Source organism: Chanodichthys erythropterus, chromosome 14 (assembly GCF_024489055.1).
Source record: "Chanodichthys erythropterus isolate Z2021 chromosome 14, ASM2448905v1, whole genome shotgun sequence".
Taxonomy (NCBI): Eukaryota; Metazoa; Chordata; class Actinopteri; order Cypriniformes; family Xenocyprididae; genus Chanodichthys; species Chanodichthys erythropterus.
In genome coordinates this window covers 6,407,215-6,551,393 of record NC_090234.1, presented here as the reverse complement: position 1 = coordinate 6,551,393, position 144,179 = coordinate 6,407,215, and the positions used below count along the sequence as shown (strand labels likewise).

The 144,179-nt window shown below is 37.9% G+C and overlaps 3 protein-coding genes across 13 annotated transcripts; all 3 read left to right on the top strand.

The window, feature by feature from the left end:
* Nucleotides 1–20,211: 20,211 nt before the first annotated feature.
* On the top strand, nt 20,212–25,120 carry si:ch211-222f23.6 (uncharacterized protein LOC100141493 homolog). Its single transcript, XM_067410367.1, has 6 exons — nt 20,212–20,428; nt 20,520–20,861; nt 21,438–21,740; nt 22,059–22,164; nt 24,434–24,573; nt 24,803–25,120. Exons 1-6 carry the CDS (start codon nt 20,350–20,352, stop codon nt 24,922–24,924), a joined length of 1,092 nt encoding a protein of 363 aa, XP_067266468.1. The 5' UTR covers nt 20,212–20,349; the 3' UTR covers nt 24,925–25,120.
* Nucleotides 25,121–36,007: 10,887 nt separating this feature from the next.
* On the top strand, nt 36,008–83,851 carry rbm45 (RNA binding motif protein 45). 2 transcript variants are annotated; one of them, XM_067410111.1, is made up of 10 exons: nt 36,008–36,461; nt 36,536–36,658; nt 40,174–40,300; nt 40,379–40,498; nt 40,620–40,796; nt 43,287–43,416; nt 43,723–43,819; nt 44,089–44,252; nt 45,337–45,553; nt 83,744–83,851. In XM_067410111.1, exons 1-9 carry the CDS (start codon nt 36,192–36,194, stop codon nt 45,527–45,529), a joined length of 1,401 nt encoding a protein of 466 aa, XP_067266212.1. In that variant the 5' UTR covers nt 36,008–36,191; the 3' UTR covers nt 45,530–45,553; nt 83,744–83,851. The 2 variants fall into 2 exon arrangements, with proteins under 2 accessions (XP_067266212.1, XP_067266210.1); XM_067410109.1 differs by lacking the exon at nt 83,744–83,851 and adding an exon at nt 50,572–51,087.
* Nucleotides 53,292–131,428, top strand: osbpl6 (oxysterol binding protein-like 6). 10 transcript variants are annotated; one of them, XM_067410100.1, is made up of 26 exons: nt 53,292–53,529; nt 64,468–64,635; nt 64,839–65,266; nt 83,744–84,023; nt 86,458–86,580; nt 86,932–86,985; nt 88,716–88,829; nt 89,085–89,255; nt 89,521–89,632; nt 91,135–91,238; nt 92,059–92,151; nt 95,719–95,751; nt 101,733–101,901; nt 102,387–102,517; nt 104,184–104,291; nt 106,659–106,796; nt 107,996–108,083; nt 108,496–108,749; nt 113,884–114,021; nt 115,817–115,880; nt 115,959–116,037; nt 116,774–116,918; nt 118,365–118,509; nt 119,344–119,470; nt 122,960–123,082; nt 126,428–131,427. In XM_067410100.1, exons 4-26 carry the CDS (start codon nt 83,877–83,879, stop codon nt 126,534–126,536), a joined length of 2,769 nt encoding a protein of 922 aa, XP_067266201.1. In that variant the 5' UTR covers nt 53,292–53,529; nt 64,468–64,635; nt 64,839–65,266; nt 83,744–83,876; the 3' UTR covers nt 126,537–131,427. The 10 variants fall into 10 exon arrangements, with proteins under 10 accessions (XP_067266201.1, XP_067266202.1, XP_067266205.1 ...); XM_067410101.1 differs by lacking the exon at nt 64,839–65,266; XM_067410104.1 differs by lacking the exons at nt 64,468–64,635; nt 64,839–65,266 and having other exon boundaries at nt 89,524–89,632; nt 126,428–131,428.
* The last annotated feature ends 12,751 nt before the right edge of the window (nt 131,429–144,179 follow it).

The window sequence follows — 144,179 nt, the reverse complement described above, 5'->3', positions numbered from 1 at the left end:
CCTGTTCCTCACTGTTCCTGTTTATTCCTGTTTTGACCCTGCCTGTACGTCCACTATCACTTGTAATAAATGCTGCACTTGGATCTCCTACCTGAGTCTCCAGTCATAAAAGGTAAGAGGTGCTAAGAAAGTTTGACTGATGTCACAAATAGTGTAAACAGCACCGGTTAAGGCTCAGTCTTATAAAACATTTTTTACCTTGGTCTTAGTTCAGAACTTAAAAAAATTACTGCACTCTTGTATGCTGTTCAGTGTCTCAAAAGAAACTGAAAAAACAAACAGACCAACAATTAATCTTTGTGCTCTCAATCAGACCTGTGTTTGTCCAACCTTTCTTTTCATATCCAAATAGATTCTCAGGAGAATGTAATTGATAACATCTTAGAAACATCTTAAAATTGAGCAACTGATTTGACCCAATATTCACAGCATCAAAGTCTATAACTGTTTCCAGTTTAGCCTGTTGCGGTGAACAATGCAATGCCATCACAGCTGTAGCTTCAGGGCCAAATGCCTTCTAAAAGATCAGTGAAGTGATAAGTCACTCTGGGAAAATTACCCAGCCAAGACCCTCTTTATACCAGCAAATAAAATTATTTTTAATTTATACTGTTTTAATATAATATAATTTATATTATGATCACATTATGATATATATATTATGATGGCCAGGGATGGCCTTTAATCTCATGATGATTCAAGCAATGGTTTGGAAGAAGAAAGGATTTTGGAGAGGAGCAGAAGGAATTAGAATATAGTAAGATGGAACCAGAACGTAGACAGAAGTTGGGAGCACTGTTGGTGCTGAAAGAATTATGAGGAATCAATGGAAGGATTCCAATTTGTAATTGTGTTAGACACATTGTTCTCACAGAACACACATTCTAGTTGTTTGTGCTACATGTGCACCTAGACTAGTTGAGTTTATTCTTTAAAACACACGACTGCTTTACTGTAAGTGATGCATGACACACTTAGGTTAAGGTTGTAGATGTTATTCATTCTAGGCCATGTTTCTTCTGTTAATTGGAATAATAAGTGTAGTACTGAAATTGTATAGCAATTTCTAGTTGCATGTGTGACTATGTTGAATTTATTTGCCTCCTAAATGGAAAACTCAGCTATTTTCCATAAAGCTAGAGTAAAACCACATACAGGAGCACAAAATTGCCATGTGGCTACAATGTGATTCACAATTGCATTAACCATGAAAATGCTTTCCTCACAACAGGACTCTGAAACTCTGAACTTTGCACTTTATCATGCTCCTTAACAAAAACATTGGTGTGGAAAAGTTTTGAGCCAGATGACACCTTATACACACATTTTCAAGATGGCTCCCTGTTACAACAGGACCAAATTTGCATCACAATTGTAAAACTCCCTCACCTTTGTTTGGAGCATGATTGAATTTACACATAGAAATCATTCATGAAATGGGGTGTTTTAAACCAACATTTGTTGTTTTGTTATTATGCAATTTATTTGTTTCCAGAAAAATGTAAGAGCTTGTAAGATCTTCTTTTATTCTCGCTTTGACCACTTTATCAAGTACATCGATTTAACACTAGCACTACCGGAATTCTATAACTACTAGAACTGCCAATAGCGGTCCTTTTGACTGTTCATACCAGACAGCAGTGAATGTCATTATATTTACTTCAAAGCTTCTATGGTCATGTTTTATGACAAATGTGGGGTAATTTAAGCATACATAATATAATATGTTCGTGATATTATTGTGTAAGAGCTACTAGACCTCCCACAAAAGTGCATGCCGCAATTTGCTTTCCGCAAGTTTTTCACCGCAGTTAAAATGTTGTTTTTGAAAGTCAAAATGTCAACAAATATAAAATGAAGCAGAATATTTCGTTAGATAAAAACATATTGTGAATTTTGGAAATGATTACATCTGTCTTTATTCAATACATTTTGACTTTTGGAGTTTACAATGCTTTAGCATTATCGGAAATGTTTGGACCACACGAATCGGAAACAATTTTATGCAGCCTCTAATGAAATCTAGAAAATCTTTTTTTACGAACCGGAATTATCTCTGAATCACTCTCAGAATCAGTGTCAGACGAACTGTCGAGACCAAGAGACATCGCTCTCTGCTCCTCCATCAGACTCTGCATCATCAATGTTCTCAAGCAAGGATAAAATCTCAGTGACAGCCATTTTCTTTCTTGTTGCCATTTTGACGGTAAAGCTAAGTTTTAGCTTAGCAAAAGCATACAAAACTGCCAGAGAAAGGTTGCTAGGCAACAGCTACGCACATCTTTAACGGCGGGAAAAAGCGCTGAGGAGATACAACGCCTGTAATATGTGCGGTCAAATTGACTGCTATGGCCATTCAAGGTAGAAATACTCTTTTGTGTTTTGTAATTTTAATAAAATAACAATGTTAAAATAAAATTTACATTAATTTAAGAAAAGTCATGGAACTGTAGTTGTATGGGTTTTATTTCAACAAAGTTATTACATTGCAAATCTTTAAAACGGTCAAAATGATTGCCTTGGTAGTTCTAGTGTTAAGGGCTTATTGCCAGAGACAAATTTATCTGACCACATCAAACCTCTGACCAATGAAAAATGCTATATGTATGCTTTTGCTGTTTGTTGTGCTATATGTTGTTTTAAATCACAGGATCCCTGCTGCCAAAGTTCAAAACCTGTGTCTTGTCTCAAAGGAGGGACAACTGAGTTCCACCATTATCAGTGCCTGATTCTTGTGGAGGTGTGTTTGATGGATGATTTGCATATCTATGAACGGGGCCACACCATTTGATGGACATTCTCATGCAGGACTGAAGGGAGAACAAAGACTGAAGACTGACCAACTGCTATTGCAACAAGTCTGGACAAGAAGTCTGAAGTTGACATCTACACACAACAGAAAGCATTTCTTCATGGACTGTGCCACCTTTTGACACATGAGTGTGGCCAACGGTGCCAAGGAGGGACTGTAAGAACTGAAAATATCTAAAGATATATTAAAATGAACAAAGACATTTGCTTTACTGTTTCAACCCCTCTCTCTTGTTACAAGGGCCATTTGGAAGGCACAAAGGTGCTGATAGTGATCAAGCCCTGTAGGCCAAGATGTATGTACAATTGGGGTCAACAAATGGTCACACCTTTAGTACAGTGGGGGAAGTTTAAATCTTCTGATTGGTCAGTTTGAATGTCTCACGTTTGAGTTTTGGTCACATGGTCAAGGAAGGGATAAAAGAAGATTGTAACGGTTGCTCTGTCTCTTCTTTTATACTCTGCTCTTCTTTCTTGGATTCTTGGCTTTTCTTGGGCACTCTCTGGCCATCTCTCTCTCTTTTTCTCGTTCTCTCTGTCAGGTAACTTTTTCATACATGCTGTGTACGATTAATTGTATATGATTTTATCATCTCATACATCTATTTTGTAATTATTTTAAGTGTAACCATAATCAGATATTGTCATTAAACCCTTTCAATTATAAATGATGTGCTAACTAGTTGAGTTTGCTCGAGGTTGCTCTGATAGTGGCCTTCAGCTCTTCTGCATTGTTGGGTCTGGTATATTGCATCTTCCTCTTCACAATACCCCAAAGATTTTCTATGGGGTTAAAGGAACACTCCACTTTTTTTGAAAATAGGCTCATTTTCCAACTCCCCTAGAGTTAAATAGTTGAGTTTTACCGTTTTCGAATCCATTCAGCCGATCTCCGGTTCTGGCGTACCACTTTTAGCATAGCTTAGCATAGTTCATTGAATCTGATTAGACCGTTAGCATCGCGCTTAAAAATGACCAAAGAGTTTTGATATTTTTCCTATTTAAAACTTGACTTTTCTATAGTTAAATCGTGTACTAAGACCGACAGAAAATGAAAAGTTGCAATTTTCTAGGCTGATATGGCTAGGAACTATACTTTCATTCAGGCGTAATAATCAAGGAACTTTGCTGCCGTATCATGGCTGCAGCAGTGCAATGATATTAGATAGAGAGTATAGTTCCTAGCCATATCAGCCTAGAAAATCGCAACTTTTCATTTTCTGTCGGTCTTAGTACACGATTTAACTACAGAAGAGTCAAGTTTTAAATAGGAAAAATATCAAAACTCTTTGGTCATTTTTAAGCGCGATGCTAACAGTCTAATCAGATTCAATGAACTATGCTAAGCTATGCTAAAAGTGGTACCGCCAGAACCGGAGATCGGCTGAATGGATTCGAAAACGGTAAAACTCAACTGTTTAACTCTAGGGGAGTTGGAAAATGAGCCTATTTTCAAAAAAAGTGGAGTGTTCCTTTAAGGTCAGGCGAGTTTGCTGGCAAATTAAGAACAGGGATACCATGGTCCTTAAACCAGGTACTGGTAGCTTTGGCACTGTGTGCAGGTGCCACGTCCTGTTGGAAAATGAAATCTGCATCTCCATAAAGTTGTTCAGCAGCAGGAAGCATGAAGTGCTCTAAAACTTCCTAAAACTTGTTCAAGAGTGGCTTGACACAAGGAATGCGACAGCTGAAACCCATGTCTTGCATATGTCTGTGCGTAGTGGTTCTTGAAGCACTGACTTCAGCTGCAGTCCACTCTTTGTGAATCTCCCCCACATTTTTGAATGGGTTTTGTTTTACAATCCTCTCCAGTGTGCGGTTATTCCTATTGCTTGTACACTTTTTTCTACCACATCTTTTCCTTCTCTTCGCCTCTCTATGAATGTGCTTGGACACAGAGCTCTGTGAACAGCCAGCCTCTTTTGCAATGACCTTTTGTGTCTTGCCCTCCTTGTGCAAGGTGTCAATGGTCGTCTTTTGAACAACTGTCAAGTCAGCAGTCTTCCCCATGATTGTGTAGCCTACAGAACTAGACTGAGAGACCATTTAAAGGCCTTTGCAGGTGTTTTGAGTTAATTAGCTGATTAGAGTGTGGCACCAGGTGTCTTCAATATTGAACCTTTTCACAATATTCTAATGTTCTGAGATACTGAATTTGGGATTTTCCTTAGTTGTCAGTTATAATCATCAAAATTAAAAGAAATAAACATTTGAAATATATCAGTCTGTGTGCAATGAATGAATATAATATACAAGTTTCACTCTTTAAATGGAATTAGTGAAATAAATCAACTTTAAAAATATGGACGTAGTGTCCGTGACGTCACCCATAGATTTCTGAAGAGCATTTTTGAAGTGAAAATGAGGCCGCTGCCATCGCATGTCACTCCCAGATAACTGAAAATGGGCAAAGAGGCGGGATGTGGTTGGAGCCCATGATGTGACTGGTTACTGAAACCACGCCGCCTAGCTCGACGTAACCATGTTAGCACGTAAAGGAGATACTATCTAAAATATTAATATTCTAATGTAATGATATAACTTATCTTTATTAGTTAATAAAGATAAGTTATAAAGGTTTACTGTCGATCTACGGCGTCTTTTTTATGATATGCTTAATTCAAATTTGTGTCAGGTTTGCACGTCAACACGAAAAATCAAACGGGACTTCATAACTTTATAATGAAATAGTGATTGAGAAATAAATCCAATCTGCTGCACTTGGGTAAAATGTCCATAAGTGTCCATTGAAAAACAAAAAAATCTGTACTTTTTGTCAACAAAAGTGTTAAATCCATGAAATATTGTTTGCACATTTCTTCTGAATGATCTGCTCTCCATCATTGTTCTTCAAGAAATTCTGCAACCTGGGCAGCATTTATGTTGTAAAACTATCATATATCTCACAAAAAAATGAGCCCGCGTCCAAAATGCAGCAGTTTTAGTTATAATATCCAAGCAGTGCTGCCAGAGTTTGTGGTGTCTTGAGAGGGATATTCTCCAGCCATAGTCATAGTAAATCTCACGAACAAAACTTTTAGCCAATGACATGACGATCCTTTCCAACCGCATGCGTGCACATCTACACAGACGCACATCTGTCTCCACCATTAATGCAGCAAACCATATTATTTTATAATTGTATAAAATAATCCCGAAAAAAGTACAAACATGGCAGAGATGCCAAATTCAGCGGCTGGAATTAGCTGAGGTGACGGCTCACAGACAGCAGTGCGATCCACCTGTCACTCAAGTGACCATGCCCTTAATTATGCAGAACTTTAATGCTTAATATAATTTAAACAGTTGTCATGAAGGGCAAAATGATCGGTATAGACCAAAACCACAATTTGAACCAGGCTGTAAACATGTTTTTTTCTGCTGTAAAATTTGCCATTTTAACAAGGGACTCAATGAGATTCTGCTCTTTTTTGGAGCCAGTCCTTAGCGGCCAGTCGATAAATTGCAGTTTAAGTCACTTCCGTATTGGCCTCAAGAGAAACTGGGGGAGGTTGTTGCTTGGACTTAAAATTGAAATAAACATTTTTATATGAGACAATATTTTCATTAAAATATGATTCGTTTTAACAGGTTTTTATATTACAGTAAAAGAGTAGTAAAGTTTATTGGTTGGAGTCAGCCAATGAAATGGGATGTTTTTGTATGCGATAGCGTCACTACATAGAGCAGATTGCGCCGTTCCGATCTTCCGATCACCGTTAAAACCAATGATATTTTAATGAAAATATTGTCTCATACATATGCATAAAAATGGCAGGCGTTGCATTGGTCACATTCAAATCAGCAACCTCTCATCCTTTATTCCCTCTTTACACATGACTGTGTTCCTGCATTTTTGATAACATGTATAAAACTTAGTAAGCTGGTGTTTTCAAGAACAATTTGGCCCTTAATACAGAGAAAACTAAGGAGCTAATCATCAATTTTGAGAGAGCACAGCATTTGGAATATGCTCCAGTATTTACAAAAGGGGACAGAGTGGAGAGGGTGTCCAGTTTCATGTTTTGGGGCATGGACATCTCAGAGGACACTTCTTGGTCCATAAATAGTACTGCATTTGTTAAGAAAGCACAGCAAAGACTGTTTTTTCTTAAGGTCGCTAAGGAAAGCTTGTTTGCCTCAGCAGATGCTGATAATTTTTTTTTTTTTTTTTTATAAGTGAGCATTCTAACATAATGCATTTTTGTATAGTTTTCTAGCTGTACAGTTAATAAGACAGCACTCCAGAGGGTTTTCTGGAGTTGAAATACGAGCATTAGAAGATATAGATCACGCTGTTTGGCACAAGCTGTTATCATCTGTAAGGATACCACACCCATGCCATCATTTTGTTTGAACTATTCCTGTCTGGTATGCATTATATGGTGTTCTTATGCCTATACGTCACATCTGAGGAAGAGCCATTCATTCTTTGAATCAATCTACCGATTTTAAGGGTGTTGTAGTTCTTTTAAAAAGTTTTGTTTTTGGGCACTGATTTATAGTACTGTTTATTAAGTATGTTTTCATTGATTAGAAATATTTAGATTATTTTTATTAATTTTAATAATTAATTGCATCTAGTGTGGAAGTTGCATGTGAAATTTCGTTGGTGGGTACAATGAAAGTTGTACACATACAATGATAAAAAAGAAATTCAATTCAAGAATGCCTTACTACCTTTCACCATGATGGAATTCTCCTTTGAGGTGTGTCACATCTACCAGCGTCATATTGCAGCAACCGAAAACATTTATTATTTAAAAAATCATGTCCCTTTAATTAATGACCATTGTTACGCTATGAAAGCGTAAACCCATTGAGAACAGTACAATAAAGCTTAAACGGCCCAGTTTACCTTAAAGGGATAGTTCACCCAAAAATGAAAATTACCCCAAGATTTACTCACCCTCGAGCCATCCTAGGTGTATATGACATTCTTCTTTCAGATGAACAAAATCAGAGATATATTAAATAATCCTAGTTTTAATTTTTGACCGGTATTTTTTCTTTTGCTCTTTCTTCTGCGCTTCTGTGTTCATCACCGGAGCTCACACTGCTCCTGTGTCTTATGTGTCACAAGACGAAACAACAATGTAATTTAACGATTTGCCATTTAATAATAATAATAATAATAATAATAATAATAATAAGTTTAATTTATATAGTGCCTTTCCCAAGCTCAAGGACACTTTACAGAGACTGTTGATTCACATGAACAAAACAATCATATTACAATAAGGTGGACAGTAGACAGTTGTCCAGTCCTAGGATAGAGCTGAATGCAGTTGCATATCATTGTACATACATAAAACAGAGATATGTGACATAGTAAAAGTGACAACAGAAAAGGATAGTGGTAATGAATGAAAACAAACAATAATGGATTCTTAAATACACAGACAAAAATACTCAGAGAGAATTAAGAGGAGAATGGCTAAAGATCATGTAATGACTGGAAATACTGGGTGAACAAGTAGGTTTTGAGTTGTGATTTAAATACAGAGAATGAAGTCATTGTCCTTAGTGCCAGTGGTATAGAATTTCATAGTTTTGGTGCAATGACGGAAAATGACCTGCCGCCCATTGAAGATAGACGAAACCTAGGTACTGTAAGTACACACCCTGAAAATCGAAGGGATCGAGGTGGAATGTAAGAAGACAGTAGATCAGAGAGGTAAGGAGGATCAAGGTCACAGTGATTTAAAGGTAAGCGGAAGGATTTTGTAAGTAATGCGAGAGGACACAGGGAGCCAATAAGAGGGGTAATGTGAGCAGAACGTTTAGTGTTGGTTAATATTCATGCAGCAGAGTTTTGAATGTATTGTAAACGGGAAATAGAGTGCAATGGTAATCCGGCAAAGAGAGTGTAGCACAGTTAAAGTTTGTGTGTGGGAAGGAAGAGTTCTGGGTCGACGAACAACTGCTGACTGAGCTTTTATTGAGAACAAAGTTCAACAGAAAGACTGTGCAGCGCACAACAACAGCAACATAAATAATCCACAAAGGGCTTCACTCCAGATTCGGTAGACACAATCCACAAGCGCTTCACTCCAAGCAATGTGCTGTGCCTCAGTCAGCAGTTCCCCTCTCTCTCACACGCTTCTCACAGCATCTTATCCTGTCTCCGCACCAATCACTAGAACGAGACACAGGTGTTCGTGATTCGTATTCAACCCACTCACTTACCAAGCGTCTCCCGCTATTCTCTCCGGTTGCAGAATTCTTTCGAAGGGGACCTGCATTAATGGGAGTGGGCGCAATGACGCTTTTGGGGTGGCCAGTGGGTTTACCAACCGACATTCACGACAAGACGCGCACCACCTGCGTACATTCTCGTGAATGCCTGGCCAGAAAAATCAGGTCATGAGACGATTTAGTGTCGATTTAGAATGAGCCGCGTGGAAAAGCATTTCCCTGCGGCTCTTTGGAACTAATAACTGGGTTGTATCCTCTTTTGTCTGAGTGTCTTGGGTCACTCGGTACAACCTATCTTTTATAATCGAGAAATATGGATAAGCAAGCGGACGTCCAGGCTGGAGAGGCTGACCATCAATCACGCAGACCTTTTCAAATGCATGTTTTAGCATCTCATCCTGAGACTGCTCCAGGGGAAAATCATCGCGCTCCAGAAGAATTAGTCTTCAAGCTTCACTCTGTTCCCTGCAGCAGCACTCCCCGGTCCCTGATCAGTCTCTCCTACCTGCACTCGCGCTTGCTTACCCCGCGTTCTCTTTCCCCAAGAGGCATCCGAGCATAAACATCCCAATAATTGACTGAACGCAGGCCAATTTGTTCCCAAAATTATCGGATGCCGGAGGTGTGGGTTAACTGCAACCACCACACTATGCATTTGTCCCCTGAATTTAATTATGACGGGCATTACAGGATATTTTACCACATCCCCGTGCACACACCGAACCCCAACCATGTGGCCTGTATCCAATGCCCCAGATGATATCAGGCTTTGATGGACAGAGGTTTGGTTACAGCCCGAGTCCACCAAGGCCTGATAGGTACCCCCCTTGATACTCACAGGTATTTGGTACCCACCAGCTTGACCAGGGGCAGCTTGTGGATCATCGGGGACCCGGATCATCGTCCCAACTTCCATAACCGGACATTTATCCACAAAATGATCCGGATCCCCACACCGCCAACAAGCCGGCCCAGACCTGCCCGGCGCTCCTGTGGCAGAGAGTGGGCTGAATGGCTGACACGGAGAAAGGGGAGAAGCAGGAGTGGGGTCCGTCCCAGCAGCAGGGAGGCTCTGGGTCCATAGAGCGGTGTCGGGGCCGTTCTGCTCCTCCCCCGGGGCGGAACGCGAGGTGGGCCGGGCGGACGAGACCTGGGAAGAGGGACAGGTCTAGAGAGAGAGGGGGACAAAAGAGAGGGAGAGAGAGCTGGAACGAGTTCGGCGACTCCTTGGCACGCCACCATGTGGTCCTCCGCCCATTGGATGGCTGAGTCCAGCGACGTGGGGCGGTGGCACTGGACCCACTCGGCCGTCTTCTTCGGGAGCCGAGTGATGAACTATTCCAGCACCACGCGATCGATGACCAGGTCCACGTCGCTTCCCTCAGCCAGCAACCATTTGCGGCAGGAGTCCCGGAGCTGTTGGGCCATCACAAAGGGTCGGCCAGATTCACCCAGGTCGAGGGAACGGAAGCGTTGACGATGTTGCTCCGGGGTCCGGCCAACCCGCTGGATGATGGCCAGGCTTAGGTCGTCATAGACCAGGAGGATCTGGACTGGCAGCTGCTGTGCCGCCACCTGGGATTCACCTGAGAGGAGCGGGAGCAGCCTCATAGACCACTGGTCTCACGGCCATTCACTCGCTTCGGCTGACCTCTCAAAGAGCTCGAGAAAAACTTCTGGATCGTCCAGTGGGCCCATCTTATTCATGGGCAGGTGAACAGGCACAGTGGGCTGCCCGCGGGGCTCCCGAGGAACCTTCCGGTCAATCCAGCTCCGGAACGCCTCGCGGTCCTCCTGCTGGGTCTGGAGGATGGCTTGAAAGCACCGCTCCTGGTCTTGGCGCAGATCCAGCAGGGCCTGGTGTTGTTCTTGGCGCAGGACCGCGAGGGACGCGATAATGTCCGCAAATGGGGTGGAGGACGATGACTGCATGGCGGCGTACTCCCGTCTTCCTTCCCGGGTTTCGGCACCAGTGTAGCACAGTTAAAGTTCGTGTGTGGGAAGAAAGAGGTCTGGGTCGACGAACAACTGCTGACTGAGCTTTTATTGAGAACAAAGTTCAACAGAAAGACTGTGCAGTGCACAACAACAGCAACATAAATAATCCACAAAGGGCTTCACTCCAGATTCGGTAGACAAAGCCAGATTGAAATGCATCAAACTGATCTCTTAGAGCTATAAAAGACTGTAGCTGATTGGCAACAACTTTTTCCATAATTTCCAAAACAAATGGTAAATTGGAAATTGGATGGTAGTTGGTGAAATCTGCATTGGTGAAAGTCAGATTAATTAAGGAAGAAAACAAACACCGATGTGAATACTTTTGTCACTGATAAGACACTATTGAAAAATGAAGTAACAAAATAGATAGCTGTTTTAGTAATTGGTTACAGTTACACTGATAGTTATGGCTAAATTGCCGGGTCCAGGATTGTTTTTTTAAGAACAGGAGTAACAGCAGTTTTCAGTGAAGTTGGAACAGTGGCAGAGATAACACAGTTTCACAGATAACACAGATAAAGGACATATTTACAAAGTGTGAGATAAGAGCAGAAATGACAGAAGTACAGAATGTGGGCGCAGGATCTAACTGGCATGAGGAAGAATTAGAGTTCTGTATTATTTCAGCAATTAAGGCAGGATTTGTCAAGGTACAATTATTAAATAGTTGAATAGAATGAGCTTCCTCACAAGTAGAAGTGGTTGTTTCAGTGCCAAGAGACCCACATAGAGCGACCAATTTATTTTGAAAGTGGCGCAAGAAAGAGCCACACAAATTGTCACATTCATATTGACTGGGACTATGGCTAGGTGGCTGGACTCATTTGTTGACCATGCTAAACAGTGTTTTTGGCCTATTGTTTGCTTTACTGATGTTGCCTGAAAAAATAGGAAGAGCGGGCTAGTTTTATAATGCCTAATATGTTCTGAGAACATTTGAAAATGGACAGTCAAGCCAGTTTTCCTAAAGAGGCGTTCAAGCTGTCTGCCTTCTGCCTTCATAGCATGAAGCTCAGCATTATACCAGAGGGAGTTGTGGGACAAAGGAACAGACCAGGTCCTAACTGGAGCATGCTCATCTAAAACATAAGAAATGGCAGAATGATATAGGTCAAATATCACAGATGGACAAGTGAATTTGGAGACATCAGAAAGGGCAGAGGAAGCAACTGATGCAGCAAAAGTATTTACATTGACATCATTGAATTTACGATACGAAATGGTAGTATTAATAGCATATTTAGCAGGAATCATTAACGTAACGTCAAAAGTGATAAGCTTGTGATCGGAGATGGGAATAGCATGACCACTGATGGAGATGTTGTTCACACCAGACGTACAAAAGTTTAGTGTATGACCATGAGTGTAAGTTGGGAAATAAACATTCTGGGTAAGATTAAAGCAGTCCAGGACAGTCTTTAATTCAACATGAATGTTAAATGTACCTGGAAAGATGCAGCACAAGTTAGAGTTAATAGTTCACAGAGTTCCGAGAAAAAAATCAGATTGCTTGGATGGCCTATAAATAAGGATAATTATAATAGGACAGCTTGAGCCAATTTTCAAAACCATGTACTCAAAGGACTTAGTAGTATGGAAATCCAGCTAAGTGATAGATAAAGTAACATGGAACTGTTCAATAAACATAGTTCAAATACCCCCACACAACTTTACATCACTTCCCCTGGTAAACGATGCACACATACATGACTGTCCACGTGATTCAAAAGAAAACAGGACACAGTGGAGCAAGGGCGTAGATTTGGTTTCAACATTGGGGGGGTTGAGTGTTGGTATGCTGCCATTTTTTTTTTTTTTTTTAAATTTTAAAAAAATCTGTTTTATGTGTAGCGTTATTGGATAATTTATTTCTTATCTATCTATCTATCTATCTATCTATCTATCTATCTATCTATCTATCTATCATAACTTTATGGAATTTATGTATAACCATTCATCAAATTCTAACATAACAGTGTGATTCTAAAAAGAAATAAATTATGTTATATATTGAAATCGCCAGTAGGCGGCAGCGATTCGACGTTTTAATGAGTGAGCTACTTTTCATTCAGCCAATTCGTTCAAAAGTCAGATTAATTAAGGAAGAAAACAAACACCGATGTGAATACTTTTGTCACTGATAAGACACTATTGAAAAATGAAGTAACAAAATAGATAGCTGTTTTAGTAATTGGTTACAGTTACACTGATAGTTATGGCTAAACTGCAATGGATTAGCTAGCTAAAATATATGTGGAGTGTACTTAGCTATTACAATGTTTTCATACCTCCTTCTCAGTACATGCTTTATTCTTTTTAACGTCCCTCTTTGAACATAAGTTTAATATAGTCGGCTGGGCAGCGGTTCTCTTCGTCTTTGGTGCTACCCGCTCTCTTTCATTCAAACAGTAGAGCTCCACTCGCGTTGTGTTGGTGAAAGTGCAACGCGCATTGGTTGGGCGTTACCAATCGGTTCAATGGAGGGGGGGTATTTTTTTGACTAATTTATTATGACAAACTCATATTAGATTAGAAACAAAATTATTGTTACAAAATAAATTAATCATACATATGTTAATATAGATCTACTGTGATTTTCATGTTGATATATTGGGGGGGTTGTAACTGATGGATTTGAATATTGGGGGGGTTACCTCCCCCCCATCCCCCCCACAAACTACGCCCCTGCAGTGGAGCAGGCAATCTTCTTCCACTGTTACAAAGTCCAGTTCTTGTGTGTGTTACAAGCCCCGTGCAGAAGGCCGTGTTTGCAGATTAGAAAATACCTGTAAAAACAGGAAAGAATGAGGAGACCAGAGCCACCGTGTGTGTGTCGCCAAAATCCCCAGCAATTGTTTATTCAATGTTTTCACATTGCAAAACCAATAAAGCATTCTTAATAAAATATTTTTTTCCTTATTGATGCACAAATGTCACTTTCTTACTGTCAAACAATGCACATTTCAGATTTACATTTCTCCTTTTTTTTCTCTACACACATCCATTTGAGCTTTTCTCTTTGTTTCTTTAACTCAAAAACTCAACAGTTGTCTTATGCATATAATGCAATATAATACCATCACATGAATGAACATGAAAGAAGATGTATATAAACATTACACATTTAACGAGTAACTGATTCTACAATCAGATCACTTCAGCATAAATCTCCCCTCTGTATTAGCAGGATGTATATTCTCATTAACATTACATCCATTTGCATTGAGATGTCGGTTTACAGAAACTCAGCCGGAGAAGTGCATTGTAATTTGACACACATAAACTCTAGATAACCAAACAAATATAATAAGAATAAACAAATAATGAAAGTAATGAACCTAGTAACTGGAGCCTGAACAAAATCACATAAAATGCATTTTGCGAGCACATGCGAGCATCACAGCATCCACAAAATGGCGGATCACATGCGCATTTTCACTATCTTTATCAACTGGAACATTTGTATACAATTTTTACAAAATAAACATACACATAGTTAACACAAATGATTCGTGTGCATATTGCTTGGATGTTGTAAAAGCATTACCTGTAAACAGGAAAGAATGAGGAGACCAGAGCCACCGTGTGTGTGTCGCCAAAATCCCCAGCAATTGTGAGGGCGCCGGCGCACAATGCTCCTCTTCACGAGTCCACAGTATCAAAATAAGAGTCCCGCTCTCAACCAACAAAAGATGATAACTTATACATCACCATTTTCAACTTATCACATTTTACATGTACTTAAACCGAAATTAATATATTATATACATATATATAGGAAACTTTTTCCTCCAAAATTACAATACACAACATGTGTACATACATTAGTGTGTCACATGTGCCCACTGTAGGCTCTTTCGACGGTGGACAGGGCTCATCATAGGCACTCTGATTGGTCTGCAGCCCCATTCGCAGCAGAATGTGATGCACTGTGTTGTGACACATTCCTCCTAAAACCATTGGTAACATTTTGTGTGACTTGTGCCACAGTAGACCTTCTGTTGACTCGGACCAGATGGGATAGACTTCACTGCCCTCATGCATCAGTGAGTGCCCAACACCCTTTCAGTGAACAGTTCTTAAAACTTTTTTTCCATTGTGTGAAGAAAAGTTTATAACCAATTAAAAGATTCCATTGGTGTTAAAGGCCCAATACAATGTCTGAATCATTCCCTATCCCCTATATGGTGCACTATGTGCCATTCACCATGCAGAAACTAGTAAATGTGTGAGCAAATGACTGATTTTAGCAGCAGCTTTAGTGTCTGTTTTTAGTGTAGGAGGGGGCGGGACTTCAGATTCTAGAGAGCATTTAATTGGACCGAAGATTTGATGACAAATTGAAGTGTGATGTGATGTCATGAAAATCTGTGATCCATTTTAGCAGAAGTGAGAGACTGTAGGTTTTGAATCTCTTAAATGCGAATTTTGTCATTGTTTTGAAACACGCCAGCTTATTCATAACCTTAAAGGTAACATATTCATACTAAAAGCTAAAAAACTTACATTTTGATTTCAGGGGGACTTTAAAGTTTCTTCATGGAACCATCAACGGTAATAAAGAACCTCTATTTTTAAGAGTGAACACACCATATGGGAGTCGAGCAACACGCTCGTGCAGTGGATTGTGCATATGGTATGGCGTTATTTTACTGTCAAATGTCGAGAGCACATTATTGTGTCACGAGAGCACATACATGTAATGTGCGAGCGTGAATTTCTCCGCTCGTGCGTGGATTTCCTTTGTTCTCGTGTAACAGGTATACAAAGTATACTAGTAAATATTGTTATAATTCACACAAAATTGTTCTTTTATATGTTTTATCATGCCTGATCTAAAGGTGCGCTTCTCCTTTAAGTGATGCGTGGTCACAGTTTGACCTAATTTCCTGTCCTGTCTCCTCCTCTTCCCTTTTGAAATGTGATTCAATGGAAGAGGTAGGTTTCTTTTGTCATCCTGTTCATTTTATTTAATCCTTATGTTAATTATATCTTTTACATCTGTATTTCCACCCAAACTTATGTGTAAAGTACTATTTTATCTATCCTTGGGATTATTTTCGTTTTTTTACATTCTTTGAGGAATATTTCTGTCTTTTATGTGAGACCAGCACATGGTAATGGAGGTGCATCATTTGTTTTAGAGTGTTATAAGGGCCACTCAATCTGAGGCTATTTATTTGTCTCTGTTAAACAGGTATGTTTTCTGTATATATATATATTTCTGTATTTTCTTATGTTCCTGTTTTTCTTCCCTATTGAAATGTGATTCAATGGAAGAGAGTGTTATAAGGGCCACTCAGGCTGAGGCTGCTTATTTGTCTCTGTTAAACAGTAAAAAGATCCAGTGAATCTGCTTGTGAATTTCTCAGTCCTCTTTCAGAAATTAATTTGCTTACGGATTAAACGCTGTCAAAAGTTATCAACCAATCAGAAGAGACGACTAATCGATGGAAATGCTATGTGGAATCTTATTGGCTGAGAGTGAACTGTGCCTGGAATTCTTTCGACAAAGTTATATTTATCAAATGTAACCTAGTCTAACTGCATCACATTACAGGTCAAACCCCAATTTATCTAAACAAACAAACAATCAAAAAGTTCTTGAAGTTATTGTGGTCATACGTTTTGTGTACTTGGGTTGAAATTTATATACAAAAATAAACATTTTACAATACAGTTTTGATTTGTTAACATTAGTTAATGTGTTATCTAACATGAACTAACAATGTGCAATACATTACTGTAATTATTAATCTTTGTTAGTGCATTTACTAACTAAGCTATATGTTTTAAACAGCTTTACTTCTGTGTTGCAAACATTACAAAATAATGCAAGTATTGCAATAACAATTTGTAGTCCGAATGTACACTGATTTTAGCATTCAAAATTAGTAAATGACCTTTGAAACTAATGTCATTACACTGTTCTGCCAGTAGGTGGTGACCAGTGACTGTTAAAATGCATTAGATGTATCAGAATCATTCACTGAAAAGATTGGTTTAAAAACACTGGACAAAACATGACTTCATTAATTTCAAAAAACGATTTTGTAATGAATTCATTTAAATTAATCATTTTTAATAGGCTAATTTATAGCATTTTACACATTTCTAAATAGACTGATTTATAACATTAAATTAGTTGTTTAATCTTTTGTTTTAAATTAAAATGTAATGTTTTGGTCCATAATATTGGCTAATATGTTGGTTTTGCATAAATGGTTCAGTGGACTTTGACCTGTAATGGAATGCAGTTAGGTAATCTTATTAATGTAGAAATCATTAATTTCTAAGATAGGCCTACATTTTGATTAATATTATTAAATATTATTCAATTGTAAAGAAATTAAATATTCATTTTTGTTGAAAGAATTCCATGTGCAGTTCACTCTCAGCCAATAAGATTCCACGTAGCATTTTCATGGATCAGTCGTCTCTTCTGATTGGCTGATAACTTTTGACAGTGTTTAATCTGTACACAAATTAATTTGTAGTGCAAGAGCACGGAGAAAGGATACAGTTTGAGCACGCACGCAATATCTGAGCGAGAGTAGAGGCAGTTCATAAGAGAGCACTGTATATTTGAGAGCAAAGAAAATCCGCACGGAGAGATTCACGCTCGCGCATTACATGTATGTGCTCTCTGTCACAATAATGTGCTTTCGACATTTGACAGTAAAATAATGCCATACCATATGACAGTGAATGTGAGAAAGCGTTGAGAGCACCCAAAAGTTGAAAAATACTCATCTTAATGCTGTAAACTTATTTAGTAAACTTTTGTAAATCCAATGTAAACTGGATTAAGCAGTTCTCAAGTGTGACAACCACAGCAAAGAATAAAAAGGGGGAAGGGCAAAATCTCAACTTTCCTGGACACAAATCCCTGCAGAACAATATTACAGATAAATAGGGATGTCCAGATCCGATCACGTGATCGGAAATCGGGCCCGATCATGTGGTTTCAGATTCGATCGGAATCAGACATTACCTTCCGATCAGGACTCGGATATATATGTATTAGGGGTGCAACGGTTCTTGGTAAAAAAAAAATCGAACCATACGGTTCGGTACGCTCTTACACCGTGGTCATATCGAATGACGACGCATCTATTGGTTAATATGGTTTGTTTAAAATAGCAACGTGGAATACAGACAGAGTTCAGATAATGTATGTTTCAGTCGATGCACAAAACGTTACAACAACGATAATCAGAAAGCGTGGACAAAACAGTCACTCTAACTCTTAAAGGTCCCGTTTTTCGTGTTTTTTTTTAAGCTTTGATTGTGTTTATAGTGTGCAATATAACGTGTTCATGTTTCGCATGTAAAAAAACACAGTATTTTTCACATAATTTACTTATCTGTATAAGTAAATTTCCTGTTTCCACTGTCATAAAAACGGGCTGATGACTTCCTTGTTCTATGAAGTCCCTCCTTCAGAAATACGTAACGAGATCTGATTGTGCCAGCGGTTCCTGTGTTGTGATTCGACAGCAGCTTAGCGCTCCTTGCCCGGAAAGGTCACGCCTCTTACCATAACGTGTGCTGCACATAGTTTTACATGTGGATTATTGTGGTGTTGTGCCGAATGAACACAAAAGACAATAATTCCCGAGAGACTGAACTCTTTAATCTCCACAAGCAGCGACAGAAAATGTACAACGTTAGCACTCACTCAGAAGAGTACCTCATACGGAAAACAGCCATACACATAAACATAGTCCCCTCTTGTGGACATTATGTGCACTACAGTCCAACATTAACTATTGCAGTAAGGATACCACAATTATAATTTTCGGGAAACATAAATTGTAACCATTGATCTCTAAGTACAGCGTCCCTGGGAAGGCCAAACAAAGGTGATTGGACTGCGGGATGAAAATAACAGCGTTTCGACGACATGGCGACAAACACACTCTACAAACGCAACTCTTGCTCTTCTCCGTGGGAGCGCAACAAGACCACGCCCCCTTTTTTGTGTATTCCTGTGGGCGGAGGTTAGTCAAAAAACTGTTTTAGTGACGGAAGGAAGTAAGAAGGAAGTAGAGGGATGTAGTCCAAACTGGCCGTTCGATGTAGGCGACTTCTGTTAAACAAAATATCTCGCTTGGCATTGAACTTTGAGCTTTAAAATTTTACAGATTTTATTTTTACTCTAACAACAACATTACACACTAACTAAAGTTTGAAACATGGGATCACGAAGAACGGGACCTTTAACTGCGAGTGCCGTCTGCTGTAATGTCCAGTCATTTACGCCGTTATCATGCGGGTGTTGATAGCGCGCGAGCGCAGGTGAGACCTGAACAGCACACGTTGCTGTCTGTATTTAAACTAAACTCATTTAAGCTTTGCTGATTTAAACCTTCAAGAACAAGACGCGAAAGGGAACTCAGACGCGCTGTGAGAAGATTTGTGTGCGCTCATCCGAAGCGCGCACACGCTTATTCCAGTCAGCGCGCAAATACTGACTTCTCTTTCAAGTCTTGCGCAAGTCTAGCAAACAGTCGGTTATGTCTTAAGTGAACGTATATTAGTCAAGAAAGACAGCGCATGTGGAACAGTATAGGTAGCCTACTGGATCGTGCATGTCTTATAGGGAAAACAACTATTCCTGCTGCCTGTTTTTAATGTTAAATCAAACAAAGAAATCACTCACTGCTCTTGACTGAATAGCTTTTGTAACTTCAATAATGATTAATCTTTATTTATTTTACACAGTAAAGATAATATGCAGTGATATTTTATATTTGATTACTATTTGATTACTGTTAGATAGCTGAAAAACCTGAAAAGCACTGTTCCTGGATCTGTTTTTTCGCTCTTCAATTATTTATTTTTTATGTAGGCTATTATAGAAGTATCGGATCGGGACTCGGTATCGGCAGATCCTCAAAATCAAATGACTCGGACTCGAGGGCAAAAAAACGTGATCGGAACATCCCTACAGATAAATATTAAAAATTACTAATATATCCTACCAGGAGCCAAATAAAGGAAGGTTTTCACATTATCACCATCAGCAGATTCACAAACCCAATGGGTTGGACAAGTCGGCATAAAGCTGAAACTATTTGGGCACTCGGCCCATATGTTAAGAAAGAGGATTGCGTAATATTCTATCGCCATTCAAACAGCAAAGAGCTGGCAACTGGGCAACTCTCTCTCTCTCTCTCTCTCTCTCTCTCTCTCTCTCTCTCTCTCTCTCTCTCTCTCTCTCTCTGTCTGTCTCTTTTGTTTTCCATGTGGGATATTCAGTGACAGTCGGATCACACCGAGAGGCGTGTATGACTCAAGCGAGAGAGGAAAGCTGATTTCTAACAGCTTAACAACATGCATGGGAGAAGAAATCCATTTGATCTATCACTCTATGGACTGTTTTTGATTTATCTCTCATTCTTCAGAATAGCAGGTAAGTGAAATATTTATACTTTTGTTTATGTTAGATATTTTCCAGCAGATATTTATATGTGCACTCACTCGTTTTTCAATTAATTTTGCAGGTGTGAAGATTTTTGGTCATGATACAACAGTTGTGAAAGAAGGGAGCGGCACATTGTTTTGTCATCTGACTGAGACAGAAGAAAATTTAACTCATATCATCTGGCAGAAACAGACAAGAGGAAACCCTGAACAGGAAACCTTCTTTATCATCCACAAGGATGGAGAAACTGAACTCAAAAATGATATACAGGACAAGGTCAAATTTATTGGGAGCATTAAAGAGAAGAATGGATCGATTCAGCTGCTGAGAGCGTCACTCCTGGATGATGGGATCTACACTTGCATCTTCAGCACATTTACTAGTAGACAAATTCAGACAAACATCAATGTCACAGTACTTGGTAAGACTGCGAACTAATGTTTCACTTTAGATTTTGCCCAAAGTTCAATTAAAAATGACAAATCTGTCATTATTTATTAACCCATGTAGTATAACTGTGTAACACTCTTTCTTTCACAAAATACACTATTTCCATGCAGCTTCAATGCAAAGCTTCAAACAAGGACACAGAAGCACCAGTATCATAGCAATGATTTATGCGACTCATGTAATATATTCAGCATTTCTTACAGGAAAAACATGAAGGGGGAGTAACATGATTTTCAGATTTTGGATAACCTATTACAGTAATTTAAATGTTTTGATGAATATATTTCCCCTCACAAACATGGTGTATGCAAAGCAACACTTGTGAAAGTGAATGACATTGAAACTGAAAATTCTGTCATCATGTTGTTCTGTCATTATGTTACTATGAAGTTCCTCATGTAAATCTATCATAAGGTTTCAGAAAATTTGCAATATTGCAAATCGTATAAATCACTGCTACAATATTTTAATGGGGCTTTTGTGTTCCATTGATGTTCACACATTGCTCACATGATTCATGTAATGTCATTTCTCTTTTCAAACGCAGTTCCTCCTGTGGGGAACGTGTCAGGGAGCACACGTGTTTCTGATCATTACGAAGTCACTTTGGCATCATGCGAAGCCTCCAGTGCACGGCCAGCAGCAGAAGTGTTGTGGAGATTAGGAGCACTGAGTGACTCCCTGAGGACTGAAACCAGCATTACACAGCACTCAGATGGAACGTTTACCGTCGTGACTCGCGTACTTGGTGCACCATCTAAACATTTAAACCAGAGGAAGATCCAGTGCGTGGTGAAACACAGCACACTGACAAAGGAGCTTGAACTCGACCATGTGTTAAATGTCCACTGTAAGTAACATATGTGTTTACACTGCATATACAGTAAAGTTCATAAGCTGGCCTACTTAATATAACAGTAATACAACAGTAACCAGTCAGGGGCATCGCTAGGAAGTCTGGGCCCCTGTATATGAAATTTGTGTGGAGGTGGAGGGGGAATGCACAGGAATTCTTTACTCCTATAAAAAGCATTAGTCATGGTTCTTGGCCTAAATAATGTTTTTATTTGGACAGAAGTATAACTTGATCAGGACAAGGCCAGATTTCCCTCATGTAACTGGAAGCCAATATTATTATTATTATTTTCATATTTTTGAATTCTCTTAGATCCTCCAGAACTGGTGGTTATAATACCTGATGATTCAAAAGAGGCTGAAGAATATCATTGTTTAGTGGATTGTAACCCAACACCGACTAGCTACATCTGGATCAAGTAATGAAGCCTTTCATTTCTACACTTTTTTAAGACACATTTAGAGTGGCAAAGAGTTACTTGTTATTTTTCAGGCATACAGTAACTGTTTTGTTGCTATACTTTATTTTTTGCCTAGTTTGGATGATAAATTGCAATCTGATTAAATATATGGGAGTGATGCAGTACTCAAGACTGGATTTCCATCATGGACTTGGAAACAATTGGAATCTGTTTTGACTCAGACTCAAGTGTGGGATTTAGGAACACCCATTGTAATATGATTATGATTGTTTGTTATTCTGCTTTATATTGCCAACTGTTACCATATTTTAATTTATTCTAGTAATCAAAAACACACTGGTTTGTAGGGCATATTTTACCATTTACAGCATTTAGTCACTCTTCCGGTTAGAGCTGCAAATGAATCAGAAGTGCCCACACATTCACAGAAAATAGACAGCTTCTGAATTGAAAAATAAGGTGGATAGCGTGCGTTTGGGACATGAATCCTGTAGCAGAGGATGTTTAGCTGCTGTGGGACCATGGCTGACATGTTACACGTGTAAATCAAGTCATCATCAAGTGAGCATGATGAAAATGAGTCTTGAGAACTACAGCACTCCCATATATTAAAGGGTTAGTTCACCCAAAAATGAAATTTCTGTATGTGTCTTCTGTGAAGTTTCAGCTTAAAATACCTCACAGATCATTTATAAATCCATGTTGTAAATACCCATTTCTGACTACAGTTAAGAACAGACTTTTTTTCGTGCATGTACCTTTAAATGCAAATGAACTGCTGTGCCCCGCCCCCTCTTTACGATCACATTTCCTGATTAACTGGATTCCTGATTTCCTGATTCATCTGCTTAAAGGATTAGTCCACTTTTAAATAAACTTTTCCTGATAATTCACTCACCCCCATGTCATCCAAGATGTTCATGTCTTTCTTTCTTCAGTCGAAAAGAAATGAAGGTTTTTGATGAAAACATTCCAGGATTTTTCTCCATATAATGGACTTCAATGGGCACCAAAAGGTTCATGGTCCAAATGACAGTTTCAGGGCAGCTTCAAAGGACTTTAAATTATACCAGATGATGAATAAGTGTCTTATCTAGCAAAACGTCAAGCATGACCTTTTCAACGCAATTGCGTATTACATGACGTCACAAATGCGCATCGCAGAACAGAGCAAGGCGAGCATTTGTGCTTATAAAACTTAAACTTTGTTTTTTGTTTTTTTTTAAGTGATCGATCGTTTCTCTAGATAAGACTCTTATTACTCGCCTGGTGTCGTTTAAAGCCCTTTGAAGCTGCACTGAAACTGTCATTTGGACCTTGAACCGTTTGGTGCCCATTGAAGTCCATTATATGGAGAAAAATCCTGTAATGTTTTCATCAAAAGATATTTATTAAATGTTATCCACATTATATTTCATCTGCAACAGCATTGTGAACTTTTATAACGATGCGTTTGGCCATTATCTTTTAAATTCTCTGCATGAAAGACCCATGGCTGATCAATGTGCAACAACATTTCTCTCCGAAACTGTAGGAAACTAAATTTAATTGTTTGTGGAGGATTTTAACTGTGACAAGATGATTGATGGCAGTTTAAACTGTCACCGGTTGCGTTACTAAGAGACAGAACGTCCGTTAAAGACGCAATTATGACGAAGTAGTTTGTCCCAAAGCTTGCAAACTCTTCTGCTACACACTCAAAAGTATGTACTTTTTCTTCAAAAAAAAAAAAAAAAAACTTTTTCGGCGTAGTATAAGTATGTGAATTGGGATGTAGCATATGGTAATGCAGGACTGTCAGTCAGCTGTCGTGGGCGGGGCTTGAGCAGTGTGACATCATATTGCTCAGAGAATCAAAACGGCTTGTCTAATGAGACTGCTTTAGTTTAATGGGGATTAAAAAAAAGGAGTGGGTGGATTTTTTTATCATTATAGGGTGGTTGTGTTCACTCTGCCAACACACATTTATGTCCAAACACCATGTAAGTGTGGATTTTGCATAATAGGTGCCCTTTAATCACATAAAGCGGCGAGAATACTTTTTGTGTGCATAAATCAAAACAAAAATCACGACTTTTATTCAAAAATTTCTTCTTTCTTCTCTTTTCATTCTCCTACACTGTTGACGTAAAGGTGTACCATGTAAGTCCTGGGAGGAGGCTACACAAAATTATGTGCAATTAAATTTTCAAGTTTCTAGATTATTGCCTTTTACCATATATAATTTCTTTTAATATCAGTTTCCCTCGTGTGTCTTTATTAACAGAGTGAATGGAAGTACTCCGCATTCTGAAGGCAATAAACTTTTCATCCCAAAATCCTCCTCTAATTTTACTGGTGTGTACATCTGTACAGCATCGAACGAGTATGGAAAAGCGTCAGGTGTCCTCTATGTGGGTAACACTGGTGAGTCCTTTAAAGTCTTTATATTTAAAAAAAATAATGTTCAGGTTTTTTTACTCTTCTGTTCTATTTCATTCTAGTCTATTCTTTACATGTGTGCCTTTAGCAGACGCTTTTATCGAAAGTGACTTACAGTTAAGGAACAGAAGCAAATCAAGACAGAGTGAACAATATTCATAGCACAAGACGGCTCTCCATTCTTTTTCTTGATCTCTTATTCCATGTTTTGTAGGATCCACTGATGTCTGTTGGGATCTCTTTGGTTTTATCTTCAACTGTGCCATGCTGGTGATTACTGTGGTTTGCATTAAAATGCCTCTGAGGTTGTTCTCAGATCTTCTGAGGTTCTACTAAAGTAAAAGTAGGGCACTACAAGACTAAAGGTACACCTTAAGAAAAAATAGCTTTTCATTACACCCATAATGCATGATTGCAGGAAAAAAAATGTATATGTTTGTATTGAACATTTATGGAGCAACAGATTTTGTGTGAAAATAAATCATAAAAGTGGTTCATTTTGTTTAAAAATGTAATAAATGTATGAGGTGGCGAGGGGGGCCAAAGGCACACAGTATTGATACAAATACTTTAGCTAAAATAATGGTTTTAATAATGTCTGAGTTAATGCTTGTTCAAAACAGTCACTTTAGCAAAGTTTGTACTATTTTCTGTTGATTTTGATAAAAGAATTCATTTTTGTGCTATAAATATACTCATTAAATGTGTAACGAAATGTAGCGGTTATTAATCAATTTATGGATGAAATATGAATATAATAATTCATAAGGTTCTGAATAAATTATGATTCATATATCGACCCAACGGGGAATTAAACATATATTGTGAATCAATTACAACGAATTATAATCAATTACATATATGATTAGTTCTGGTTTAATAATTATTTAGAGAAACTGTTCATTTGTCCAGCAAACTAAGTCCCTCACAGAATAATATAAACAGTTATTCTCTGGCCATGAAAATAACTTGCTATTATAACATCAAAGCATAAAGCGATCGAAAAACGTTAAAGTGACTTGGTTTTCAGCTGAAAGAACAAACAGAACAATCGAGCGTGAATAACGTTTTAATATATGCAAACTACGAATACAGAGGTTATACATCTAAATATATATACAAGAAAATACACACCTATGTACAAGAGTGGAAGTAGAGAAGGAAAGAGAGAAGGCAAGTAGCAAACTCACAACCAGTCCCAAGCCAGCACGGAAATCGGTTTCATCATCTAAGATTGAGAAACGGCAGTATACTTGCATTGGTTGCGTGTGTCGAATTTCAGGTTAGCGCTGGTGCAGTTCGTTGGCTTCCTCCGTTCCGCGGGAAGGTTTGAACTGAGGACGAGAGTGAGTTTCGCTGGAAGATGGCGATCCCGAAGCTGAGCGCGATGACAGCGCGTGGTCACCGGAGAGGTCCGGGAAAAACGTGCACAAGATGCTCGTGAGACAATCGGGAGAGAACACACAAGAAATTGTGCGTCTTTGCTTTTATGACAGATAAGCCGACACACCTCCTTGAGGTGGGGTAGCCAATAACATGGGTGCAAAGTTGGCGGGAAAGCTTTCCCTTTGTTTGGCCTCACGACTTAATCCAATGATTTATGACTATTGACTACTGATTTATGCTCCTTTTGAAGTCACCAAAGTGAGGAAGTTGCACCTTTCTGTTTATCCTCGCAGGTCCACAAAAGTGTCAAGTGGGCTCATCTTTGGCAGATCTGTTCAGAGCCGCGATGAGGTTTTACAACCCAGTCCAGCATGCTAAAAGCGATCTGAACATACCAAAGTTTATTGATTATCCTGATACGTGTGCATACGCTACAAATGTGAACATAAAAATTTAAATATAAAAACAGAAACAAAATTATTTTAAAAAGTAAAGATTCTGAAACAATTGAAGATCCCATAATAAGGTAATATAGATTTACAGTAGAAAGTTCACTCAAAATATAAATACAATATACTTAAAATATTTAAGTTTGGTTGCTTTACTTATAAAATATGAGTATATTCTACTAATTTGTGGGTGTATTTGAATGTGTTAATAAATGCACTTAAATTATGAAGTTTTTCTCCTGGCCACGCCTCCTACACACTGGTTTGTGGCAGGTAATGACGCCATTTTGTCCTGGTGTGTGTGAATTCAAGGAGCTGTTGATGAACAGTTGGAACATTTGTTTTGGCTGTTCTACAGACATTTTTTCCAAACATTTACCTTTTTATACTGTAGTTTTTCACCAAATGAGAAACTCTCAATTTTTAAGTTACCATCATTGAGATCAGGGTTTGTTTTAGTTGAGCTCTTGACCCTTGACTTGTTAATATTACATTTTGTTTGGGCAGTTTTAACTGCATTAAAACTAACCAGACAAGCGAAGTTATAAGATGATCAGGTGGTGTTGATTATGTTTTCACATAATCATTATTTGATCTGAATCACTGAACTCATTTAGAGCCCAATCTCTGATAAGCAACATATTCTGATAAACAGATCAACTCTATACATTAGAAAACAAGCTACGAAAAAGTCATAGAAAAACAGCAAAACTTAAATAGAGAAAATAAAGAAAATTACTAAAACAATTCAGCTCATAATTTATTCATGCAGCAATGCATGATGGGAGGCATGGATGCATCCATTGGTGGCAAGTTAACTTGCTTAGTACATTGAACTTAAATATACTATGTATAATAACTACAAAGTTATTAATATTACAAAACATTTTAAGTTAAATGAACTCAAATTATTAAGTTAACATTACTTAATTTTAAGGCAACGAGTTACCTCGGTTTTTTTAAGTAGATTCTACTTATCCGGGTTTACAGTGTTCCACAGTAGATTTACATTAAATTTTATTAAATGATATGAGTATTATCATATTTTTAAATATGATGGTTTCAATATAAATAGGGGTATTCTCTTTTTTGATGTGTCATGACTGTTTCAATGCTTGTGTGTGAATTATGTGTACATCTGTTTAATTTTTACCATGTTACTCTTGTGTGTGTATTTGAGTAACAATGATTCTCTGTGTGTGCACATGTGAAAATGAGATCATTCTTATTCATACGGTGTGTTCGTATCTTCTTGTGAACTCCCATGTGTGTTCAAATCCCTTTGGTGAACCAGATGGCGATGTACCTTTTTTTACCAAAAATTACTTTTTAATATTTCCCAAATACCCACGTGACTCATACTGAAACTGTATTGGTATCTGTGGCACCCCTCCCACCCCCCTCCTCTTACATTGTCAATGAAAGGAGTTTCCTAACTGCTATTTTGCAGCTCTGTTTGTTCTCTATTCTCTCTTATTAAAAGCGGATAAGGGCTATATTGAGAGGAATCTCAGAGTAAACAATGGTACTGAACTTCACAAACAAGCCACATCAGAAGTCAACACAAAAGAATGTGCTTTGGAAATTTGTACTTTAATTTAGAAGGATGCATTCAATTGGTCAAAAATGGCGGTATAACATTTGTAATCTTAAGACCAAGTCAATTCTGTTCTTTAAACTACTTTATGCTGTATCACAGTTTCCACAATCATTAAGCTGCATAACTGTGATAATAATAAGAAATGTTTCTTGAGCTCCAAATCAGCACATTACAATGAAGTAATAGCTGCTGGAAATGGATCTTACTTTTAGTTTTGACTGTAGTTTTGATCAAATAAATGCTGACTTGCGGATTCTTATGTAAAGCTGCTGTCCGTAAGTTTTTGCTCTTTGTCACCATCTCTGTTCAAAACCTGTAATTGCAGTTATTTGTGGAATTATCATCTTTACGTGGGTTACACTCCTCAGCGCGGTGTGGACACTGTACTTCAGAATCACAGATTCTACATCTTGGAAGTACGACCAAAATAAGAATTTTCCCTGGAAAATGTCATCTAAACAAGTAAGTAACATGTCAATTTCTGTAGCCACTCCACAGTCCGAACTCTTTTGCTTTTGACTACGGGTCAATCTCCAGTTGTCATTTGGACCTTTCTGGATTACAGTCCGCCATCGAAATAAGTTTATTGCAGCTGCTGTGAGAAGTCTATTTATTTATTTATTATTGACAGGTATCTTTTACTACTGATTATTTTAAACCACTTTTATGTAATGCACTTTGAATTACCATTGTGTTTGAAATGCACTACAAAAATAAACTTTTAATGAACTTTGCCTTGCATACGTGTTCTTGATCTTGAAGTGGAATAATTTCTTACAGATTTGCCAGCAGAATTAGTTTGAACCTGGAGTAGTACCTGGTATACACAGTCTGGTATGCAAGTTTCCTTTTATCTTTGAATAATCATTAATGTGGCTATTCTGCATTGCAATTGGCAAGCATTTCAATGTCAACATTGAATCAAAATAGCTTCCGCATAGTTTGTAAGAGAAAGGGTGTATTAACTTTGCTCCATCAATCTCCCCTGACATCAAGAACTCAATCACAAATATAAGGTGCACTAAGCAAGACTTTAGCTCAGCGCTTAAACGTAACTGGTCGAGCTTGCTCTGCTCCAAGCGGAATTCGAGCCAGCGTCAACTGGCATTGCAGGTGGGTATGTTAACAATGGCGCAAATGGCCACAGTCTCTAGCGCACCTCTCGAGGTCAAGTGAGTGAGGTTTACTTTCACAGCTCTTAGCTGACTCTGTTACATTCACCCTGTAAACCTCACTTCCATCCGGGTCATGGCACCAATATAAATGGTCCTACTCGCACCACTCCGAGCGGGAATTGAACCAGCATCATCAACTGGCAAGGAGGACCAGATGCGCTAACAAAGCTGCCTGCACACTCTATGAAAAAAATATGAAAAATTTTTACCTTTAGGTAAAACAGCTTGTCACCAGGGCATTATCCTTAATGGGACATATTTGTACCTTATTTATCCCTCTAAGGTTCATAGTAGTACTCTAAGGTATTAATATGCATCTTATAGGGGTACATAAGGTACAAAGTTGTACCTTTAAAGGTACTGCCCCAGTGAGAAACTGTTGTACCCCTAAAAGTAAAATTCTTGCAGTTTTTCCTGAGATTACAGCCACTAGTACGCCTCTTGAGACCAAGTGAGTGAGGTTTACCTGCACAGCTCTTACTAGCTGGCAACCATTCACCTGTTAAAGGGTTAGTTCACCCAAAAATGAAAATTCTGTAATTAATTACCCATCCTCATGTTGTTCCACACCCGTAAGACCTTCATTCATCTTCAGAACACAAAGTAAGATATTTTTGATTACATCCGATGGCTCAGTGAGGCCTGTATTCAAAGCAATGACATTTCCTCTCTCTAGAGACATTAAAGGACTAAAAACATATTTAAAAGTTCAGTAGTTCTATGTTAATATTATAAAGCGACGAGAATACTTTATGTGTGCCAAAAAACCCCCAACAAAATAACGACTTTTCAACAATATAGTGATGGGCCGATTTCAAAACACTGCTTCGGAGCTTTACGAATGAACATTCATTAAACATCCATTCATTTTTTAAATTAAATGCCAATTTTTCAAATACAAAAATGTAGAAAATACTTAGATTATACCGTACCTCACCATTTATCCCCCAAAAAAACAGAGATATGATTTTTTAAGCCATTTCTCCCAGCCTGGCATGCTTTAAATGCTGAATTTTCCATGTTAAGCAGTAATGATACATTATTATATCTCTTGTTAAAGGGTTATTTAACAATTACATTCAGTCCTGCATTACTAATTTGGTTTTTAGAACAAGCCAAAAGACCACTGATTTTGAACCAGTAATCGAACAATATTCAGTTGAAGGATGATATGCAAAATTCAATTATCTGACTCCAACAATCTTTCTTAGAACTGAAAGGAAAAGGTAGGATTTAACCTGAATGTTTAGATAACGAAAGTTACAATCGCTTTAGCTTCCCCACTTCTGTAAGCATCCTGTTTGGCGTGACGAAGCTGTTTGAGTTTCCCCAGTAAACCATGGTTTATCATTATTGAATGATAAGAATGTCCTGGTAGGAATGTATGTATCCTCATAAAAACTGATATAAGATGTTACAGTCTCTGTGAGCTCAACCAAATCGGTGGCAGCAGCTTCAAAAACACTCCAATCAGTGCAATCGAAGCAGGCTTGTAAATCCCGCTCTGCTTCTTTGTTACAGGTTTAGCTGATTTCAGTTTATGCCTGTATGTCAGTATAAGATGAACCAGACAGTGATCAGAGAGCCCCAAAGCTGCACGTGGGACTGAATGATATGCATCCTTTATTGTGGTGTAACAGTGGTCCAGTGTATTGCTGTCTCTGTGGGACATGTAACGTGCTGTCTGTATTAAGGCAGCTCACGGGAGAGATTTGCTTTGATAAAATCCCCAAGAATGATTATAAAAAAGTCCAGGTGTTGTTGCTCCATGTCTGTGATCTGATCAGCCTCTTGCAGTGCTGCGTTCACACACACTTGTGGAGGAATGTAAACACTCACGAGAATCAACGAGGAAAACTTTTCTACTGCCCGCAGGAGTTTACAGTTGATGAAGAGCACCTCTAAATTAGGATAGCATGTCTTCTTCAGAGTTGTTATGTCTGTACACCAACATTAATTAAAAAAACATAGTATGTAACAATGACAGAGCAACAGTGCTAGTTCAAATTATGCTGCATTATACTTAAACAGTGAATGTAAGAAAATATAAATAATTCAATTGAAAAAATGTTATTTACTTGCAGAATCAAAATGTGTGCTGCATACTGGTATCCGGCCTGCAATCCAGGCGTCATATTGTTTTTCGGAGAATTGTTTTTCACTTTAATTTCCAAATTAGTTAGTTCCGGGCCTGAGGGAGCATCCACCAAGCAACATGGACCTAATACTTAATTTTGACATTTTTAATAGCAGGATTAAACAAATTATTGCAATCTGACTCCCACCTCCCTGACATACTTGAAAACTAACCGGAAACATCCAAGGAACGAAGACGTCACTTCCTTAAACCAACAAATTGCCACTGAAATGGTATATAGAAAAGCTTCAGTAGATTTAATGGCATCACTTTTCAGACTTCAAACATTTTTAAACAGTTCAACATGATATCTTAATAAAAAATTATCAAAATATTGGATATAGCCTATAGATTGAAGCAAGTAAGAAGTTAATGTGGGTATACCAAGAAAAAAGAAAACTGATACACTGGCTAGAAAAATGGGAATAACTTTAAGACAGGGAGACATTTTTACAACATACAAAAACAGCACAAGAAAAAGTAAAATGATATAAAACTTAAGTAGAGAAGATCAGATAATATTAATACAACTAAGGAAGGGCCATACAAAACTTAATTCTACATTTCATATCATAGGAAATCATAGTACAGGATTATGTGAAATGGCAAGTAAAGGAAACCATTGATCATGTGTTGTTATTCTGTCCAGCAGATGCGTAAGCTCCAAAGGGAACCATAGACCGCAGGTTGCAAATAATTTACAATCTGCAACATATTAAATGCAAAACAAGGATCTTGTAAAATTATGAAGGCAGTTTTTAAAAAAAGAGGTCTCATCCTCTATACCTAGACTGAAATTACTTTTCACTCCAGCACAGGAGATGGCGGTATGCAACCCACCAATAATCCCACAGAAGAAGAAGAAGAAGTTGATTTATTATTTAAATTTGTTTCCCTTACGAAACTGTTTAATGCAGCATTCTCTACGTATATATGTGTGTTATGGTCTTTAGATCTAATATTGTCACATGGAATCGATATTGATGCTGTTGAAAGAGCGATGCCATCTCAGATCATTATTTAGCCAAGACTGCAAAACCACCATCCTGACATAAATATGGTACAACCATCACTTCTACCTCTAAAGATTGCTTTATAAATAATCTTCCTGATCAGTTTCATCGCCTTAGCATACCAAGACCTCGGAGTCGACCTATTGACTCTCTCTTTTTCAGCACATTAGACGAAGTTGCTCCTTTGCGCTTAAAGAAGATTAAGGAAACGAATCCAACGCCATGGTACAATGAGCACACTCCGGCCCAAAAGAGAGCTGCCAGAAAAGTGGAGCGCAGCTGGAAGAAAACAAAACTAGAAGTTTTTCGCATTTTGTGGAGAGAGAGAATGAATGAGTACAGAAAGGCCTTAAAAACTGCTAGATCTGCCTATTTTTCAAAACTTTTAGAAGAAAATAAGCACAACCCTAGTTATTTATTTGATACAGGTGCTAAATTAATGAGAAATAAATCTTCAACTTCTGTTTCCAAACAGCACAGCATTATATGACTTCTTTACTTACAAGATTGATAATATTAGAGAGAAAATTATAACCATGCAACTGTCTACAACAGTATCACGTCAGACTGTGCATTGTAGTGTCCCTGAGGAAAAAGTTCATTCATTCGCTGCTGTAGGACATGGAGAATTGTCTAAACAACATGTATGTTAGACGTTATATTGACTGAGCTATTAAAAGAGATGCTTCAATAGATCTTCTTAATATCATTAATTCATCTTTATCGCTAGGATACGTACCAAAAACTTTTAAGCTGGCTATTATTAAACCTCTTACTAAAAAACCACAACTTCATCCTGGAGAATTAGTCAATTACAGGCCGATCTCAAATCTTCCTTTTCTGTCAAAAATACTAGAAAAGGCAGTTTCATCACAACTATGTTCCTTTTTTAGAAAGAAATAGTATCTGTGAGGATTTCCAGTCAGGATTTAGACAGTATACCATAGTACTGAGACTGCTCTCATTAGAGTTACTAATGATTTGCTCTTATCATCAGATCGTGGTTGTATCTCTTTATTAGTGTTACTTGATCTTAGTGCTGCATTTGACACTATTGATCACAATATAGACTCGGAAACTATATTGGCATTAGTGGAATTGCTTTGGCATGGTTCAAATCATACTTATCTGACCGTTATCAGTTTGTAGTAGTAAACGATGAGATGTCATATCAATCACAAGTTAAATATGGAGTACCGCAAGGCTCAGTACTAGGACCATTGCTTTCACTCTGTACATGCTACCCTTGGGAGATATCATTAGGAAGCATGGCGTTAGTTTTCATTGTTACGCTGATGATACTCAGCTCTATATTTCTTCACGCCCTGACGAAACTTACCAGTTCACAAAATTAACAGAATGCATAGCTGACATAATAAACTGGATGACTAGTAATTTCCTACTAAATTCAGAAAAAACAGGGATTCTAATTTTTGGACCAAAAACTGCTTCACGCAGTAACCTAGAATATTGTCTAACACTTGATGGCTGCTCTGTTAAGTCTTCGTCGCCAGCTAGGAACCTGGGTGTGCTCTTTGATACCAATCTTTCATTTGAAGGCCATGTTTCTACCATCTGTAAAACTGCATTCTTCCATCTTAAAAATATATCTAAACTATGACATAATGCTCTCAATGACAAACCCAGAACAGTTCGTTCATGACCTCAAGGCTAGATTACTGTAACGCTCTACTGGGTGGTTGTTCCGCTCACCTGTTAAACTACAGTTTGTGTATGAAGTAGACTCGCTCCCTCGGTCGAAATTGAGGATGCGAGGGTCAGTTTATATAAACTTCCCTCATCCACTTCACAAAGTGGAACGTACTTCAAAATGACGGCAGGGATTCCCACGAGGGGAAGTGGTTAGGGAGTGTCTAAATGTGAAGTGGAACACAGCCGTGGATTAGCAGGATGTAAGATAGAATAAAAGGGGAAAAAAGGAAGCATGGGCCATAGATCTGATTGTGAGCAAATAGTCAACAAATCCAGCGGTATGAGAAATGAAGCAAAGGGAAAATGCGCTGCATGTGCGAAATGCGCAGGGGAACATGAATATGGCAAGTGTGAGAAGAGAGCAGAGATCAAATGCTGTAAATGTGGGGGAGGACATAGTTCAGCGTGTGCAGGATGTCCCGTCCAACAAGAAGCTCGGGAAATACAAAAAAATTAAAATAATGCAAAAGATAATGTATGCAGAAGCTACAGCCGGCAAGGAATGAGCAGGAAATCAGTGTGGAATCTATATCCAGAAAAATGTAAATTCTGCAAGTAGAAAAGAAGCCGGATAAGCTTAAGATCATTGAGGAATGTGATAATGGATTCCTAAAGGTAACAGGAATTTCAGCTGAGGAAGTTCATGGGATTTTAAAAACAAAGGAGGGAAATGCTGAGGGGAATGACAGGAGCTTAATAGCAAATGGGAAAGAATTTAAAAAATATATAACAGGGAAAAAACACCAGACATCATTTGCATTCAAGAGACATGGTCAAATAGCTCCTTGGATTTTAAGATCAATGGATATGTGTCACGTGGAGTTCACCTTCTGTCTTGTCTGCATATTTTTCATTAATCATCATGGTTTCTAATTAGTTAAGTCTTGTCAGCTGTTCCCGTTTAGTATTCTTTATCTGTGTATTTAAGTTCCCGCCTATCAGTCATTGTTGGTGTAGTGTTGTTGTTGGATATAAGCCTTCTCCATGTGTATCACCAGTTGTTATTATCTTCCTGTCCGTGTTATAATATGTAGTAGAGAGGAAAGATAGAGCAAATGGAAGAGTTGGAGGGTGTGCAACATCAAAGAAGCCACAGCATACAAAAGAATATATAAAAACAGTAACGCAGAATATAGCAAAAATACAATCCATGTAAAGAATTAAGTAATAACATTTAGTTATGAGTGATACACTAGCGTAAAATTATTAAATGTGGGGATTTCAATGCTCCTAATGGTTTATGGGGTAGCAAAAAGACAATAATGGGGAAATTGTAGAAACATTTATAGAAGAACAAACCAACGAGGATGGATATAACGAGAGGTGACACAACTTGTTTAGATCTCACAATAATGTCAGCGGCTTTAGCCGGTAAGTGTACTTGGACGTCATTATACGATAAGACTAAATGTGTTGAGCTATATAAAAACTATTAGTTTTCTGTCTATAAATATATCAACAGTTGTTCCCTTGTCTATTAAAACATTTAACATATTAAAGCGTCTTTGGTGTGTCCATGGTTTCTACAAAATAAAACTGGAAACCGAGGGTAACATGGGTATGACGCCACTGACAGGCAACTCCTCACACGTCCCGGAGCTTTCTTTTACTGCTGTCTATGCCCGGAGCCTTGGATAAAATTGCAATTTTCTCATGATTTACAAATAGTTGGAAACATTTGGGATATTTTAAGTAACGTTACTCAAGTGAACAAAATATATAACACTGGCCTAGTGGTTTTTGGATATTTTACAGCAAAAATATTAGATATGGCACCTTTAAGAAAATTGAAAACAAATGTAAAAGTATAATAAATTGCATGTTTTCAATCGCTAAATATGAATTCATTGTTGCATACCACCCATGTGAGTTAATAAGTTATACAGTAGGTGGCGGTAATACTCCAAAGGAGTGAACGGCCATTTAGAAGAAGAAGAAGAAGAAGAAGAAGAATAGCAGCAGCTGCTGTGTTGTTGAGATGTCAGATTAATATCATTTTAAACGCATCCGAACACATTATTTCCTACACTGTAAGGCATTTTGACAAAATTTGGCAAAGCGGCTTCTTAGATTTGCTTGCTGGCTAAAAAAAAGGTCTAATAAATATAGATTTGATCCGTTACTGTGACTATGGACGACTCTAACCGAGCCTCTTCATATCTGGACGAGCCTGCAAACAGTCGGCTGTTCCTCGTCACCAGTAAGTCCATAACCGAAGAGATCATCCGAGAACACTTCACAGCTTTCGGGGAGATCCAGGACATATGGGTGGTGAAAGACAAGCAGACGAAAGAGTCGAAAGGAGTGGCGTTTGTGAAGTTCTCCAAATCCTCCCAGGCCTGCACTGCGATGGAGGAGATGCACGGCAGGTGTCTGGCTGAGGGAACCAAACCCATAAAGGTAGTTCAGTGCCACACATCACCTCATCCACTGGTACCGTATTATCTCACAGCTGTAATGTCCTGCTCGTGCAGGTGTTCATCGCTCAGTCCAGATCCTCCGGCAGCCACAGAGATGTGGAGGATGAGGAGCTCACCAGGATATTCGTCATGATCCCAAAATCCTTCAATGAAGACGATTTAAAAGAAACTTTTAAGGTATTGTGCTAGAAAGCATGTCTTGAGGGGTGAATGCATTAAAAAAAAAACATGTAAAAAAAAAAAGCATGTCAAATATTAACCCTAAAGGATATAAAATTTGAATTTACATTTAGTTATATTTAGCATAAAAGCAAAGAAATGTATTTCTAGGGCCAATATATCATGTGTCTTTTTATTTATTTTGATATTCTAACAGCAGTATAATGTAATGTAATTAAAACAGTTCTTTTAAGTAGAGAATGTGAGGTTGAGGAGCTCACCTGAATATCCCAAAATCCTTTACTGAGGAAGATTTAAAGGCACAATATGTAAGATTTTTGGATTAAAATATCCAAAAACAACTAAAAAAAATTTATATATTTTTTGACTTGTGTACATACATTATCCCAAATGTTTCCAACAATGTAAATCCAGAGAAATCAGCTTTTTAATTTTATTTGAACTAGTGTAACACCTAGGATTGCAAAATTCCGGGAATTTTCAAAGCTGGAAACTTTCGATCGGAATATATGGGAATTAACTGTAATTAATGGGAATAAACAGGGAATTTGCAAAATTGCAGGTTATCCTATAACAGGGTACTTAAATGTAGTTGAAAAACATCTTGCATAATTTTGGTTAAAACAACCAGATTTAATGCAGTTTCAGTTGAATTTTTACCCTGCACATTCCTTACTATTATTGAGGACACACCCCCTGCATGCACTGTGCACTCCCCCAGTCCATAACGTGCACATTTGATCAAAAATACAGAAAAAAACATAACTACAATTTAAAATAATGGTATAATAATTGATACACACAAAAATATAATTTATTCCTGTGATGGCAAAGCTGAATTTTCAGCATCATTTCTCCAGTCTTCAGTGTCACATGATCCTTCAGATATCATTCCAACATGCTAACACAACTGTTTCCAACAATGTTAATAACAAATAAGTATCAAATCAGCAAAATTTGACTGATTTCTGAAATGTGACACTGAAATAAATAGCACATAACAATTGCTGCAATAAAAATATATTTAATTTACATATATACTAAATTAGAATTAATTGAATGCAAAAAATAAATAACTGTTATTTCATGTTATGACCAAACATGTTTATATTTGTTTTTATATGACACATTTTATATAAATATTATAAATCTGTATAAATTTCCCAAAATTTCCAACGAATTCCCATAAATTCCTGTGAATTCCCATAAATTCCTGTTAAGTTTCCAAATTGGAATATTTCCAAAATTCCTCAGGTTAAGTTTTACCGGAAATTTACAGGAAACTTTCCGCCCCTTTGCAACCCTAGTAACACCCAGTCGCCTTTCAATGATGTCATATCCACGTTACCAGACGCTTTAATATATCACATGTTTTAATAGACGGGTGAGCAACTGTTGTGATATATTTATAGACTGAAAACAAATTATTGTTATATAGCTCAACACGTTTAGTCCTATTGTTTGCATCTTGTTTTCACGAGTAACATGTTTGAACATCAGAGACGACGTTATTCTGTCAAGTGACTAACAGCATAATCAGAGAGAGCTTTATTTGTAGTAACACAGTATTTTCTCCACCGTACAATATCTTTTAAGATAAACTGCATGCAAATATTTAGCAAAAAGTCCTCCAGCGTTTATTAATATGATATTCTGACATCGATCTAGCTTACTGCAATGTGCAATAAGTGTTTCGTAATTTCGTTTAGTATGATTGTTTTGACCAAGTAAAACTCCACAATTTTAACTTGTCAAATAAAGTGACCTGTATGAACAGTAATTCAGCACTTGGCTGTTTCATTAGAATGCAATATAATAATGTGAATTTAAGTGATCAAACGTAACTGTAACAAAGTTGAAGTTCAGGGGAGACGGAAGCAGATGTTAAATGTAACTTTAATCGTAAAATAAACATAAACAACAAAATGAAAGGAGCAGCAGCATCCGACTACATCGTATAAGCATAATAAAAACTGCAGTGTAAAATAGGGCTGGGTATTGTGACACAATTTTCATGATTCGATTAATTTCCTCTTCACATGCTTTCGATTCAATTACGATTTCGATTCGATTGGATATCAATTATTTTGGATCAGTTACTGTAAATGCCAAATTTTCTAGAGGAAAGAAACTACACATGGGAGTCAGTTGGTACTACTATAAAAATACTGAAGGTTTAAATTAACTTATTTATATAGAAACACTTAAATTACACTCAGTGATGTTTTTTTATAATAAATAAAGTTTAGATTCACATAATCATATTTCTACTCCAGTTCATTTTTTTCAAAAATACACATTTAAATCGCGGCTGTCATAACTGATTTATTCAAACATGCATTAAATATCGAAGAACATTAAAAATTATAATGAATATGTAACGGTGCATAGCTATATTTATCAGAATGCTGCTTTCTAGAGTTCACTTTCTAGCTGACTAATGAGTTTATGGTCACTGAATATGATTTTCTGAGGTTAATGTGACGTTACGTGACAATGTTTACAAGCTGTTTTATTGACGTCTTTCCGAGGTTGAAACACTTTTTGAGCGATTACACGAGACATGATACGGATTTCGGTAAGTTGTCCTGTATATTTTAACATACCTTCAGATGTTCATGCATGTTTATTTCGCGCTGTAACTGGTATTAAAGCGGAGGAGAGGATGTTCACATGCTTCTCTTTAACTGAGGTGCTACAGAGATCTGTCACGTCACACCAAATGGTGTTTATTTTTTGAATCTCATAATAAGATGGATGTCATTTGAAATCTGAGACTTTGCTTCATATGAAAAAGTAACAAAGATTATTGTGATTTATTGGATGGGAGGCGCTGCATATTCTGCTCCTTCATCAACTGAAAACAGACTAGACTAATCGATTCTTGGGATTTAAGAATCGATATCGGTTCCTAAAAATGAGAAATCGATATTTTTTACCCAGCCCTAGTGTAAAATGTCCCGGGCTCTCGACCCGTCCTGCTTCATACCACAGTAACATTAATAAAACTTTAATACATTAACTCATTCATAAACATGATTTCTTCCTGAGTCCCGTCCGATTGCTTCCCATCGGCTGTGGAGGTGAAGACTACAACTCCCATGATTCTGCGCTCATTCACGGTGCCATCATGCTACGCCTTTGTTAATGTTTTGAGTAAGCAGCGAAACTTACATACTGTGCCTTTTAAAAGAAACTTTTAAGGTATTTTCATTTCACCCCAAATCCAAAAGGAAATTAAATTAGAAATTCTGTTTTGCATAAAGGTGAGAAAATTTATTTCTTGCACCAAATAGGTCTTTTTTCACCCATTAATAACCGTTATAACGTATTAAAAATGGGGAAAATTTGATACAATTTTATCATGAAAATTATGCATGGACTCTTAATGGTCCAAAGAAACAGGCTAAGCAAAATATAATTTCTTATACCTTTTATTTGATTTTAAGCTGAAATATGACCCAGATATTTTTGACGGGTTATTCTCTCTCTCTTTACTGTCTTTTCCACAGGAGTATGGAGATATAGAGTACGCTATCATTATAAGGAATAAGACCACAGGTGAAAGCAAAGGTCTGGGATACGTGAGGTTCCACAAACCCTCACAAGCCGCCAAAGCCATAGAAAACTGTGACAAGAGTAAGTGTGTAGTTTGCTCTACTTTATGACTACAGCTGGTGTTTTTCATATGTGTGCATAATCCATCTGTCTCTGCAGCTTTCAGAGCTATTTTAGCTGAGCCCAGAACCAAAACTGCATCCGCAGACAACGACTATTTCGGCAACCCCAGAACGGAGCCGTCCGTAAATGACCCAGGCTCCAGCTCGTACGCCTTCGGTGAGTATCAGGCCATCGGCACACTTCAGGTTTGGTTTGTGCACATGCTTTTGTTTGAGGATGGCAGCACGGTGTTTGGTTTCCTGAGGGTTTAGTTTTATCCTCCCATGGTTTCCTGCAGCACATGAGTCCAGCAGCTACGCCACAGGGGACACGTGGAACTCGGACATCATCACTCGGTGCCTGATGGTGTCGTCACGGGCTGCGGTCACGCAGGAGCAGATCTACGGATTGTTTGACCTGATCCCGGGGATGGATTTCTGTGAGCTGCAGATAGATCAGTACGGCTTCAGCAAAGGTTATATATCACACACTCCGCTACAGTGTTTCTCTCTGTGCACAACTACTTCTTTTTATAGGGTAATTTTCCCCAAAATTACAGTTCTGTCATAGTCATAAATTACATACTGTCATAGTTTATTCTCCATAAAAATATCATATAAGTAGTAGAGGTCGACTGATTGATTGGCAAAACTGATTTATCGGTCATAAATTACATACTGTCATAGTTTATTCTCCATAAAAATTTCATATTAGTAGTCAATATCATCCATAGTAGTCAATAGTAGTCCACAATGACGTGGTCCAAAATATATTTTTTTTACTCCGATCGTAGAAGGTTGGAGCAGCACAACTGTTTTCAACATTGATAATTAGAAATGTTTCTTGATCATCAAATCATCGTATTAGAATGATTTCTGAAGGATCATGTGACACTGAAGACTGGAGTAATGATGCTGAAAATTCAGCTTTGATCACAGGAATAAATTACAGTTTAACACATTCACATAGAAAACAGCTATTTTTAAACTGTAATAATACTTCACAATATTTCTGTTTTTACTGTAATTTTGATCAAATAAATGCAGCCATAGTGAGCTTTCAAAACACAATAGGAAATCTTACTGACCCCAAGTTTATATATATACCTTATACCTTTAAATATTAAATATATATACACCAATTTATATATAATATAATATAATATATATTATATTATATTATATTATATTATATTATATTATATTATATTATATTATATTATATTATATTATATTATAATATAAATATTTAAAGCTGCTGTAGAACATCTTTTAAAAAGATGTAATATAAGTCTAAGGTGTCCCCTGAATGTGTCTGTGAAGTTTCAGCTCAAAATACCCCGTAGATTTGTTTTTATTCATTTTTTTAACTGCCTATTTTGGGGCAGTTGTGTTTATGAATTATACAGACTGCAAGTGTTTAAAAATGAAAATAACGACAGTCTTGTCTCCGTGAATACAGTAAGAAACGATGGTAACTTTAACCACATTTAACAGTACATTAGCAACATGCTAACGAAACATTTAGAAAGACAATTTACAAATATCACTAAAAATATCATGATATCATGGATCATGTCAGTTATTATTGCTCCATCTGCCATTTTTCACTATTGTTCTTGCTTGCTTACCTAGTCTGATGATTCAGCTGTGCACAGATCCAGACGTTCTGCCCTTGTCTAATGCCTTTCATAAGGTCTTTTAAACAAATGAGATTTATATAAGAAGGAGGAAAAAATGGAGTTTGAGACTCAATGTATGTCATTTCCATGTACTGAACTCTAATGGACCCTTCCCTAAACCCCGCCCTCCTTAGTTACTGTTGTTACGCCTGTCAAGCTTTCGGGTCTGGCAAGTCATCAAAAAATATCCACGACATAATATGCAACCGATTAGAAAATAATTTTGATCAAAATTGAAGCTAAAGCTCCCTGCTCAAGCAGCAGCCGCCTCATATGCTGACCATTCAAATGGGAAACAATTTATTGATAAAAAGCTTTGTTCATCCACAGCAGGTTAAGTGAAATTAGTGAAAATATAAATCAAACAGCTTATCCATAAGTCTTGTGGCATAAACAAGACGTTAGCCTGACCACTTTGCAATGATAACATTCTCCCGCTTATATTTTTAGCACGCCAGACTAACGTAACTCTGTCTTGCTTTTAATAATTTTATTTCATGTTCAAATATATGCATTATGAACAAAGAACCGTCATTATTTCCAAGCAATGATGTGCTGAGTTAGCTAGCTAGCTAACCTACCCGTCAGATTGTCCTACCCGGGCTTACTGCATATGCATACATCAATATTACATCAGTGTTGTCATGATAAATAACACAAAATTACTGTATATGCACTATTATAAGGGTAGGTTCAGGGTTGGGGTAGGTGTAGATGTTAATAAAGCCATAGACCACGTTAATATCACGCTGGAAGCACAATCTGATAGGTAAGTTAACGTTTGCATTTTTCGGATTTTGTCAGATTTTGATAACGTTACCTACTGTTTCAATGGGAGGTAGCAAAATCTGACAGGGTAGCACAAATTTTCAGAACACCGGCATTCCTCCACTTGGGTTTTAGGTGTCGGGAAGGGAAAAACTTTTAGGATACCGGGTATCAGGTTAACACAATCCATAAGCACAACGCTTCGGCATTTTCTCTCGCTCGAAAGCTTGACAGACCTCCCGCGCCCAGTAACGGTTGCTAAACCACGATTGGCCTGTGGCGGTTTTCGGGCGTGGCTTAGCGAAGGGTCCATTATTCAACTATGCCAAGGTAAATTAAATTTTTGGTTCTAGGGCACCTTTAATATATATTAAAATTCAGTTAGTTCCTCAAACTAAGCTGTTGTATGACTTCCAAATGCTTCTGCAGAAGACGTGATGGAAAGAGTAAATTAGTTAACTTAACCCGCAGTCTTTTATAGTCTGATTCATTTCCCAGTATGTGTGTGTCCTGCAGGTCAGGTGGTCGTCCGCTATAATAACCTGGGCTCTGCGGTTTATGCCAAAGAGAAGCTGAATGGGTTTGAGTATCCGCCTGGTAACCGCCTGTCAGTGACTTACATAGACGATGGGGAGGACAGGACAAGGTAGAGTCCACTTTACCTTCATCTGAATTTAAAATGATACATGCTGCCTCATTAACAGATCGTCTCTTGTCTCATTCTGTTATTGATAAATTCATTACTTAACCTGTCTCTTCTGTTGCATAAGGGGTTGTGGGGAATATAGCCAAAAACTTTGTAAATCCACAGGAAATAGTAGACCATCTGGGTACCTTTAGGTTACTGTTTTTCATTTGGATTGAACTATTATGTAGTTGTAGACTGCTATAGCTCACATGAGGCTCTATGTATCCGAGTGCAGATTTTGTGAGTGGTGTTGTGTGTGTTCAGTCCCGTGGGGAAGATGGCGATGCAGCTCGTGGCGGCTCAGATGATGTCGATGGTGTGGAACGGCCCCTCTGGAGCGCAGCTAATGAAGACTAGCGCGGTGGGTCATGTGTTCATACAACCAGAGAAATCTGCAGATTTCTTAGTCACTTCTGTCGTGTCTCTAAATGAGTAATTTCTTCAAAACGTTCACTTTTATGTTCCATGGAAGACAGAAAGTCATACAGTTCTGGAACAACATAAGATTTTATGAGTTATCACATTATGATCTTTGTACATGCTGTGGACCCTTGTTACATTTCCGGGGTTTTCAGAAGCACGATCAGAAGTCATCAAACTGATTATCGAGTGTTCCCTGTGTTCCTGTAGGGCTATACAGTGCCTCCTGTAGCTCAGAAAGCACGTGTGCAGACTGATGTAGCCCTTCCACCTCTGAAGAAACTAGTGTCGCCTGACAGTGTGGTGAAGGAGAGACTCTTTGTCATCTTCAACCCCTCGCCTCTGCCTGTGGATGTGCTGGAGGACGTGTTCTGGTGTGTGTGTCTTCATGATTAATTTACACAGAGATCACCTGAGCGAGTGTATTACCTGCATCTAGCTAATATTCTTCATAATAATCTTATATTCATAATCACAAAATCAATTTGAATGTCCGCTGAGGAAAGAGATATCTTTGTCCTTTTAACATTTAAGACCTTCCCATGACACCGCTAATCAATGCATTTGTCAGTTGCGTCTCATAAGTAAAAACAACATCCTTGTTTCCTTGTTTCAGTCCATTTCAAAATAAAAGTCTTTGCGACTGACTCACTCATCTAATGGCGTATTAATGCAAGTCAAAATCACTAACGGACTCTTTCTCAATACCAAAAAACACAAGTTATTTATATAAAATATTATTTATTGAACAATAATATTTAAATGAACAACAATAGCCATTATAACAGTATAAGACGTAAAATAGGAAATAAACACAAGCAAACCGTTCAGTCAAATGTCCAAAAGCAGTGCTCTAGTTAGTACAGGATTTAATTTCAATGTAAATATGAAGTAATGAAACTTATTATAGCCCTTAAGCCAAATCTGTTAGCTCTGGAACAAGTAATAGATTAGCGATTGCCCATTTGATGTACCCAAAACGAATTATACCTCATGTTAAACACTATCTACATAAGAGCCAGCGGCAAATCCCAAAGCACTGGCCGAATGAAGCTGTTCTCTGTGGGTACATGAGCACTGAACGGTCGCTGACAGGCCGGAGCTCGCATCTCAGAAAGCGTCTAAACAAATTTTCAAATAGCTGCTGTTTACATATAAATCCCATATCTGAGGTCTAAACAACTATATTCTTGCCTAAAAAACTCTTAAAACTACATTCTGTTACAAAATAACAGTAGCATCTATAAAAATATAGTGGGTTGTACTTGTTGTGAGAATGCTGACATGATATAATAATATATTAGATGTTTCATAGGTAACAATAATAATAATAAAAAAAAAAAACATTGTTATAATTGGTAAGTTTGATTAATTTCCAATTGATAATCATTCAGAAATGTTAATGGACAGTTCAGACTGCTTTTCTGTGGTAATTAGCACTGTGTTCTCTCCACGCAGTCGTTTCGGTTCCCTGATGGAGGTTTACTTGGTTCCAGGCCGGAATGTGGGATATATAAAGTATGCCGACCGGAAGTCGGCTCACGACGCCATAGCGCTGCTGCATGGGAAAGTGATTAACGGGGTCAAGATGAAGGTCATGCTGGCAGACCCACCGAAAGAGGAGTCACACAAACGCCAGAGAACTTACTGACCTTTGACCTTACGACAGACACAGGTAAGTCAGCTCAGTAGGTAAGACACTGTGAAACGAATTAAATATTTATGAATTACCACAACATTGCTATTTCTGCTGTGAGTGCAAGAGCAATAAAGAAAACAAGCTGAAAATTATGACACAATCTGTTATATTCTATTGAGAGTGAACTTGTTCCAGAATAAGTTGATGACTTGAGACATGATGCACCATTGACAACTAAACTGACCGCTCATATATGCTACCTGGAGAAACAATCCTGCTCTTTTGGACAAATTACAGGAAATGATTTGTTTATTTCTATATCAGTCCGTTAACAATGTCACGTCGGTCGAACAGAAACAGTCATTCAAACAAAGCATGCAGTTCATATCTGTCCTCTACATTTGAATTGAGATCATAAAATTACTTTTATGTGCTTGTAATAATTTTTCTAGCTTTATATTAGAGATGCAGTGTGTAATTTCACTGGCACTAGTCAGACAGAATATACAACCGTTCAAAAGTTTGTTGTCTGTAAGAATTAAAAATATATATATTTTTTAAGATGTGACTTCTGTTCATTAAGGCTGCATTTGTTTTATATAAAATACAGTAAAAGCAGTAAAACTGTGAAATATTATTAAAATTTAAAATAACTGTTTTCTATGTGAATTCTATGAATAGAAAGAAGATGAATAACTGCAGTTTATTGATTTAATAACTGCATTTATTGGATACAACATATTTGTTTCATTTATTTTATAACATGACATGTCTTTACTTTTGACCAGTTTAATGAATCCTTGCTGAAAGTATTGATTTCTTTCAGAAAAAAAAATAAAAAATAAAATAATCTTACTGACCCCAAGCTACTGAAAAGTGTAACTAAATTGACAAGAGCCCAAAACTGCCGCACCTGCCAGTGGCGGGTGAACCGAGAACATTTGCTATAATTGTTTCTTATAATCCATGAACGGTATTTTGCATATTTTTAAACTGGCTAAATGAGTAATGTTTAAGCTTTGTAGTTCGTCTTCATCAAATGTGCACAGCAAATGTGTACAGACAAATTGTATAATCAACGTTCACAATTAAAGGTGCCCTAGATTCAAAAATTGAATTTACCTCGGCATAGTTAAATAACAAGAGTTCAGTACATGGAAATGACATACAGTGAGTCTCAAACTCCATTGTTTCCTCCTTCTCATATAAATCTCATTTGTTTAAAAGGCCTCCGAAGAACAGGCAAATCTCAACATAACACTGACTGTTACGTAACAGTCAGGATCATTAATATGTATGACCCCAATATTTGCATATGGCAGCTCATGATCCCAACATTATGAAAGGCAATACACAAGGGCAGCCAGTATTAACATCTGGATCTGTGCACAGCTGAATCATCAGACTAGGTAAGCAAGCAAGAACAACAGCGAAAAATGGCAGATGGAGCGATAATAACTGACATGATCCATGATATCATGATATTTTTAGTGATATTTGTAAATTGTCTTTCTAAATGTTTCGTTAGCATGTTGCTAATGTACTGTTAAATGTGGTTAAAGTTACCATCGTTTCTTACTATATTCACGGAGACCAGAGCCGTCACTATTTTCATTTTTAAACACTTGCAGTCTGTGTAATTCATAAACAACTTCATTCTTTATAAATCTCTCCAACAGAGTGCTCTGTGGCTAAAGCTAACATTACACCATCAAACTCATTCAGAATCAAATGTAAACATCCAAATAAACACTGTACTTGACGAACACTTTGTAAAGATCCATTTTGAGGGTTATATTAGCTGTGTGAACTTTTATTTATGTTGTTTAAGGCAAGCGCGAGCTCTTGGGGCGTGGAGCACGATAATTTAAAGGGCCACACACCCTGAATCGGCTCATTTATAATGATGCCCCAAAATAGGCAGTTAAAAAAATTAATAAAAAAAATAAATCTATGGGGTATTTTGAGCTGAAACTTCACAGACACATTCAGGGGACACCTTAGACTTATATTACATCTTTTTTTTAAAAAAAAAAAGTTTTAGGGCACCTTTAAAGCATAATTATGATTAATAGTAATGTGCTTCTGCTGTGATTCTTTAACTGCAGCTCACAATACAGTAATTCAGACATGGCTGACAGGAGCAGATGGCAGATGCAGGAGTTTTGGGAATCTTTTCTGAGTTTTTATAATTCTGTTTGGTGCCACTAGTGTTGCAGAAATTAAATGCTTTATCTTTAAAATCTTACTGGTCTTATTGTGAAATGAATCAGTCTGAATCATTTACTTTAGTCAAACTGTCATGACTTGCTCTTCCTGTGTTATGCTTACTTCATGTCTATGATGGCCATGCTGCAGTTATAGGATTAGTTCACTTTAAAATGAAAATTAGCCCAAGCTTTACTCACCCTCAAGCCATCCTCAGTGTATATGACTATCTTTTTTCACATGAACACAGAGAAATGTTAATAAATATCCTGATGCATCCGAGCTTTATAATGGCAGTGAACGAGACCAATGAGTTTGAAGCACAAGAAAGTGCCTCCATCCATCATAAACGCACACCACACAGCTCCACGGGGATAATAAAGGCCTTCTGAAGCGAAGCGATGCATTTTTTAAGAAAAATCCATATTTAACATGTTATGAAGGAAAACATCTTTCTTCCGCCAGACCGCCTTCTGTATTCAACTTGCGTAGAAAGTGTAACGCTCTTGCAGTTCAAAACGCTTATGCTACATCCTGTGCCTTCCCTTCCCTACTTTTTAACTTATGGAAAAAGCTTAAACTGACGCGACGTCAGTTACACTTTCTTCTTGAGTTGAATACGGAAGGCAGTCTGCAAGTTAAAAACGTCCACTTTCCAACGTTTTATGGACACTGTCTTGGGAGAGCTATGTGGGAAAAATTGCTTTGTGTATATTGACAATATTATCGCCTACTCTCCATCTGTTACTCAGCATTTCCTTGATCTCCAAGCTGTTTTCCCAAAGAACCTGTGATTGTAAGTAAGTTCTGCTTGCATGAAGTGACATTCCTGGGTCAAGTAGTCAATATCCAAGGCATTTCAGCTGACTCTAGTAAAACTATTTGTACCTATACTGAGCAAAGAAATCTGAAGGAAGTCCAGGGTTTCCTTGTACTAGTACCACAGATTTGTCCCAACTTTTCCAGAATTGCTGAGCCACTTAACCACTTGAACAACTGAAAACATGCTTGATGACTCCACCCAACCTTGGCCACCCTAATTTAGAGTATCCATTCATAGTGTACACGGATGCCAGTGAGACAGGACTGGGTGCGGTGCTGACCCAAAAGTGGGGACAAAGTGTAGAGGAGGAAATACCTTATGCCAGTGGAAGTCATAATGCTGCTGAGACAAACAACTCTGCAACAGAGAGGGAATGTTTAGCCGTAATATGGCCGTTAGACAGCACTCCATGTTCATTGTTGTTACCGAGCATTCTGCTTTGCGGAAGCAAGATATTTTAAGTCATGACTTGTTAAATATGGATATTTTTCTTACACAAACCCATCACTTCACTTCACTGCCATTATAAATCTCGGATGCGCCAGGATATTTAAAGGTGCCCTAGAACCTTTTTTAAGATGTAATATAAGTCTAAGGTGTCCCCTGAATGTGTCTGTGAAGTTTCAGCTCAAAATACCCCATAGATTTTTTAAATTCATTTTTTAACTGCCTATTTTGGGGCATCATTAATGAGCCGATCATAAATGAGCCGATTCAGGGCTACTGGCCCTTTAATTCTCCTGCTCCACGTCCACGGAACTCACGCTTGCCTTGAACAGTGCATAAACAGAGTTTACACAGCTAATATAACCCTCAAATGGATCTTTACAAAGTGTTCGTCATGCATTTGATTATGTGAGTATTGTATACTGTTATATTGTTTACATTTGATTCTGGATGAATTTGAGGCTGTGCTCCGTGGCTAACGGCTAACGCTACACTGTTGGAGAGATTTATAAAGAACGAAGTTGTGTTTATGAATTATACAGACTGCAGGTGTTTAAAAATGAAAATAATGACGGCTCTTGTCTCCGTGAATACAGTAAGAAACAATGGTAACTTTAACCACATTTAACAGTACATTAGCAACATGCTAACGAAACATTTAGAAAGACAATTTACAAATATCACTAAAAATATCATGGATAATGTCTCCATCTGCCATTTTTCGCTATTGTTCTTGCTTACCTAGTCTGATGATTCAGCTGTGCACAGATCCAGATGTTAATACTGGCTGCCCTTGTGTAATGCCTTGAACATGGGCTGGCATATGCAAATATTGGGGTCATACATATTAATGATCCCGACTGTTACGTAACAGTCAGTGTTATGTTGAGATTCGCATGTTCTTCGGAGGTCTTTTAAACAAATGAGATTTATATAAGAAGGAGGAAACAATGGAGTTTGAGACTCACTGTATGTCATTTCCATGTACTGAACTCTTGTTATTCAACTATGCCGAGGCAAATTCAATTTTTGATTCAAGGGAACCTTTAATAAAACTCTGATTGTGTTCATCAGAAAGAAAGTCAAATACAGCGAGGATGGCTTAAAGCTTGGGGTAATTTTCATTTTAAAGTGGAGTAATCCTTTAATCCAATTGCTTTCAGATTTGACTCATCATTTTGGTATTGCGTTTTTTTTTGTTTTTTTTTTCTTGTTTGAATAGCCATTTTGCAGTCACATTCAACTTAGGACGGCAAAATTTCAATAGGAATTTGTACAATTGGGAATTGGAAAATGTTGTGTTGGATTCAAGTTTGTTGAACTTTGAACGTTTACCAATATCAGGATGCTGAGTTTGGACAACTGAGTTTTGCTTGCAAAATTTCGCCAAAGTTTCACTAATGCGACTGCGCCATTGCTCTGAAACATGACACAATACAGTAGTATAAAGTCGGTCACAACTTCTGTTTCATGCCGAGTTCAGACCTAAATAGACCCATCATTTAACATCATTTTCAGCAGTTCCTTGAGATTGTGGACTTGTATAACTGTGACTATGCTGTGTTTGTTCTTACAGAGTTTTAAGTGACATGACGCATGACCCCGACATGACAGGACGGATATTTACGATGACACGACCTCATTACGACGGACACTGACTGCCGTACTGCCGTTTCAGTTCTTTAATAGCAATGAAAGTGTTTTTGCTTTCTCTTTCTTTTTTTAAAATCTTGTTTACTGTGAGGAAAATGCCAGTAATTGAGACACGTAAAGGGACGGTTCACCCAAAAATCATCATTTACTCACCCGTGCCATTTTAAACCTTTGTGACTGACTTCCTTCTGTACTTTAAAGAATATTTTCTGAATGCAATGAAACAACATTGGAACCCATTGACTTTCTTTGTTGGGTCATACAGGTTTGAAACGACATGAGGGTGAGCAAATGATGTCTTTTTATTTTATTTTATTGTATTTTTGAGTGAACCATCCCAATTAAGAAAGGTGACAGACAAATGTCAGATGAGTTTGAGCTCACGCATAGACTGTATATGTGTCTGATGTGTATGGAATGACAAATAAAAAGAGTTTGACAAATTAAACAGTGTTTGTTTCTTAGTTCCTGTTAGTTTAACTGAGAGAATAGTTTAAACTGCCATGGAGTGTGTACAGATCTGCACATGTAAAACAACAGTCCCTTGTGGGTGTGAAATGTATTTAAGAGAACTGAAAGTTAACTTGAAATGATGTTCTCAATCTGTTTTATTCATGTCTGATTCAGCAAGAGGACAAATGTAACTGGAGTGGAGGGGTTGAGAAATGAAAGAGCTTGATGACGAAAGCATCTGCTTTCTGCTCTGTCCACCAGATGGAGGCAGTCCGATGGCTTCAGTAATTGGCTGTCTCAGGTCATATTCAAATGAATGGGATTGAATGTGCAGTTTGATGTGTGGTAATTGGAGGGATCTTAAATCCGTGGCTTTGAAGACCTTTCACAATAATCCCTCTGTTAATCATTTAACTTCGTCTCCATTTTCTTTCATCAAACTTGAACACATTTGTGTGTTGTATTTATTGCTATTTTACACAAGATATCAATCATTTAATAAAGATATTAGGTTATACAAATACAATTTGATTGGATCATTAAAAAAGATCCCCAACACCCAGCTTTTGTACAGTAGCATGATGCAGTTCACTTAAATTTCTTGACTTATTTGATTGGGCTGCCAAAAATTTGGTGGTTAATACACAAATGTGGACTAGAAATACACAGGATTTATTACTGAAACAATGGCACCAGGGGTCACGTGACCAGAATGCACACTGTTGTTTGAAGTATTGCATCCTGTTTTTTTTTTTTTTTACTATTTTTAAAAGTGTTACACTGTACAGTATGTGCTGCATGTATGAAGTAAAAACTAATATTCCAATCATTTATCAGGGTCCAAATATGCAGTCATGTTCAGTTCTTATTAGACATTCATAATACTTTATAAGTTTTTTTTTTTATACTTTTTTGATAAGTCACTGGTAGAAAGTTTGATTTGCATACATTTTTTTGGTATTACTATTTTATAAACATATTTATAGACTCATTAAGACAGGCTGCATTATAGATGCAACCTGCAGTGCTACAATGTTATTGTTTTATAGTTACAATGACTTTTTAGTAATTCCGATGTATTTCTGTAAAATAAGTAAATATATTGCTATTAATAGCCATTTTGTGTTCTTATACATACTTATTGTGAGTAATAATAGTTACTAATCTCTATGGCTTTAAGTAGTGGAAACATAGGATGCAATTCTCCTAAATCAAATGTTAAGAAATCATGAAGATGTGCTCATTATACATTTTAAAGGGTTAGTTCACCCAAAAATGAAAATAATGTCATTTATTACTTTGACTTAGGCGCTCTGAACCGCTGATTCGACACACTGATTAATTTGTGCTCCGATGCTTCCTGAAGCAGTGTTTTGAAATTGGCCAACACTAAATAAGTCGTTATTTTGTTTTATTGGCGCACCAAACATATTCTCGTGGCTTTATAATATTAATATAGAACCACTGTACTCACATGAACTGATTTAAATATGTTTTTAGTACATTAATGGATCTTGAGAGAGGAAATGTCATTGCTGGCTATGGAGGCCTCACTGAGCCATCATATTTCATCAAAAATATCTTAATTTGTGTTCCGAAGATTAACAAAGGTCTTATGGGTGTGAAACGACATGAGGGTAAGTAATACATGACATTATTTTCATTTTTGGGTGAACTAGCCCTTTAATGCTTTTTGGACATGTCGAATGCATATGGCTGTCGCAGCGATTTATTAAAATATATCTCCAATTGTGTTTATCTGAAAGAAGATAGTCATAGTCACCTAGGATGGCTTGATGGTGAATAAAACATTTTTGGGTGAACTATCCCTTTAATGAGTCTTTATGAATATACTAATAGAATAGTAATACTTATAATGAATTATAGCCCCATTTTAAGTGTGGTCTTCATAGAAAGTGTTACCTCTTTTTTTTATGATTGTATTTTTGCTAATTTAATAAGCTCTTCAGTTTGCAGTCCTAAAACATTTTTAAAAATGAGTTAAAATGGCAAATAAATCGGTGTGAAATAATATCTGATGTTTGCATGGTGATTGTCTGTTGTAAAACAAACCCGTAACGTTCTACATTACATACATTACAACACATAAGGATGGAATCCATCTCCTGGTTTTGCGTCTCGCCGCGTCCAGTGTTCCAGGAGGAGATCCAGTCCAGCCTTTACCGCAGACCTGCAGTCACCGTTACCGCAGCATCCGTCTAAACTGCCTTCAAATCCAGCCATACACAGCACTTTTCCTCACTTTCATACACCTAACCTTGAGATCCTCCTCAAATATAACTGTGATTATCTGCGGGGACTGACCGCTGACCGTGTGGGATAAATTTCATTTAACCGTGACTACAGCTTCGCTTAATTCACAGCATCGGGTTTCTGCGCAAGAAACGATGTGGACACCGAACCGCTGGTACGTACCGCTTCCGTTTCGTGTTTTTTTTATTTTCTTGTCGCACACACCAACAGCTAATTTCCTTCAGAATTGAGAGGTCCCGTCGCCAGTGTCCTCTAGATATTGATAAGCTGATTAAAATGGATGAACGGCAGCCACGCATCTTTGCAGATGGGAAAGTCTCTTCTGGAGTTATCACATATATATATGAAGCCTATAAGGTTGTGTGTTGTGATTCATTTTGAGCCTCATATGCTGTGTTTCCCGAATAACTGGAGCGCATATGAGGTCACTGAACCGGCCGAAACACAACCCCTTGTTTATCTAATCGCGCAGCATTGAAACGCTGTCATGCTGCGCTTGTGAACACCTGTGCGCGCGAGTTTAATGCCCCAGGCTTTAGTACAGGTGAAGAGCAGACTGATTATACCTGATTAGGTCATTTTGGGCGTCTGGCCCGGTGAACGTCTAAGGAAACTGGACCCTGCTGTCCACAACCGGGTGACTTTTTTGGGATCAAGCAACCCAAGGTCAGGCGCTGACATTGCGGTGTGTGTTTTAGAGACACTAGTATATCACTGCTGTAAGTTATTGTGATAATGTTGACCTCTTGAGCAGCTGCTGAGTTAATTCTGAGATGGCTCGTTTGACTTGAGTCAGTGTGGTTAGATGAGTCCTCAGTTTAACTCTCTGTGAACCACAGTGCAGCAGCAGAAACTCCACACACCTGATCTTTTAATAGAGTTGGTGTGTTTATTCAGCAATTAGTACTTCAGTCACACACACACACGGTTTTCCAAACTAGGATGACTTTGTTTATTCTGTGGAACACGAAAGGAGAAATTTGGTAGATTGTTCAGGCTGCTCTGGTTATACATGAGAGTGAATTGGGGCTCCAAAAATGTCACAGAAACACCATTCGAAGTGGCCCGTATGATTGCTGGGAACACAAATAACGTTCAACAAACACTATTTTTATTTTCTTATTGTATTTTACATGTAGTGTTATTATTATAGTATTTGTTAAAATTTTGAGTTGGATTTTATTTTAATGTGAATTTTAGTTTGTTTTAATTAAACGTGCTTTTATTTATTTTTTTAGCTTTATTTGTATTTTAGGTGTAATAATTTTAGTGCTTCATCCTAAAGTTTTTTATTATTTCAATTAGTGGTCAAGGCAACGTTAAATTTTTTTCAGAGTTTGTTTTTCAGCGTTTCATTACTGAAAACAATTTTATATAGGTTTCATTTATTTAACAATAACAGCATTGTTTACATTTATCAGAACAAAAAATGCTTTGATAAGCCAATGTGGGGCCCCATGAAATCCATCTAATTTTTCCCAAATTCCATTTTTTTTTTTTTTTTTTTCCAAATTCCGTTTTTTCCATTTGAATTTTTCTGTATTCCGTTTTGTTTGTTTTTTTTGTTTTTTTGGGGGGGACTTTTAATGTTTAAATTCAATTTTAGTAATCAAAAAGCATGCCTAATTAACTGAAATCATGAAACTTATACAATTTACCAAAAATTTATCAAAAGTTTAACAAAAATTACTTTTTTCTAGAGCCCTATGAACTACGTTTTATTTTATTTTTTTCTCAAAATCTGTTTTATTTTTACCAAATTGTGTGTTTTCTGTTTTAAGTTTTGTGAATTACATTTTAATGGTTTAATTAAATTTGAATAATAAAAAAGCATAACTAATTAATTGAATTCATAAAAACAACATTTTTTTTTATTTCATTTCTATAAAATGTTTTTTTTTTTTTTCCCAGAAATTCTGTTGTATTTTAATTTTTCTGGCAATCAAATGAAGGCATAAAATATTAATATATTTTATATTTTAATCATGACATTAAAACAAACTTTTTTTTTCAGACAAAGTGCTGCACAATTAGCTTTCCTTTTAAAATTAAAACATGAAAGAAAAATTGTGATTATTCCTTAAAAAATAAAGTTTTAATAATAATTTATTATTATTATTATTATTAGTGTTAGTATTATTATTACATTGAAACATAGCTAAATTGTACTGTACAACAGGCATATATGTCACAATTTCTTCAAGTTACACACCAAACTTTTATTTTGATGAGTTGCCATGAAGAGCTTGAGTATCTGTGTGTTTATGATATGATGATAGTTTTTCTGAAATGAAATGGTAAAATGCTCATGAAGTGACTCTCAGAGCGGCTCTGGAGATGAAGTTCATGCGTTCATGTCCTCGTATATTGAGATTTCAGAGGCTGAAAACACTGCGAGCGTCATGCGCGCATCAGTGTGTGTAGTAGACGAAACCGCATGTCTGTGCCATTCATTCACACAGACAAACGCAGAACATGTAGGGTTCATATTTAAATAGACTTTTGCAGTTTAATATTCAGACACTGGCCTATATAACGATTTAAGTGTACTGACCTACTTTTTATTTATTCATCAACAATTTGACAAATTCTGTGACATTTCGTGTTTATACAGTTAATTCCGTTTTTATGAATGGCTTCTGAGATTCGATCCGTGTTTTCTGCTTTCTGGAAATCATAGGGCCCTACCAACGGTGTAAAACTGTGACATTTGCAAGGTGTTACAATATTGTTAGTTATTATTAGTATTTGTTATTAGTTAGTTTTTAATATTATTATAATAATAACTCGTTTTAAGTATTAAGTCATTTACATTTCTGCAAGTCTTTATTTCATGAGTGCATTGTGTCATAATTATGTAATGAAGGCTTGTTTTGGTCATGTGTGCATGTCGGTGGATAGTCATTCAAGAAAACACTGTTTGTCTGTCATCTGCACTTGTAGAGACGTGCCTCTGACTATAAAAAGACCCTCTAACGGTTGTAAACTGACCCAGTGCTTGATTCTGCCAATTACTGGCTCCTTTAATTATGCAGGATGCTGGAACAGGAATGTTGTCGTCATGGACACAGTCTGCGTAGCCAATCAAGTGTTTATAGAGTCAGAAGCACCTGTGAAAATTGTGGAACGTAATAAATTGTAATTTAAAAACAACGCAGCACATGATTTCAGGCATCATTCATGTCTGTAGCACAAACAGGGTAGTTACACACCACAGATGTCACTCAATGATTTGCTTTCTTCTGTGGAACACAAAAGAAGATATTTTGAAAAATGTCTATACAATTAAAGTCAGTGGGGTCCAAAACAATATTAGACCCCATTATGGAAGCTTGTTTTTCCGCCACTAATTAAGAAAATAAAAAAGATAATTGTGACTTTTTATCTCACAATTCTGACTTTTTTTTTTCTCAGAATTGCATGATATACACTCGCAATTGACCCTTCGCCGGGAGTTTGATTGTCAAGCAATCTAACCAATCAGAACGGCGAATCTGCCATTTTGTCCGACAAAGCAGTCAGGAGTTATAAGATTAACCTCGGTGGACTTAAACTTGAAAAATGGTGTGATGATGATCAGTTCACGAGCCGCTTGAGCTGAGGCGCTACAGCGATCTGTCATGACATTAAAGAGCCACAAAACTTTTTATTGTTTGAATTTCTTGAAAAAACTACACAGTTGGAAAGCTGGGACTTTGTTTAATATCATAAGTAACCTGCTCTGTCTTGTCTTTTGACGTGTTGTCAGTGTCCTCTTTCCGCTATGTATTTTTCACTGCGTGTGGCGTGACAGCGCCATGGCTTGTCGGACAAAGCAACAATAACTAAGGGGGGGCGGGTCTTTGCAAAGGGTCAATTGTGAGTAAATACATCACTTTTTTCCCTCAATTGGACATAACACATCTGGACATAACACACAATTGTGAGTTTATATCTCAGACTTTATATCTTGCAAATCTGACTTTATATCTTGCAATTCTTTATTTCTTACAATTCTGACTTTACATCACACAATTCTGACTTTATAACTCACAATTCTGACATTATAACTCGCATTTCTGACTTTATATCTCGGACTTTACATCACACAATTCTGACTTTATAACTCGCTATTCTTTATATCTCGCAATTCTGACTTTGTAACTCGCAATTCCTTATATCTCGCAATTCTGACTTTATATCACAATTCTGACTTTACATCACGCAATTCTGACTTTGTAACTCGCAATTCTGACTTTATATCTCACAATTCTGACTATCATACAATTCTGACTTTGTAACTCGCAATTCTGACTTTACATCACGCAATTCTGACTTTGTAACTCGCAATTCTGACTTTATATCTCGCAATTCTGACTTTATATCACAATTCTGACTTTGTAACTCGCAATTCTGACTATAACTCGCAATTCTTTATATCTCACAATTCTGACTTTACATCACGCAATTCAGACTTTATATCTCGCAATTCTGACTTTATATCTCAGAATTCTGACTATCATACAATTCTGACTTTGTAACTCGCAATTCTGACTTTACATCACACAATTCTGACTTTATATCACAATTCTGACTTTATATCTCGCAATTCTGATTTTGTAACTTGCAATTCTGACTATAACTCGCAATTCTTTATATCTCACAATTCTGACTATAACTTGCAATTCTTTATATCTCACAATTCTGACTTTACATCACACAATTCTGACTTTGTAACTCGCAATTCTGACTTTATAACTCGCAATTCTGACTTTGTAACTCGCAATTCTTTATATCTCGCAATTCTGACTTTATATCACAATTCTGACTTTATATCTCGCAATTCTGACTTTGTAACTCGCAATTCTTTATATCTCGCAATTCTGACTTTATATCACAATTCTGACTTTATATCTCGCAATTCTGACTTTGTAACTTGCAATTCTTTATATCTCAAAATTCTGACTTTATATCTCGCAATTCTGACTTTATATCTCACAATTCTGACTTTATAACTCGCAATTCTGACTTTGTAATTTGCAATTCTGACTATAACTTGCAATTCTTTATATCTCACAATTCTGACTTTACATCACGCAATTCTGACTTTGTAACTCGCAATTCTGACTTTATATCTCACAATTCTTTATATCTCGCAATTCTGACTTTATATCACAATTCTGACTTTATATCTCGCAATTCTGACTTTGTAACTCACAATTCTGACTTTGTAACTCACAATTCTGACTATAACTCGCAATTCTGACTTAATTTATGTCTGTTTAGCTTAAATTTATTTTTACTTTCAGTCATTTTAGTACTTCAACTGATTCAGTTAGTTGCCAAGGCAAAAAATTGTCATGCAGGTTAGGAAGGACAATTTTCACAATTCTGACTTTATAACTCGCAATTCTGACTTTATATCTCACAATTCTGACTTTATAACTCGCAATTCTGACTTTGTAATTTGCAATTCTGACTATAACTTGCAATTCTTTATATCTCACAATTCTGACTTTATAACTTGCAATTCTGACTTTGTAATTTGCAATTCTGACTATAACTTGCAATTCTTTATATCTCACAATTCTGACTTTATATCTCACAATTCTGACTTTACATCACGCAATTCTGACTTTGTAACTCGCAATTCTGACTTTATAACTCGCAATTCTGACTTTGTAATTTGCAATTCTGACTATAACTTGCAATTCTTTATATCTCACAATTCTGACTTTACATCACGCAATTCTGACTTTGTAACTCGCAATTCTGACTTTATATCTCACAATTCTTTATATCTCGCAATTCTGACTTTATATCACAATTCTGACTTTATATCTCGCAATTCTGACTTTGTAACTCACAATTCTGACTTTGTAACTCACAATTCTGACTATAACTCGCAATTCTGACTTAATTTATGTCTGTTTAGCTTAAATTTATTTTTACTTTCAGTCATTTTAGTACTTCAACTGATTCAGTTAGTTGCAAAGGCAAAAAATTGTCATGCAGGTTAGGAAGGACAATTTTCATATTGTGTGAACTTTCCCTCAGTTAGGGGTTTCAACACACTCCTACACATACACTGAATGTGAGCAGGTATGTAGTAATAGCGATGGTTGCCTTAGTAAACACCACTAATTAATGTGCTGTGTTGGAGTTGCCTAGCGTGTATGTTTGTGTGTTTCTGAGCAGTGGGCTGCTATAGGACTCTGACCGCCCCACGCTGGGGTGGGGGTGTTCCACTTAAAAGAACCAAAGCTACATCCTGATCAATAAAAGTAATGAGTTTTATCTCCAGTGCACTGTGTGCTTGTCTGAGTGTGCATGCTGTGTGCTCGCTCTAATCCAGAGTTTTCATAGAACTGCTTGATTCTTCCTGTATCTTGGCTGGTGTCTTGCACGGGACATTATCCTGCTTTAAAGGGGGCTGGACTGAGCCGGGTTCAGCAGGTTGATTAGTGTGCCCATCTGCTCACTGTCTGCCTTTGTGTTCACTGTAATTTTACATGCTCTGCCAGTGAACTCCATACACATGTTGAGAAAAATGTTGCCATTTGAGAAGCCCTGAAAAGATGCTATTTTTCTAGTATCCAGTGACAAAACATTCTTTCTTCTGTGGAACATAAAAGAAGATATTTTGAGAAATTTCAGTTTTTTGTCTTCCTTTGGTTTTCAGCATTCTTCAAATAACTTATTTTGTGTTCCACAGAAGAAAGAAACTCATACAGGTTTGGAACAACATGATTGGGAGTGATGATCAAATTTTCATTTTTTGGTTAAAGTATCCCTTTAGTAAATCAATCAAATTCAACCTGATTTTTTTTTTTTTTTTTTTTCTCAATGTTTAAAAGATGGATTTCATGAGTATTTGCAGCTAGCAGATTACACTTCCTGTGACGTTTCCTTTTGCTTAGAAGTTAGAACAAGTCATTTTAATTATTTGAACTTTACACACTACCTTTATTATTGTGGGGTCAAACTGGACATGCTGAAAAACAAAAGAAAAAAGTATACTTGTGAAATCTGTAACAGCATTTTGCTGCATTTAAAGTGAAAGTTCACCCAATAAAGAAAATGCTGTCATCATCATCAAGTTGTTCCAAGCCAGTATGAATTTCTTGCTCAACACAAAAGATATTTTGAAGAATATGGGTAACCAAACTAGGGCTGGACAATAATTCAATATCAATATATATCGCGATATAATTCTTTTCGATAACGGTGATATGATTTTTAAACACATTTCCGGTATTTCGATATACATTACAGCATTTCTCACTGACTTGAGGCGCAGCGGTTAGAAAGAGCAGAACAAGATTGGCTATTTGCGTGATGACGTACACCACAGAGACACGCTGCCATCAGCGTATCTATTGGTTAATATGGTTTGTTTAAAATAGCAACGTGGAAAACAGACAGAGTTCAGATAATGTATGTTTCAGTCGATGGATGCGCAAAACGTTACAACAACGATAATCAAAAAGCGTGGACAAAACAGTCACTCTTTGTAAAATGTTAACAGCTAACGTTAGTGCCGTATGCTCTAATGTCCAGTCATTTACGCCGTCATCACCCGGGTGTTGATACAGGTGAGACCTGAACAGCACACGTTGCTGTCTGTGTTTAAACTAAACTCATTTAAGCCTTGCTGATTTAAACCTTCAAGAACAAGTCGCGAAAGAGAGAGAACTCGCACGCGCTATGAGAAGATTTGTGTGCGCTCATCCGAAGCGCGCACACGCTTATTTCAGTCAGCGCGCAAATACTGAGTTCTCTTTCAAGTCTTGCGCTTCGACGGCCACATTCATACAAAAAATGATGTCAACATGCCCGTCTTGTCGAGTATCCTAGCAAACATAGTCAGTTATGTCTTAAGTGAACGTATAACAGTCGAGAAAGACAGCGCATGTGTAACAGTATATGTACTGGTTGTCTTAAAGGGAAAAAAAAACTATTCCTGCTGCCCGTTTTTGATGTTAAATCAAATAACAAAGAAATCACTCACTGCTCTTGACTGAATAGTTTTTGTAACTTCAATAATGATTCATCTTATATACAGTAAAGATTTTTTATTTGATTACTTTATCCATTTTCTGTACCTGAAAACTACTGTTACATACCTGAAAAACCTGAAAAGCACTGTTTATTTTATTTGAATATTTGCATTATTGTACTTATTTGTGATGTTGCTTGTAGTTTGATTGTTTGTTCTTATTTTCTTTATTTTTATTTGACAGTAGTCCTATTTTTAGGGTCACGGTTTCGGTGCGGTACAGACATCCATTGTGGCCGTTCTTGGCAGTTTTTCTGAGGCTATTATATAGTTCATATCGATATCGGAATTATATCGTATCGACCGAAATTTAGAATTATATCGTGATATAAATTTTGGCCGTATCGTCCAGCCCTAAACCAAACAGTTGATGGACCCCAATGACTTCCATAGTATGGAGAAAAAGAAAAAAAAAATACTATGGAAGTCAGTGGTGTCCATCAACTGAGTTTTAGGTGAACTATCCCTTTAAGGTGTGACTCAACTTTGCTGCACTTAAGTTGTTCAATGAATCCAGCCATTTCATTAGGAATCCAGGCAATCTTGATTTCTGCACGAGAACTTGTTGTGTTGACCAACAGAAAGCTGCTTATATATATATATGAGCTGTGCTTTATGCATCGCTACTCTATTGACAATAGACAATAGAGCTTTTTTCCTGCAATTTTTAGCCAATATTTCGCTAATGTGACCGCTCCTTTACTCACAAGCTGCAGATTTGCTACGCTGCCCTATCAAACTTAATAATCTTTGCAAAACCTGCGTTAGATTGTTGTGACATTTACTAAAAAATATCTACACTAACATTATTACCTCACTGTGACTAAGGGTTTAGTTTCTGAACACTTACCAGGAATCATTATACAGTAAATGTGCATGTTTGTGTGTTCAAATGAATTCATGTGACTGACGTCCATAAGTTCTCAACAAGCTGTTTGAGCAGCTTCTGATATATTCCTAATATATCAGGAATACATTATTTTTATTCTAGTTTGATGACCTTCTCCAGGTGGCTCCTCGCGCATCATCCACGGTGTGTTGCTCATTCCTATTTTGTCTGTTTCTTTGTGATGTATATCTAAGTGAATCCGCTTCTGGAACGAGAACAAAAGTAGGGCGGGGCTTGATTTTGTCTGTGGGGAATTGATTGGATGGTTGTGGTTTGCTATTGGTGGATCTCATGTGAGTGACAGTTTGCCCCACCCTCATCATCATCAGAGAAGAGAAGAGATGTCACTGGAATAGGGAGGAGAAGATATATAATAATAATAATGTAATGTGCACAGATAAATAATAATGTGCACAGATAAATCATTTATAATAAATACTGCAGTGTTCCATGAAAACTAAGTCAATTTTGACTTCATGGTGACTTTAATCTGCTCCTTCAGAGAACAACATCTTGACATCAGGTGTAAATGACACCTAAAGCGATTCCTAATCTGTCTCTGCCGTGGGATTTAGTTGGCAACTTAATAAAGGGCAAAACTGTTTCTTTGCCACCGGATGCAGATGAAGCAGCAGGAGATCAGTGGCCTTGCTGCTCCTCTGGTTGTGACGATTTTACACACCTCTCATGGGAACATGCCTCACAAATCTGTGCTCTGTGTAACAAATCAGATAAAATCCTGCTATTGATCCAAATAAGCAAGGACCTTCCGTTTTCTAACCTTTCCATCATCATCTAACCTTATTTTCACAGTGGCTTAGCCATATGAAACAATTCCTGGCAGTGCGGATCAGTTTCACAGAGTTGTAAAGAAACTAGATTTCTATATTTTCAGATGAAAATGTGATTAGTGTTTGTGTGTGTTATGGGTTGTTGTCAGGGCATTGTTTGCAAAGGTGTTGTGAATGTTTAGTAAAATTGTTAGGCCTATATTGTCGCTGAAGTCACGTTCATCTTGTTTGGAAACTTTTTTCATAAACAAGCAATTCTTATAATAGCCGTTGTAATCTTTTATTTTGGTTAATATCTCCATCCTGCCTGAAGTGTGTGTGGGAGAGGATTGCTGAACAGATAATCAGGGTGCAGAGGAAATCCAGAGGCCTCCCGACTCACAATTATGGGAGATAAATCCAGAATTGCCACTAGAGAAGACAAAATGTAGACTGCGTATATTCTCATTCACCTTTGTGGGGTTCCACTGGAGCAGTGCACTTAATCTCATTCAAACAGAAATGAACATCTGCTGAGCGAGATGGACCGGCGGAGCCACATCTGTCCAAAAAAGCTGCTACCGCTTCACAGACTGACATCATGAGTTTTTGAGACTGAGGTCCAAACACATTCGCAAACGAGAAGCAGGTTGGATCCATGATAAAACTGTGGAACACAAAATGAGACGGACACTCTAGAGCTCGAGGAGTGACAAAAAGTCACCATACAAGTACCTCAAAAGAAGTGAGAATGCTAAATAGAGAGCTGCAGGGATAGCATATTTTTTGTAGGCCAACCTGGAAGCTATCAGCACCCTGGTTCCCCTGACAAAAACCCACTGGGATTTTTCCATTGGCTTTTATTCAAAGTCTTCTTAAAGGATTAGTTCACTTCAGAATCCAATTTTCCTGATAATTTACTCACCTCCATGTCATCCAAGATGTTTATGTCTGTCTTTCTTCAGTAGAAAAGAAATTAAGGTTTTTGAGGAAAACATTCCAGGATTTGGACTTCAGTGGGATTCAACGGGTTGAAGGTCCAAATGTCAGTTTCAGTGCAGCTTCAAAGAGCTCTACATGATCCCAGACGAGGAATAAGAGTCTTATCTAGAGAAACGAACGCTCATTTTCTAAAAAAAATAAAATGCTCATCTTGCACTGCTCTGCGATGTGCCACGCATTATGTAATCACATTGGAAAGGTCATGCGTGATGCGGACGTAGGCAGAAAAACTCATAGGTAGGGCAAAAAACTCATTTCAAATCTCATTTTCTCCTCCAACTTCAAAATTGTCAGACATCGTTGTTTTACCTTTTTTTGTAAAGGTTGTTTTAATCAGTCTTTGCACGTTTGCATGTAAAGCAGTATAAGACAAGCATTTTTTTTTTTTTGTAGAAAATGAGAGCTCTTTGAAGCTGCACTGAAACTGACATTTGGACCTTCAACCTGTTGAACCCCAGTGAAGTCCACTATATAGAGAAAAATCCTGGTATGTTTTCATCAAAAACCTTCATTCTTTTCGACTGAAGAAAGAAAGACATGAACATCTTGGACGACATGGGGGTGAGTAAATGATCAGGAAATTTGAATTCTGAAGTGAAAAAATCCTTTAATATGTATGACTGCTATTTATGTCAGATCCTCACACAAAGCTAATGTATGACTTAATAGCACAAAAGTTTTATGGACCACTTTTATGGTGCTATTTTTGTCATATTTGGAGCTTGTGAAGGTGAGTACAGTATAAGAATTTTTATTTTTAGCAGAACTCAACAACCTTGGAAAAAGAGGATCCCTACAGGACTGAAGTTCCTCAACTGCTCAGCTATGTATAAACTGAAGATGGGAATCAACCTGCCATGGGGGCTATTCTAAGAAGAGACTTCCTAACTGACAGGAAACCGTGTGAGGCTGAGATGTTACACACACCCACACTGGAACTTCTCTAATCTCTCAACATAAATGACTGCACCTCAGTTGACCCCACTGTAAAGCCTGTGAAGAGGCAGTGATGATAACGCCGATTGGCCTCATAAGCTACGGTGACTAATCTGCATGCAGACAGGAGGTGGAACAGCTGGTGAGCTAGAGCAAACATAACAGCCTGGAAATGATCAAAAGATGGTGGCGATAATAGACTTCAGAAGGCCCCTACAACCCACAGCTCCCCTCAGCATCATGGACTTTAGTGGAGGTACTTAAAAACAATCATTTCTCAGAACCGCAAGTTGAGGGGTCACAGTTAAGAAATAACATATGACCCCGTATGAAGTTTTTTTCATCTGTGGAACACAAAAGAAGATTAGATATAATTATCACACTGTTGTTTCCTATACAATGAAAGTACAAAGTGGCCACAAGGTGACAGTCTCCAAAGACGACAAGAAAAACACCATGAAAGAATCATAAAAGTGGTCAATCAATTGTCAGCTAAATTTAAAGTCTGCTGAAGCCATACAGTCTGATGAACACAATGAAATTGGGTCATTATTCACTGAAAAAGTTTACATATGTGCTTCCAGCTTCCATATGTTAAAAACGTATATTGTAATCCGTTATGAGTTTGAATTAAACGTGCCACCGAAACCATGTACCATGTTTAAAGCTATTATTATCACTATCGGCCATTGGCTGATCATCAGGGGCGATTGTATCCTGTCGATCAAAAGTGGGACGAAAAACACGTTCAGGCTGCAATTCATACTGTGTGTGAAGAAAATCTCTCATGTTGAATTTAGCTCTTTTTGACCCTATGAATCACCCATAGTTCAAGCCTGGGTTGCCAGGTTTGCGGGTTTTTTTTTGCTACATCAAACATTATTGGAGCCCTGGACATGACATGCAGGAAAAAAAGTAGTTGGTTAAATCGTGCACACATTTAAGTAAATCGAGAGAACGAATTAGTAAATTGTGCGCATGATTTAGCCTACTACTTTTTTTCCAATTTACTAATTCATTCCCTCAATTTACTAACATGCGCACAATTAAATTTTTTTTCTTGCATGTCTTGCTCTTTAATTTATAGCGTCTCCCATCCAATAATCGCAAAGAGCTTTGTGCTTTGTTACTCATGATAAGAAACAAAGTCTCAGTTTTCAAATTCTGTCAATTTTAGCACGAAATTCAAACAATAAATGACGTTTTGGTGCTCTTAAATGTGACGTGTCAGATCGCTGTAATGCCTCAGTGCGCGAGTGTTTTCTTCCACATTAATACAAGTTACATCTCGAAAAACATGCATGAACATCAAAAGGTATGTTGAAAGATACAGTACAGCTTACTGGAATGTATCATGTCTCATGTAATCACTTAATCTGTGTTTCAACCGCTGAAAAATGTCAATTAAACAGCTTATAAACAATGTCACATAACATTACATTTACCTCAGGAATGTTTTACAATGTTAGCTATATTTATTTATAAAAAACATAAAATAAATTAAAAAAAAACACTAGAGAGGAGCTTATTCATTGTTAATTATTTGTTTGAATAAATCTGCCATGAAGAAAAGTTCTTATAAAAACTACCTTATGTGCAGCTGAGTTTTATACAAACATTTCAGTTTTTATTTGAGTGTAGGCTAATTATTATATCTGGAAAAAAGAAAAAAAAAAAAAGCAGATGAATATAATTTGTCTTGCTATCACCAGACCACGCTCAATTTAAAATTGAACATTGGTCTGGGGAGTCTCTATGTATTTTCTACTGCACAAGAGGCGTGAACAACGAGCATTATTCACGCGATTGGATTGTCCTTCAACCAATCAGATCAACGATCCGGGTGACGTACTTTGCAGAGCGACGTGAAAACTGCAGAGAGGTTAAGTTTGTATTGGTTTGTAGTATTGATCATCGGTTTGCAGAAGCAGCAATGGCATCGAGCGATTTTTGCAGGTCTAAGCCAGTCTGTGATTGGTTCCTGCAAAAGTGTAACAGATGCAGCAGAAATGAATGTACGGGTTTCCAGACTGAGTTGAGTTGCCGGGCGAAATCAAATCGCCGGCAGATCAGACTGGGTTTACCCAGTCTAGAATATAATACCTCTGTTAATTCTAACCTGTAATATTATAACATACCAAATGAGAGGGTTACAAGTTCAGTTTGCAGCATTATTTGGGAGAGATTTTTTTCCTTAAGGAAAATCAAACTATCGGCATAGACTGATATCATTATGAATAATCGGCTATCGGTATCGACAGCAAAATTTACTATCAGTGCATCTCTATATAATATAATATTATAGTATATTTATATTAGCATACTATTTAAAAATCAAAAAAGTGTATTTATTTTATTTTGTAACTATTATTATTAATAGTCATGTTTTGGACCATTAATAAATCTAGTAGATAATCACTAGGGCTGGGTATTGTCACAGATTTCACAAATTGATTCTGGTTCACAAGCTCTTGATTCGTTTGGATATATCCACCTTATTTCTAAGCCCCATGATGCCTTGTAGGAATTATGGGTGTAACTTACGTTAAACTGTACACTATTGTCACGCGCATTTCGTCAGTAAAGCCGGTTCCCTGATTACCGCTAAATCGCCATCACCTGCTTTCAAATGGAGCGGCATTTAATAGATAGAGCCGTAGTTCACTGACAAGCTACGCAATATCACGTTCAATATCGCAGATGCATCGCAATATTGCATGGCTTGTCAGTGAACTACGGCTCTGTCTATTAAATGCCGCTCCATTTGAAAGCGTGTGATGGCGATTTTTGTGGTAATCAGGGAACCGGCTTTACTGACGAAATGCGCGTGACAATCGTGAAATGCGAATATGTTGTCCTTTTCCTTACTATTACAGCGGAATGCAAAGGGGAAAAAAGAAAATAATCCTGAGGAAAAGATCACAGCAACTGAAAAGAGCTCTTGCCATAGATCTTCTTGTTCATTAAAATACCAAGCGTTACGTTATTCTCATGATGTCTGAAAATAAAACATGAATGGAAATTGACAGCTCATTCAGTCAAACTGACAGATAAGCTTTAGTTGTAGGGCAACCTTATGATTTGAAATGATTCATTTCAGTCTTTTTGAATAGAAGTTCCCCAAACTGGAAGTGCAACCCATAATTCAAAACGTAGTAGGCTCGTCAGGAATAAGGTGGATATATAAGGAACAGCACATGTCAATATTTTTTAAGGAAAACAATCTCTCAACTAATGCTGTAAACTACTCAGGGACCCCTGTCAGTTTGTACGTTACTGAGGTGCTTGAACCGAGGCGGCTAAAGCGATCTGTCACTGCCATATTAAAGAGCACCAAAACAGTATTGTTTGAATTTCATGATAGAATTCGAAAGCTGAGACTTTGTTTTATATCAAAAGTAACACACAAAGCTTTTTATTGGGTGGCAGGCACTACAAATAATGTTTAGTGAAGTTTTGTTTATGCATCAACTGAAAACAGCATAGAATAGATCATTTTTGAGATTAAAGAATCGATCTTGGTTCATCAAAATGAAGATTTATTAAAACTGATTAATCAATATTGTCAACCTAGCCATAGCAAACACTGCAGGTGTCATGACCATCACAGAGGTACAGCTTTAATTGCCGGTTCACTCACAGATTGCATTGACAGAGTAATGGGCCAATCATAGTGTGACAGAGGCATCGCCTCCTGTCTCATGACTTATGTTGGAGTGATGATGATGCCAAGCCTGGCGTGACGCTTCTTAATGAGCAAAACATAACCTTTCCTTTTCCAAGGAAGAAAGTCATACAATTTTGAATTGACATTACTAAATGATGACGACCATAAAACATTTATTTTCTGGTGTAACAGTCCTTTAAAAGCTTTATTATTTGCTGGACAGCAAACAATAATTGGATATAGTCTGTGATTTTCTAGGTCTTTATCCTCCAAGATGCAATTTAGAACAATAAAAAAGAGGCAGGCACAAAAACAGATTTTTCTCCCCAGGCAGTGGCCCCTATGAACCATTGAACTACATAACTGCAGAAGAACAACTTTAATAATTAAATATGCTGTTGACATTCAGAAGCTGAAAAAACACCACACAGTTTAATTTACAGAGATGATTTCAGATATTGTGAATATAGTCACGGCTGAAGGAGTGCAGGTGGCAAAGAACCATTCACTATTGCACTTTATTGCATTTTTTTTCAGACCTTGGGAGCAACTGATTTCTTGATCGAACAAATGTATTAGTTAAAACCACTTAAGCATTTTTGATTTAAAATATGCACATCAAATCTATTATTTTCTTATCCTACCGCATGAACTGGGCAGGAAATTAAGCTTTTAACTGATAGGGTTGTCAAAAATATCAATATTTAGATACGCATTGATAGAGTTGGGGTACTCAAGCTCGGATTTGCACTTGTCACGGATGCAATTTTTCTCAGGATTGAGTCGGACTCAAGCCTTTGGGACTCGTTCATCAAAATGACAAAAAAACAATATTTCTTTTTGGTGGAGTTAATAAAAACTTAAGTGTCGAGTCCAGAGTCCATGTCCACACTGTGAAAAATAATATTCATTTATTCTTCTTTTTATTTCTGATTATTGCTATAGCTAATTTACTATGATAAATTTACATATGGAAAATGCAGGTGTGGCTTTATGTATATGGACAGGCAGGACAGAGCCCTAACCAAATTTTCATCCATTTGAAAACTAGATCCATACAATTAACTGCAAATAATGTAATCTTAACCATAAATACATTAAAAATTCTAACATGTCATATTTATTTTTTGACACAAATGAAAACAAGGCTGTATAGGGATAGAAGTACAGTGTGTTCAATGGATTGTACAATGGTTCAGCTGACAAAACATGCTTCCAAAAAACTTTCAGTAGACAAAAACTCCATGAAATAGTTGTGAGTTTTGAAAGTTATTTTGATATATGAGCTTTATACACACTGCATGCCTGTGTAAGGACTTTACAGCCTCAGTTTTCATCCACGTAAAATTCAATATGGCATCTAATATGGCATATAGCTAACCACCTGTCATATAAAAACCACATATCCAACCCTCTTTAGATCCCAATACACTGTTCCCTTTTATCAAAGTAACCTGGTTACCGGTTGAATTTATATCATTGGATAAAGTCAAGTCCTGCTCTATAGTTTTTCACTTTAGAAAAGCTGTTTCACTCAGAAATGTGTCACAATACAGAGGTCAAGTCAGCCATGACTTTTGTTACATGGTGACTTTCAGGATGCTCAGCAGGATGCTATTAATGAGATGATGTGAAATAAAAAAAATATAGTTAAAACAAGCCTAAGATATTGACTTGATGTACAGTAGTGTTTAGTTGGACTTGCACTCTGCCCTTTTTGGCTCTGACTTGATTGGTTAAAGACTCGGACTCGAATCGAACTCAGATAAGGTGGACTCGAACCCAACTCTTCATATTGACACTGAAATATCTGAAACAATTCCAATACTCATTTTCAGCATCACTGATACACTGATACCAGTTTCTCGTTCTCGTTCTCTCTTTTCTCATATGGTGAATTGACACACACCCGCCTCCTCTCACTCACTGGAGTTGTGGATATTGCACTTAATTTTACTTATTCCCACAGGTTTTGTGCATGCCAACAAAAGCTGCCTCTCAAGCAGCTTGCGAGTACCCAATTGAGTTCTTTTTTATGGCTTATTAAACTTAAAGCTGCAGTCTGCGATTTTTCCTCTTTGTCACCATCTCTGTTTGAAACATGCGATTGCAGTCATATGCGGAACAGTTATCTGTACGTGCGTTGTGTGTCGGCACAGCTCGTCAGCGCGGATGAATCTAATGCTTGCTGTCAGTCACCGCACCGGTGTGGATACTGAACTTCAGAATCACAGATTCTACATCTTGAACGTCCAATATAGGGCTGGACAATAATTCAATATCAATATATATCGCGATATAATTTTTCTCGATAACGGTGATATGATTTTTAAACACATTTCCGGTATTTCGATATATACATTACAACATTTCTCACTTACTTGAGGCGCAGCCGTTAGAAAGAGCAGAACGCGATTGGCCATTGGCGTGATGACGTACACCACAGAGACACGCAGCCATCAGCTAGTGCTCAGCGTTAATATGGTTTGTTTAAAATAGCAACATGGAAAACAGACAGACAGAGTTCAGATAATGTATGTTTCAGTCGATGGATGCGCAAAATGTTACAACAACGATAATCAAAAAGCGTGGACAAAACAGTTCCTCTTTGTAAACTGTTAACAGCTAGTGCCGTCTGCTGTAATGTCCAGTCATTTACGCCGTTATCATGCGGGTGTTGATAGCGCGCGAGCGCAGGTGAGACCTGAACAGCACACGATGCTATCTGTTTTAAACTAAACTCATTTAAGCTTTGCTGATTTAAACCTTCAAGAACAAGACGCGAAAGAGAACTCGCACGCGCTGTGAGAAGATTTGTGTGCGCTCATGCGACGCGCGCACACGCTTATTCCAGTCAGCGCGCAAATACTGACTTCTCTTTCAAGTCTTGCGCTTCGGCGGACAAATTCATACAAAAAATAAGTCAACATGCCCGTCATGGCGAGTATCCTAGCAAATATAGTCGGTTATGTCTTAAGTGAACGTATAACAGTCGAGAAAGACATCGCATGTGTAACAGTATATGTAGCTACTGGATCGTGCATGTCTTAAATGGAAAAAAAATATTCCTGCTGCCTGTTTTTAATGTTAAATCAAACAACAAATAACAAAGAAATCACTCACTGCTCTTGACTGAATAGTTTTTGTAACTTCAATAATGATTAATATTATTTATTTTATACAGTAAAGATAATATGCAGTGTTATTTTATATGTGATTACTTTATCCATTCTGTACCTGAAAACTACTGTTAGATACCTGAAAACCTGAAAAGCACTGTTTATTTTATTTGAATATTTGCTTTATTGTACTTATTTGTGATGTACTTATTTGCTTGTAGTTTGATCGTTTGTTCTTATTTTCTTTATTTTTATTTGACAGTAGTCTTATTTTTAGGGTCACGGTTTCGGTACATGCTAATAGCACATACCGAACTGTACCAAAACCGTGACCCTAAAACCGTGATACGAACCGAACCATGAGCAATTTGAAGCATTGCACCCCTAGTGTCATCAACACTCAACAATGTTCCTGCCCCAGCAATGTGTTTTGGTTGTTTCTCACTGTTTTTTTTCTGTTTTTACTGTTCACAATTTTTATCTTGGCTGAAGCACTTTTGTTTTAATCTATATTAAGGATAATAAAATCAGCCTACGTTATTGTTTAATGTTAAAGATATTAATATTACAAAAGTGAGTGAGTCTTATGTTTATTTTTTATGTTTGTATGAAGGCTAAATACAAATAAAAGCTGAACATAAATTTGTACTGTTTTTATTTCTTAAATATTATATAGTTTTATAGGAAGAGATTTCATAGATTTGGCAAATTCATTTTTCAGACGTTGTGGCCGTTCTTGGCAGTTTTTCTGAGGCCATTATATAGTTCATATCGATATCGGAATTATATCGTATCGACCGAAATTAAGAATTATATCGTGATATAAATTTTGGCCATATCGTCCAGCCCTAGTCCAATATAATAATTTTCACTGGAAAATATCGTCTGAACAAGTAAGTAACATGTTTGCCACTTTTGTTTTGACCAACTGAGGAAAAAAGCATTAGACCTACAATAAATCACGCTGCCAATGATGATTAAATCTAACGATCGTTTAGCTCGGATCATGCCAAACCGTGCAAATTATTATTTCTGTTATACTTTGTTCTCAAATTGTTATTGTTAACAACATCAGCATTGCATGACTGTGTATTTAGTGTGTATTAGCGTTACCTGTAGATTTCAATTTCTGTAGTCACTCCACAGTCCAAAGTCTTTTGCTTTTTGGCTACGGCTGAATCTCCAGTTGTCACTGATGATTGTCATTTCGACATTTCTGGATTACAATCTGCCATCAAAATTATAAGTTTAATTAACAGTTGCTGTGAGAAGGCTATAAATGTGTCGCTACCGGCAGCTTCCTCATGATTTAACTGAGCCTCTCGACGGGACTCCTTTCTGTTTACGGACGTGATGTAATGATGCACAGATAGGGCTGGGGGATATATTGCATGCGATTGTCACATTTCGTCACTAAAGCCGGTTCCCTGATTACCGCTAAATCGCCATCACCTGTTTTCAAATGGAGCGGCATTTAATAGACAGAGCCTTAGATCACTGATAAGCCACGCAATATCGCGTTCATATCACAGATGAATCGCATGAATCGCCTTCGATAATGAACGCGATATTGCGTGGCTTATCAGTGATCTACGGCTCTGTCTATTAAATGCCGCTCCATTCGAAAGCAGGTGATGGCGATTTAGCGGTAATCAGGGAACCGGCTTTACTGACGAAATGCGTTTGACAATCACATGCGATATATCCCCCAGCCCTACGCACAGAGGCTGCATGCTCAAATTTCCTGCGAAAATCCGCCATGTCGCTCTTATTATAAAACATTATTACAAGCTTACTGTTGTGAATCGAGACAAGATAATTAGATAGTTTTGAACACTGGCTGGTTATGCACTTGCTCAAAAATTTATTTTGGATAATTTTTAACCAAAAAAAGTTGCGGACTGCAGCTTTAAATGGTCAAATACACACAAAATTGTCCAAATGCCCGTCTCTGTGAGTAGTCACATAGACACAGTTTTGGAACGTAGATTGTTGAAGAAGAGAAAACACATGTTGTGTAACAGTATATTGGATCCGTGCATAAACTCTTAAAGTGACAGCAGACTAATATACCTGTTGTTGTCCATCATGTTAATCAAAGAAGAAAAGGAAATCACAGTTTTTTAACTTTAATTATGAGAATTAATCTGTATTTAATTTTTACAATAAAGATGATTCAGTACTATTTTATTTATTTATTTATTTATATATATATATATATATATATATAAAATTTCTGTAGTATTTCTTTCCTGAATACTACTGTTAGGCCTACCTGAAAAACTTAAAGCCATCTTTATTTCATTTGTCTCTTCATTCTAGTATTGTATTTATTTGTGTTAATGTTTGCAATTTGTTTATTTGTTCTTATTTTATTACTGTTTACTTGTCTTTTTTGTAAATTCAAAGTCCTAAATAAAGCCTCCCTGTTGTGCTGCGTGAAAACTTGCAACAAAAATACCCAAATTATAAAAAACAAATTATGAGATTATTTTAAAAATGTATATATGGCAGTTTTCCTTGCGGTATTAAAAAATGGTATCGAATATCGATATTTTTCAAGGAATCATATCAAAGTTATAAATTCCAGTATTGTGACAACACTAGTAACTGACATACATATTGAGTCCTGTACTGTTGACTGTTGCTAGAGCTGACTCACAGTGACATTTATGAGGTCTTAAATGGCTGGAGCTCACAGTGAAGCTGATCTGTGCACAGTATGGGGCACGTGGGCCCCTCAGACCTCACACCAGTAGTGACTTAGTCATTGTGTGGGGGGTTCACTTAGTACAATAATGTAGCAGACACACACAGTTGAGTACAGCAACATTCTCTAAAGGTCTTCATCAATCTCCATTGTGCTGAGGGATAGTTTACGGAAAATCTGTAGTCGAATATGTGAGATAAATGGAAGACTGAACCCAGTTCCGTTAACAGTGGAAGGAAGGATTTTCCGTTTTCCAGGCTGGCAGGATTGTGCTGAGTCAAGGGAAATCAGTATCAGATGCTGCGATGAGGGAAGCTGAAAGACTTTAAATGTTACTGATGCATTTAATGAAAATGTTAACAGAAAAAAAGAAAATATTACATTATTACATTTTGGGAATTTCTGACAGGGTTGGGATTAAGTAATTCTAAGTATACAAATCAAAATTAACTTTGACATAAAATGTGATTCTCCATAAATAGGTTAATCATGATTAGAAATCAGCCTTCATAAATGTGTTTGGTAAACAGAAGGGATCTAATTTTACCTTCATGGCTCAGGATAATATTTTCTTATTTTTTCCATTTTATTTTGATTAAATAAGTCTGTTTTATTTTTCTGCATCTCAGATCGGCTCAGTTCACAGTAAATGCCGGGAACTCCATGTGCTGTGAGTTTAGCGATTTGGGAACACAATGTGTCATCATTTCCAAAATTTTGGTGGACATATGATTGCAGCATTTCATGCATTCAGACAGATTTGTATTGAGAAGCATTTGTTAACTTGTCATACAGACACCTAAAGGTCTCCCAGTAGTTTTCCACCAAAATAAAAGCTGGGCGGTTTAACACTTAAGACTAGAATTACAATTTAACTTCTGTAAAGTAAAATAATTAATATTGTTGTGAAATATTCCTTTTTTATCATTATTTTACACTGCAGTTGTATTATAATAGGAATACATTTCTGTGTTAGAAATGATAATAATAATAATAATAATAATAATTTAACGTTATTATTATTATTATTATATAATCCGACTCTGAGCTAATGGGCTGTGAGCAGTGATTCAGTTCAAGGAAATACTTTATGGTCAAAAGTAAATTAACTTTTCAAAATGTATGCCCTGAATATAGTGGAAATCTTTCATTGTGGTTTCAAAAATGGTATTGAATACTGATATTCTTCAAGGTAGTGAATAAAGTTTAGAAATTCCACTTTCAGTTACCGCCTAATTTTACATATGTTTAAAATAGTCTTAATTCAGAACCGGTTTCAGTCTGATTCACAAATAAATGACTCATGAGTTGGGTCATTTTAACGAATCGGTCCAAACCACTCAATCTCAAAGTCTCAGACTCATCAGTCACAAATGGCTCACAGTCGGAGCACTCCTTCAATTAACATCACTTTTGGTCTTATCCGATCTGAAACCACGAGCCATTACTGTGTAATGTTGTAAATCAATCTAATTACTGACTGAACATAAGTGGAAATGAAATGCTTCTGAATGGGGTATGTGATAAACCAAATTCACAGAGCAGGTCCTGAGGAATGACCAAAGATGAAATGCTTCTGGAGTGCCTCGTTTAGAGCAGCTCCTAAGGAGGATTTCATTTAAAAAAGCTCTAAAAATAATAATTACGGCAGCACCTTGATGAATCCTAACAGGAAATCTCACAGGATATGCTTCTGAATTACCTTATTCAGGGACATTAATATTTAACACTTGCTGTGAATCCAGTGTGTTACTCTACCTGAGTAACTCTTAGTAACTGAATATTAGATAAATATTACTCTGAATTATAATCTGCATGATTATGTTGGTCTTAGGCTTAGACATCTTATAGACTTAGTAGAGCTTCTGTTTAGTGAGTAATTACCTCTTTTGTTAACCGTTGCATTAATTATAGGCTAGTGGTTTCTGATTATCATCTGCTTGTGGAGAGGGGCTGTATCAGATGTAACTGGACACTTGTGTGTTTAAGAAGGAGCTTTTTGTTGGGTCAGTTTGATTGACAGGTCATTTGGAACTTTAGTTTCTCACAAATGCCATATATATAAAGAGAGAGAGAAAGAGAGAGAGAGAGAGATAACAGCATTATTTACTTCTCTAAGTTGTGTTTGGTACTTTAAGTTATATAAGTTTGCTTTATAGTATAAACTTAATCATTAATTTCTGTATCACATATCAGGTGAACGACACAGGGCGTCTGAAAATTTGAAACTATTTTTAGTATAGTAGGGCTCTATAATTTCTGCAATATGGAAAATGTGGATTAAATCAAAGAATCCAGTTATAAAAATGGAATTTACAGATTAGTGCGTATTATCACCGATTTTGGCAACTTTTACATGAATATATCAAAAGGAGGTCTATACACTTAATCAAATTTGAATGCTTCTCACTAGATCTCACACCAGTGTTATTAATACTGCGGTGAATTCAAATACTTTCTCACTTGATTTCCCAATGCTGTGTAGTAGCAGTATTGAATGATCGAGATCAGCCCAAACCTGTTCTGAGCTCACACTGCGCTGTCTAATATTGGTCGAAGCTGATCGGAGCTGTGGTGGCCTCTAACAAAACTGACTCTCACTGGCAAGAAACAGGTCACAGTCTGGAGCCCTTAATTATTAAGTTGTTAATAAATTCAATTGATTAGACATGCTTTTTGATTATTACATTTAAATAAACCATTTACCTAATCAAACCATTATAAATTAATATATACCATTAAAATGTAATCCAGTGAAATTAAAGGTGCCGTAAAACGTCTTTTGAAAAGATGTAATATAAGTCTGAGGTGTCCCCTGAATGTGTCTGTGAAGTTTCAGCTCAAAATACCCCATAGATTTTTTTAATTCATTTTTTTAACTGCCTATTTTGGGGCATCATTAACTATGCACCGATTCAGGCTGCGGCCCCTTTAAATCTCGCGCTCCCTGCCCCCGAACTCTCGACTGTAAGTGCAGTTATACATTCCATAAACAAAGTTGGGAAAAAATAAAACAGAATTTAAGATCAAATAAAATGGAATCCTTTAGGCCAGGGGTCACCATTCCTGCTCCTGAAGGGCCGGTGTCTCTGCAGAGTTTAGCTCCAACCCTAATCATACACACCTGAAGCAGCTAATTAAGGTCCTACTAAGCATACTAGAAACTTCCAGGAAGGCGTGCTGATGCAAGTTGGAGCTAATCTCTGCAGGACACCGGCCCTCCAGGAACAAGTTTGGGGACCCCTGCTTTAGGCCCTAAAATTTTAGTTTTTCTTAAGCTTTTAATAAATTGCTAAATTGTATAAACTTCATGGTTTCAATTAATTTGATATGCTTTTAGCTAACAGCTAAGCCTACTATCTTAGCATATGAAAAGCTAATTTGGTTAACTAGAATAAGATATGGCAATAACAGTAAAAGTTTGCCATTATTTATATAGGACAGAGAAGCAGACAGAAAGCGAAGTGGGAGCCAGAGGGTCTGTGTGGGATCGGCACTAATGATTGCTTGTAGTTGGAAGAGAGCGCTACAGTGATGATGTATTTTTGTCACTATGTTTCCCTCGATTCTTCCATTGGTTTTTGGATTATTGCAGAAAATAATCTCAGTGACCAACAAAAGTTTATGATTCTTACACGTTTTGTTCATCATGATAATCTAAACAAATGAACACACACATTTTTGAATCCTACTCTGGATTTTAAAAAATGTTGGGTTGAAAACAACCCAAGTTGGGTTAAATATGGACAAACCCAGTGATTGGGTTGTTTTAACCCAGCGGTTGGGTTAAATGTTTGTCCAGTGTGCTGGGCAGTTTTATTGAACCCGACTATTGTTAAAAATTACTATGTGGCTGGCATAAAATGAACCCAAAATAGGTTGGAAATTAAAAATCAGACATAATTACCAGAGGCAACAGTAATAATAAAAAGGTGAAAATGTTTTAATGAGCAATTTAATAAATGTTTATTGTTTAATTATTATTCATTAAACTTATTAATAAATGTTCATTTCCAACCTGTTTTGGGTTCATTTCAAGCAAACAATACAGTAATTTTTAAACAATAGTTAGGTTAAATAAAACTACCCGGCAGGTTGGGCAAACATTTAACCCAATCGCTGGGTTTGTCCATTTTCAACCCAACTTGTGTTGTTTTTAACCCAACATTTTTTAGAGGAAATACAATTGCCAGAAGGAAAAAACTAAACGTAGGCTATAAACAAACTACACCACGGTTGCAAGGCCCTTTTTCAAGACTTAAAAAGATTGCAAATAATTTTGCTGATGTATTTTATATCTCAGAATAAAATATCTTGAGGTTGAAGTCCCATTCAAACAACTTACTGACTTCAGGATGATAAAATGGAAGTGCTAAAATGCTAACTCTTTTGGGGGTTTTGGCCTATAAAAATACATCATCCCTGCAGCTCCACCCAATGGAAAACTTTTCGGAATCTTGTTTGAAAACAGTCGTTATTTTTGCAGTTCAAAAAGTGGTGCAGAAATGACACATTCCAGCCTGCTCAGTGTTTATTTCTGTAAGTGTACCAGATCTCTACTAATTATAAATATGAATTGAACACTTCTCTTTTTTCTCTTCCACTTTTTATGTTACTGCAGTAACCACCTTTGAGTCTTCCTCTTTCTGTTTGTGTGGGGCTTCATTAGAAGCCCTTATGAAGAGGATCTAATCACTACGTATTTTGTGTTGTGGTAATGTACAGTGACATAGATGGAGCTTTGTGTGAACAACTTCTTCATTTTCCATCAGCTGTTGGGAAGATGACATTGTTCTAGGCTAATGCGCATTGTGTCCTTGATTATCATAATCTACTTCGTAAAACATTCCTGCTGGCCTCCATTACTCACTTCTCTTCTGACAGTGGAATATTCCAGCGGCACAGGCTGGTTTTTCTGGCTTTAGATCTGTTTGGTACTTTGGTCCGCTTGAACTGAATATGCTACTCAGATCCAGAGCAACTAAACGGCACAAAAGTTTACTCAATGGCAAAACAAGTTTATGAATAAAGACTTGTAGATGTTGAATGGATATACTTGTTCATGCTTTAATAGTTTGAATTAGAGGTCGACCGAATGAACGGCCAGCTGATATATTGGGCCGATTTTTGTCATTTTTTAATTAATCGGCATCAGCCGATTGTGCTGCAAATTAGGCCGAGTAATAGGCAGGCGCGATTGCCATTACACCGGCATAAAGGACCAGTTATACTTCATTTTCCATGTTCCGCTGCATCTCGTGCACAGTTGAGCATGCAAGCCTTTCAAATTATACTCCTTTGGCCGTGAGCGCGGAAAAACGGATTTAGTGGACTTCTGTTTTGAAGCTCTCAAGCCTGTTGTGCACACGGATCGTCCTGCACGCGGACGGGGTGTGCGAGGCTTTAACCAGCTGTAGTTAACGCTACAGGTAGGTGGGGGTACCAAAACCTGGTAACGAGCCCAGCGGCTAAATTATTATACAAGCCTGCAATCAGATCAACTATGACGTTATCAATTCTGTTTCTGTACGTTACTGGAGAATTTCTCTCCCTCTGAGGCTGCGTGTGAGGCGGAGAAACTCACTCTGCAGCCGCGCCTTCTTGACACACAGCTTCAACTAACAATGGCAGGGGAAAACAGACCATTTTAAAAAAAAGAGTAATTATGTTGTAGCCTACTAGAATTGATGCCGACCATGTTTATCATAAGTGCAAGTTCACATGCAAGTCAGTTGCATGTGAAAGTAGAAACATGTTCAATTCAGACTAAACTTCTGGCTAAAACGTGCATATTAACGGGGTCCGACACGGCCTCCACAGCGTCATCGCTCATGGCAAGAGCACTTTATGCAGTTATGAGCAGCAGGCTGTGTAAAATGGGTGTCTGATTTTTGATATCACTTAGATCATCGCTATTTGACTTACAGTATAGAAGCATGCTTCAGAATAGTTTTGAGAAGGTGCTTAAAGGTGCCATCGAATTGAAAATTTACCTTGGCATAGTTGAATATCAAGAGTTCAGTACATGGAAATGACATACAGTGAGTCTCAAACATCATTGTTTCCTCCTTCTTATATAAATCTCATTTGTTTAAAAGACCTCCGAAGAACAGGCACATCTCAACATAACATCGACTGTTACGTAACAGTCGAGATCATTAATATGTATGACCCCAATATTTGCATATGCCAGCTCATGTTCAAGGCATTACACAAGCCAGTATAAACGTCTGGATCTGTGCACAGCTGAACAGTTGAGTTAAATAAAACTACCCAGCAGGTTGGGCAAACATTTAACCAAAACACGAGGTCAAAACAACCAAATTGCTGGGTTTGTCCATTTTTAACCCAACTTGGGTCAGAGCATCTCTGATTTACACCTCGGATTAGGACGTTAATTCATTCAGTTCATCCAAAGTGTCCATTTATTACAGCTGTGAAGGTGAGTAAAAATAATTCCTGAGACGTGCTTCATTATCTTCAGGCAACTTCACTGGACTGTCTCCAGAGAGTCTGCTTCGACACTGTCAGATGTGTTTCACACTTTAACTCTGACTGTGTGTTTATTTTCTTCTCACTGGTGTAAAGTGTGACAAGACCTAAAAGCGGAAAAGAAAACAGATCAATATACTAGTTTGTGCTTTCAATTCAGTGTATCAGTCAAATCATTAAGATTTAAGTTGAGCTCAGTGAAGGCTTCATTTATCAGCGTGTGAAGCTGTTGTCGAGGGAAAATGGCGAATAATTTGTTGTGGGAAACATTAGCGCTTCATGTGGCGATTTGAGCTTCTGATGCGTGTTTCCCCGCATCTCCCCCCGGGTTCCCGCAGCTCAGTTAATGTGCTGGAGGAGGGGTGGAAGCCCTTAAATTATAGATGTGTGTGTTCATGCAGTGTTTGTGTTTTCCCCAGAGTGCTTGCTAAGCATGTTTGTGTTGGGAAGGCCAGTACAGATGTATCCTGTTATCTCACGTGTTACTGTGCACACTATTGAAACAGCTTTTCTTAAATTGTCTCACACAACTGTAGCTGTCAGGATGAGTGTATGTCTATGTATGTATGTGTGTGTGTTCCTCTGGGTCTAATTAAGCTGGTCAAAGTCTCTCTGTACTGCATGACTAATCAATACCGCTGCAGGAAGACACATGCAGAGACTATAACACATACTGTACAATAGTACACACGTACACACTCACAGTTACACACTGTACTCACAGAATGTCCTAAACTATACTTTCCTCCTCGAAACGCACATTTATTCAGTGCATCACTTGAACAAGCCTGGAGTTGCCAGTACAATTATGAATGGAAATAGTTCTTCTAGGAGCACTTGACTAATTACCCTTGTGAAAAAGGAGTGCTCTTAATTGTACTGAATTTGCACTTGTAGTGTACTTCAAGTGTACTTGCAGAATGCAGATAATATAATATTAATGAAATAAAACGGCCACTTAAGTGACTTAAACAGAGCACTGTCATGACTGTTTCTTAACACACTTAAGTGCACTTTTAAAAATAATGTCAAGTTGAAAGTTTTACCTTAAAGTACATTTTAAATCATTTGTCATGTTTTAAAGTACACTTATTTTGATGTGTTGACTAACATACTAAAGCACATGGAAAGTACTTGATTATAATTTTAACTGTACCGTTGAATCCGTGTTGGCAGTAAAAATCCAGCAGTCGTCATGGATAAACTAAGTTTTTCGTGGTTGATGTACATGCTCTGGCCGCCGTTGTCAAGAGAGCCAGGACTGCTTGCAAAATGAACACCAGAAGCCCTAAAGTTGCCCAAAATGAACACCAATAGGCCTTAAAGTTGCCCAAGTTCTAAAGTTTGCCAAAATGAACACCAGAAGCCCTAAAGTTGCCCAAAATGAACACCAGAAGCCCTAAAATTGCCCAAAATGAACACCAGAAGCCCTACAGTTGCCCAAAATGAACACCAGAAGCCCTAAAGGTGCCCAAAAAGAACACCAGAAGCCCCAAAAGTGCCCAAAAAGAAAACCAGAACTCCCAAAATGAACAACAGAAGCCCTAAACAGGCCCAAAAAGAACACCAGAAGCCCCAAAGGTGCTCAAAATAAACACCAGAGGCCCCAGAGGTGCCCAAAATTAACACCAGTTAGTTGTAAAATCATGAGGTAACAGTTGACTTGTTACTTTTTTTAAATGTGTTAATATATATTAGCAGTCGCCTATTATCTTCCAGGTTAGATCCAAAGATACCTGATTATTTTTTTATTTAGAATTTTAAATTGGCTGATGCTGTTGGTAAATTTTTAACTGCAGTTTTGTCTTTCTCTCTTCTATCATTCTACACCTAATTGAATTGATATTGTCACATGATATTGTTAAATTGGACCCTGCTATGCCTTGACTTTTAGTGAAGTGGTGCAACTGATTTGGAACTAAATTTTATTGTAATAAATGTCATTTTTATTTAAAAAAAGAAACAATAAAGCATGCTACTAAAATATCATTGATTTTATTTTACATATAGACTGGGGCATAGGCCTGCTAAAAGAATCATTAATGGAATTGTTAGTTTGAAATAGAACCCGAAGCAGAATCGTTAAATTCCTTGTGATCCCCAACCCTAGTGAAGCCTATAACTCAAGGACTGTCATACGGTCCATAGAGTGTTGCTTAATGACACTGACAGGGCGAAAAACATAATGAGTCTTGCTCAATGCAGATTGGATCAGACCTCTGATCAATGACCATCTAATTTCCAACCCCTAGAGTCATTCATAATCTGTGCAATTCATTGCTGTGGCCATATGAACTTCCTGACATTGAGGAGACAAGACGAGTTGCATAATATGGACGTCATCATTAGTTATTTTATATTCAAGAAGTAACATTTTGGCTTCACAGATGCTTCTTCTGTGTGAAGTTTAGTTGTTTTTTAAAATATATTTTTAGATAATTCACTGGTACTATAAGTCATTAGTATCACCAAGCCCTGTTTCATATGAATTTGTTTTATAATTCTATTATAATTGTGGCTAAAGAAAATGAATAAATTGATAGGAGGTTTCCACATCATATTTCCTAACCGGTACATCAGAGATTGCGACATAAAATGTGCATTTAGTGAACTAAAACTGTGACCACAGAGCCGATGTACAAACTGAACCATGAGAAATTTTACATCTTTACACCCCTAATGACCTCTACGACCTCTCTGTCACCATGTTTCTAACTCTCATTTCCTCCACCACTTGTGTTTCAGGTGAAAGATCTCAATAGTTTGGCTGCACACGGATTCACTGGTCATGCTGTGCTTTGGAGGGACAAGAAGAGACACTAAATAAAAAAGGTCAAAAGAGTCAAGAGAGAGCAGAAGGTAGACCGCAGCCGCTATCATGTCTCGCCATCACAGCCGAGCCACCAGCTTTGAGGAGAAGGGAACCACGCCCATCCACAAAAGCTCCACCCCCTTACACAAAAGCTCCACCCCCACTCACAAGAGTGCATCCTCATCCTCTTCCTCTCAGAGAGACAGTCGACAGGTGAGACTGACTTAGCTTTGAGACAGAGAAACAGAAAAGCTGTGCTTGTGCAACAAACTGTTGTTCAGGAAATATTTTTCCTATTCTTTGAACTATTTATCCAGACACTGCCAATAGTTTGATTCACGGTGTCAGACAGATATAAGGTCATATGGAGTATTCATCATTGCTTAATATGTTATGCATCACATACCATTTAAAAATATGTAATGTTTGTACTTGTATACTGTGCAGCAAGCAGTAGTTTAGTACTTTATTTTAGCCTTAGTTTCAGAACCATGTGACAGTGTAGAAGCCAAGAGATGGTCACATTCCTCTCAGCTGACTTGGTTGATCAAAGCAAGGCTGTCGACTGTGTCCATAAAGTATGTTAAAGCCAGTTACAGGCAAGAACTGCCCACTTAGAAAGGAAGGGGCTGTTGGACATTTGCAGCAAGGGGCAGCTAAATAAATACTATAATAGTTTGACCTTCAACAAAGTAGGAACTCAAGTAATGACGCAGCTCTCTTCACAGACTGTCCAGGCGATACTGAAGCAATTCATATACGTTTTGTATAGACTTTGTGGTCTTCATTTATACATATTAGTTATGATTAACATGGACTAATTAGCGTTGTTTTTAAGGCAGCCATGACCATTCTAATGCTCACATTTACCCGTACAAAAAAGAAGTATACTTCAAGTTAATTTTATTAAAGTCAGCTTGAAACAGTTTTCTTCCCTGTTGAGATGTATATCTGAGTGATAGGCTTAACAAACAAGAACAAATGTAGGGCGGGGCTTGATTTTGTTCATGGGGAATTGATTGCATGGTTGTGGTTTGCTATTGGTGGATCTCATTTGAGTGACAGGTTGCCCCGCCCTCATCATCAGAGAAGATATGTCGCTGCAAGAGGGAGGGAAAGATATTCTGATTCAAGATTACATGGCACATGAATTTAAAGAAAATTATGGGCACTGATAAATAATTTATAATAAATACTGCAATATTCCATAAAAAAACAGAATTGTAAACTTAAGTAAAGTTCAAATATATTTTCTAAGTGCAGTTTATGTAGCAAGTATACAAAAATCAATGTACTAGTAATGTATTTGTACTTGGACAAAATTGACCTACTTTTAAGAGTACTTTAAGTGTAACAGTAGTAAACTACTAAGTTTTTTTGTACTGCAACTATACTGTGAACTACACTCATTTACTAGCTATATACTTCTAACCCACTTTTTAGTTTATGAATGTGCATTTTGAATATAATCTCAGTAAACTACCAGTTTATTTTGGTTTATAATAGTTTCAAGAAATCTGAATGTGACAGTTGGCATTTTGTTTATTTGATTTATTTTTATTCTTTTGGAAGGGACCATGCACAATATTAAACATAAATGTTTCCATTTGATGCTATGTACCAGAGTTCATCTGCAGTTGTTCATGCAAACATCAGAATATCCAGTGTAACAAAACTTTCCAATAACTGGGGAGCATGTGCAAGGCTTTTTTTTTTTTTTTTTTAGAGTAAGGACTAAACCAGATTATGTAACTTATGTGGTATGGTATTAAACGGTAGGACTGGGACAATATATCGATGCATCACGATTCGTGGATCGAATCTGATAATTTCCGAATGCATTGCGATTCTCTCTGAATCGATTCTGAGGTTAGTGTTTTACAGCAGATGGTGCTCTAGGCTAGTTTTAACCACACGCTCAAATGCTCATGAAGAAGAGCGCTTGTGCATTCGGCGATGTCTGAGAATGTACTTGCACCTCAGAATGCTTTTATGACGCGAGATTAATGTAAACAGCCCACTGCAAACACCCTTGTGATTCACTTCAACCTTTTCAAAATTTATAAATGATTATTTTACAGAAGGTTCAAGTGGTGTGGGTAAGGAATTGAATGCTGTTAAAAACTAAGCTCAGAATCGATTTGAGAGAGAATCGTGATACATTCGGAAAATCTCAGAATTGAAATCTCAGTTTGCGATGCATCGATTTATTGTCCCATCCCTTTTAAACGGACAAGCACCACTCACAGTTTCTTGTATACATCTATTTATAAGGAATTGTCATCTCGCAACTCATGATTCGTGTGTTTTTGCATTTGTTTCTAGATAATGCTTTCACTCAGTTGAGCCTCACCGCTCTGATGTCTGTTTAATGATGTTTCTAATGAGTTTGGCATTTTGATCAGTTGGTGAAATTAGCTGTAAACACTTTCGATCTAAAAGCTTTTTTTAGCTGTAATGTTTTTTTCCCACAAACTAATATTGGCTAAATCAGTTCTGTGTATATTCATTTAATCTTTCATTCATTGATTCATACTGACTCTCTCAATATTTCAATGAGTCACATAGAGCTGTTTGAGTGCACATTAATATCTTTTACATTTCCATTGGTTTGTTCTTCCTATATTTCATTCCGTCCCCTTTCTAGGAGACTGATAGTTGGGAAATCATTGAGGGGCTGAAGATTGGGCAAACTCATGTCCAAAGGCCAGAGAAGCATGAGGGTTTTATGCTGAAGAAGAGGAAATGGCCCCTGAAGGGCTGGCACAAGGTTGGAATCCAAAACCCCCAATTGGTTTTCATTGATCAGGCTGGTCTGATTTGCTGGTTTTAGAGGGGTTTGGGAGTTTGACAGCTGGTCATGTTAGAAAAGCAGTTAAACCAGATGAACACCAACTTGCCAGGCTGGGAGACCAGCTAAACCAGCTTAAACCATTTAAGACCAGCAATCTGTTTATTCTTGTGTTAATAAATGAAATAGAGCTGTTTGTGTGCACATTAATAGTATTTCCATTTCCATTGGTTTGTTTGTCATATATTTAATTTTATTCCTTACAATATGTATTTACTGAACATGCTATTTGGACTAATACTGTTTTTTCTTCTCTCGTCTTCTACACAGCGATTTTTCGTTCTAGATAACGGGATCCTGAAATACTCCAAATCTCCTGTAGATGTGAGTTTCTTTTGGGTTTTAAATGGTACATTGAGTGCTTCTTGTGTGTGCAATGCTGTTCTGTGAATAATGATGATGAGTTGTGTAGGTTGGTCAGAGAGACGGTGAGCTGTGATTGGCTGTCTGCTCCTGCTGTAGTGTGACTCAGATGAGCTCAGACTCAGCAGCAGAAAAATCACTAAGCACTGATGCAACAAGGACAGAGAGAGAGAGAGAGAGAGAGAGTGTGTGTGTGTGTGTGTGTGTGTGTGTGTGTGTGTGATCTAGAGTGCTTTTGGAAAGGTTTGTTCTCTTCCCCTTAAATAACCCTACATCTTTTATTTTATTAGCAGTAGGGACATGACAGAAAACAATTTAGAGAGAGGAACTGGATGAGAAAACCAGTGACTCAGAAAAGAAATGTCTGGGACATATTGCACTCCAAAATCAAAAGAGAAAAATAAGATATTATTTTGCAAAAAAAGTATTGAAGAATTTATATATATTATATACACTGTCCGGCCAAAAAAATATCGCTGTTTGGATTTAAACTGTAAAATGCTTAAGAGTCCATGACTGGATCATTATTGCAGTGATTATTATATTTCTAGCATGTTATATGTTTGGCAACAGAGTGTGTAGCTTTTCATTTTTTTAAACAACCATGTAGGAAGACACATCATAGCCATATTCCAGGATGATAAAGCCAAGATTCATCAGGCTTAAATTGTGAAAGAATGGTTGGGAGGTAATAATGTTATTTCCATCAAGAGGTGCATCAATTTTTGGTCAAGATCTTGTACTGACAATGCAAGAGGTGAGCACTCTGTAAAGTCTCCTCCAGAACATCCCAAAGACTTTCAATGAATTCTGGATGAATTTAAGGTGTCAATTCATGTGTGAAAATGATTCTTCATGCTCCCTCCCAAACATTCATTCACAATTTGAGCCTGATGAAGCTTGACATTGTCATCCTGGAATATGGCCATGATGTGTCTTCCTACATGGTTGTTTAAGTAAAGAAAAGCTACACACTCCATCAGTTAAGGATAGAAGAGCTGTTGCCAAACATGTAACGTGCTAAAGTGATGACGACGTGAAGTGACGTGTGGCCAATCCCATACTCAGAATTTGTGCTCTGCTTTTCACCCATCCAAGTGCACACACACACACAGCAGTGAATATACAGACACACACTGTGAACACACACCCGGAGCAGAACACACATCTGTTTTTGCTGTGGTGCCGGGTAGTGATTGGGGGTTAGGTGTCTTGCTCAAGGGCACCTCAGTTGTGGGTAATGAGAGTGGAAGAGAGCGCTGTTCATTCACTGAAGGGCGCCTTCCGGTACTGAGACTCAAACCTACAACTTTTGGGTTACAAGTTCGACTCTTTAACCAACTTCCCCCAGAAACATATTAATCACAGCAATAATGATCCATTCATTGACTCTTAAGTATTTGCATATTTAAAGGGGTTAGTTCACCCAAAAATGACATTTCTGTCATTAATTATTCACCCTCATGTTGTTCCACACCTGTGTTCATCTTTTTATCCCCCATAGAAAGCAACAACATTACTGTCATTCAAGGTCCAGAAAGGTAGTAAAGACATCGTTAAAATGGTCCATGTGACTGAAGTGGTTCAACCTTAATGTTATGAAGCAATGCAGAATACAGTGTATACAGAAAAATGAAGTGAATCTGAACAGAACATGAGGGTTAAATGTTATTGTGTGTGTTTTGTGTCAGATTCAGAAAGGAAAGCTCCATGGCAGTATAGATGTGGGTCTGTCTGTGATGTCCGTCAAGAAAAGAGCTCGCCGCATAGATCTGGACACAGAAGAGCACATTTACCATCTGAAGGTGTGTGTGATTTTCTTGATCTGTGTTCATTGAAATAGTGTGAACAGAACCAGTGTTTCTTCAACTTCAGGTACATTTATGTCTCAGGGGATTATTTTGATTTCTTTTTTTTTTTTTTCTTGCCTTTATGTAAAGGTGACATTAAATCTGTCTTGGAAAGTTTTTTCATCAAAATGCCTTCATCGTTTATTTTTTGATGCTGTGAATTGGCTGTCTCCTAACTCTGTCTGTGTCTTTGTCTCTTGCTCCTTCAAGGTGAAGTCTCCAGATGTTTTTGACATCTGGGTGTGCAAGTTGCGTAACCATCGCTTGTTCCGTCAGAACGAGATCGTTCGTTCTCCTCGTGATGCTACGCTACGGACGTTCCCTCCGACTGCTGCCGCAGAGTCACCCCAAAACACCCCTTCCAGCACACACCAAAACAAGGTCACTGCCGCCCACTTGTGTCCTCTGTTTGTGTGTTTTTTTTATATTTGACGGGTTTATCTGTAGTAATTATATTTCATTAAAAGTCAGCGTGAAAATTAACCTTTATTTTTTATTTTTTATAGTACACAATTTATTTGCATTCAGGTTTAGCTCCATTATGGGTTACAAATGTTGTGTCATGATGACTTTAAAAGCAACAGAAATCAAAGTTAAACTTCACTCAGATGTAAGTAAATGTGTGTGTATGTATGTGCCCCTTCAGCAGGGTAAACCCAGCAGTCTGGCCTGGCACCTGCCACCATCCTGTAGTAATGGACAGAGTAAAGTGGCGGCCTGGTTAAAGGAGTCAGAGGAGATGGACAAGTGTGCAGAAGGTAACACACACAATTCATTTGTAATAATTAAGATTTCATTATATGGGCCATCTCACTGTACCTGTCAAGATGACAGTGTCACATTACCACAAAAAAATGTATTATGCAATAATTTTTTATATTGTATATAATTATAAATATTTTTAGTAATATATTATTTTTGACAAGTAAGCCCATTTCCTATTTTCACTGTTATACATAAAATCATATATCATTTATACATCATGATACTATTTGTACTATATGCTGATTTCAATAAAATATTGTTACAGCAATGAGCATCCACTGAATGTTATCATTGAAAGTAATGAGAATTACAAAATTATTAAAACATTCAGATGCATTGCGGTAATGGGAATTTAAAGGGAAATGTATAATGACATTATTTTCATGCTTAATTTAAATTTAACTTAGCAATAGATTCTATTTACACTACATAAAGTATTTTCTTTCCAATAAGTGTATATAGTAGTTAGATAGTATTTGCACCTCATTATTTTGGTACATTATAAAACAGTATGCAATAACAACATATTGAGTGTAAATGATTATATTTATTGAATAAATGCCGCATTATTGGGGCAATAAATCCCTCCATACACCTACCCCTAACCCTATTCGATAAATGCTTTATTATTAAATTATAGGGGTGTGAAGAGACAGTTAGCTCACGAGAAGAGACACGAGATTAAGTTCAGGAGAGCGAAACAAGATGACATTTAGTATTTAAATTTTTCAGGAAAAGATAACAATACTCAAGCACTGTAAAAGGTTTTGACCTTACTGTACATGATTTATGAGCTTCTTCAACTTTTGACCTCCTAACTGAACTCCTTTCCACAATTTGACCATAGAAATAAAAACAGTATAAATAAAAATGAATAACAGTTTTCTCTTAGTCTTATTAAGTGCAAACAATAAGTGCAACCATAATCAAAGTACTTAAAGTGCAAAAAGAGACCAGATTTTTCTTCAATCATGATACAGAGTTGAGAGATGGTTACAACTCCACAGCCCAACCTAAGATAGCTTTCATATTGGGAGATATTTGCATGCATCAGGGAGCGGGGTTTTGAAATCTCGTTTAAATGCGCGTTCGTGTTTTACTTTCACTTTCGCGATCGCACATATTCTGTGAACGGTTCTGAGTGCGAATCCTACAAGATAAGACATTTATCAGACGCTTTTAGGCTCTGTTGTGCAACAAATCCTCCGCCATAGTCTTGTCAGTCGTCTCACCACTTATTCTGGTCACGTGATCAGTGAACTCTGATTCCTGCTGCACTACGTACGACTCTGCTGTTCGTGTTGGATGAGCTGGATGGAATTGAAATGACCGTTATCAAACTGAATTAAAGGGTTTTTATTTCTATAAAAGCAAAACATCAGTGGAGGTGTAATGTAAACGTAGCGGTGGCATATTCTATCCTAATTTCACCCTCGTCTCATACTCCATCATGGCAGAGTCATTAACACTCGACTGCTGTGTTTGTGTGTTTCAGAACTCGCCTACTGCCAGTCTAGTCTTTTAGAATTGAGTCAACTGCTGCAGAGTCTGGAGATCTTACAAAGGACACAGTCAGCTCCCAACTTCACTGACATGCAGGTATATTCACACACTCAGGCAGCAGTCAGACAGCTGTGCTCTTTAGCCCAGATCTTGGTATTAAATAGCTTCCTTATGGTGTCTAGTATATCTGTACAGATTATGTTGCAGTGTTACAGATTGTATTTCTCTTTAGCTGCATTTACACAGAAAACCTGCACAGGTTTGATATTCTGATACGTATCTGATGTTTTGTCCTGTCTGTTTGAATTCACTTAACATACAGTATATCCAGCTGTTTATATTAATATCCTGCCAAGTTAGTTTAGTGCTGTGTTGGCCAAACAGTACAGTGTGTTGTACAAGTATAAGGAATCACTCATCATAACACATTGTGAATCATAAGCTAAACATTGACTAGTCAACTTATCACCTGCTTTTCTGAATGACTAGTCAGCTAGAAAAAAATAGTAGTCTTGCAAACCCTTGTGATATGAAATTCAACTAAGACTAAGCCTAGACTCTCATAACTGTGATGAATAATTCAGAATTAAGAGAAGAATCTATACAAATGGAAATTTGTTGAGAGTGTTAATGTAGCTCTATTTATCATAATATATATAGTATTTTTACATAGATTCAGACATACCTAAACCTCAAGCAAAATTCAACTTCTGAAACACAACATTATGATTCTTCCTTCAATATTATCACTGTTTTCATTCCCGTTACTTTTGCTTATGAAATAAAGACCCAGCTTGCTCGTCACTCATTTAACTTCTCATCTTCTTTTCTCACTGCCGATGGATTCAGTGCTTCAGTTTTCTGCTATTAACCCTCTCACCCCTTTGCTGTGCGTGTGTGTGTCCATGTAATTTAGAGTAACTGTGTAGATTTGACAAAGAAAGAAAAGCGTGTCAGCAGAAGATGGAGGACTAAAAGTGTCAGCAAAGATGCAAAATTGCAACAGCAGGTACATCTTCAACACACCCACTATCAACACTTACTATTAGTTATTTATTACTTATTGCACTGCATCATTTTAGCATTCGATTTACTGGAATTATGCAAATCAGGCAACAGTGCAATCACGGCCGAAAAAATCTGTGCTGAATGCAGTTTGTATGCAATTACTAATTTTACACACTCGTTCTGAGTTATAGAGGACATAGCTGACTACCACAATCTGGCATACTTTACTGAGACTGTGCAGCATTGCTCCACCATTTCAGTGTTGGCACCTGAATCAGTTTAAAATGTCAAAAGAGTGGTTGCATGCACAAATGGCTCAATTGTTTAGTGAGTTTGCTACACAGTCTCAATGCAGAGAGAGTTTAGTGTGTGCAAGTTTCTTCAACCTTCACGCACACACACATGACCACTTACCCTCTGAACAACCTCATTATTGCAGTCCTTAACCTAAGCCATAGCATCGGAGGAAACCGCCTGCTGCAGTCTAACACTCTGAAGGCCTGACATTTGACTCAGTGGATCCATTATAAACCATTCAAACTGTTTCTGAACCTTTAACGGCATAACGGCCATAGTTTAAAGGACTTTGGATGTTTTCACTACAGATGAGAGAGCGTGTGAGTGAATGGGACTGGCCATTTCTTTTTTATTCCCTCATAAATGTTGCTTTTGTTGGAATGGGTCATTTATTTGGATCATTAATTAAGAACAAACAAACACAACCCGGTTAAAAACAAGACATTTGATTCTAAAATTGCATGTGGAAAGTTTTGTTGTTCAAATTAATGTCTTAAAGGTACAATTTGTGATATTTTTTTCCGCTAGAGGTCGCTAGAAGCCTATTCAAAACAAAGGCGTAGTTTGATGACGTAAAGTTTTAGAGTGGAAACTTGGGACATGTGGTCTCCATCTCAACGGACGGTGCAAAAGAATAGGGATTGGAGTCTGGAAGAACTCATGTTCGTGGATGCGATTATTAACGTTACTGTAGTATGAAGCAGAGCAGGACAGAGTGTTGCGGGAGCTGAACGAGGAGCTGGAGCGATTGATCAACACACGCCTCACGAGCAGCGGGACTTTTATTATGACACAGTCGCCGGCGCCGCTTCCGCTTTTCCGGTCATGAGTTTACAGGAGCTGTCCTTGTCGACAGAACCAGCGGCAGATGGTAAACAGTAATTATGTTCCATAAATAATTAACACAATCCACCATAAAACGTGCAAGAAGTAAATAAGGAACTGCTTGAAGCAAGCTAGTAGTTTGCTGGACGCTAGACTCTACTTCCGCATTTGTCCACGGCACTGTTGTCATGTGGTTTCTACGTCAGCAAAGGCGGTAACAAAGGTAACTGACGTCATTGACAGGCGACTGCACTGCCCCGTGTCACTGTTTAGAATGGGAATTTTCTCATGATTTACAAGTAGTTGAAAACATTAGAGATATTGTTAGTAATCAGCTGGACAAAATATATAACACTAGCCTAGTGGTTTTTGGATATTTTACTGCAAAAATTTTACAAATTGTACCTTTAAATATCTGCCCCAGACTTCCATTGTAAGTGCATTACTGTGCGACCAGTTTTTATTTGCTTTTAAAAACTGAGGGACATGGCAAAATAATTTTTTCCGTGGTAATCAACAGATCCACAGATGTTCTTTTTCATTACTTAAAGGGTTAGTTCACCCAAAAATGAAAATTCTGTCATTAATTACTCACCCTCATGCCGTTCTACACCAAGACTTTCATTCATCCTCGGAACACAAATGAAGATATTTTTGATGAAATCTGAGAGATTTCTATCCCTCCATAGACAGCTACACAACTACCAATTTGACACCTCAAAAAGTTAATAGGCCACGTTCACACAGTCAGATTTTGGGATTGACAACTGCATTTACTTAACAGGTGTGAGTCTCGAAATGTCTCGTTCACACAGCAACTTGGATCTAACACCTTGATGACGCACGGCTCACATCTCTGTCTTAGTAAGTTACCGAGAGCGAAACCACACACAAAACACCTTAGAAGAGCGGCTCTCGCGCACTGTATGACGTCCTGTTCCGTTCACACAGCATGAATATTCCGAGAATGCGGTTGTGTGTCCTGAAAATTTACAGGTGTGAGTTCGGTTATATAAATAACCGTACTGCGTGTGAACGTTACCGTATTAAGGACTCAAATACAGGACTGACAGCCGTATTCTGCTGCTGTGTGAACTTGGCCATAAAGACATCATAATGCTGCGTTCACACCGAATGCGTCTGGGGCGTCAAATTCGCGTCAGACGCGTCTAGTTGGACGCTTAAACATTTTGAAGTCAGATGCGCGTTAAATTCGCTCTATTCGCCGTCTAAACAAAGTGTGTTCAGATGTGAATTTGCGTCATGGGAGGGGCTTCCATCTCTTTCTGCACAGATCCTCTGAATAAACGCATCATCTTGTCAGTTGGAAACCAGTAGCGACAATTTAATTCGGTTATGCGGCTGGCTTTTGCTAGCTAGCAGGTGGGCTAGTATCAATGGCTAAAATCATGCAAAGCGTTTTACAAAGTACCAGATTGTCTGATTTCTTCACTTATCCTCTTCCAGGCAAGGTCCTTTTTATTCCCGTCTCGATAAAAATATGATGACACATCATAGAGGCCACACACAGCGACTATTATCTTTGTTCTGGTCTCCACCGCTGATCACGTCATAAACACGCTACTACCAAAGCAGAGTCCCTGATTGGTTAACGCGCCGCAAATTTTTGCCAAAGTTCAGATTTTTCAACTCTGGCATCTAGGGCGGCAGACGCTCAATTCGCACGTGAGGCATGTGAACGCGCCATTCACACCGCGCTATTTACTTAACATGTAAATCAGACGCCCCAGACGCACTCGGTGTGAACGCAGCATTAAACCAATCCATATGAGTTGAGCGGTTTAGTCCAAATTTTATGAAGAGCCTCGATCGCTTTATACTATGAACAGATTTAATTTAGGCTTTTATTTAATATAAACATTCATTAACTCATACATCAGTTGTGGTAAACAGAAGCTCAGGCATGTTTGCTTGATGTGTGCGAGAACCAATGAGGTTCATTCTCGTGTTACGCAGAGGTTTGTTTTTGCGTGTGAAGCAGGTTTGTTTGAGCTTTTGTTTATGTTTGCTGATAAATGTTTATATGTGAATAAAAGCCTAAATTAAATATGTTCATCATATAAAGCAACGGAAAATTTGGACCACTCAATTCATATGGATTAGTTTTACGATCTCTATGAGCTTTTTGAAGCATCAAAGTGGTAGTTGCGCAGCTATCTATGGAGGGACAGAAAGCTCTTCCAAAAATATCTTCATTTGTGTTCCGAAGATGAACGAAAGTCAGGTTTGGCACGACATGAGGGTGAGTGATTAATGACAGAATTTTCATTTTTGGGTGAACTAACCCTTTAATAAAGTCAGCAGCAATGAATTTGAAAGGTGTTCTGTGAAGCTGACTTGCTTATCTGTTAATGAGATGTGTATATGAGTAACCCTTGAGGTGTGTTTGGTTAAATATGTATCTGGCTCTTGTGTTCACCCCCAGGTCCAGTCACTTTCCCAGTCACACAGTGCTAAAGTAAGCAGAACCCTCACTGTGATGTTATCTTCATATTACACCATGATATAACCATGCTGTAGTCTCTCCAGCCCTTGCATGCAGTGCTGCTTTACATTCTCTCTGCAAAACATTGTCAGTGTGACCTTTTTAGAAATAACTTTAGGTTATGGTTGTAACCCAAGTTCTCAGAGGGAGATGAGTGCGGTATGTGACTGTGTATACTCTCATGGGACATACATCTGTGTGGCAGTTCATGAAGCCCTATACCATCACACACTCAGGCCACTGACCCACCCCTTCACCTCATAAACTACTGCACAGACTCAGCTCATTCAAAGCTGCTCCTCTGTAAGCTGATGACAAGTAGACCATTTTGTGTGATCTTCCTCAGTGAACTAGGGTTACAATTGTAACCAGTAGTTCTCATTTAGTCAACTCGCTTAACATCTCACTATCAGATATGGCAAACGCCCACTTGCTAAGTTACTGTAGACAATTAAGCTAAGGGCAATAACACATGTACAATCCTAAAAAAAGTCATGCAGGTTTGGAACAACAAAAGGGTGAGTAAATAATAAAGAAAAAAAATTAGGGGCAGGGGGGTGTGGACTATCTATCCCTTCCTTTCAAGACCCTGCTTCTAGCACTGTATGGGCTTTAATGATTTCTCTAACTTGAAGGCCAATCTACCAGTGAACAGTTCGTCTATTGAGGTGCCTCTAGAAGAGACTGAGGAGCTAGTCATTCCCCCAGTAGAATGACCTCTAACTCCTGGAGGCCTCTTAATGAATAATACATCTTGATGGCATCTTGATGGCTTCCCCTAACCAGTAAGACAAGTGTTTTTTTTACATTGCTCTACCTCTTGCTGGATTTGAAAAACAAACCATGGACAAACCATAGTGCACTAGCCATGAAAAGCACATCTCTCCTCCTCCGCAGACCTGAGTGGGGGAGGATGAAAAGCTGGGATTTCAACCTCCAGACTAGGTTTCAGACATTGTGGATAAAGTAATTCCCATCATTCCAGATAAATGAAATCTCTTAACATTGATACTTTTTCAGATAACCATAGATTATGTGGCCAAAGCAGAGCCAGCACCACCACTCTCCTCCAACTCAATATGATTCTGACTCTTTTCAGAGTGCAAAGATCAAGTCTGACAGGTAGAAATCCATAAAGCAGACTGTGGACACAGGTGCATCTATGCCTAGTAGCATGTCTGGTTCTCTCAGTAAAATGGACAGCAGACACTGTGCATTTTCTTTTGAGGTGAACATATCTGTGACAGTTGTAGGCCTTATCTTTTCCATATCTACACTGCTACATCTAAGTTTCCACTCTCCCAGGTGCGGGTTTCCACAACAAATCTATTCCTGTGCCTTCAAAAGAAACATGCTTCCCAGAAACATGCATCAATGTAGAATTCAACCATTGGAAAATACCAACAAAGAGTTCCAAGTAGTTGACATACACACTTCAGAGAGAAAGATGTCAGATCCTTAAAGGTGCCCTATAATTAGATATTGAATTTATATTGGCATAGTTGAATAACAAGAGTTCAGTACATGGAAAAGACATAAACTGAGTTTCAAACTCCATTGTTTCCTCCTCCTTATATAAATCTCATTTGTTTAAAAGACCTCCGTAACAGTCGGGATCATTAATATGTACGCCCCCAATATTTACATATGCCAGCCCATGTTCAAGGCATTACACAAGGGTAGCCAGTATTAACGTCTGGATCTGTGCACAGCTGAATCATCAGACTAGGTAAGCAAGAACAATAGCGAAAAATGGCAGATGTAGCAATAAAAACTGACATGATCCATGATATCATGATATTTTTAGTGATAGTTGTAAATTGTCTTTCTAAATGTTTAGTTGGCATGTTTGCTAATGTACTGTTAAATGTGGTTAAAGTTACCATAGTTTTTTACTGTATTCACGGAGACAAGAGCCGTCGCTATTTTCATTTTAAAACACTTGCAGTCTGTATAATTCATAAACACGACTTCATTCTTTATAAATCTCTCCAACAGTGTGTAATGTTAGCTTTAGCCATGCAGCATAGCCTCAAACTCATTCATAATCAAATGTAATACATCCAAATTAATACTATACTTACATGATCCGATGTATGCAAGCAGTATGCATGGTAAAGATCTGGTTAAGATCCATTTTGAGCGTTATATTAGCTGTGTGAACTGTGTTTATGCTGTTCAAGGCAAGCGTGAGCTCCGGGGGTGGGGAGCACGAGAATTAAAGGAGCCGCATCCTATATATGGGTGCATAGTTAATGATGCCCCAAAATAGGCAGTTAAAAAATGAATTAAAAAAAAAATCTATGGGGTATTTTGAGCTGAAACTTCACAGACACATTCAGGGGACAGCTTAGACTTATATTACATCTTTTAAAAAGAAGTTATAGGGCACCTTTAATGACTACTCCCCAATCATGTATAACTCTGTCTGTAGTGATGAAACTTTGGGTTTATCCCATCAACAACCCTTCAGACTTATCTGCATAAATGTCTAGAGAACTTCAAATTCAAAGAAGTCACCCATCTCTGAAAGTCTATCTGAAAAGGAGTCCTAACAATTCTTCTCCAATGGCCAGTATTTAGCAGAAAAAGACAAAAGGACACCAGTGTCCTCAGACTGAACCGGTTCAAGCTATTCTGAAATCTTATCCTCTTCTGTTACAATGTTGATGTTTGATAAGTATCCAAGTTCAACCCCATGAACACAATGTACTTTGAGCAAGAGAAGTTTTTCTAGTTTTATGACCATCTTCAATGCTTGTAAGCTTGCCGTTAAGAAACAGTGTGAAAGGGTCATACATATTTGGTAATGATGCATGTCGTAGACAGAGGTAGTCTGAATGGAAAGACTAGGAACTCTGATATTATGAAAAATCTTAGATTTTTTTGTTGGAAACAAAAGAGAATGTGTAAATATGCATTCTTGAGATCTGTAGAGGTAAACCAGTCACCTCTATGCACAGAATTCAGAGATTCAGAATATTGATACACAAATGCTTGTGATTTTTCTGTATCAACACTTTAAGTTTTTAAACTCTGAGATCCAGATCAGGGAAAATGCCTCATTCCTTCTTGACAGAGTTGCCACTCAGATTCACACTGCATGGGACAAACTTTGTGTGAGTGGGCCCATTGTCCCTTGGGACCAATGAGTAGGCTATACCATAGATGACCTTAGTGGACCCAGGGTCCGGCGCAAAGTTTTCAGTTGTTCAACGACCCTTCTTGGTCCTCCAAAGGAGTGAAGACCCCACATCAATGCAAGCATTCCTCCACCCTCTAACTCTGATTAAACTCACTGTAACTTTCCAGTTATCCTGAAGGCCTTGATTCTTTATGTGTGTTTGATTAGGGTTGGAGATAAATTCTATAGGACACTGGACCTCGAGGGCCAGAGAAAGCCATAAAAAACGCTACAAAAAATTATTTTTCTCACCTAAAGTCATCAAGCTTGACAGCCAAATATATGGTAACTCTATATTTTTCTCTCTCTGGAGGGTTAAGTCTAGCTTGACAAACAGCATGACAATATGTGTAGATGCCACAAGTGGAAAAATGCTAAATGAAGTGCTGAGTCATGTAGAGAAGAGCCAGGACTTGCCAAATGCAGGGGCTGCCAACCCTGGTCCTAGATTACCCCCAATGGCACGCATTTTGGATCTCCATTTTTTTGACAAACTTATTTCAGGTTTTGGAGTCTACTAGCAAGCTGATGAGTTTATTCAGATGTGCTTGATTAGATAACCATACAGAATGTTCAGAGATGTGGGTCTAGGGGGGCCAGGGTTGTAACCAGTGCCTTAGTGCACTGACCAATGACCTAAATGCGTGGTAGTATCTGATTGTCAAAGAGATACTTCACCTAAAATTCTTTCTTCTTTAGAACTAAAAAGGACATATTTTGACATCCAATGGTATGTTGGTAACCAGATAGTAGATGGTAGCCATAGTAGGGGGAAAAATGCTATGGAAGTCAATGGCTACCATCAACTGTCCGGTTACCAACATTCTTCAAAATATCTTCTTTTGTGTTCAGCAGAAGGTTTGGAACAACATAAGGGGTGAGTAAATGATGACAGAATAAAAATGTTTGGGTGAACTTACCCTTTAAAGGTGCCATCGAATTGAAAATTGAATTTTCCTCGGCATAGTTGAATAACAAGAGTTCAGTACATGGAAATGACATACAGTGAGTCTCAAACTCCATTGTTTCCTCCTTCTTATATAAATCTCATTTGTTTAAAAGACCTCCGAAGAACAGGCGAATCTCAACATAACACCAACTGTTACGTATCAGTCGGGATCATTAATATGTACGCCCCCAATATTTGCATATGCCAGCTCATGTTCAAGGCATTAGACAAGGGCAGCCAGTATTAACGTCTGGATCTGTGCACAGCTGAATCATCAGACCAGGTAAGCAAGGACAATAGTGAAAAATGGCAGATGGAGCAATAATAACTGACATGATCCATGATTACATGATATTTTTAGTGATATTTGTAAATTGTGTTTCTAAATGTTTCGTTAGCATGTTGCTAATGTACTGTTAAATGTGGTTAAAGTTACTATCGTTTCTTATTGTATTCATGGAGACAAGAGAGCCGTCACTATTTTCATTTTTAAACACTTGCAGTCTGTATAATTCATAAACACAACTTCATTCTTTATAAATCTCTCCAACAGTGTGTAATGTTAGCTTTAGCCACGGAGCACTATCAAACTCATTCAGAATCAAATGTAAACATCCAAATAAATACCGTACTTACGCGATTAGACATGCTGCATGACAAACACTTTGTAAAGATCCATTTTGAGGGTTATATTAGCTGTTTGAACTTTTTTTATGAGGTGAGTCGAGAGCTCGGGAGGGGGCGGAGAGCGCGAGCAATTAAAGGGGCCGCAGAATGAATCGGCGCATTTCTAATTATGCCTCAAAATTAATAAAAAAAAATCTATGGGGTATTTTGAGCTGCAACTTCACTGACACATTCAGGAGACACCTTAGACTTATATTACATCTTGTAAAAAACGTTTGATGACACCTTTAAGTCTGACATCACGCATCAGTTTCTGGGTTCAAATCAGATGCCAAAACCAACCTCTGTCAGATGCCAAAAGCAAACAACAAATTGTGCTAATATACACTAACTATGTGCTGTAGTCCTACCAAAAAAATACTTATCTTCATACCGAAATCTCAGGTGGCCGAACTGTGGTTAATCTTTTCTGAATCGCTAAAATATTGGTGTCTGGGACACCGTAAGCCTGGAGACTGTAGTGTACACCATGAGTTTTTATATGCTTAGCTTAAAGTTGTGCAATAAATTAACAGTGCTCATGAACAGCTGTCGAGATGGTATCCTCTCTTAAAACAGAGTAGAGGCTTGGACCTGGATACAGTATTCATGACGTCACAACTTGAGTTTTGGCTTCATGAATGGCCACACAGTTGCATGTACCGTAATGAGATTGTGTGCTGACGTTTTAAACAATACTTTAAAAAATAAAATGGATGTCAGCAGCTCTGAATAATGCAGTTTTGTTCTGACTCAATCCAACTTTCACCTACGCACATTTGTTGACCTAGTGTGACTTCATGGTTGTTGTTTTGATTGTTTGAGCTCATGGTAACACGTTATCGCATGCTGATGGCTCACATGTCATCATGTTTTGATGCATGAACTAACCTCATTTCACTGTTGACCTTTATTCTGCTTGGCATGTGTGTTTTTTGTGTCTGTGAACTCTTTACTGAAGTCTAGCTAAACTATACTCATCCACACTAGACTACATCAGACAGCCCCAGTTGGATTTTTCATAAGGCGAAGGAATCATTCAGCTCTGGGAAGCAGACTGTTTGCCCGTCTTGTGTTCGGAAACCCGTTGCTGGTTATCCTGAGACTGTGTGTAGGATCATTTCTGTCTCACTGTAATTTGTGTGTGTGTTGCAGGTTCCCCTGAGTGCAAGTATGTCTCAAGTGCGTCTCCACTCCTCTAATCCTAACCTATGTGCGGAGTTGGCTGATTTCCAAGCCCCCGTCACACGTCTGACTGACAGCATCGACAGCGCCAGTGACTACATCAAACTGCAGGAAGATTTCTGCATCATTGCACAGAAAGGTGAACAAAACTTTGTATTCCAGTGTTTCCTGCACTGCAAGTCAATGAATATACATTGTATTACAAAGAAAACATGTCTTCTATGTTTTTTGCTGGAATGAACAAATCTTATGGGTCAGTTCTTTTAGTGAATTGTTTAAAAAGTCAAAAATTCATTGGCAATGAACTTTCTACATCTGTGAGCTCTTAACTGTTTACTGTTAATGTGTTATGTATAGTTAAGTTTGTAGGAAAATTAGTGTAATTAAAAACTTTTTGACTATGTAGTCAGGACTAATTATATTTTAGTTTTGTTTCTGGTGATTCACTGAGTTATGTTGGAAACGCTGCTTCAGGCATTCAGTTACTCACCAAAAAACAAAAGGTGCACATCTGTTCTTGAGCGAAAGCGGGTTGCAGGTCCAGGCCACAGGTTCTGACGCAGAGACAAAGCCGGGCAGAGTTTTCAAGTACTCAGCATGAACTTGTATGTGTGTTTGTTGCAGTGCACTCTCTTCTGAAGTCTGCCTTCAACACAGTGGCCATAGAGAAAGAGAAGATTAAACAGGTACTGACGGAACAGGAGCAAACCGGCCAATCAAATCAGATTTTGACCCTCCGCCGCTCCCTGTCACAGGTCTGCTCCACCCACCGCTCATTGTTACTGTTATAATCAATGAAAACAGCAAGAAAAAACACTAACACTTTTATTTGTGTAGGATTTATTTTTCCACCAACATGTGACTTCATCTTTGCTTTTATGTTTTTGTAAAACTTCACATCATGCCATTTAACAGACTTTTACACTACCGTTCAAAAGTTTACAGTACCAATTTTTTTTTAAAGTAATTAATACTTTTATTTAGCAAGGATGTATTAAATTGATCAAAAGTGACAGTAAAGACATGTTACAAAAGTTATTTTAGCTGTCCTTTGATGTGAAACAGCACAGCTGTTTTTAACATAATCAGAAATGTTTCTTGTTTCTCAAATCAGCATATTAGAATGATTTCTGAAGGATCATGTGACACTGATTATGCATTGAATTTTCAGTCTTCAATGCATAATGGTGCTGAAAATTCAGCTTAGATCACAGGAATACATTACATTTTGCAATATGTTTTCATAGAAAACAGTTATTTTAGATTGTAAAAATATTTCACAATATTACTGTTTTTATTGTAATTTTCATTGAATAAATGCAGCTTTGGTGAGCAGAAGAGACTTTTGTCTTACCGACCACAAACAGTTGAACGGTAGTGAACATCGGATTTACATTTCCATCCTCTAGCACAGGGGTGCCCAATAGGTCGATTGCGATCTACCAGTCGATCGCAAAGACGATGCTGGTAGATTGCACACAATTATAATAAATGCTTTTTTTAAAGTTGCCGTAGAACGTGTTTTCAAAAGATGTAATATAAGTCTAAGGTGTCCCCTGAATGTGTCTGTGAAGTTTCAGCTCAAAATACCCCATAGATTTTTTTTAATTCATTTTTTTAACTGCCTATTTTGGGGCATCATTAAATATGCGCCGATTCAGGCTGCGGCCCCTTTAAATCCTCATTTTTGTTTATTCAGTTGCCATGACAACTAGTCGGCTTCCTCCAAATACGCACGAAACAAACAGCCGTCTCTGAAGTGAGCGTGCTTGCATTGAGCAGATGATTTTCATGAACACATCCACGACCTCTTTCATGTTCTGCATTTTCGCACAAAGCTTGTTAGTGTATAATAAAGTGATAATTAAGGAAGTCGGGAAAATCATCCTCCTCCTTTTAGCTACTAAATAATGAATCCGTTTGAACGGCTGACCATCGCATGTGCTCCGTCAGTGTTGATTGACACCAGTTTAGATATTGGCAGCGACAAAGATTATGTAAAACTGTCTGATTCTATTCAGTGCAAGTCATCAGAATAAGGTAAATGCCCTGGCTAATGTAATCTGTTGTGCTGTAAGTATTAAGAGTTTAGTATTAAAATTGAAAATTGTTAAAATTGAATATCAACAATGAACATTTATTTTTATTTTCCTGAATTCCATGTAGAGATGCATGCAGTAGTAGCAACAAGCATTTGAAATTAAGCTTTTTTTTTTTTTTTTTTGGGTTGGTAGATCTCATTTAGTTGATAATTTTAAAAGTAGATCATCAGGCAAAAAAGTGTGGGCACCCCTGATCTAGCCTAAGAAGAAGCAGATTTATTATAGAGAATGAAATAATTAGATCCAGATTTTTTTTTTTTTTTTTTTGACCCTTCATACACTCATCTGCTCATTTGTTCTGGATGATTCTGTTGTTTAGGCCTTGTCCCAGAATGCTGAGCTGAAGACCCGTCTGAACCGGATCCACTCGGAGTCGGTTCTGTCTGAGCAGGTCGTCAGTGTCAACATCATCAGCAGTCCCGACGAGGTCTGATATTCCTCTGCTCTGACCACCCTTCGAGTTCACAACACTGAAATTTCATGTGAATGACACTGGGGCTTGGAAATTGTGTGGTCGTTGAACAAATAGCTGGTCAGGATAGACTCTCTTTCTTTTTTTTGAAGTCCCCCTGTGGTGAAAATCGAGTTTTTAATGATGTTTATATGTCTATGTGGTGTTTTTAATATGCTTTAATTAAAACCATGTGTAAATTCATTAGTCAACACCATTGCAGAGTATTTTCTCCTTAAAACTGCAGTGGAAAATAGACAGTCTCAAAAACACAGTTTGAAATCAACCCTGTTGTCTACGTCACAAATATGTTATAAGTAACTAATCACGTCAACGGGCGAAGCAGGGGGGTTTCTAGAGAAGCCAGGTTATCCTAGTATATTTTTCTGTTGATATGAAAAATCTGGTACATTTAGCAGTAAAGCAGGTGAATTATGAATATGAAGAGTACATTTGCAAAAACCAATAAACGCCAAGTAATGCTGTGTATTATTCTCCACATAGCACACTCTGAACCCTACATCCATTTTGTCACAATAGCAGTATTGTCCACTGTCAAGACATCACGAGTTCAGCAGAAACCGACAAGCACCCTTGCTGTTTGTGTTTGTGAACACAACCCGATAAGTCCGTTTTAGCGAATCAGCGTGCAGTATTCAGGTCAGGTGACTAGGCTGCTAGTCACTTCGAAAAGACGTGCTAGCTGAGGGGAGTTTCGTCAAAGCTGATTAAAAGTGATCGAGGATTTATAATTTCGACTCCTGCAACTCCTTGTACACCATACATGTCTTGCACTTTTGCATCTGTTAGTGTGTGAGTGTGCCCATACGTGCACACTTGTGTTTGAGTGTTTTAAATGCAATTACTTGGGTTTTGTTTAAGTCTGAAACATGAAATGTTGCCAAAAAAACAAATGTTGGAGTAATCTGCTTTTGCTAAAAAACAAACTTTTAATATATATAAAAAACACACTTTCAATGAACTTTAATTTTGTAAGTTACCTGTATTTTATTACTCAAAAATCAAAACAACCCATCTGCAGTCTGATTGATATTACTTGAAATGCACAATAAAAAACATGATTTATGAGATTTAACAAGAAACGGAGTTATCAGTTTTTGCAAATGAACTCTTCATATGATGTATATTACGATGTTATGATGTTCTCCACTGACTTTCTATGATATTCAAAGCGTTTCTAAGGATGCTGATTTTCAGAAGGCAGCTGTCTGACTTTGAGATGAAGAGATGAATATTGGCAACACATTATTAGCTATTTGATAACACAGTACCGTTATGTGTCCGAAGATGTAAAGAGCGATACATAAAACACATTATCATTCTGAAACATGGACTTGTAGGCGAGTCTGTATAATTCACTCTTCATCTTCTTCTGAATCAGTTTCTGGTTCAAACATACAGTATGTGGCTGAATTAAACCAATATTTCCATTTGCATTTATGTAGCATTTACTACAGTAAAGTTGGCTGAGTGGATCCCAATAGTTCGGGTAGTCCGAGCTGGTGTGAGTGAGTGGACGCGGGGACTATTTTGCATATTCATGGATCCGCATATACTAAATGAAGCAAGGGTGTAGAGTCACATTTAAGCTATTTTAAGGCAAAAAACAACAACATTTAAATATATCATTTTGGTGATCAAAGATGAGTTTTAAGGGAGAAAATAATTGGCTACAGGGGGACTTTAATTATAGGGTTAAAAAGGTACTCTTGTTTTTCTGAACACAGTGTCACAGTTTAAGCTTGAAATGTCACGTTTGCTCTTGTTTGGGTGTTCACAGGATGAATCAGATGGAAAGAGACAGTCTGTACTCTGGCCTCATACACTTTGGCTGCAATACAACCAAACAGAGCAATCATTGGACCTAATGAGTCCCACAAGATGCTGCCCGTACTGATCAACCATGTGTTTAACTATTGGCAGCAGACATTGTGTTTCAAGATTTTCACTTTCCACAAGACTTAAATCCGTCAGGCTTTTGTGTTCCTTGCATCAGGTTGTAAGTCTCTGTGAACTGGTCTTGAATACCAGTGGCTGTCTGTGATAAATTTCAGCTCGGTGAAGCAGATTGATTCTGAGATCGTTCATGATGTCGTCTATAAACCACTATGACACATAATAATTTTGTCGTTTCTGTGACCAATGCAGCCTGTATGCACAGTGATTATACAGAAATGAGATTAAAATAATGGTAATAGAGATCCTTCCCCATTTTCATGACACTCCTCACTGTTGCTGAGATCACAGTTTTGAATGAACGGTGGAGAATAAGAAATAAATCAGACAATCCTTTAACTGTAAGTGTTTGTGTGTGTTTTGTAGGCAGGTGAGCCGCTCTGCGTGGGCATCCCTCTCTCTCAGCAGGTGTCCAATGAGAGCAGACTCTCCATGTCAGAGTCAGTGTCTGAGTTCTTCGACGCTCAAGAGGTGCTTCTGTCCGCCAGTTCATCAGAGAACGAGGTGTGTGTGTGTGTGTGTGTTCATGTCAAAGACATCAAATGCATGCTGCTGCTGAGTGCAGAAGGTGAAATACAATGCAATGGTGACACTTTATTTTACAGATTTTTAATGTTTTAGAAAGGAGTCTCTTCTGCTCACCAAGGCTGCATTTATTTAATTAAAATACAGTAAAAATGTTGAAATATTATAACATTTTATAATAACTGTTTCCTATGTGAATATATAGTAAACAGTGATTTATTTACTCAATTTTGATCAAAGCTGAATTTTCAGCATCATTACTCACGTCACATGATCCTTCAGAAATTATTCTAATATGCTGATTTGATGCTCGAGAAACATTTCTGATTATTATCAATGTTAACATATTTCTGTGGAAACTGATACATTTTTTCATGATTCTTTGATAAAAATAAAGTTCAAAAGAGCAGCATTTATTTGAAATAGAAATTCTTTGTAACATTATAAATCTTTACTGTAAGTTGTTGATCAACTTAAAGGGTTAGGTCACCCAAAAATTAAAATAATGTCATTTATTACTCACCCTCATATTGTTCCACACCCGTAAGATCTTCGTTCATCTTCAAAACACAAATTAAGATATTTTTGTTGAAATCCAATGACTCCGTGAGGCTGACATTTCCTCTCTCAAGATCCATAAAGGTACTAAAAACATATTTAAATCAGTTCATGTGAGTACAGTGGTTCAATTTTAATATTATAAAGCGACGAGAATATTTTTGGTGCGCCAAAAAAACAAAATAATGACTTATTTAGTGATGGCCGATTTCAAAACACTGCTTCATGAAGCATCGGAGCACAAGTGAATCAGTGTACTCACTGTACTCACATGAACTGATTTAAATATGTTTTTAGTACATTAATGGATCTTGAGAGAGGAAATGTCATACAAACGTCGGATTTCATCAAAAATATCTTAATTTGTGTTCTGAAGATTAATGAATGTGTCCAAACTTGGTTGAATCATTGCATTTATCAGTAATGTTTGGGATTTATCATCTGTGTCATGTGTGTGAGCTTTATCTGTCTTTTGAAGTGTTTATTTGTATGTTTGCACGCCGCACTGCAGTAGGTCATTACAGACACAAACACACACATTTTACAGTTAGCCAGCACTGCGCAAAATGAAAGACAGTGAGTAACATCACCTCCCGTCTCTCTCTCTCTCTCTCTCTCAGGCCTCTGATGACGAGTCTTACGTCAGCGATGTGAGTGATAACATTTCAGAGGACAACGCCAGCGTCACAGATAACGTTTCCAGACAGAGTAAGATCGTCTCCCTCCTCCTCGCTTGTTCTGTTTATTAGAGCAGGACGCATCCTGATGGGACACATGACCTTTACACACACAAACACGCATCCACCCACATGAACTGAAAGACAAATGCTCTCTCAGATATCTTGTCTGCAGTATTTAATGTAAAATTCTTAATATTGTAATGTGAATATAAAAATATAAAATCTAAAGTGGTTAATATCACAGAGCATGTCAAGAGGTCATATTTCACCCCAAAACCCAATGAAAAAACAAACACAAATTTTTATTTGTATTGTGTTTTGATTTTGACATTATTTTAAGGATATTTTAATTATTTTTTATGGTTTTAGTTTTATTTTATGATAATCAGTATATCATCCAGCCCTGGTATCCCATGAGTAACCTTGTGTTTCTCCCTCAGTGCCTAATGGTGATCTGTCCAGTGGTGCGTTCCGTAACGGCAGACGTACATGTCTCCCTGCTCCCGCTCCTGACACGTCCAACATTAACCTTTGGAACATCCTGAAGAACAACATCGGGAAGGACCTGTCGAAGGTGTCCATGCCAGTGGAGCTGAACGAGCCCCTGAACACACTGCAGCACATGTGTGAGGAGCTGGAGTACACAGAGCTGCTGGATAAAGCAGCCCAAACCGACGACCCCTATGAACGCATGGTACGCTCCAGCTCTTAAAGGGATAGTTCACCCTAAAATAAAAAATCTGTCATCAACTGCTCACTTTGTCATTCCTAACCCCGTTCATCTTCTTTTCATGTTCAAAAAGTACATAAAGACATTGTAATCCATATGAATCGAGCGGTTTAATCCAAGTCTTCTGAAGAGACACTTTACAGTATATGAAGAACAGATTTAATTTAGGCTTTTATTCACATTGATCAACACCCATACAGTAGAGCACATCTTATTTGTTCAACCGTACTTGCTTTAGGCATGAGAACGAATCCCATCCATGTGGATTATGTGTACAATCGTCTTTATAAACTTTTTGATGCAAAGTTATGGTTACATGGACATTCAGAGGAAGGACAGAAATCTCTTAGGTTTCATTAAAAGTATATCGGTAGCACTTTATAATATGTATACAGTAATAAAGTACTTACAAATCATTAACAAACTTTTAGTTTATAGTAGGGATGTCAATAGATATTTTTTTTTTTTTAAATTGTGATTAATCGTGATTAATCGCACACTTATTGTGAAATTAAGCATACACCATTTATTTTGTTTAAAGTCTCCATTTTGCCATCATTGCCTATATCCAGCAAAGCAAACCATCAGATTGAAGTGTGATTTTTACAAAACTGTATTTTTCAGCTTTTTTAAGGTAAATTTAGATGTCTTTCCAAAAAAATTACTCTTGCAGACTCCAAAAGGACACCAAATTATATGATTTCATATAATTCATACATTTATGTGCACCAAAGCACCCATAAAAAATCACAGCACAAAAAAACGTTTCCGAATTCACAGTGTATAGTATGTGCAACAGCAAAGAGCTTACGATACTGTTGCGATACTGAAAAGGACCACATGGAGATGCCAAAAAAACCTAAACCAAACGCTTTGACCTGCAAATATACTAAAGTACACAAAAACATGGACAAATCCAAACATTATCTTGAATGTGTGTGAAAACAACGTGAATGTACTGAAATATGAAATGCTTTGAAAAGCTCTGTTTGCATAAAAACAATGTGCGATCAGTGCGTCGGGAGCGCTCATTCATGATTTGTTTGCGCATCAATATAACAGACTCGCGCTGTAACGGAGGCGGGACTCAGAGTGAGATCCATATGCAAAGCTTTATTAAATGTTGAGCGTAGTCATACAGGCAGGGTCAATCAGGAGCAAACAGGAACAGCGAGGGACAGGCAGAATCGTGGTCAGATAACAGGCAGTAGTCAAAAGGCAGGCAGCGATCAATCACAGAACAATAGAACCAGACGGGGATCAGTAACGGGAACCGGAACAGACAGAGAGACAGGAGAAACGCTTGGAAGTGTAACACAAGTGAAAACAAGACCTAGCAGTGAGGTGGTATGTGTATGAGTCTTTTATAGTCCGTGTAAAGAGCTGCAGCTGGGTGTGGTGATAAGTGATTAGTGTGAAGTGTGTGCAGGTGAGTGGCAGAGAGGATGATGGGAGATGTAGTCCGGGAACTGACAGGAACAGACGGTGATCATGACATAACGCCCCCCTCCCGGAAGGCGCGTCCTCGCGGCGTAAAAGGAACAGCTAGGGAGGGAGGGTGGGTGCATTGGAGACCTGCATGCAGACAGAAACGGGGTCCCCAATGCAGGTCCAGGAGCCTCGGGCAGCCACGGCAGGTCAGGTGGCTCGGGCGGCCACGGCGGGTCAGGTGCCACGGGCGGCCACGGCGGGTCAGGTGGCTCGGGCGGCCACGGCAGGTCAGGTGTGTCAGGAAGCCACGGCGGGTCAGGTGGCTTGAGCAGCCACAGCAGGTCAGGTGGTTCAGGCAGCCGCGGCAGGTCAGGAGCCTCGGGCAGCCACGGCAGGTCAGGTGGCTCAGGCAGCCATGGCAGGTCAGGTGGCTTGGGCAGCCACGGCGAGACAGAGTCCGTGAATGACCACGGTGGGTCAGAATCCATTAATGGCCATAGTGGGCTACAGTCCATGGGTGGCCATAACAGTACAAAGGCCGATGACGGCAGTGACCAGGCAAGGTCCCCACCCACAAGCTCCCCACCCTCAGGTATCCTGCCCCCCCCCAAAAAGTTCTTGGGGATTTCAGCGGGGTCCGTAGCGGGCTCGTGGGCAAGGAGTTTGGGTGGCGCCGGCAGCAGGGCAGACGTATCCGGGTGAGCGGCCAGCTCGGTGACGGCCTCCGTGGCCGTATCAAGGAGAGCAGGCAGCTCGGTAACGGCCTCCGTGGCCGTATCGAGGAGAGCAGACAGCTCCGAGACGGCAGCGGGCTCGGGCTGCTCCGGGACGGCAGCGGGCTGCTCCGGGACGGCAGCGGGCTCGGGCTGCTCCGGGACGGCAATAGAGCTTGAGTTCCTCAACGCACGTAGGACAGCCAAGACATAAAAGGTGAACACAGCCCTCTGGGCCAAGACAGGACAGACCAGGAGAGCAGGCTGTGCTGGAGCGGACTCACTGGCTGGAGCGGACTCAATGGCTGGAACAACCCCTGCATCCTTGAGCACCGCAGGGGCGGCCATCTTGCCCGTGGGCACTGGCAAAGCAGCCATTTCGTCCATCGCGTCCAGGGTGCTTAAGTCCAATAAGTGCAATAGGCGAACGAGAGTCCATAGCAACCGGCGAGCTTGAGAGCGTTGAAACCGGCGAGCTTGAGAGCGTTGAAACCGGCGAGCTTGAGAGCGTTGAAACCGGCGAGCTTGAGAGCGCTGAAACCGGCGAGCTTGAGAGCGCTGAAACCGGCGAGCTTGAGAGCGCTGAAACCGGCGAGCTTGAGAGCGCTGAAACCGGGCGCTGAAACCGCGCGTACTTCTGTACGTCACCGCAATCGTCTTTACTTTGATTGCAGTCCTCATCCATCAAAACTTTCATAGCAAGAAGCTGGTTTGCTTTATCCAGCCGTTTTCATATCATCTGGCCATACAGCGGTGGGATGTTTCGACGTTCTGTTCAGACAGGAATATTTCGGATACAATGACACAATATGACAGAGAGTTTGTGTTTTAAAGCAAAACAGACTGGAATAATTCTCTCTGCCATCTCTTATATAATCAGCATGGACTTTAAGATCATCTAACTGTGTGACGTAAATCACATTATGATGCAATTTCACATGCTTACGCTTTTCGCGTTAAATGCATCAAATTATTTTAACGCGTTAAGGATTTTGAATTAATTGCGTGCGTTAACACGTTAACGTTGACAGCCCTAGTTTATAGTTAATTTAGTTATCTTATAGTTATTTACTGATCTATCCTTGATTACCATATTTTTAGCACAACCTTTTGTTTTGTATTGTCCCTTTGTATTGACATTTGTTCACAAAGCAGTCCGGTGTGAAATGATTCGCACAGATATAAACAAATTTCGGTAGAGTTGAGGGAGCATTTTCTCCTAAAACAAAAAGAATCCACCTCGTCTTCAGCTGCTCAGGTTTCATGAGTAAATAGAGAGAGCTCTGTGGATTAATCCACCCAGCTACAGAACACCTAAAACACATTCTTGTCAGTGCAGCAATGGCGGACTGTGTACAACTCAGTGTCTGTCAACATTCGTGGGCGGGGCCAGTGGCTTTTGTGACGTCACACTGCCAGGGATCTGGAGACGGCTTGTTCTGAGACACTGCTTATGATTTATGGGGATTAAAAAAAAGGAGTGGCTGGATTTTTTTAATTATAGGGTGATTGTGTACACACACTGCCAACACACAATTATATCCAAACACCATGCAAAAGTGGATTTTGCATAACAGGTCCCCTTTAAACCAACAAACCATCCTTTTATTAGACATTAATTGCATTCATACATATATATATATATATATATATATATATATATATATATATATATATATATATATATATATATATATATATATATATATATGTATATGTTAACAAAGCATAAAAAACACAAACTTAATGTTTACATATGAGCTAGTTAAACAATAATTCTTGTTAATTACAGTGATAATGAATGAATGAAAGAACTCACTTATTGTATATAGCCTATTAATATATTAACACTGTAGAATATGCAATGTATTAACTATGAATTAACTATAAACTAAGTAAATGATGAATCTTCAGCGTCACCAACAAGCACTTGTGACCAGTTGCTTGTCGAAGTTAGTCTGTCCACTGTAACCAGCTTGACCACAATGGTCTACCAGGTCAAAATCAGGTTCACCAGTCAGTAGTCCAGTTGATCAACCATCAATACCAGACTATTAACTTGAAACTGATAACAACAAGTAAAATCGGATTTATCAGCAGGGAAAGGTAGTCCAGAGTGTCCGAGGAGAGACTCGCACAGAAACATGCCCACTTACACTCACCTACATACATAGCGATATAACAGGAGGTGTGAAGTGGCTTGTGGAAGGGCGAACAGGGCCTGAAGCAGGAACACATGTCCCTTGTGGAGAGGGAAGTGGGAATTTACCTCTGGCCTCATTAAGTCCTTTAAATGTAGCCTAGTTTTAGTGTCCACACATAGTGACGCATACTATGACACATTCTCCTCGCTGCAGCGGCACTGGTACCGTAGTACTGATGCTGCAGTGTAGGCGGCTGAGTGCTGCACATTTACTGAGCCAATCTCATGAAACCTGTCAAGAATGAGTGTCAGGTAATGTTTCACCCCCAAATCATAAGAAGAAATGATATTTTAAACAGAAAAAATATTAACAAAATCAAAAATTTGAGCCGGAGTTGACACGGAATAACCCTATAATAATATTTAAGCATTTTGCCATTTAAATATGATTTATTAAAATAAATGTCTCAATGTACAAAAAAAGGTCCTTAGAAAATTATTAGATTTTTAAATATTTGATTTATATTTGTGTTTTTTCCCCTTATTTCTTATTTTCTCATTTTTATTCTCATTTGGAGTACATGGCCTGATACACTCTTGACATATTTTGTGATATTAACCCCTTCAGTATGACCCAAACCCATGCAGACTGTATGTTTTTTGTTGATGTAATGATCTCTTAAGGCACACTTATTCGATTATCTTGTTTCTGTAGGCACTGCTCGGTCTGTATAAAGTGCACACAGTCTATCTGGACTCCATGGTTTCAGTAGTAATGAGTGTATTGACAGGTTGCTTTGTTTGTGTGCAGGCGATCGTTGCAGCGTTTGCAGTTTCAGGATACTCCTCCACCTATTATAGAGCAGGCAGTAAACCCTTTAACCCTCTTCTAGGAGAAACATATGAATGTATCCGTGAAGATAAAGGATTCTGCTTCTTTTCTGAACAGGTACAAATTACAAGTTATATTATCACACTCACACTAGCTGCAGTACCTGTTCCAGGTGAGTTCCTGTCCTTCACTATATCACTGCACCACTTTCACTGTGCGTGTGTGTGTGTGTGTGTGTGTGTTTGCTGATAGCAAGGCCATCAATAGTCCTCTGGCGAAGGTTCTTCCTGTGTGACTTGAAAAGAGTCTTTGTCAGCACTGAACTTTTACACTGCCTGTGTGTGACATAATACAGTGCGTTCATAGAGGAAACCCTTTCACAGGCTCATAGTAGTGTAATTCTTCTAGTTTTATCTCACATCCACGCACACACACACACACACTGATATAAACTGACATGTGTCTCCCTCCACTGGAGTCTGTGGATATGTGAGAGTGAAAGAGACACCACTGCAGCCCTTCATTTTACCATTCAGACCATTGTTGTTTTCAGACTGAATCAGCTGAATAATTACATTTAATTCTAATACTGGCTTTTAAGCATCTATACCAGAGGAACATTTTTGTGGCCACTTTTTTTTATGGCTCAAGAAGACATTTTTGATGAATGAATTATTCCATTGAAGTATCAGCTTATTCTTTCAATATTTCTCTTAAAGGCACAATATGTAAGATTTTTGATTAAAATATCCAAAAACCACTAGAATAGTGTTATACATAGTTTGTTTACTTGTGTTTTGCGTATCTGCATTACCCTTGATGTTTTATTTTGTAGAAACCATGGAAACATCAAAGACGCTTTAATATATTTCTCTGCAGAAGTTAAGACATGAAACATTTGTACTTGTTTATACTAGAGTGCATCTCTTAATCCCCTCACACGTCAACTCGGTCATCTGTTGTTGCGGTCTCCAGTAGTTATTTTCGAGAGTTATTTTCCGACATCTGTCAGCACCTTATGGAAAAACTAACTCATGCAAAAAAAAAAAAAAAAACTCAAGGCGCATGCGCGTACAGAGTATGTGCAATTAGAAAAATCTGTCTGTGTGCATACAGTATGTGTATACATTACTGTTGATGAAATTGATCTCACTTGCACTGTACGTAAACCCTAGTGTATGCATAAAAATCTTTGGCCTTAACTCATTTTGCTCTCCATAGACTTTAGGTGCAGTCATATTACAGACGAATTTACGGTCTTAACTTGACTTTTTAAGCGTTCACGAGGGTCAGCGTACAGTGTGCGTGATGTGAATTTCGTCATCAGAAGTGTACTGCACACGCACCCCCAGATTTTATTATTTAGTTTATCCACAAGGTGGCAACCATGCACTGGGGGCGTCGATTCACAAGGTAGTCAAAGAAAAACTGCATAAACAGAACAGACTGGAACACATGCAAGCTACAGTGACAATGGAGACCTACATAGATGAGAGATTGTGTGAAGAGGTTAGAAAGTTCCCTTATTTGTACAGCTCTAGCATGAAAGAGTATAAAAATATTTACATGGGTTGTAACTCATGGCAAGAGATTGCTCAAAACTGAGCAAGCGTCAAACAGCTGGGTATGTGTACGAGTCAAATGAAGTATACTTTCCAAGGCTGTGCGTTCGCGTAAAAAAACAAAGTATACCCAGGGCTTAACACTGTGTGGTAACGACCTGAAATTGAAATTATAAAATGTAGTTTCACCTCAAATTTGCACACTGAACTTTTGCTGATTACAAGCTCTGGTATTTTTTGCAGGAAGTGCAGATCTAGTTATTATTAATTTCTCTGAATTAATTTATGCTAATTCCTGTGCTTCATTAATAAACTTGAGCGAGTGATTATATTTTTCCATCTGTGTTCAGGTGAGCCACCATCCGCCCATCTCCGCCTGTCACTGTGAGTCACAGAACTTCACCTTCTGGCAGGGTAAGACTGATTCCACTCCTATGGTTTTGCTCTCAGAGCCTTTTACTATCAAATAAAGTGTATGTGTTTGTGCTGCAGACGTCAGATGGAAGAATAAGTTTTGGGGGAAGTCTATGGAGATTCTTCCCATCGGAACAGTGAATGTCATGCTGCCCAGGTACAGTCTCGATCTGTTTCTCTCTATCATTTATCTATCTTTCATCTGTCCACCACTATCTATGGCCCTGTTTCCAACTGGTGCGTTTTGGTCGATCGGATCACAAGTGGACAACGCTAAATACAGGTGTAAATGGGTATAAAACATTTTGAGCTTGTCCACTTTTGACCACTTCCAGAGGTCGAATGTGTTCGAACAGCCACAAAAGATCACCTACTCTCCGCCTACTGACGTAACAAACATTACAGGAAGTGCGCGTTAGCCAGACGGGATTTAAACTTTGTCGGCTGAAGACCCAAGTTTGGTTTGAAGATTTGAAAAAAACGTACCAAGCCCAATTTTCTCTCATCATTCCTGATATCTAACGCACACTCACAGCGTTCGGACGGTTTTGCGGCTGTCAGAGCAGAAACGAAAGCTGCTGTTCTTCGGGTGTTTTTCCGTCGTCCGGCGTTTATATGTAAATTGCTCAAGCTTATTTTGTCCATTAGATCAAAAGATTTACCCACCCATAGACCCTTCCCTCAAAGAAATCAGGACAGAAGTGGTTGAAAGTTGACAAAAGAGACGGATTAAAACACCAGGTGTTAACGGGAATGTGTCTCTGCCTCGTCTACTTGTGATCCGATCGACCAAAACACATCTTAATACCAGGTGTGAACAGGGCCTATCAGTCTCTCTGTCTTCTCCTTCATCAGCATTTGCTTCTGTAACTGTTTTTCGTATGTGCTGGTAGTTATGGTGAACACTATGAGTGGAACAAGGTGACGACGTGCGTCCACAACATTCTGAGCGGGAGACGATGGATCGAGCATTATGGCGAGGTCACGATCAAAAACACTCGCAACCCTACCTGCATCTGCAAGCTCACCTTTATTAAGGTACATGCACATCATATACATCATAAATGATGCACTAAGGTCTGTTTCTCAATTAGAGGGTTTCAGCAAACTTTAAGGGGGCCCCAATAACTCTTAAAATTATTTAAAGGCTATTTTAAAGACTACTAATTTTGTTTTGCAGTCTCCTACAGCAGGTCTACATGCATCCAAGGTCAAAAAACACTTTCTCATGATATACGTTGCAGCATCAGCTCTTTTCTCACAGTGTCTGAAACGGTTCGATAAAGGATTCGGTTTCTATAGAGTATAAACCCCTCCTTTCTGAGAGCATGCTTTGGTCAGATGGCTCAGTCTGCTGTGATTGGTCTACCTCTTACAGTGCATGTCAGAAACCAAACTCTCATTATCATGTCTGAATTTCAGCTCTTCCTCAGCTCTTGACACACTGTGATACGAACAGGATTTGCTTTGGCAGCAGAAAACAGCATCTTCTCGACATGAACAACACGAACCAAACTCTTCCAGTCTCAGCTACAACTACAATGTTTGAGGGTCAAAGTTCACCAGCAGCCAACGAAGACCATAGACTGGCATTATGCAAATGAGTTTCAAACCTATGTGGGTTCAGCAGGAAGTCAGACTGAATTACTGACGTTTCAGCAGTTCAGAACCGATTCTTGCTTTAGAGAGACAAAAACTCCACTTATCTGCACTTTGATCTTTGCAGATCTTTTACATTCACAAACATTCACAAACATCTATTACACACTACAGGAAAGGGAATATCCCAAAAAGCATAATAGAGGAACTTTAAATTTACTTATATTAACAACCTTTATCAAAATGCTAAACAAACACTAGAACTAAAGATGCAAAACATTAAACGGACATCATATTTTTGAGATTTTTAATAAAACATAAATACAAAAGGAACATATCAGTTTAGATAGGAGTGCCTTTGAATATTGTCTTGGACAAAGGGAGGCCTTGGAGACACAACGGCTGAAAATGCTCAAAGGAACAGAGCAATGTTTTGAAAGCACAACAGACTGACAGTGTTACACAGTATTTTAACTGAAAAAAATGTATTACAATTTAAAATATTTGTTTTCAATTTAATATATATTTTAAAATGGAATTCTGTGATGAAATTAGAAATCGTTTAACATGATTTAGACAACAACATTTAACGGCAGTTACATTACCAGCTGCAAATAAAAGATTCCTGCCATAAGAGCAGCTAATAGGGGGATGGACACTGCACTGCGTTGTCATAGTAACAGTACGGGACACGATTCCCTCCAGAATTCCCACTTCAAGCCCCAGGAGCCTTTCCCTTTGGAGCTAGTAGGGCATAGTCACCTCCAATCAGTATTCACCCTATGTTTGCAACAGAAAACAATACTCAAATGGTTTCATAATCGTATCATGACTCTCCGTCTACAGATTCCCAGCCCTAATCAGTGTATGTGTGTTTGTGTCCAGGGAAACTACTGGAGCTCGAATGTGAATGAGGTGCAAGGATCTGTCATGGACCTGGAGGGGAAAGTCATTCACAGACTGTTTGGGAAATGGCATGAGGGTCTGTACTGTGGAGTCCCACCTTCAGCCAAATGCATCTGGAGACCAGGTACAAATTCAGAATTAACACTCACCCAGCGCCAGTTGCTACAAAAATGGACTGTCAAAATATAAAGAAATAAATTATGAAAAGTAATCAAAAGTACCAAAAGTTGGACCCTAACTGAAGTGACATGAGTGGATCAAACCATAGAGATACAAGCAATCTAGTAATGAAACGATCAGTATCTGTTGCATGTTTATTGACCTACAACTCATACTTTTTTAATCCGATTTTTTAATACTTTTATTCAGCAAGGATGCATTAAATTGATCAAAAGTGACATTTATAATGTTAGAAAAGATTTCTATTTCAAATAAATGCTGAACTTTATATTCATCAAAGAATGCTTGTCACTGAAGAATGTGACACAGAAGACTGGAGTAATGATGCTGAAAATTCTGCATTGATCACAGGAATAAATTACATTTTACATTATATTCACATAGAAAACCGATGTTTTAAATTAATGCAGGCTTGATGAGCAGAAGAGACTTCCCAAAAAATATTAATCATACCAACCCCAAACTTGGAAAAAAAAAAAAAAAAAATGAGGGCATTTTGACTTGGGCTAATATTTAACTACCCAGACACTGTGGCAGAAAATACATCACTCACCTCTCAAATGTGTTGTAATTTAATAAAGTACAGTTTAATGGCCAGTAGGAAATATTCACGAAGATTAAATGTTCTCATTTCAGCAGTTATTTGCAGTTATGACCCTGCACAACACATCAGAGGACACTTCTTATGATGTTTGAGAGTGAGATTTATCTAGGCTAATGTTCCACTCACAGTGATGATTCTCTTCGGTGTAAATGAGTGTTGTGTTTGTGTGTACAGGGTCCATGCCCACAGACTATGAGCTGTACTACGGCTTCAGCAGGTTTGCTGTAGAGCTCAATGAGCTCTTCCCTGAGCTGAAGGAGCTGCTGCCACCAACAGATGCTCGATTCAGACCGGACCAGAGGTACACACACATGCTCGGGACTGATATTGCACACTTAAAAACTTAAGTAGTTTAGTGCCAGAGGAGAGTGATCCACAGTCTCATGAGAAAAACTCACTCTAGAAATGATTACAGCCTTGTTTTGAAGGATTTCATAAAGCCTTCCTAAAGAAGTGAAATGGTGTGACATTGTTGATGTATTTACTTTTGAAACAGAAAGGTGTAAGCAATAAGAAATGAAAGATGAGAACAATGAAAGGAATGATGCTAGTCGCTTCCTTTGCCACCAGCAAACCACTTGCTATTAAGACTGTACCTCAAGCGAAATCGAAGAACGAACTGGTGCGATGTCACCTCGAACAAAATCAGGCCAAAACCAAGTTTGTTTTGTGTTCGTTTTGGGAGTTTGAAACAGATGGCCAAAGCAAACTTTCTGGATAAGTTCACTCTGGCTGGTAAACACCTTCAAACTACCATTGGTCAATGATGATGTAGTAATAGGTAGGTGTGGCTCTGAGGCTCCGCCTTCTTTAGCATGGGAATATACTCCGGTTCATGAACACGCTTAAGAGCCGCTTTATAGTAGAAAATGAAGTTGTAATTCTAATTTAAAGAAACACTGACACTGTTTTTCATGTTTAATATTAAAAATGAAAAAGAACTTCACTGCAAGTAAATTGGGGCCTTAAGAGACTGCTTGTATTGCTAGTGGTTGGTATTAGGCAGAAGGGACGTTATTTTAGAGCACATTGGATTGGACAGACATTTCTGTACACCACACTGTATCAATATTTTGGCCCATTTTGCCAGAAGAGAATTTTAAATGTTATTGTTAAATGTTAAATGTGTGTATTAAACTTTGCGTACCAAAACAGGCAGAAAATGTTGTTTAAAGTCTGTTTCAGTGTTGTTATTGTTAACTAAAACTAGTAAAAATCATTTTTGTCAATTGAAATAAAGCTGAAATAAAATTAAATATAAATATTAGATGAAAAACTAACCCCCGGTTTCACAGACAAGGCTTAAGCTAGTCCTAGACTAAAATGCATGTTTGAGCTGTTTTAACTGAAAGGAACTTGTACTGATTTATCTTAAATTATGTCAGTGCCATCCATTGTTTTGTCTCAAGATGTACACCAGTAATGTTTTTTTTTCTAGTGTATGTTTATAAAAGCTACTTCAATGCCCTAATTGAACTAAGGACTAATCCTGGCTTAGGCTAAGCTCTGTCCGTGGCCTAAAACTTCAAAACTTAACTTCAAATTAAATGAAAATGAGAAATGTTGCAATGGCAACTAAATTAAAATAAGTTCATGTTAAAGTACTAAAATGATTAAAACTAAAATTGAAATAAGAATAAATGTTATTACATCGGACAAGGCAGGTGAAGGAGAGGTGGATCTACAGGTGCTGGTCATATAATTAGAATATCATGAAAAAGTTCATTTTTTTATTGTAAATTATTTTTTTTTTAAATGAAGCTTTCATATATTCTAGATTCCCTATATGTGAAGTAAAACATTTAAAAAGTTTTTTTTTTATTATTATTATTTTTTTTATTATTTTGATGATTAGAGCGTACAGATCATGAAAGTCCAAAATCCAGTATCTCAAAATATTAGAATATTTCCTAAGATCAATCAAAAAATGGATTTTCAAAACAGAAAAGTTCAAGTTCTTTAAAGTATGTTCATTTGTGCACTCAATACTTGGTCGGCAGCACATATTATAGCAAATGACTTGCTCCTAGCACAAATTACAGCATCAGTGAAGTGTGGCATGGAAGTGATCAGCCTGTGGCACTGCTGAGGCACTATTGAGCCTTCAGATCATCTGTATATTGTTGGATCAACTGTTTCTCATCTTTCTCTTGAAAATATCCCATAGATTCAGGGGTCAGGCATGTTGGCTGGCCAATAAAGCACAGTAATATCATGGTCAGCAAACCACTTTGAAGTGGATTTTGCACTGTGGGCAGGTGCTAAAGTCCTGCTGGAAAAGGAAATCAGCATCCCCATAAAGCTTGTCAGCAGATGGAAGCATAACGTGCTCCAAAATCTCCTGGAAGATGGCTGCATTGACTTTGCACTTGATAAAACACAACGGACTAACACCAGCAGACGTCACGGCCCCCCAAATCATTACTGACTTCAGAAACTTCCCACTAGACTTCAAGCAGCTTTGATTCTGTGCCTCTCCAGTCTTCCTTCAGACTCTGGGACCATGATTTCAACATGAAATTCAAAATTTACTTTTATCTGAAAAGAGGACTTTCGACCACTGTTCACTGTCCAGTTCTTTTTCTCCTTAGCCCAGATAAGATGCTTCTGACGTTGTTTCTGTTTCAGAAATGGCTTGGTAGTCCTTTTCCTGAAGATGTCTGAGTGTGGTGGCTCTTGATGCGCTGACTCCGGCTTCATTTGACTCATTGTGAAGCTCTCCCAAGTGTTCGAATTGGCTTTACTTGACAGTATTCTCAAGCTTGTGGTCATCCCTGTTGCTTATGCACCTTTGGCTACCCAATTTCTTCCTTCTAGTCAACTTTGCATTTGATATGCTTTGATACATCACTCTGTAAACAGCCACCACATTCAGTAATGACCTTCTGTGACTTACTCTCTTTGTGGAGGGTGTCAATGATTGTCCCCTGGACCATTGCCAAGTCAGCAGTCTTACCCATTAGTGTGGTTTCAAAGAACAAGAGATACCCGGAATTTATACTGTAGGGATGGTCATTTAATGAAACTCAAATGTAAATATTCTAATATTTTGGGATACTGGATTTTGGACTTTCATTAGCTGTACGCTATAATCAACAAATTAAAAAAAAAAAAAAAACTTTTGAAATGTTTTACTTTACATGTAGGGAATCTAGTATAAATGAAAGTTTCATTTTTTTAAATAATTTGTGTATGTGAACTTGTGAAAAATGAACTTTTTCAAGATATTCTAATTATATGACTAGCACCTGTAATTGTAGCCGTTTGTATCAATAAACAAAAACAAAGCAGGTAATCCAACAAAAAAAACTAACTGGAGAGAACATCACAACTAGCATTAACACATAGATAATACAGGACAATGAACTGAAACAAACTGAAGGCTTAAATACACAGGAGATAACTGAAAGCTAAACAAGGGGCAGATGAACATAATCAGTAAAGGGAACAAGGGAACAAACTAGCAAGCTAAAAGTCCATCAAACCGAAACTTAAATGACACACATTCTTGTGATCATACAGTCTGTGATTAATTTCAAAATGGAAACATACATCCCATGTCTTAAGAATCAGTGCCTGTTTTACTATTTTGAGATAAAAACCTACATGAACTAATTAAATACTTAGTCTTTCATGTCACTTTGTAATTAAACTCTATTTTTAAGTGTGTCGAATGTATATTTCTGCTCCCTAAGATAGTTTCTGCTAAGTTCAGCTCTTTCAACACTTCTTGAAACCAGTTTAACAAATTTGATGCTGAGTAATCATCTGTGGTTAATGTGTCTCACAGGTATCTGGAGGAAGGAAATGTCCAGATGGCAGCAGCGGAGAAACAAAGAATCGAAGAGCAGCAGAGAAACAGGAGGAAGTGGCTGGAGGAGAACAACATCAAATACCAGCCACGATTTTTTAAGTCAGTGCACCTTCTGCTCTTGAATTCCTGTCATTTAGAGAGACCTTCTCTCTGTATTGATCTGTTTTTAATGAGGATTCACCAGCTTTAGAGGCTGTTTACCAGAGTTTAGGCAAAATTCATCAATTGAAAGTTATTAAAAATTCCCTTTCAATTCATGTTTTTGAAATTTAGATTGAATTAATCAAAAAAAAAAAAAAAAAAAAACAGAAAAATTATAGTCACAAAACATTTAGCATTTTATTTGGACTAATTATGCCTTTTAATCCCTGACATGTCATCACCCAGCACCCTAGGAAATTTTAAATTAAAAGATCTTGTCTTCACTTTTCACTTCAAAATGTATTTTTAAATTGCAGAAATGTCTTTTGTTTAGCTCTGTTATGCTCTTTCTGGCATCATCAGTGTCTTGTTGACCCATTATGGCTACACTTAGTGCGTTTTCACACCTGTAGATTGTTCGAAAACAGGGATTAAAATTGTTACAATGTTGCAATTTCTTCTTGGTTTGGTTTGCTTTGGACCAAACACTGTTAATACGAGTCACATGCCATGTTTCTGGGATTTCGCTCATAACAGTCTGCGGGCTGATTGTGGCTTTCTTTAGGGCTGTTCACACTTGAAATAGTTAACCCTGAGTCATTCTAAACCCCAGGTAAACTGAATCCTGAGTTATCTTGCTTCACGTTTTCACACATAATTTGCCTGGGTTAACAATTAATCCTGGGTATTCATTAGCTGACATTTCACATTGACAATGTCAATGATTGGATGTACACAGCACGCGACCTGTTTACATAGCGTTAGCATTGCATATCCTTGTATTGCTGACCTTACTATCGAGTTTATACTGAATGGAGATTTCGGACTATAAAGGCAAGAATGAAACGGTCTCTTCTTCACTAAAATTATCACGTTTTCCTCTCAAACACTGAATTTACTGTTTATATACAATGTGCAGAGTTTCCGTGACTTTCCAAAGCAGGCAAATATGATTATGTGATTGGTTATCCGCTACTAAGCATCTAGTCATAACATTCTAACACGCATCGTTTCACACTGTACAAGTTTGGCACTGCAATCTGGGGTTAATTCAGTTAAGTCCAGCTCTGGAGCAGGGTAAAAATCGGTGCTAACTCCACATCTAAAGTACAAGTGTGAAACATTTCTTTACCCGCTTTAGGTTTTTTTTTTTTTTTTTGGTCGGCACGATAGCATCGTGGGCAGCGCCAACAAATAGCACCGTTGCACTTCGGGCGACCCGAGTTTGAATCCCGGCTTGTGGACATTTTCTGATCCCATCCCCCTCTCTTGCTAACCCTCTTCGCTTGCTGTCTGCTTACTGTCCTATCATAATAAAGGCAAAAACGGCAAAAAAAAAAAAAAATCTTTAAAAATTTGAACATTAACCCTTTCGAGCGTGAGTTTAAAATATTCTAACTGTCCCCCCAGAGTGAGTTTTTTTAAGGCGACCGTTATTTTAGAACGTTCGCCTTTAATGTTTCCATAGCGACGCGTCTTGCGTGTCACGAGCGCTGAGCGCAGCAACAATAACACTGTATGACAGGTGGATCGCTATTATTTAGTTTTTCCTTTTTTATTTAAAATATTCGCAAAATTGCTTACCATGTCATCAACTATCTGATATTCCGATTCTCAAATATGTGTAAGTGAGTGTGCTTTGTCGTTTTAAAACCTTTATAACTGATCTTTATCTTGATCTATAATGCGAGATGGGCGCCGCCATCTTAGTTTGCGCTGCAGTTCACAAGAGTCCTGTCAGTCAGATTTACAGCAGGTTAATTCATAATTTTCTTCCGAAATATATGCAAGTAAGTGGCTGGTGAACTGGAAGAATAATAGAGTAAACTTTATAGTTCCTTGGGCCCATTATGTGTGTCTGATATGAATAAATGTCGGCAAATTATATTTGTTATTGCTGCATCCACTGATGTCGGACATCAATGTGTAAATTATAAATGCTTAATGTATTGTTTTAATGGTGCTTATGCATATTTAAATGTCTGAAACCTTAAAAGAAACATTATGTGCCTGAATACACTGCATAGCTGTGATATATGACAAGAGCTGCGCGCGTCCGTCTTGTAGCCAGAGCGCGAAAGCACAGTTTGAATCTGGCAGTTATGTGACGTTGCTGAACGTTCGAAATCCCATATGTGGTACCGTACGCCCAGGGGCACAGAAATAAAAATCCCATATGTGGGACCGTACCGCTCTAAGGGTTAAAGCTGCAGTCTGCAATTTTTCCTCTTTGTCGCCATCTCTTGTTTGAAACCTGCAATTGCAGTCATATGCGGAACAGTTATCTGTACGTGCCTCGTCACAGCTCGTCAGCGTGGATGAATCTAAAGGCTGATTTATACTTCTGCGTCGGACCTACGCTGGAGCCTCTGCGCCGTAGGCTATGCGTCTGTTTTCATTTATACTTCTGCGTCGTTGTCCGCGTCGACGTGCATGCAGACCACTAGGAGGCAATGTCTGCGGTCATGTTGAGTATCAAACGTAATGATGCACAGACGAACTGCTGCATGCTTGAATTTCCCGCGTAAATCCACCATGTCGCTCTTATTATAAAACATTATTACAAGCCTAGCGTTGTGAATCGAGCAAAGATAATGAGATAGTTTTGAACACTGGCAGGTTATGTACTTGCTCAAAAATGGATTTTGGACAATTTTTAACCAAAAAAAGTTACGGACTGCAGCTTTAAAGGATTAATTCACTTTAAAATTAAAATTTGCCCACTCTTTACTCACCCTCAAGCCATCCTAGGTGGATATGACTTTATTCTTTCTGATGAACCCAATCTGAGTTATAGTAATAAATATCCTGACACATCTAAGCTTTATAATGGCAGTGAACGGGACCAACGAGTGTGAAGCTCAAGAAAGTGCATCCATCCGAAACAAAACGTACTCCACATGGCTCCGGGGGTTAATAAAGGCCTTCTGAAGTGATGCGATGCGTTTGTGTAAGAAAAATATCCATATTTTCCGCCAGACTGCCTTCTGTATTCAGCTTAGGAAGAAAGTGTAACTGACGATGTAATTGTATTCTAGTAGACCCCATAAACAAAACCATGAACCTGTAAATAAGCATAAAAGGACCCTTTAAGAATTGTATTAACTTCTTAAGATTTTTGTGAATCCAGCCTGTTCAGGTAAAAATCCAACCACAAACATTGATGTCTGTTAGATTAATTAGACTCCTTTTACACCTGTATTAAGCGTCATCCACTTTAAATCGGATCGCCGAAGATGGAAAACACCAGGTGTAAATGCTCTCAGTCTCTTCTTTCTAACCTGTGCTTCCTCTGTGTAACAGGAAGGTTATGGACAGTAACCAGAGGGAGAGATGGGTGTCCAACAACACATACTGGGAACTGCGCAAGGACCCTGGCTTCCTCAAACTAGAAAACCCTCAGCTGTGGTAGATCCAGACGCCTGTGCTGATGACGCCTTCACTGCTGACTGCAGATGCTTACTATGCAGAACAGGAGCAGCCTGGGACTTCCCTTTCGATTTGGATTTTATCTCCAGAAATGGACTGAAGGTCTGAAAAAAAGACTCTCCACATCACTTCGGCAGGCTCCGCCTCCATATTCTCCCTCTCCATAGTAACAGAGAGAGAGAGCGCTGTTGTCAGGGCAACAGTGAGAGCTGGAGAGCTGTCCACATGAAGCCAGTTGTGCTTCCTGTTATGTCCTTGCCTTAAGAAGTCGCTTCTCAACAACAAAGTTTTACGCTTTTAGTGAAATTCCCTCAACTTCTCGGTTTAGATGGATTGAATTTGCTCTTGGTTACATTCTGCATGTGTAGATGGCAGCTTTTCTCTGCAATATGTTACACAATCTCATCAAAACTACATTTAGACAATTTTAGTGGTATTTTTGTAAACGACCAAAAGGACGGAATTGCTTTGGCGTTAAAGCTGTGCCGTGATCGATCCGTTTCATTAACAAAGTCAACGTGTCCCTCCTCATGTTCAAAGGCAGCCGTCAGAGGGGCGGATCAATGTTCACCATGTGCTGAACTGGGACCATTTTATATCCCACCTTTCAAATCCTTCCAAAGAATCGAGGCTGACAGAGATTTCCTGTACGCAACCTGCAACACTGTGCAGCAAGACCACAAGACGCCCTCACGGACTCCTGTATCTCTGTAGCTGCAGTTAGCACTCTTCATTTAGAGACAAAGTGTGACATATAGCGGCACCAGACCAAATTCAAGAAGTGATTTTTTTTTCCAGACAGGTCCCACAGGCCCTCGCTATCTTCAGAAAAACTAGTCAATGCCCCGATAAACAGATTATTTACAGGTCGTTCCACCCCAAACTTGCGCCGCTGGTCGAGTCTGAAGTCGTGCATACGCTATATTTAAAGAGATAGTTCACCCAAAAATGAAAATACTGTCAAACCTGTGCGACTTTCACTAATCTTCAAAACACAAATTAAGATAATGAAAGCTACAAGGTTTCGTCCCTCCATTGAAAGTCAGGTAATCAAAATGATGAATTCAACACTTCCTATGATGAACAGATTTTTATTCACATCTAAACAATGATTGACACGAATGCATAGAGCACATCAAATATGGTAAACAGCAATAACCAAAAATGAGGAGATCCAAAAAGGTCAAAAATAATCCATATAAATTGATTGGTTTAATCCAAGTCTTCAGAAGAGATATAATCACTTTATATGATGAACAGATTTAATTCAGACTTTTGTGATGCCTTCATGACCTTTATTGGTTACCTGGACTTTCAGCGGAGGGACAGAAACCTCTAAGCTTTCATTAATAATATCTTCATTTGTGTTTCAAAGGTGAACCAAAATCTCATGTGTTTGGAACAACATGAGGGTGAGTTAATGATTGTTCATTTTTGGTTGAACTGTCCCTATAACGCGCCAGTGACCAGCAGACATATACACTGCATAAGTGTACACTGTATTTTCCCTCGACTCACTGATCTAAACATGAACTTCACAACGTGAGCGGCAGAGGCCTCTGCTGGCCTTTCAGTGCTACTGCATACTACATACTCCAGCGCTCCACAATCTCCCTTTGCAGCAGCGACCTGAGCAATGTGTGGAATAGAAGACTATCATATACACTGCGCGCAGTATGCTATAATATTTCATGTAGTGTGCTACATTTGCACACGACCTCACCTCTTGTTTAATTCAGTTAAGTCCAGTTTTCATCTCGGATATAAATGTTATATTTTGAATTAAAATTCAATCAGGGTTTTCGTTTGCGGTTAATCTGTCACAGAAGTGAAGTCCGACGCATTGCATTCTGTGTGCTCGGGTTGCATACTGCATTGCAGAATTCAGAAACGCATACTACCATGCCACTATTTCAGGCATATAAAGATGTGGTAGAATTAGTACGCTAGTATGCAGTACCGAATTCCTCACGTGTTTTGCCAAATGTAGTCATCAGATATACAGTACATACTGAAAACTTGCATGCTGTGCAAACTGCAGAAGTATGCTGCTGTAGTATGCCACTCTGAATAGCATACTAGCTGTTTCTGCTGTATAATGGACTCATTAGTTGATTAAACTTCTAAAAGTTAAGATATTTAGAACAAATAGATTTTTTATTGCCAAGATGAAAACAAGATACCACTTCCTGAATTAAACATGTGGGCAAAATACGTGTTTTTTCCACACTATTTTAAAGTAGACAGTATAGTATGCAGTATGTAGTACGCTAGTATTTAGTGTGAACGGCCATATTTTCACACGCGATCTGGCTGGACCTCATTCATCAAACATTCAAACAAAATCATTCTTGTGTAACTTGTTTTAATTTATTTTAATTTCTTGTAAAGAGAGATTTTTATTTTATTTCCGTAGATTGAATTGTCAGTAGATTTAAAAAGTCCAAAAACAGTGTAGTGGCAGTGACAGAGATTGTCTCTGCCATTAGTAGAGCCGTACGTAACTGTTCGAGTTCTTCACTGTGCCTTAATGCATATGAAACCATATCAACACACTCAACTGAGCACAGTCCACACACACACACACACCGATGCACCCTGCAGGCCCAACCACACTGTAACACAGAGCTCCATTCAAGACTGCTGGATATGAGCGGCTGCAGTCTGAGACGCGAAGAGGACGAGGCCTGAAACATAGATGTGCTTCTACAAGACTATGTGTTGAGTACAAATTTGCAGATACTTTGTGATCCTTGTGTTTTCTGTTAAGTGGATGTTGAGATGCCTCTTGAAACAGTCTCGACTGTCGTCAAGAGTTCATCCAACTGAATGTTTCTGAAGCTTACAGAGGTTATTTTCGATTTCTCAAGCCTAAAATGGGGAAAAACATAACTTCCTGGTCCTGTGGAGTTGCTCTTAGAGAAGGACACTGTAGTGAGTGCATCTGCTGTTAGTTTCTCACCATTGCATGAAAACATGTCACGGCCTGCCAATGATCTCTGATGCCTTATTAAAATGTCCGTTTCATTTTTATCTCATGATCTGCTCACTGAGACTTCCTGCACTGTGTGTGGGAGCTCCATTCATGTGTTCAGCTTTCCTCTGAAGAAGTGCAATTGTACGACGATGACATCGCTCTCCGTTCACAGCTGCTCTGCTGCTGTACAGCTCTGTTTCTCCTGACGTGTCATTAGGACACTCTCCAGACCTGCTGTTTCACATTTAAATACATAGTAAGAAATACATATTTATGTTCCAAGTCATGATCTGTATCCTGTGTCCATTATTTATTATCAATCTCATTATAAAACCAGAATTCAAAAGGTCAAATTGAAGCGGTAATGCGAGGAGGCCGGGCCATTCGTCACACACCGACACTCGGCTGTGTTTTAGTCAACGGCTTTAATTCATTATTGACTGGACAAAGTCAATGTAATTGCTATTAAGCAATTGTTACTGTTATTTAGACTTTTTTGGGGTTCAAGCACATAGCACCCTATTGTAATAGTTAAAAATTCCAAGGATCATCATTCTCCCCTAAAAGTGATCAGGCAGACCAAACCGTAAGTCAATGAGACTTGAAACTTTGAGGGCTGGTAGTACTCACAGCGTCTACAACGTCCCCAAGGCTCGCCCCGATTGGCCTGACAGGGGCGCTACGGCGGTCAAACCAATAATTATCAAAAAAAAGTTGAAATTTCCATTTACGGTCCTTAAAGGTCGCCAAAACGTTTGAAGTTTACTAAAATGGCTATAACTCGTGAACGGAATGAGATATTTTCACCAAACTTGGCACACCTGTGTAAGACCCGATTCTGTAGTTGCATAAGAAAGGACGTGCCGACTGGCCACTTTATGGCGCTATAACAAAAAAAAAATAACATGAAAATGGCTATAACTACTTAACCGTTAATCCGACTGACTTGAAAATTGGTATGCGGTGTCTTTGTCCGAGGTGCCATGATTGTCTATGAGGACATTGGCGTGTCTCAAAAAACATGTCTGCCATCAGCCAATGAACTTTGAGCAGACAAGATATCAGACAAGGTTAATGGAGGCCGATCGGAACAAATCTCACTGGGCCTGTTTAAATCACGGCCCTAGAGGCCTGCGAGAAATTCAAAAGAAATTGGCCTTCACGTTTTTCATGTGCGTAAAGGATTTTACATCATGCGATGTTTCAACACACCCACAAAATTCCTACCCCATGGTAGAACTCCTAATTTTTTGTCACTTTGCCTCTAGGACCGCCTCTCTGCTTAGGATTGTTCGTTAAATATTGGAGATTATTTTAAAAAAAAAACAACTTTGGCAAACTAGGCCTAGTTTTTTGGCTTGACCTCGATAAAACCGTTGCGGCACAGTTCTTGGGATTTCTAGGTCAATTGTTACCAAAAAAGTTTAACTACCCTACCCTTTGGATAGTTCTAACAGGGTCATTTAGAAAATGGCCATGGTAAAATATACTCAAATTCCTATAAATCCTGAACAAAAACTCAGAACTTAGGAAAATAGGTGAGCATATCAATATCAGAACATAGGTGGCGCTATAACTTAAAAAGCTTTTAAAAAACATATATATTTCCTTAGTAAATTGCCTGTGTTTTCCATCTATAATCTAAGTGGTTACATGCTTGCTAAATAAAACACTACTTTTTTACGCATTGGCTTAAAGATCTTAAGTGCTTGAACCCTGATAACTGCTGCTCGCAGCTATATTTTATTTTTATTATTTTATTGTAAATTGTAACTTGTCTAGTCTCAGTCTCTCATGCATATGTTGTCAAACATGTGAACTGTCTTGATATATTAAATAATAATAACATTTAGAAGTATGAAATTCTTAAGCAGTTTGGCATAATCTATAATTATTTCTTAAAAATATTTGGTTAGACTATTTTGATGGTCCACTTTAGACATTCTACATTCAACTATAAGTAACTTTGCAACTACATGTCAACTAACTCTCATAAGAGTATTAATGGTAGTAAACTTCTAGGTTAGGTTTAGTAATAAGTTGATATGTAGTTGCAAAACTACTTATAGTCAGTAGAATGTCTGTTGGGGAGCATCAAAAAGTGTATGCAGACAGTCATCTAATACTCTAATTAGAGTTAGTTTACATGTAGCAAAGTTACTTGTAGTTACAGTAGTAGAACATCTAAAGTGGACCATCAAAATGAACTGTTACCAGATATTTTAACAAAACTGCGTAGCTGTTTAAAGTCATGGACCTGCATGACCAAGTCAAGACCATCATAGTTGTTCTGGATTCTTTGGTTACTGTTTTGCTATTTAAGCAGTGTTGTGGACACATCTGCTGCTGGCCTATGGTACTGATGATTATGATTTCTTACCAAAACCTCAGGCAATTAAGTTTTTAGCGTGGTTTAACATTATGCTTTAAACAGAGTTTACTTTGTTTGAGCACTAATCCTGATACGAACACTACAATATCACAACATCCTAATTTTTGTATTGACATCAATTAAACCAACTCAATTGTGTGGCCCTATAGGTTCACTAGCCTATCCATTACACTTCCCTGAAGAGAACGTGGACATTTGTTGCATGCGCCAATGGATTGCATCATGTATTTATAGTCTATTTATTATTATATGCTTCTTTTTTATATTTTGTACAATTAATTTAAATATTTTAAATATACAGTTGTTTTGATAACTCAACATATTTGTATAGGATTGACAGTTCAGCTGTGTCATTTGGAATTATAAAAGATATTTAGATTGGTGGCCACAACTAAAAGACAGTGAAATGTTCTAATTAAAGTGGAACCAACCAGCAGGGTCATGTGGACTCTTACCAGTCAGGTATTTCATGGTAAACTAGCATTAGAGAAAATGACACCAACCACTCTGAAATGCATTATGAAAACTTGCGGCAGGTGTTCAGAAGTGTGCTGGACCCTGACTCTTCACAATGGAGGTCTGGAGATACTACATTAAACTGGATGTCTATTATAATGTGCCTACACCAAGTCAAATACTTTAACAAAACAGTCAGGCATCTCCAGAAGGAATGCGTGTTCACACTGTTAAAAAATGTTTTATTTCTTAGAACATAACTCCATAAAATGATTTGTGAAATATGAAAGATGAGAACCATTAACCACATATTAAATGATAGGCCTATCTATAGATCAATTTCAGACTTTGATTACTTGTTTTTGCTACTCTCTAACTCACAAACAAATAAATACACCACCAGCGAATCTTCCTCAACTGTCATGAGTTTTGGTTTATCTTGTGCTGGCCAATGTTACGCTTACTTATACTGACACCTACCAGCGTGTCGCACCATCATGCAAAAATAAAGGTTTACAGTAACAGATGTGACTGGTAATGCGGTATTCGTGACCCATGATAGATTCATTCCATGTGGTTCCTAGAATGGGCTGTTTGTATGATCAACAACATACAGTAGCACTGGTATTACACAACATTCAGTGGCACGTGCTACTCAAATACAGATGTGCCACCAACTGACTACATTTGAAAAATATTATCGATTTGTAAATACGTTTAATTGATATTATTTTTTAAAAATCACTAAATTAGGCAATTTATTTAGGATTTTGTGTCACAATTATGTCAGTATTGGAGGTGCCACAACATTGTTAGTCACACATGGAATTTAGGTTTTCGGACGTGCCACCGAATGTGCCACTAAACTTCTGTACACAAGATGCCATGCCACTTGATGTTAATACTGCTACTGGGTAACGGCTAATGAATCTGAAGTCTTGTGCATTCACAGAAAATAGCTTACTCCTGCAATACAAAATAAGGTGGATACATTATGAACACTAGATGGCGACACCCTACACCATAATGCAGGGATCCTGGAGGGTCACTGTCTTGCCAAGTTTAGCTCAAACCCCAATTAAACACACCTGAACCAGCTATTTAAGGTCTTACTAGGCATACTAGAAACTTCCAGGCAGGTGTGTTGAGGCAAGAGAGAGCTAAACTCTGCAGGACAGTGGCCCTCCAGGACTGAGTTTAGGTGCCCCTGGCGTTTAGCCATTATTAGCAGGTCAAAGCGTTCACTGCACTCTGAGCAGCATGCACAAGATGCTGAGCCTATTTTAGCAGTGCACATCTTAAAGGAATATTTCACCCAAAAATTTAAATTCTGTCATCATTTACTTACCCTCGAGTCGTTCGAAACCCGTAAGACTTTCGTTCATTTTCGGAAGACAAATTAAGATATTTTTAATGAAATCTGAGCGTTTTCTCTATCTCCATAGACAGCTACACAACTACCACTTTGATGCTTCATATAAAGAGATTGTCAAACTAATTCATATGAATTATGTGGTTTATTCCAAATTTTCTGAAGAGACTCGATCACTTTAAATGATGATCAGATTGAATTTAGGATTGAACTTTTATTCACTTATAAACATTCATCAACTAAACAGAAGCTCAAGCATGTTTGCTTGCCATGTGAGAACCAATGAGGTTCATTCTCGTGTTACGCAGCACGTTTGAGCTTCAGCAAGAACCAATGAGGTTCATTCTCGTGTTACGCAGCACTTTTGAGCTTCAGCAAGAACCAATGAGGTTCATTCTCGTGTTACGCAGCACATTTGAGCTTCAGCAAGAACCAATGAGGTTCATTCTCATGTTACGCAGCACGTTTGAGCTTCAGCAAGAACCAATGAGGTTCATTCTTGTTACGCAGCACTTTTGAGCTTCAGCAAGAACCAATGAGGTTCATTCTCGTGTTACGCAGCACGTTTGAGCTTCAGCAAGAACCAATGAGGTTCATTCTCGTGTTACGCAGCACTTTTGAGCTTCAGCAAGAACCAATGAGGTTCATTCTCGTGTTACGCAGTATGTTTGAGCTTCAGCAAGAACCAATGAGGTTCATTCTCGTGTTACGCAGCACATTTGAGCTTCAGCAAGAACCAATGAGGTTCATTCTCGTGTTACGCAGCACGTTTGAGCTTCAGCAAGAACCAATGAGGTTCATTCTCGTGTTACGCAGCACATTTGAGCTTCAGCAAGAACCAATGAGGTTCATTCTCATGTTACGCAGCACGTTTGAGCTTCAGCAAGAACCAATGAGGTTCATTCTCATGTTACGCAGCACGTTTGAGCTTCAGCAAGAACCAATGAGGTTCATTCTCATGTTACGCAGCACTTTTGAGCTTCAGCAAGAACCAATGAGGTTCATTCTCGTGTTACGCAGCACGTTTGAGCTTCAGCAAGAACCAATGAGGTTCATTCTCGTGTTACGCAGCACGTTTGAGCTTCAGCAAGAACCAATGAGGTTCATTCTCGTGTTACGCAGCACTTTTGAGCTTCAGCAAGAACCAATGAGGTTCATTCTCATGTTACGCAGCACTTTTGAGCTTCAGCAAGAACCAATGAGGTTCATTCTCGTGTTATGCAGCACATTTGAGCTTCAGCAAGAACCAATGAGGTTCATTCTTGTGTTACGCAGCACTTTTGAGCTTCAGCAAGAACCAATGAGGTTCATTCTCGTGTTACGCAGCACTTTTGAGCTTCCTCAACAACCAATGAGGTTCATTCTCATGTTACGCAGCACTTTTGAGCTTCAGCAAGAACCAATGAGGTTCATTCTCGTGTTACGCAGCACATTTGAGCTTCAGCAAGAACCAATGAGGTTCATTCTCGTGTTATGCAGCACGTTTGAGCTTCAGCAAGAACCAATGAGGTTCATTCTCGTGTTATGCAGCACGTTTGAGCTTCAGCAAGAACCAATGAGGTTCATTCTCGTGTTACGCAGCACATTTGAGCTTCAGCAAGAACCAATGAGGTTCATTCTCGTGTTATGCAGCACGTTTGAGCTTCAGCAAGAACCAATGAGGTTCATTCTCGTGTTACGCAGCACGTTTGAGCTTCAGCAAGAACCAGTGAGGTTCATTCTCGTGTCATGCAGCACGTTTGAGCTTCAGCAAGAACCAATGAGGTTCATTCTCGTGTTACGCAGCACGTTTGAGCTTCCGCAAGAACCAATGAGGTTCATTCTCGTGTTACGCAGTATGTTTGAGCTTCAGCAAGAACCAATGAGGTTCATTCTTGTGTTACGCAGCACGTTTGAGCTTCAGCAAGAACCAATGAGGTTCATTCTTGTGTTACGCAGCACGTTTGAGCTTCAGCAAGAACCAGTGAAGTTTGTTCTTGTGTCTAAGCAGGTACAGTTGAGGTTCTGTTTATGTTCTCTGATAAATGTTTATACGTGAATAAAAGTCTAAATTTAATCTGTTCATCATATAAAGCAATCAAGTCTCTTCAGAAAAGTCAAAGTGGTAGTTGTGTAGACTGTCAATGGAGGGAAAGAAATTAAAATATCCTCATTTGTGTTCTGAAGATGAATGAAAGTCTTACAGGTTTGGTAAATAATGCAATCATTTTAATTTTTGGATTAACTAATACTTTAACAAAAAACACACTGAGAATGCACTGTAAACCTATTAATATGGTGTTTACAATAGTTTTATGAATCTAAAAAAAAAAAAAAAAAAAAAAAGACATTAGTCAGGTTTGATGCAGTGGCACTAACACATTCAATTCAGGACATCTGACTGAATCCAGTTTGAGGTTCAGTGTAAATGAATTGCCATTTGGATGTAAATTAAGCACTTAGCCTCATCCAAGAATAAACTCAAGTGTTGTGACCTAAAAATGAATTTATTTTCTGCATAGAGCCACATCTCTTACAGCAGAACGTGTCAGTTGGCTGACAGTGCTCGTGTGAAACAGGCCCGGGTCAATCGCTCCGCAGCTGCTTCAGGGATCAGAACGTGCAGGTCTGCTCTAGGATCCAAGTTCAGCATCAGCAACATAATGTGCACGGCAGTCCCAGACCTGTTATTAGTGTTTATTAGCGACCATCTTGATATACTGCAGGGCATTGTGTGCTGCGGCGTTGTGGGCATTACTGCTGGTCATCCCAGCGCCGTGGCACACCGTCACTGGCCTGGTGGACAGTTCCACCATACACTGGTACTGCCCGTTCACCGTCAGCTCATCTGCAAAACACACACAAATATCCAACAATTCCAGCCCTGATGACACAAAACGACACACAGGGACAAAGTGAGAAACATGAACGTACCAATATCTATGTAGGCGACCTGAAAGCCCAGCTCCAGAGAGACCTCCAGGAGCATCTGAATGTAGTCTGTGTTCGGGATGCTGAGAGGTGTCCTCCTCAGGAGAGAAATCTTCTCCCCCGTCGAATGCCGGAAGCTTTCCACATACACACGAGAAGGTGGGGTCTGGGGACCACAGGGGACAATGGTTCATGACTGGACATATGATCACATCTGATCTGATTTAAATCCCAAATCGTCTAAAGTACAATCGTGAGTGTGCAATCTCATGACTCGATGGAGAATCAGTCAGCCATGATTCAATTCAAAACAATCCTCATGCTGAAATATTGATGCAACGGCTTGCAAATGCAAATCTCTTATGAGTCAAGGTGACATGTCAATTTCTATTTAAAGGATTTTCTTCAACTTCAGTCACTTTTATGTTCAAGGAGCTGTTTTTTCTTTGTTACGTGTCATGAAAGTCACATTGATTTACCATGTCTTTTTGTCATTTACTTTTGCTATTTAAAAGCTACTTAAATGTGCAGATTTTATTGTTTTGTCATTGTCGCAGAGCCAGACTTTCAATCTTTAACTATTAAAATTCATCATGAAGATATAAATTATGCTTTTTATGAATTACGCACCGAACCCCCTGAGGTTTTCTGAGGAAGCTGTGGGGGTTCTTGAGTTGATGAAAAGCTAATTAATTAAATCATAGAAGTGTAAAATTAAAATAAAATCTGACACCAGAGTGAAGTGTGGCACTGTGTTAAGGCATGTTCTACATATTTTGTTGATTCTGGAACATTCCTGCCTGAAACTTTTGTCCTAACCCCAAATCCTAACCCTACCCATTAGTTATCCCAAAAATCAAAGGGAAATGATTGGTGAATAAAACTGATGTAGAAGCATCTAAGCCTGGTTGTAAGACTAAACTAGACAGAAATTTTAAACTTGTCCCTCAAATCTGATTGGTTGATTGGAATGTTGTTCCAGGATCAACAGGAACTTGTTGCACTTGGTAAACTCACATTCAGCATGATGATTTTTTATTTTTTATTTTTTTTTTTAAATATGCCCTCCTTAAATTTAAAGGATTAATTCACTTTCAAATGAAAACTACCCCAAGCTTTACTCACCTTCAAGCCATCCTAGGTGTGTATGACTTTCTGATGAACACAATCTGAGATATATTAATAAATATCCTGATGCATCCGAGCTTAATGATGGCAGTGAACGATACCAACAAGTATGAGCTGAAGAAAGAGCATCCATCATCCACGTACTCCACACGGCTCCGGGGTTAATAAAGACCTTCTGAAGCGAATCAATGCATTTGTGTCAGAAAAATATCCATATTTAACGAGTTATAAAGTCAAATATCTAGCTTCCGCCAGACCGCCTTCCATATTCAACTTACGAAGAAAGTGTAACAGTTCAAAACTCTTACGCTACATCCTACGCCTTCTGTATTTAAATTACGAAAAGTACGTAACTGATGTTGCGTTTTCATAAGTTAAATACGGAACCAAGTCAGTACTGAAATTTTAAGAATGTGATGCTTTGAGTGCTGTTGAGCAAATTCATAAACCCTGCTGATTGGCCATTGTGTTCACAAGCTCATTTTATATGTCTGTGATTGGCTACAATGATCAACACACAAGAAAGTTTGAAAGCACACAGAAGTGTTTGAATTTGTAAGCATTTTGAAAGCGGAGGTGTTTGAAAGCAGGTGTCTATCAGCAGATGGTCCGCTTTCAAACACTCCCGTGTGTATCTGTGTAAGCACTCCATGAAGAGCATCATTGATGTTTATTAACAACATGTTTTTGAAGCGTTGATCATTGTAGCCAATCACAGACATATCTGATGAGTGCATGAACACAATGGCCAATCAGAGGTGTTTACGAATCCGCTCAACATTGCACAAAGCGTCACATTTTTTAAATTTTAGTACCGATTTGGTTCCGAAATCAGTACTTTTGACAACACTTTTGTTAAATATGGATTTTTTTTTTTTACAATAATGCATCGCTTCACTTCAGAAGGCCTTTATTAACCCCCCAGAGCCGTGTGGAGTACGTTTATGATGGAAGGATGTGGACTGAAGCACTTTCTTCAGCTCATACTCATTGATCCTGTTCACTGCTATCATAAAGCTCGGATGCATCAGGATATTTATTAATATAACTCAGATTGTGCTCATCAGAAAGAAGAAAGTCATACACACCTAGAATGGCTTGAGGGTGAGTAAAGCTTGGGCTGATTTTCATTTCAAAGTGAACTAATCCTTTAAGGATCGTTTAAGAATTATTAGTGAAAGAATCAACAGATGAATGTCACTTACCCATGTGATATCGGGAGATCCGGACAAACTCTGCAGTTTTCCCAGCATGCGTTCGGCTGCTGCTCGTCTGGCCAGCTTTTTGGAGCTGCCGGTCCCTGATGAGCAAAAGCACATCACAAAGCATCAGTCCTTCTGCACTCAGACCGCAGCCTGACGTCACTGATTGAAAGGCAGCTAACGGCACCTGTCTCCTCCAGTCCTTCCAGGCGGCAGGTAATGGTGAACTCTTTCATGTGATCAGGCCCCGACTCCATACACACCACATACTCCGGCAGACACCACACCCTCTGCATGGCCAGCTCCTGACAGACCACACAACAGTGTTTAATGTCACCATGATATCACAATTTTTCATTATTTTTCATTTCAGTATATATTACAGATGATTTATGATTGTTTTTCATAAATTTATGTGCTCTCATAATCTTTAAAGTCAGAATGAAATGAAAGTTGTGCTCGTCTGTTCTTCCCTGTTGTGATGTGTATGGGCCATTCTGCAGAACTGGTTCAAAGTCAGAGTTGGAAACGTCAAAAAAATCTTTGTCCACAAATTTTGAATGTATGCAAATTGTATAATATCGAAGACATTTCTAGTAATTGTGCAGTTAATTTCCATATTGTATTTTCAGAAAGTTTTGAAATATTTTTCCTCTGCCCAAATTTGTCACTACCGAAACACAATAATAAATATTAAATAAGATAATAAATAAGAAGGGTTACATTGGCCCATTAAGATTTTGTTTACATCTACCTTATATATATATATATATATATATATATATATATATATATATATATATATATTTGTTGTATTTTCAATCCAATCTTTCATTGTGAAAGTCATAAAGTTTATCATACTGATTTCAAAGTTAAAGATTCATCAGTTTGAATATACATTGAAGCAAACACTATCATAACATCTTATACCTTATTTTTGACAGTAGTGACAGTAATGTGTTGGTAGTGACCACATCACATTACAGGATTTTAACTCGCATACTTAAACATATTAAAATACTAATGATTTGCATAACCGCACTAAAATGTTTTATTTCCCCCAAATAAATTATTGTGTTCCCTATTTTCACTACCTATTTTCATTGATGACATGTTTCGGTCGTGACTGTTTAGTGACAATTTGATACTTTTGAGCCACACATGGTTAGCTAGCACAGTTCTGAACAGTTGTACACACATAAAAACTACTTTTTTTTTTTTACATAAAGTTTCATGATTTAAAAATATATATATATATTTTTTTTTTTTTAAACTTCACTTTAAGAAAAATATATAATTTTCATAAGTTGAAATTTAGGGATTATGGTTTGGGACAGCCACCTCCCAATTGTACGTACCCAATAAATGATTTTATATATATTAAGCTTACCGATATTTTAAATATTATTGTGGGAATCAATAGATAATAGAAGGATCTTAGTGTTTCTTCGTTGTTGTGGGACAGCAGTTTGCACCACTTTTGTAGAATGGCCCATATCCGAGTGAACGGCTTCTGGAACAAGAACAAATGTAGGGCGGGGCTTGATTTTGTTCATGGGGAATTGATTGGATGGTTGTGGTTCGCTATTGGTGGATCTTTTGTGAGTGACAGGTTGCCCCGCCCTCATCATGAGAAGAAAAGAAAAGAAAAGAAAAGAAAAGGAGATGTCGCTTCAAGAGGGAGGGGAAGATATTCTGATACAATTAAAAAAATAAATAAATAATGACATGCACAGATAAATGATTTAAATACTGCAATATTCCATAGAAAATAGGAATTTTCAGTTTTGATTTCATGGTGACTTTAATCAAATAACTTCCCCTCTGTCTTGCAGCGACATATCTTCTCTGATGATGAGGGCGGGGCCACCTGTCACTCACATGAGATCCACCAATAGCAAACCACAACCATCCAATTAATTCCCCACGGACAAATCAAGCCCCGCCCTACATTTGTTCTTGTTTGAGAAGCTGTTTATACTCCTGAAAACTAGGGAAGTATGCGGATGCAGCAATACTGTTTCCCATTGGTGTAATGTAATGAAGTAATAATACTTCGTTACAGTACTTAAGTATTTTTTGGGAGAATCTGTACTTTACTTGAGTTTTTATATTTCTGTCAACTTTTACTTTTACTCCACTACATTTCCTAAATAAATTATATACTTTTACTCCGATACATTTTCCCAAAGCATTTTCGTTACTTACTACAAAATAAAGTCGGAAGAAGAACACAGACTGCAAGCAAGCATGTGCAAACAAGTGCTCGCACAACCGCGGTTGATTTCATTTTCCGGGATGCGTCCGTTGCTGGAGCGGCTGAGAAGAGTGCGCTGTCATTACCATAGACTGTTTTTTTTTTTTTTTTTGTTTTTTTTTACGAACTTTATTATGAACAATGCACAGGACAATAGGTACAGAGAACACTACAAATACTGTGTAACCTGCACAACAAAAAGTGACATGTACAGACCAGAGGATAATAACATATTAATATAATATATAGAAGGGGAAAATTAAAAATTAATCAGTTCCTTCAGGAGATGAAATGTTCTTTTAGCCTTCATATGTTGCATGTTTTCTATTGTTTTGTAATATGATTTAAAGTCAAGATGAAATACATTAAAGCAAGGTTGTGAATTAGACCATTTACATTTGTGAATATGGTATTTTCCGAAGATAATAAACAGCTGAATAACAAAAATTAAATTTTTGGACAAACCACATAAATCAAAGTATAACATGACATCAAAAATATTGATTCTGATGTTTACATTCAATTTTGTGATTATAAATTCTTCCAAATCAGACCAAAATTTTTTTGTGTACACACAGTGATAAAATAAATGAAAAATAGTCTCCCTATTTGATTGGCAAAAGACACAGGACTCTTCTATGTTTATTTTAAATCTCCTTAGCGTATCTTTAACAGGATAAATTTGATGTAAAATTTTAAATGAAACTTCTTTTATTTTATTATTAATACAGTATTTATAAATAGTAATATTAGCCTTTTCACAATTTAAATCACCCATGGTTGAATACCAAAAAAACATTGCAGCAGGTGGAACTGAACACGAAATTTGATTTCTAATATATTTATTGGTGTATTCTTTCTTTGTAATGTCTGTATCTCCAATAAAAATTCTATTAAATTCAGCACTAATATCTGTGAATGATATGCGTTTTAGAATTTGAAGTGAACCTGTAGGGATTGCATCAAATACAATTGCGTATTCTTTTGGTGTCACTGGGAAGTTAAAGTTCTGAAGAAATTCTGAATATGACATGAGAAAACCATCTTTGTTCAGTAACTGTCCTACCAACAGAATTCCTCTATCAAACCATGGTTGACAAAACAGAGACTTCTTTTTATAAAGGATTTCTTTGTTATTCCAGATAAAGTATCTATGTGGACTAAAGTTATGTTTATAGATCAATATCCAAGATAGAATGGCTTGTTTATGGAAGTCAGCTAATTTCAAGGGAATTTTATCAATAGAAAAATTACATTTCAGTAGAAAATGTATGCCACCAAGAGTATTGAACAAATATGATGGAAAAGCATTCCAGATGCTGTCAGGACTTTTCAAGAATTCTATAATCCATTTTATTTTAAAAGTATTATTTATAGTATGAAAATCCAGCACTTCCAGACCACCTTGGTCTCTACATCCTGTGATAACATCTTTTTTGAGATAATGGGGTTTTTTCCTCCAGATATAATCATACAGTATTTTATCCAATTCTTTGATTGTATTTTTTGGGATATCCAGCGATAAGGCAACATATACAGAGCGTGATATACCTTCTGCCTTTGATATTAAGACCCTGCCAAATAAAGACAAGTCTCTCATTAACCATGAATTTAGTTTAGATTGTATTTTTTTAACAATTGGATCAAAATTTAACTTATGACGTTCTTCTTTATTTTTACAAATTACAATTCCAAGATATGTCACTTTTTCATTAATTGGTATTCCATCAAAACTGGCCAGATTGCAATTTTTCATGGGGAACAAAACTGATTTATTAATGTTCATTACCAACCCTGATACATCACTAAATGTTTTGATACTATTTACTGCAGTCCCAATTTGGTTTCGGTCACTCAAAAAGATGGCTGTGTCATCTGCAAGTTGGCAAATTTTAAACTTTTTACCAACAGCATTAATTCCTGAAAAGGGAGACATTTTTATGTGTGTAGCCATTGTCTGAGCAACTAAGAGAAACAAAAATGGAGACACCGGGCAGCCTTGTCTAATACCACGTGATATACTAAATCTTTCTGATGTGCCTGTTTTCAGTTTAATAGAACTAGAACACCCATTATATAAGGTTTGAATCGCCTTATGAAAATAGTTACCAAAACCAAAAAAGGAAATAGATTTTAATATAAAGTTATGCTCGATGGTGTCGAAGGCTTTATAAAAGTCAATGAATAGTATGAAGCTATCATTCGGAAGAAGGTCACTGTAATCTATCATGTCTAAAATTAAACGTATGTTATTGCTTATGTGTCTTTTGGGCATAAAGCCAGATTGTTCTTCATCTATAATTTGGTTCAGGCTATGTTTAAGTCTTCTGGCAAAAATTAAAGCAAATAACTTTGCATCATTGTTAAGTAAACTAACATTAACATAGACTGTAAAAAATATGGACGTAGTGTCCGTGACGTCACCCATAGAGTTCTGAACAGCAGTTTTGATGCAAAAATGAGGCCGCGGCCATCTTAGTTGCACGTGACCGCACGTCACTCACGGATAACTGAAAATGGGCAAAGAGGCGGGACATAGTTGGAGCCCATGCGACTTGTTGCTGAAACCACGCCCGCCTAGCATATCTATCTTAGATACTATCTAAAATATTAATAAAGATAACAATACCATTAGAAAGTACTAAAGGATTACTGTCAATCTACGGTGATTTTAAGATAACGTTATAGATGCTCTAACACCAGTAGGCTAATTAATTTGTGTGGGGTGTGCAAATAACACAAATCAAATGGGATTTCATACCTTTATAATGAAATAGAGATCGCGAGATGAATCCAATCCGCTGCACTTGGTAATGTCCATTTCAAAACATAAAACATCGTTTATAATGTAAAACTCTATATCGTACATATATAGGTAACGTACCAGATATCTGTATAACTTTCAAATGTTCTCTCAAACTAATGAGCACGT

What these genes read in the sequence shown, in the direction of transcription:
- si:ch211-222f23.6 (XM_067410367.1), top strand. Translation starts at nt 20,350, where the DNA reads ATGCATGGGAGAAGAAATCCATTTGATCTATCACTCTATGGACTGTTT. An exon ending in CATCAATGTCACAGTACTTG is followed by an intron (nt 20,862 to 21,437) that starts GTAAGACTGCGA and finishes TTTCAAACGCAG; the next exon opens with TTCCTCCTGTGGGGAACGTG. An exon ending in CCTCTATGTGGGTAACACTG is followed by an intron (nt 24,574 to 24,802) that starts GTGAGTCCTTTA and finishes CATGTTTTGTAG; the next exon opens with GATCCACTGATGTCTGTTGG.
- rbm45 (XM_067410111.1), top strand. Translation starts at nt 36,192, where the DNA reads ATGGACGACTCTAACCGAGCCTCTTCATATCTGGACGAGCCTGCAAAC. An exon ending in AGGGAACCAAACCCATAAAG is followed by an intron (nt 36,462 to 36,535) that starts GTAGTTCAGTGC and finishes CTGCTCGTGCAG; the next exon opens with GTGTTCATCGCTCAGTCCAG. An exon ending in CTCCAGCTCGTACGCCTTCG is followed by an intron (nt 40,499 to 40,619) that starts GTGAGTATCAGG and finishes GGTTTCCTGCAG; the next exon opens with CACATGAGTCCAGCAGCTAC.
- osbpl6 (XM_067410098.1), top strand. Translation starts at nt 83,877, where the DNA reads ATGTCTCGCCATCACAGCCGAGCCACCAGCTTTGAGGAGAAGGGAACC. An exon ending in CCAGCACACACCAAAACAAG is followed by an intron (nt 89,256 to 89,520) that starts GTCACTGCCGCC and finishes GTGCCCCTTCAG; the next exon opens with CAGGGTAAACCCAGCAGTCT. An exon ending in CCAGTTCATCAGAGAACGAG is followed by an intron (nt 106,797 to 107,995) that starts GTGTGTGTGTGT and finishes TCTCTCTCTCAG; the next exon opens with GCCTCTGATGACGAGTCTTA.